At 36.5% G+C, this 144179-nt stretch overlaps 8 protein-coding genes across 13 annotated transcripts; 3 read left to right on the forward strand and 5 right to left on the reverse strand.

Annotated features, from left to right (window-relative positions):
• Positions 1 to 15121: 15121 nt before the first annotated feature.
• On the forward strand, positions 15122 to 17240 carry LOC120086870. The gene is made up of 3 exons (XM_039043687.1): positions 15122 to 15329; positions 15479 to 15769; positions 16350 to 17240. The coding sequence occupies exons 1-3, from the start codon at positions 15222 to 15224 to the stop codon at positions 16935 to 16937; spliced, it is 987 nt and encodes a 328-aa protein (XP_038899615.1). The 5' UTR covers positions 15122 to 15221; the 3' UTR covers positions 16938 to 17240.
• A 722-nt stretch (positions 17241 to 17962) lies between these two features.
• LOC120076910 lies at positions 17963 to 26826 on the reverse strand. Its single transcript, XM_039030874.1, has 6 exons — positions 26592 to 26826; positions 25248 to 25688; positions 23609 to 23919; positions 23462 to 23518; positions 18826 to 19232; positions 17963 to 18467 (listed from the first exon to the last, which is right to left on the reverse strand). The coding sequence occupies exons 2-6, from the start codon at positions 25634 to 25636 to the stop codon at positions 18186 to 18188; spliced, it is 1446 nt and encodes a 481-aa protein (XP_038886802.1). The 5' UTR covers positions 25637 to 25688; positions 26592 to 26826; the 3' UTR covers positions 17963 to 18185.
• An 859-nt stretch (positions 26827 to 27685) lies between these two features.
• LOC120076902 (protein ARABIDILLO 1) lies at positions 27686 to 50702 on the reverse strand. Its single transcript, XM_039030863.1, has 12 exons — positions 48398 to 50702; positions 48055 to 48213; positions 47882 to 47962; positions 47581 to 47712; positions 33657 to 33784; positions 32752 to 32839; positions 30247 to 30341; positions 29601 to 29664; positions 29288 to 29463; positions 28972 to 29193; positions 28512 to 28596; positions 27686 to 28410 (listed from the first exon to the last, which is right to left on the reverse strand). The coding sequence occupies exons 1-12, from the start codon at positions 49745 to 49747 to the stop codon at positions 28234 to 28236; spliced, it is 2757 nt and encodes a 918-aa protein (XP_038886791.1). The 5' UTR covers positions 49748 to 50702; the 3' UTR covers positions 27686 to 28233.
• Positions 50703 to 51401: 699 nt separating this feature from the next.
• LOC120080957 (peptidyl-prolyl cis-trans isomerase FKBP20-2, chloroplastic) lies at positions 51402 to 63969 on the reverse strand. 4 transcript variants are annotated; one of them, XM_039035653.1, is made up of 7 exons: positions 63788 to 63969; positions 62590 to 62686; positions 62259 to 62470; positions 61995 to 62104; positions 54397 to 54505; positions 53947 to 54023; positions 51402 to 52157 (listed from the first exon to the last, which is right to left on the reverse strand). In XM_039035653.1, the coding sequence occupies exons 1-7, from the start codon at positions 63837 to 63839 to the stop codon at positions 52038 to 52040; spliced, it is 777 nt and encodes a 258-aa protein (XP_038891581.1). In that variant the 5' UTR covers positions 63840 to 63969; the 3' UTR covers positions 51402 to 52037. The 4 variants fall into 4 exon arrangements, with proteins under 4 accessions (XP_038891581.1, XP_038891578.1, XP_038891576.1 ...); XM_039035650.1 differs by having other exon boundaries at positions 62259 to 62473; XM_039035648.1 differs by lacking the exon at positions 63788 to 63969 and adding an exon at positions 63289 to 63769 and having other exon boundaries at positions 62590 to 62682.
• Positions 63970 to 65683: 1714 nt separating this feature from the next.
• On the reverse strand, positions 65684 to 68227 carry LOC120072085 (homeobox-leucine zipper protein HAT3). The gene is made up of 4 exons (XM_039024505.1): positions 67862 to 68227; positions 67299 to 67627; positions 66782 to 66861; positions 65684 to 66212 (listed from the first exon to the last, which is right to left on the reverse strand). Exons 1-4 carry the CDS (start codon positions 67998 to 68000, stop codon positions 65906 to 65908), a joined length of 855 nt encoding a protein of 284 aa, XP_038880433.1. The 5' UTR covers positions 68001 to 68227; the 3' UTR covers positions 65684 to 65905.
• Positions 68228 to 120230: 52003 nt separating this feature from the next.
• LOC120086725 lies at positions 120231 to 122371 on the forward strand. Its single transcript, XM_039043537.1, has 2 exons — positions 120231 to 120518; positions 121914 to 122371. Exons 1-2 carry the CDS (start codon positions 120300 to 120302, stop codon positions 121986 to 121988), a joined length of 294 nt encoding a protein of 97 aa, XP_038899465.1. The 5' UTR covers positions 120231 to 120299; the 3' UTR covers positions 121989 to 122371.
• A 921-nt stretch (positions 122372 to 123292) lies between these two features.
• LOC120086168 (putative uncharacterized protein DDB_G0270496) lies at positions 123293 to 134959 on the reverse strand. Of its 3 annotated transcripts, none has more exons than XM_039042677.1 (15): positions 134563 to 134959; positions 134430 to 134490; positions 127579 to 127722; positions 127302 to 127501; positions 126784 to 126856; positions 126569 to 126643; positions 126365 to 126475; positions 126228 to 126270; positions 125564 to 125657; positions 124454 to 124556; positions 124278 to 124373; positions 124158 to 124187; positions 123971 to 124073; positions 123721 to 123805; positions 123293 to 123626 (listed from the first exon to the last, which is right to left on the reverse strand). In XM_039042677.1, exons 3-15 carry the CDS (start codon positions 127666 to 127668, stop codon positions 123494 to 123496), a joined length of 1236 nt encoding a protein of 411 aa, XP_038898605.1. In that variant the 5' UTR covers positions 127669 to 127722; positions 134430 to 134490; positions 134563 to 134959; the 3' UTR covers positions 123293 to 123493. The 3 variants fall into 3 exon arrangements, with proteins under 3 accessions (XP_038898605.1, XP_038898621.1, XP_038898614.1); XM_039042693.1 differs by having other exon boundaries at positions 127579 to 127750; XM_039042686.1 differs by having other exon boundaries at positions 127579 to 131073.
• A 4264-nt stretch (positions 134960 to 139223) lies between these two features.
• Positions 139224 to 139589, forward strand: LOC120075865 (uncharacterized mitochondrial protein AtMg00860-like). The gene has a single exon (XM_039029579.1). The coding sequence runs from the start codon at positions 139224 to 139226 to the stop codon at positions 139587 to 139589; it is 366 nt and encodes a 121-aa protein (XP_038885507.1).
• The last annotated feature ends 4590 nt before the right edge of the window (positions 139590 to 144179 follow it).

The raw sequence follows: 144179 nt of genomic DNA on the forward strand, positions 1-144179 counted from the left end.
AAGCTCGTTCGCAAGTTGTCCAACCTGCACCTCCAAATTTCTAATGGAGGAAGCTTGCGACTACATGATTGCCTCGTTCTTTTCGATATATTGTTTCGGTAGTGCTTCCAAAGACGAGGTACTAGAAGAGGTGTTAGAAGAGGATGGTTGGTTGTGTTGCTGTCTACTCTGAAAATTACCCTGGCTTTGATTCTGATGATGGAAAACTGGAGGATTACCTTGATTCCAGGGATGACTATTCTGATGATTCCTCTGGCCTCCTTGGTTGTGATTCCCTCTCTAACTGAAGTTGGGGTGATTCTGCCAACCAAGATTGTAGGTGTTGCTAAAAGGGTTATTGTGACAGATTGTGGATTTGACGGGCAGACTTCCACCGAGTGCCTCTCTCCGCATTGGATGCAGCTTACTGCTGCCACTTGCGTCAGCACATTGGCTTGCGTTGCACTTTAAGAGAGATGTCCTTGATTAATAGCCATAGTCTGGAGGAGCGAGGTTACTGCGGCCATCTGGACGGCCAAGGTGGTCATTGTATCAGGTACAATGGCACTTTCTGCTCTTCTTCGTTCCGAGCCTCTTCCCCTATACCCGTTATCCATCCAATCATTTGTATTTCGAGAAATACGATCTAAGATGATCTTTGTTTCTGTATACGTCTTGTCCATGAACCTTTCTGCCACGGAGGTATCAACAACTGCTTACATTGATCTATCCAAGCCATTATAAAAAGTTTCCATCAGAACGCAATTGGGAATCTAGATGTATGGACAGTTCTTTACTAATCTTCTGAATCGCACCTAGAAGGTGCTCAAAGTTTCATTTTTCCATCTGTTCAAAATTTAACACGTCCCTCCATCTTCTTGCGTTGACGGCAGGCGAGAAAAATTTCAAATTTCTTCATAAACCTCTTAACCAGCTGGTCCCATGAGTTGATTTCATTTGACTCTAATGAATGAGCCCACCTCTTTGCTTCATCCCGCAGTGTATACGGGAAGAGATAAAGTCTAATTCCTTCAGGAGTAACGCCAGGTATGGGGAATGTGTTGTACATTTCTATAATGATATGCGTTCGTAGTATGCGTTCGTGTAGTGCGTGTCACAAGTTTTCTTATGCTGGAACCAAGTATAATTCCAACGCAAGTTTCTCAGAGTGAACTGAGGTCGAAAACGGGGATTGTTATTATTAATGCAATACTAGTGTGGTATATGCGGCCGGTTTAAAATAAAGAATAATGAATTGGTTATGCAGAAAAGTAAATATCGATGAAAAGTAAATTGCAGTAATGAAAGTAAATTGCGATGATAAGTAAAGTGCTGTAAAATAAATTGCGGTGATAAAATAAATGACTAAACTATTAATGATACAGGGTGAGGACTGGTTGTGAAGTTGTGCAAAATAATTTGGTGAATACGGTGGCAAGTCTTGTGAAATGAATCAGAAAGAGAATGGGTTGAGGGAAAGGACATCGCAAGTTCGTCAATTCTTATTGAGAACGCAACTAAGGTTCTGCTTTCCCTTAGCTTACACCTTTTAGTAATCGACCACGTTCCCATATGACAATGGTGAAACAGGGATGAACGTAATGAACGCAAGGTTGTTTCCATCTCTGGAAATACTTCTCGCTTTAGTTAACGCATTCTTCCAACCTTCTCTCGATAGGCGGAATAACATCTTCACTTCTGCTCTCACAGGTGAAGATGCCGTCGAGGATGCTTTAGCTAAACTTAACTGATTACCTTAACAAGGATTAACTCACTCGCTTAATCCTTCCCCTTTACCCAGGGGATTAGTGACACATGATGGAGAAAATGGATGATAAATGTGTGGAAAAGAACAGAAAGATAATAATGATTATGATAATGATATTGAAATCTAGAGACAAGCGTTTGATACAGATTGTGAATGAAAGATTAAAGAAAGATGAACACAGTAGATGAATTGGAAAATAAGAACAAATACGGAAAGAGTTACAGATCTTGATCGGAGACGTTGTGCTTACCGACGTGTGGATGAAATGGAGTGGAAAGCTTTCCTCTCAGGCTTTCTTTCCAGGTAGAAGTGACCTCTTGCACAAAGCTTCTTCTTCGGGGATGGAAATAATTTCTTACTCGGAGACTTACCTTTCAGTCTTGTCTCGTTGTTCTCCCAGATTTTCTCTGGATTGTCTCTTCAGACCAGCCTCCTTAACATTGAATTCGAGGAAGTTATTTATAGACCTTGGCTCCTGTATTAGTGGTCTCACTTTGAAAATCTGATAATTCCTACAATGGCATAATGAAAATGTCCGCTCTGCTCCACTATCAATCTATCAGAATCGTACAACAGAAAAGTTGTACACTTATCGGAAGTTCATGCGAATGCGTTGCTCTTCACATCTTCGATCGATTGTCACATGCGGTGTAATTGTTTTAATCTCTATCGATTGCCGCATGCGGTGGAAATGTGTTGATCGCTTGAATCCATGATCGATCGTCGCATGCGCTGTAATTGCGTTGATCTTTTTCGTTCTTGATCGATTGCCGCATGCTATGTGGATGCGTTGTTCATTTTTGTCCTTGAGTGATTAACGCATGCGGTGACCTATTTCCTGCAAAACAAAGACTTGGACATTCCATTTCGCCATCGCAATGGGGTTAATGGGTGTGTTCACGACACTTTACAATTTTCATATTTCTAAGCCAATTTTTATACTGTCGACGCAACTTTTCCTTCTTTTTGCCGCATAATCTAAATAAAACAGCATAAATAACTTGTATTTCTACAAGTTATCAATGCGATACTATGCTTTAAAATAATGTATGTGATGCTGCTGAGATGCGCTCGTAGTATGCGTTCATGTAGTATGTACATATCACAAGTTTTCTTGCGTTGGAACCAAGTATAATTCCACCGCAAGTTTCTCAGAGTGATCTGTGGTCGAACACAGGGATTGCGATGCTAGATGCGATATTGATGTGATACATGCGACCGAAAACAAAATAATAATGTGTTGTGTTTGAAAAGTAAAATGTGGTGATAAACAAATAAACAAACAAACAAATAAATGAATAAATGTGAAGTTGTGCAAGTGTATGAGGGAATGCGATGACAAGTCTTGTGAAAGGTATCAGAAAGAGAACAAGTTGGGGGAAAGGACATCGCAAGTTTGTCAATCCTGTTGAGGATGCAACTAAGGTTCTGCCTTCCCTTGGCTTACACCTCTCAGTGATCGGTCGCGTTTCTATATCTCTATGGTGAACAGGGATGAACGTTGCGAATGCAAGGTTGTTTCCATCTCTGAAAATACTTCTTACTTTAGTTAACGCATTCTATCAACCTTCTTTCAAGAGGTGGATTAACATCTTCACTTCTGCTCTCACAGGTGAAGATACCGTTGAGCATGCATTAGCTAAACTTAGCCGACTTCTTCAACATGGATTAACTTACTCGCTTAATCCTTCCCCCTTCCCCTGGAGGATTAGTTACACATGGTGAGAGAAATGGACGATGAATGTATGATGGTGAACAGAGAGATGAAGATGAATATGATAATGATATTACAGATAAAGATAAAGCGTTTGTTACAGATAGATGAATGAAAGATCAGAAATGAATAACAATTGATGAACAGAAGGTAAGAACAAATGAAGACAGCGTGTCAATGTCTTGGCATGGATCTCGATCGGAGTTGTTTTACTTGCCGACGTGTAGAAGAAGTGAGGTGGAGGACTTCTTTCTCAAGATAGTTCCCTAGGTAGAAATGACCCTTGCACAAAGCTTCTCTTCGGGATTGTGAATGAATTTCTGGCTCCTGAGACTTCCTTTCAAACTTCTCTCGTCTATCTCCCGGACTCTCTATGAATGTCTCTTCAGACCAGCCTCTATGAATGTCTCTTCAGACCAGCCTCTCTATGAATGTCTTTTCAGACCAGCCTCCTTCTTCTAGTGTTGATGTAGCTATTTATAGACCTTAACACCTCCTTCGTTAGTGATCCCGCTCTGAAAAGTTACTTTTTCTGCCGAGGCTTGGTGGAAACATCCGCTCTACTCCATATTTAATTTGTCAAATCATACAATAGAAAAGCTGTACAATTTCAGAAATCCCCGCGAATGCATTGCACTTTTTATCCACGATCGATCATCGCATGCGGTGCGAATGCGTTGCTCTTTTTATCAACGATTGATCGTCGCATGCGGTGCAAATGCGTTGCTCTTTTTGTCCTCGAGCGATCGTCGCATGCGGTGATACCTGTTTCCTGCAAAACAAAGACTTGGACATCCCTTTTTGCCATCGCAATGGGGTTAGCGGGTGTGCTTCCAACATTTTACAACTTTTGCATTTCTAAGTCAATTTCCATATGTTTGACGCAACTTTTTCCTTCTTTTTGTCGCATATTCTAAATAAGATGGTATGAATAACTTGTATTTCTACAAGTTATCACACCCCTAAATTAGATATATGTTTGTCCTCAAGCATATCCTCTACTAAGGAAATTCAGCTCAAGTCCTATCCTTACTTTGTGTCGATCGACTACTCTGAATGCTCTACCTCTACATAATTTATCAAAATTACTAATTCCTTCTATCCTTTGAACATTTCTTCAGCATGCTCTACTTTATTCTTACCTTAGACAAACCTCTACTCAAAGTTCTCTTCTTATTTTGAAAAGAATGTTTTTCCTGTTCTTGTAAAAACAACGCAGTGTGCCTTTTATGCGATAGCCTGGTTTGCGTCTTACTATAGAGAGCGTTGATCATGGTTACACCCTTCTTTTTGGATTGCTCCCACGGGTATCATGCGAACATCCAACTTCGGCTGTGTACCAAGCTCAACTTCAACTCTTGTCCCTTAGCCAAGTTTTCACTTTAGCTGGTCAGTGGAGTTGTCTCTCTCTATTTTTTTTTATATATAAAACGAAAACGAAATCACCACATTATCCTACTCAATTGTGCCTGTCTCTTATACACATCTAGATGTGTATAAGAGACAGAAGCGTGCCTTTTATGCGGTAGCCTGGTTTGCGTCTTACTATAGAGAGCGTTGATCATGGTTACACCCTTCGTTTTGGCTTGCTCCCACGGGTATCATGCGAACATCCAACTTCGGCTGTGTACCAAGAATGCATTTGCTTGATATGAACGCATCCGCTTGATCGCATATGCTCAAATATTTTCCACCCCCAAATTTAGAGAGTCACAAGGTCCTCATTGCATTGTTTTACACAAAAAAGACAAAATACTTAGTCAAAATTTGAAAAGAAGGTTTGAACAGAGTCTTATGATAGAGAAGGTAAAATGAAAATTATTGCGATGAATTGTCTAAGTGTTAGGCAGAAAATGCAATATATAAAGAAATTGCGCTAAGGTTATGCATAATACTCATCATAGCAGCACAAATAAACAGCGCAAAAGAAAAGAAAGAAAATACCGCATTAAATTGACAAAGGATGATATAAATAAAGAGGCCATGACATAAGGAAAGAATAGTCACTCAATGTATATAAAAATTGTCTAAGTACACAAAGAATTGTAATGATCGCAAACACAAAAATTTCAAACATATAAAGGAGAATACAAAGGTATAGTTATATAAAAGAATTGTAATGATTGCACAAAAAACAAAAAAAAAAAAAATTGACAATGTGAAGGAGAATACAAAAGTATAGGAGAAGGTGGTACACCCTCAAATTTAACTTTGCGGCGGGGGCTTGTTGTGAGGAGGGCGTTGCGGAGGAGCTCCTTGTGGCACTTCTTGAAAGAATAGAGGGTGCTGCAGATGTTGAGGAACCACAGGACCATGCAAATATGCGGTCAAGAAATTAAAGTACTCGTGGTTGCGTTCTGCCATTTGCCTCTGATTCAGGCGAAGAGTAAAAATGTTGCGTTGAATGTTTATCATCGCCTGGCGCAGCTCTGCATTGCTCTCTCGTAACTCCATCAATGTGTGGTAGAAGGAAAATAACTCTTGTGTCAAGAAGCCCCTCTTGTCCTCAAGGGAAGCATCTATGGATGCGGTGGGGGGTGGTGTCGTCGATGTCTCACCTGTATCAGTTTGGGGCTGAGTGGAAGAGCCTGCTCCCAAATCGTGTGGATCATCAACATGCGGCGATGTTTGAGGGGAAAGGTGGGGTGGAGATGGATGGCTGATGGATGCTACTGAGGACAGGGGGTTAGAGTTGGGTGCAAGGAGGAGGTTTGTAAAATGATCAGAAAGAGGGGAAAGGGACTCAGTTGTTGGACTTGGTGGTCGGATGACTAAGGGTAAGGGATCCTCCAAAGGTAAATTGGTTGGTTGATGTGATGCACTGCCTTGGATTATTTCTTTTCCTTTGTCATTGTGGCATCATCTCTTGGGTCTAGGTGGTTGCGGCGCATTTAGGTCGATGAGGGGCCGCTTCAGTGGAGGCTCTAAGCAATGCAGCAAATCCTTGAGAAGGACTCTCAGGATTTTCGTGCTGATGAGGCCATGGGCTTTTGGCATGGGTTCTTCTTCAATACCCGTGCCCACAAATAGACATAGTCTAGAGAACGTCCATGGAAAGAAGTATTGGCCCCTGACGCGACCTACATAACCTCTGATTTGCCTTGCAAGAAGTTGGTCCACATCGATTGGAATGTCGCGCGCAATACAGTATGCGACCATGACTCTATCCCTTGAAATAGTCTTATCATGAGAAGTCGGGATGAATCGTCTCTTCAGACCCAAAGGCGTGCTTCTGGCAGCAGATGGTTGGAGGCGATGGTTTTAATGCCGGTCAAAGACACCGTCCACTTGGTGCCTGGTTGCGTCAGTGTTCTCAGCGCATTCTCCATGTGCTCTTTGGTAGGATCATCAATCAATTTGTTGCCCGGTGCTTTCGGGAAATTCTTCAACTGATAAAGTTGATTGATGTCTTCGGCACTGAATGGCACTACCCTCCCATCAATGACCACTACATCTTCGGTGTCGTGGAGCTGGCCATGGTAAAATACCCTCACTACCGCTGGGATGACTATGGATGGGCATTGGCAGAAAGTTTCCCACCCATGCTCTACCACAATACTGATGACAAGATTTGGTAGTGAGGCTGGCGCAGGGAAGAAGCCCATTTCCATCAATAAATCATTGTTTTCCTTCTGGGTTTTTGGGCGCCTCCTGGTCGGCAAAAGCTCCCTGCCTTCAATCTTCGCTTTTCCTTTTTCTTGAGCAGACGCAAGGCGAGAAATGCATTCTCGTTCCTTGTGTTGCTCTTGCTTTTCCTTTTCCCACTATTCTCTTTCTTTTCTTTTTAGCCCTTTGTTGTGTTGAATGTTGGCTTTACGGTGCAACTCTTTTTTCTCCTTCTCGTTCTTCTCCGCTTCCTCTTCTTCTTGCATCTCTTTTTCAAACTGTTTGGAGGCGAGCGCAATGCGCTGCTCATCCTCGAGCTTTCTCTTCTCTTCTTCTTTCGTCCTTGCATTGGCAAGGCAAACCTTCTCATCATGAAGCCGTCTGGCCAAATCGGCCGAGACGATGATTTGGCGTGCCCTTGCCATATTTTCTTCCTTCTCCTTTAATTTTCTTCTTCGTTCTTCCTTCTTCTTCTCCATGCATCTGTTGATTGCTGGGTCTTCTGTGGACCCTTGCGACGCCGCATCAGTGGGGAGATGTCAGGGTCTTCCTTGTCGTCCGAACTGCAGAGTTGAGCCTCCGACGCAACTAATCTTGAATGCGGCCATGAGGTTTGTTTTTGGGTTGATGGTTCAAATTGCGCTGACACCCCCATCTCCACCCTTGTGATAGTTGATTCTCCATCGAAATCCGGGCTTTCTGCCATTTTCCTCCACTCTTCCTTTTTTCTCAGGCGCTTCTCTTCTTGCCTGCGTTGTCTTCTTTCACTTCTCCTCCTTTCATTCTTTTCTTTTTCCAGCCTGGCAACTTTATCTTTCTCTGTCTGTTGCTTGTCAACTTCTTTCTCCTCCTTCTCCGCTTCTTCGGACTGCTTCGTCTACCTCCTTGCCTTCACGACCTCCAGAACAGCCCTAATGGGTCCCTAATTAGAGTCTATTGAGGCAGTCTTCTTAGGATCCAAGATGGTGAGAGCCATCCTTCGCGAAGCCGAAACTAACTCCTTCTCCAACAGTTGGGGTTGGTTTACTACTCCTGCTTCCGGTAACCCTCTGTCCTTCTCCAAGTGACTCAAGATGCTCCCAAACACCTTCTTATCGTTTTTCTCTTCTGTCCACTCTCGGTTGGAGGTAATAGAAGCGCCACCTCAGGTCTGGTGGTAAGGGCACTCTCTGTGTTCGGCCCCTCTCGGCGGGTAGATGGTGTTGCAGACGCTGAGGGTTTTCGTCTGGGCTTTCCAACGATTCTAGAAGTTAGTTTGGGCTGGGCAGCGAGTAAAGCCGCCTCCTATGCAGGGACAGGGGCTTGGGAAGGGGATGATGGTTGGGAAGAAGAGTGTGACGACTGTCCGGCCATAAGTTCGGTGAAGGGAAAGAAGATAGTGGTGATTTTTTTCGTGGAAGAAAGAGCGAACGACATGGTTGAGGTATGTAGAGGGTTTTTGGGAAGGTTTTCGCGAAAAAAAATGCAAATAAATCCCAGACGAGGCTGAGGGAGGGGGGGGGGAGGGATTTATAGGTTGGGCCTTGAAGGGCCCAACGCAATCGGTAGTGCACGGGCAGGCTTTGGTAATCCAAAAAGTCTGTCGCGCCCCTCCCCACTATGACATAGCCAGTAAGGACGTCCTTTCGTCTGCTATGTAATAATTCACCTTGGGAGCTGAAACGATCGTACGATTACCTTCTTCGCGAATATTTTATCATTTTTTTATTTATTATTTTTAGAGGACGGGTGCAATGTATATCTATTAACGCAAGACACACCCATCAACACAATGCATACACGACATTGCATTGTATCACCAACATCACAATGTTTATCCCAAAACCATAATGATAAAACATTGTGGTATTTACTCAAATCATTCATTCAACAGTTCATTAAAGTCAACGCAATCAGAGACTGAAATGGAAATTAATTCAATAAAGCAGGGAAAACTAATTCAATAAAGCAGCAGTAAAGCAATAAAGAGAGTTCATATGGATGTTGTTTGAAAAGATTTTCAACATTACCGCAACGCATCCCCACAGGCGATCAGGCTTGCCTGCCCAATGTCACCTCTTGAAATTGCTCCTTCCCACTTGGTCCAGGTGCTTCCGAGTTACTGGGCAGCATACCAGGTGTTCTGTTTCTAAGTTCGGCCGCAAGCTGCCTGACCTGTATCTCCAAAGTCCTGATGGAAGATGCTTGCAATTGCGTGATCACATCGTTTTTTTCTATGTATTGTTTGAGCAGTGCTTCCAAGGACGACGAATTGGATGAGGTGTTAGATGAAAAGGGTTGATTGTGCGGTTGCCTGTTCTGATAATTACTCTAGCCTTGACCCTGGTGATGAAAAAATGGAGGATTTCCTCTATTCCCGGAATGATTTGTCTATAGGTTTCTCTGGCCTCCCTGGTCATTGTTCCCTCCTCAACTAAAGTTGGGATGATTCCTCCAACCTGGGTTATAGGTGCTGCTGAAGGGGTTGTTATGGATAGAGTATACTGATTGTTGGTTTGACGGGCAGACTTCCACTGAATGACCTTCTCTGCATTGTATACAGCTTACTGGTGCCACTTGTGTCAGCGCATTGGTTTGCGCTGCATTCTGAAAGAGAGTTCCTTGATTTATAGCCATGGTTTGAAAGAGTAAGGTGACTGCAGCCATCTGGGCGGCCAACGTGGTCATTGTATCCACTGGTACAATGGCGTTCTCTGTTTTCCTTCGTTCTGTGCCTCTCCTTCCATATCCATCATCAACCCAGTCATCCGTATTTTGCGAGATGCGATCTAAGATGACTTTTGCTTCAGTGTACGTTTTATCCATAAACCCTTCTACTACGGAGGCGTCTGCAACTGCTTGTGTTACTCTGTTTAGGCCATTATAAAAAGTCTCCATGAGAATGCAATCAGAAATCCAAATATGCGGACAGTTTTCACCAATCGTCGAAAGTGCACCCATGCGGTGCTCAGAGTTCCATTTTCTGTTTGCTCAAAATTTAACATTTCCCGTTGTCTTCTTGCATTGACAGCGGGAGGGAAGAACTTCTTCATGAACCTTTTAACCAATTGATCCTAAGAATTTATCTCATTTGGCTCCAACGAATGAGCCCATCTCTTTGCTTCGTCTCTAAGTTTGTACGAAAAAAGATAGAGTCTGATGTCTTCAGGAGTCACGCCAGGAATGGAGAATGTATTGCATATCTTGACAAAACTGGTGAGATGTGCATGCGGGTCCTCTCCTTGCAAACCTCCAAACTGACCCGCATTCTGAATCATCTGGAGCATGACAGGCTTAATTTCGAATCTGGCGTTCTCATCTACCGTAGGCCTTGCGATACCTGGTGAGAAATCGTATAAATTGGGCACCGCATAGTTCCTCATGGGAATGTTGCAGTCAGCGACCAGAAAGACTGGGTCTTACGGCGGCTGATTCATTCCCTGATTCCCTTCGGGCCTCTCATTGTTGTTCGCCATATTTCTTTTACGCCTAGTATAGTTTTGGCATGCTCTTCTGCGAAAGGATCTCTCGATTTCTGGGTCGACGTTGAATTCTGGATCCGTTCCAGTACTCATGCACTGTCAATTGCTTTTCGCTTAAGTGCACTGTACTCCAGAAATTTGTCCTGCACAATATCACAAAAAATATTCAGCACTAAAATTGCCAATCCCCGGCAATGGCGCCAAAAAACTTGTTCGAAGTTTGTTTGTCAATTGCGGCGGATGTAATGCCACCGCAAAGACTGATGATGTGTATGATATACATTGCTTTGTCTTAATCATGCTTCTAGATAATATATGCGATACTACGCTTTAAAATAATGTATGTGATGCTGCTGAGATGCACTCGTAGTATGCGTTCATGTAGTATGTGCGTGTCACAAGTTTTCTTGCATTGGAACCAATTATAATTTCGCCGCAAGTTTCTTAGAGTGATCTGAGGTCGAACACGAGGATTGCGATGCTAGATGCGATATTGATGTGATACATGCGATCGAAAATAAAATAATAATGTGTTGTGTTTGAAAAGTAAAATGCGGTGACAAACAAATAAATAAATAAACAAATAAATGAATAAATGTGAAGTTGTGCAAGTGTATGAGGGAATGCGATGGCAAGTTTTGTGAAAGGTATCAGAAAGAGAACGGGTTGGGGGAAAGGACATCGCAAGTTTGTCAATCCTGTTAAGGACGCAACTAAGGTTCCGCCTTCCCTTGGCTTACACCTCTCAGTGATCGGCCGCGTTCCCATATCTCTATGGTGAACAGGGATGAACGTTGCGAACGCAAGGTTGTTTCCATCTCTGGAAATACTTCTTGCTTTAGTTAACGCATTCTATCAACCTTCTTTCGAGAGATGTATTAACATTTTCACTTCTGCTCTCACAGGTGAAGATGTTGTTGAGCATGCGTTAGCTAAACTTAGCTGCTTCTTCAACATGGATCAACTTATTTGCTTAATCCTTCCCCCTTACCCTGGAGGATTAGTTACACATGGTAAGAGAAATGGACGATGAATGTATGATGGTAAACAGAGAGATGAAGATGAATATGATAATGATATTACGGATAAAGATAAAGCATTTGTTACAGATAGATGAATGAAAGATAGAAATGAATAATAGTTGATGAATAGAAGGTAAGAACAAATGAAGACAGCGTGTCAATGTCTTGGCATGGATCTCGATCGAAGTTGTTTTTCTTGCCGACGTGTAGGAGAAGTGAGGTGGAGGACTTCTTTCTCAAGATAGTTTCCCAGGTAGAAATGACCCTTGCACAGAGCTTCTCGTCGGGATTGTGAATGAATTTTTGGCTCCTGAGACTTCCTTTCAGACTTCTCTCGTCTATCTCCTGGACTCTCTATGAATGTCTCTTCAGATCAACTTCTTTATAAATGTCTCTTCAGACCAGCCTCCTTCTTCTGGCGTTGATGTAGCTATTTATAGACTTTAGCACCTCTTTCGTTAGTAGTCCCGCTCTAAAAAGTTACTTTTTCTGTTGAGGCTTGGTGGAAACGTCCGCTCTGCTCCACATTCAATTTGTCAAATCGTACAATAGAAAAGCTGTACAATTTCAGAAATCCCCGCGAATGCGCTGCTTTTTTTTATCCACGATCGATCGTCGCATGCGGTGCGAATGCGTTGCTCTTTTTATCCACGATCCGTCGCATGCGGTGCGGATATGTTGCTCTTTTTGTCCATGATCGATCGTCGCATACGGTGCGAATGCGTTGCCCTTTTTGTCCTCGACGTCGCTTGCGGTGATACCTGTTTCCTGTAAAACAAAGACTTGGACATCCCTTTTTGCCATCGCAATGGGGTCAACGAGTGTGCTTCCGACATTTTACAACTTTTACGTTTCTAAGTCAATTTTCATATGTTCGACGCAACTTTTTCCTTCTTTTTGCCGCATATTCTAAATAAGATGGTATAAATAATTTATATTTCTACAAGTTATCAGTAACACTATGGATACGACCCACTTTGTATTTGATACAAACGCAATGATCTAAAGCGTTTATGCAGTTGACATATGAGTGGGGATATCCTATGGAATGAGTTTGCATAAGACTGGACCGCGAAATAGTAACCACTAGATGTAACACCGTTAACTAGTTAGGTTCCTATTTCAATAGTATGACCTAGGTAACTTAGTCTTAATTCTGAGTATATTATGAACTTCTATTCACGAGGGATTGTCCTTTGATTTGTATGGGTGAGGGTGGCTAGTTCGCTAACCCAATATACTTACCATTTTGGGAACAAGACCAAGTGGGGAGCTGTGAATATAATAATATAAGATGGAACTTACTCCTTCCCGCCCTAAGGGTACGTAGATGAGTGTTCCCTTAAGTGGTGTCTCTGGGACTTGAACAAAGGGTCAGACCTTTTCATTGACCCGAGAGGGGTTTCTGTTCATTGGTTTGACCATAAACAGGTTATTCATTAGAGAAGCGTATTTAAGAAATCATAGGTAACCCAAGGGTAAAATGGTAATTTGACCCAGTTGGAGTTGTGAACACTCGTGAATGACTAACTTGCTGTTATTGGTCTATATCCATGGATATAGAAATATATCTATAGTGAGAAGAGTACAACTGTGGGTCTTTAGTAGAGTGTACCCACAGTTAACGAATATTGATTAACTTGGTTAATGAGTTTAACCAATTAATCTCATATCGTTACAGCTTCTGATCTATAAGTCTACCAGGGTCTCTTATTAGCTCACTAGAGGATATTTAAGATAGATGATTTGAATTGTTCAAATTAACTTAAGGAAACCATATATTAATGTGATTATATATAATTGATTATGGATGTGATCTATAATTCAAATTAAATTGGAAAGTAATATTGGAAAAGATTCAGTTAATTAATTCAAGAGAACTAGATTCACAAAGAATTAATTAATAGAGAGATATTGCACATACACATACAATGTTTATGATAATTAAATATACATATACATTAAATTGGATTTAATGTAAAATTAATTATTTAATTAATGTGCAAATTAAATTAAATAAGTGTTATTTAATTGTGTTAATTAATTAAATAAGTATCATTTAGTTAATTAATTGTGAAAAATGGAAATAGGAAAATGATTATGAAAAGAGCTTAGTTCTTCTCTATATAAAGACCTCCTTATGGCCCTTTTGGGACAAACGGACAATACACAACATATTATGCAAAATTTTCCCTAAGTCACCAAGAGAATCCTCTCTACTCTCCAAAACCCTTTTCTCCTTTCCCTCTCCCTATAGTTGGATACCACCTATCTTTCTATTAGAATCCTAGAGAATAATAAGGTTACTTTCATGGTAGTGTTTGAGCTTGTTCAAGAAATCGTTCGTGATCAAGATCGTTGGAGTAGTCGTTCATAGGAATTTAAAGAGGATTGTTCGTGAAGCTTGAGAATCTATAAAGGTAAGAATGGTCCTAATCTTTTTTCCTAAAACATACTATATTCATGTTTATATTCTATCTTAGTGTACTGAATTTGTTTATGTAGAAATCGAATTGCAGGATGCAAGGCATTCACAACGCTTCCGCTACGGGATTCGATCCCTTCAAAATCAATTCTAACATAAAACTTAATGGGTGTTCAAGAACCAAACAAAATTATTCCAAAACGTCCAAAATATTATCCTTAATGCCCAAAAATCTTGCGAACTCTAGCACTGATGGCGACGAGGATTGGGCTGCACGAATCTAAGAGTTAGAGGACGAGAGAGAATGAATCGAGTAGAGAGAGAAAAATTGGCTCAACAGCGAGGACGTACAATCAGATCTACGATGTAGACCCAAATGGCAGTGGACTAACTTTTGGGCATAAATGTGATGCTATTGGACGTTAGAATGTGTAGGTTAGAGAGAGTGACCGAGTTTGGACCAAAGAAGAAGAAGAAGAAAATGAGGAGGAGAAGAAGAAGGAAAAACAGAAGGCGAAGGTGAAAAAGATGGCGAAGGAGGAGGAGGAGAAGAAGAAAAAGTAGAAACAAAAGGAGAAGAAGATGGAGAAGAGGAAGGAGAAGAAGACAAAGAAGAAGCCGATGACGAAGAAGAAGAAGAAGCAGCCAACAAAGACGGAGAAGAAGGGGAATGAAAAGAAGAAGAGGAAGATGACGAAGAAAACGAAGAAAAAGACGATGAAGAAGACGAAAAAGATGACGACGAAGAAGAAGAAGATGAAGAGGAAGAAGACTAAAAAGATGAAGAAGACGACGACGGAGAAGAAGAGAAAGAAGAAGGGGATGACGGAGGAGAAGATGAAAGGGAAGAAGAAGGGGGAAGACAAAGAAGGGAGAAGATAATTACATTTTGCTATTTTGTGTAAATAGTTCCCTTATTTTTTTTTTTCTAAAAATACCTTATGATAATTGAATCAATGATTTAAAAGGTTAAATATATCATTAATCTATAAAACACAAAATTTAAAAAAAAAAAATCAAGAAACATATTTAAAATTTAGAACAATTGGACACAAATAAAAAAATTTAAAAGTTATCATATTATATATTTGGATTTATTAAACACAAACATTAAAATTTATGGAATTTAATTTAACCTTTTCTTAAAAAAAAAAAATGTGTAGATGGATTTTAATTCTGTGAAAAACAACGGTGGAACTTGATAATGATTTTCTGTAGGCGATTCAATTGAAGCATCTTGTTGAGGATGGATCGTTGGAGTGGAATTTTGAAGGTTCCATTGCATCCGAAGAGCCGCAAGTTTTATCGAGTTGCAGCATCACTCTGCCTTTCCCCAACCTCCAAAACATTGAATGTAAGTTAAGTTATGGAATATTCTGCCATTGCATCACTATCACAAATTTCCCTAAACTAAACCCCTCTTTTCAGATTGAGGGAAATATTATATGCTATTTTTCCTTTTCGAAAAGGATACTCATATCTCATGGTTTTTTTTTTTATTAGGTTCCCTGTGCAAACGCCATCTTTTTCAATGGGGATCGGGTCGAAGGGACGGGGAATCCTGTGATTGAGAGATTGTCTAATCTGCAGAACATAGCTGAAATTTTAGTTTCGAAATTTGGAGAGTCCACTAATGCATGGGTTGTCGAGGCTTCTGATTTCAATGGAGCTTTTGCTATATATCAGGATTTTATACCGTCACTCAATCGGTGGGGAGAACCAAAATCATATTCTCCAGATGGGTTTCCTGCTTCTCTGTCAACCGTTTCACTTTTGGAAAGTTGCTACAATGAGGTATGATCCAAATCGGGTCAATACTTTTGATCTTTTGAGTTAAATAGTGGTAGATTCGATAAACCAACCCTAAATAATTTAACCCCACTAACTTCAATAGTGTTCACCTTCGAATTTTGTATATTTATCGAGAAACTTTATCTTTTTCCTATTTTTTTTATTGTACATTTATCAAAGAATCCTATCTTCACAATTCTCCACACTAAATACAGACTTACTAACTCTAACGTATCGACTTCAGACTTTAGAACTCAACCCAGCATCCCATACACCCTCTTAATCTCTTAGTGGAATTGTATTCCTAAACCAATTAAGTTTTGCTCGAGGAAGATTTAAATCCTAACTTCTTTGTTAATGATGTATGGCTAAACCAAAATCTAACTTCTTGATCAATAATGCATGGCTAAGCTAATTGACAATTTATTGTCCCGACCTCTTGATTGATGATGTATGCCTAAACTTTGCTCAGGAGAGATTCAAATCTTTGTCTTCTTAATCGAGAGTTTGACCCAGTTGAGCTATGTTTAAGTTGATGGGAGATTTTGACGTGGACTGATGCACTCAGTTGTGGATTTGGCAGGTAAAGAAGATAATTCCTTGGGTAAAACCTGTATCAAAGGGAACCACCATATCTACACTGGGCTGCTGCACCCCCAAAACAATCATTCTTGGATTTAGCAAGGGAGGTACTGTGGTTAACCAGCTAGTTACTGAACTTGGCTCCAAAGACTTGATAGCTGCTGATGAGGATATACCTCATTCCAAGCAAGAACCGGGTGTTGAATGTTCTACACTTGAAGAGGATCAGTTCATATCAACTACAGAACAAAGCTTTCTGAAAAGCATAACAGAGATTCATTATGTGGATGTTGGGTTGAACTCCCATGGTGCATACCTTACAGACCCTGAGGTAATCAAAAGAATCTCCAGCAGCCTTGTTCAGGAGTCGAGAGGAATCCGTTTTGTTCTTCATGGTACTCCAAGACAATGGTGTGACAGCAGAAGAGTTTGGATTCGAGATGAGAAGGAAAAAATGATGAGTTTTCTTGCGTCTGAAGCTCTGAGAAGTGGAGGAAACTTGCAGTTTTGTGAGAGATTTTATTTTTCTGGTAAGCCAGGGGACATGCAAATGCATTTTGAAATAATTGAAAAGTTGGATGTTTCTTGATCGCCCTATTGTCAGGTCGCTGGAAGATAAGAGTTTTGGATAATCCTGTGTACGTTGTACAAAATACAAGTTTGAAGAATAGATCCTGTCGTACTTGTTTGAAATGTCTAGTACACTTGATGTATTTTCGAATAAAAAATGTTTTTAATTCTTGTAAAAGTCATTTCAAACATGTCATAGACAATAATGTTTTAACGTTTATATTTAGGCATCATCATCGAGGTCTTTGTAATGTTGTTGAATATGCTCACTAAATTCAATAGTGTAAATAGACTAGGTACTAGTCACAGTTATTTGTTATTATATTAAAAACATGGTAGTTCTAAACATTGGATCTCACTTTTGATCTCTGTTTTCTTGAACATTAATTTTAGAAGTGTTGTAGTTTTTGAACTTTACATGTTAACATTTTAAAATTTGTAACAATTTAAAAATACATGAACTAAAATTTCAATTTTATTGTATAATTTAATCTCTAATACTTTAAAATTTGTAATAATTCAATCCATACTACAAAAAATTTTCAATTTTTATCCCATAGTTATTTAGTCTTGTAAAGATTAATCAATTTATAAAGAAGGAAGCTCATTAAATATTATTAAATTATTGTACTAAAAAATAGAGGAGAACAATTTTTATAATTCAGACACGAGTTACACAACTCCACTTCGTAAACTTCTTCCCTTTTACACTTGAAGTCGCTTGAAATCGCTTGAAATTCTCAATTTCTTAAATCTTTAAAAACCAAATATGTTTCATACCCAATTCTCTAAAATGAATGTTGAAAACATATTTAGAAAGAAGTTAGGTTATGGGGCAAAACTTGTTACAATTGTAAGAAATTATCTTCCACAAATCTTGACTTCATTTATTATGATTTAGACCGACCATGAAGTTTGGCATTTCTAATCCTTCAGTGTTTGCATTATTCTTTAATGCCAGTAGAACCATATGAAAGAAAAAAAAAATTACTAATGCAGTAAGCAATAAATGGAAGGAGTATCACATTCTTGTAGTACTTGAAATTTTCTCGACAACGATTGATTTAATGCTATCTTCATATTAACATAATTAATGAATATTTGCAACATGTACAAATAATCTGAGTTGATATGTGCAGATGAGAGCAAAGGCATGTAAAATATACAAGTTGAAGTAGAACAAAGGAACCATTAACAAAATTCTAACCTCCATCAACCACATAATGAGAAGCAAAATAACCATCTTCTTCTAGTCCCATTTATCCAGCTAACCTGTTGCTTTCCTGTTCTTCTTGCTCGAACCGATTTTTCGCCTTCCTCGCTTTCTTGTTCTCTTAGATGAATTAGGCTTGGCAGCAGAAGGGGATTTTGTTTTGTGCAGCGTGTTGGGTTCCTTGTCGTTTGAGGTTAAGTCACTTTGAGAAACTGCAGCTAGAGAAATGATTTTCTGCTCCTCTAATTTTTGAGATTCAATCAACTGACCTTTAACCCCTTCGGAAAGTTGCAACTCTTCCTTGACTGCGGAATCTTGTCTCAGAACTTTCTCAGTCTGTAAACATACAAGTGAGTTCCAATGTTCAGAACTACCATGTTTTAATATAATAACAGTTGCAACACATTAACCAAGCTATTATTACATAAGTTTGGTTGGAACAAAATCAAGGAGTTTTTGAGAACAAGGAAACTAAATAGTTTGATCAGTTGGAAGCGGCTAGATGGAAAACTTCTCCATGGTAGTTCTGTTTCCGAACTTAATATGAATTGAGAGGTCTTTATATCTCTATTTTAGTTTTGTGTGTGCTTTATGATTTTTATTCCACTTTCGTTTTTCTTTTTCATTAGATCCATGAAAAGTTTTTTTCTTGTCAATCGAACAAAAATTGCACATAGCAGTAGAGAAAACTTACGGTTCCACAATCCGCGCTCTGCGTCATATCAGGAAGTAGCATGACCTCTCCATGAGTTTTAATTGCAGTTTCGGGCATAAGTACATCTAATGCATGCTCAGATATGTGTTGTGATGCTTCATGCAAAGACCTAACTAACTTATCATTTCCATCTTCAGGTGAAGCGGGATCATCGCTTGATGCCAGAGAGTATAGCTGATTGATTGCAGAGAACTTCATGGGATTTTCATTCACCACCTTGTCAATTCTGTTCTTCAACTCATGAACTTTTGACTGTGCAGCTTCAATTTTGAGAAAAACGTCTTTCAAATTATTATCACTATCTCCCAACATAGAAGATGCCCATCCGTCAGTTGCCATTGTTCCAAAGTCATTGATGTCATCGCGTTTTATATTTCTTGTTTTGTCTGTAGATATCAGGGCAGAGAATCAATGGCAAGTACTCACTACTGTAAGCCAGGAGCTCTTCAAACATAGTCTTCTCAAACTTAAAATCCTATATCAGACTTTTCTTTTAATTATAAGAAACAGAATTATTTGTTTATACATTGATAGAAACTCAGGAAAGAAAAAAAAAGTTTTGAAAAAAAGTACAAGACATAGACTCATGAATCTTGCTCTAATTAGCATAAATGAAGAAGGCATGGTTACCCAAAAGTTCAAAAGTGTAAGCTGTGAAGCACAAAAAAGACGAATAGGATCCTTATGGTTGTTACAAACACTAGATCAATTTTCTTTTCTAGGAAACAAAACGATATTATACCGAAAGGAGATGATATGGTCCCTAAAAAGCCAAGAAGATTTTAAAGAAGACTCTCAATGGGCAGAAATATGCGTCAAACCATAATTACAGATTTCCATAAACTCGTTAGTCTTCATAGAGAAAACACCAAGTAGAAGAGTGAAGTTTAGCTAAATCTCCAAAAATGTCATGAGGTGAGTGCGCCACATTGGACAAAAGGATTCTAGCATTGCCACCAAAGAAAGTCCCGGAGATGAGTGGGAAAAATGCATCTCTACTCCTAGGAAAGACCCAGGAAAGGTTAGAACTTCTGAATAGATCAGGCCAGCATCAGGCGCCACAAAAAGGAAAAAAAGAGGGAACTTTTGAATAGCCCTATGGTATCTTCCCGATAAGACTCAAAGAAATAGCATCACAGCTCACATTTTGAGATGGTTTGAGCTTCTCATCTCAAGGGAATCCCACAAAACGACTGCCTAAGTTTTCAACAAAATCATTGAGATGGAAGAATCTAGGAACCTTACTTTCAGAGGCTCACAAGTCACGAGTGAAAGAACCCGACTTGTCAATTGGAACATATTTATCTGCATCAGCCTTGTAAAAGAAAGTGGCTTAGTGAGGGTGATGAAAACACCGATTTTTTTCCATCGAATTCTTGCTGCTTGTAAACATAACAACTCAATTACTGAAATTCTATCCAGAGATGGTATTAGCCTATCGCTCTCTGGCAACATTGAGAATGAGTTTATTGACTTCCGTACGAAATTATTTACTGAGAATGATTAACAGCATTTTCTCCCAACTAAGGTTGATTGGAGCCCAATCAGTAGTACACAAGCAACTGAGTTGGAAGGTTTTTAACTGCAGAGGAGGTTTTCCAGGCTGTCTTTTTCTTGGTTCTAGTAAGTCCCCTGGTCCTCATGGCTACACAACTGAATTTTTCAAGTTCTTTTCGGCCCAGCTTAAAGCTGATGTTTTGGCTATGATCAATATTTAATGAGTATTTTCCTTCTGGGATTATTAATGCATCCCTGAATGAGAATTCTATCTGCTTAATTCTGATGAAGAAAATTGACTCTAAACCTGTTGTTAATTATCACCCTATCAACTTCATTCCTTGTGCTTATAAGATAATTGCTCAGGTTTTATCTAATCGTTAAAAGAAGGCTCTTGCTTTACCATTGCTGATAACCAGTTAGCCTTTGTTCCTAATAAACAACTATTGGATGCTGCTTTAATGGTGAACGAGCTGATTTTTCTTAAAAGAAAACAAGACTTTTCATTGAATAAATGAAAAGAGACTAATGATCAAAATACAATGAAACAAAGAAAAGTAAATATAGCAATTACAATTTTTTTGTTTTTTAAAGCTCAAGACGCAATAAAGCATAATAGTTTCTGGGGCTTAAGTACAAGGCGCAAAAAAGAACGCCCAGTTTTTTTTTTTTTTTTTTTGGTTGAGATGCACTATATATAAAAGTAATACATAAGAAGAAGAGATTAGTTGAATTGGAAATATGAAAAAAAAAAAAAAAAAAAAAGACCCCTAAATAGAAGAAGTTTTGTATTTACGCTTAGTAAATTTGATTAAGTTAATAAAGAAGGAAAAACATTAATTATAACTATATTTTAAAAATAATGAAAAACCCCATGGCCCAAGGCTTAAAGTCTTGGGGCTTCACAAAAGGCACGTGCTTGAGGCACACCATATTTTGTGACTAAAAGGTGAGGTACCAGACAGGCCTTGAGCCTAGGCGCGCACTCGAGAGGGCTTTTGAATCAAAAGGAGAGGACAAAACTCAAATCCATCTCAAACAAATAATCAAATAGCAACTAATCTTGAAAGGCTTCAAGAATTCTTCCAAGGCGAAACTCCTTAATGTAAATGAACACCGAACAACTGAGGGAAAATATCTGAAGGCCCAACCAAACTAGAAACTGATAGCCATAAATAAGATATTGAAAACCCCCTAAAAGAGAAGAAAGGAGAAGCAATGTCCAAAACCACAACACAACCAAGAAACTTCTGATGACAAAAAGTTGGCATTAATGGCTAAATGGATTTGCCGTTTTCTTCATGAAGAGTCCGCTCTATGACGGAAGTTGATTATTGTCGAGTATTACACAGATAGAACTGGAGAGGTTTGTTAATGCCTATTCACTCTGGACCTTTTAAGTGTGCTTGGCAATTTATTTGCCAGACCATTGACTTGATTGCTAGTTGTGTGTAACATTCTCTTGGTAATGGGCCATCTACTTCTTCCTGGACTGATTCGTAGCTTAGTTGTGGTTCTATTAGGTTTGTGTTCCCTAGGCTTTATCGTCTTGCTATGGTTCGTATACTATCATTGATATGTGGGTTGAGGTAACTAAGACTTGGGACTCACGACTTCATTGTAATCTTAATGATTCAGAAACAATTGAATGCGCTAATCTCTCTCATCTTCTGTTTCGTTCCAAAATTCGCCTAATTCCTAGTCTTGGCCAATCAATCCTTCCTGGCATTATTTTGTAAAATCACTTGGGGAGGATTTGGTGGGAACTGTGAATCTTTTGTTCAAAGATCTTTCTATGGTGATTTGTGAATCTTTTGTTCAAAGATCTTTCTATGGTGATTTGGAAAGATTATATCCAAAGAAAATTGAAATTTTCCTTTGGGAGTTTAGCCTTGGTGCAATTAATACAAAAAATAGATTATTAAGGAGAATGCCTTAAATGAATCTGCCCCTTTCTTGGTGCCTTATGTGTGAATAAATCTCCCAAACATCTTTTTATTCATTGTCCTTTTGCATCTCAGTTTTAGTTATCTGTTTTGGAAGCTTTTGGGTGGTTTGTGCCATTTATGAACTACTTGCGTCGGTTTTGCTTGGTACGAAGAAAATGTTATGGTTGGCCATAATCCGAGTGTTTTTCTGGCATCTTAGGGTAAACGAAATGGCCGTATTTTTCAGAGATGTTTCCTCTTCCTTTGAGCGTTTTATGGATATGGTTCTGTTTTCTGCTTTCTTTTGATGTAGAATAAACACCCCTTTTCTTTTAATAGCTTATTCTATTTTATCTCCCATTGATCTGTCTTGTAATTCACCAATAGGGTGTTTTGAGTATTTCTCCTTTATTCTATTTACAAATGAAATCGTTTCTTTATGTGTGTGTGTGTGTGTTACTTCGCTCCTTGCAATTGAAATTGGTAGAAAGTTCACCTCCTAAAATTACTTCAATCTAAATTCTCCCTACCTCCAAAACCTTTCATAAACCAACTCTTATTGATGACAAAGATGCCTCCGTCCAAGTATCCTATTGATATTCTTAATATTTCCATACTAATATTCCTGACACTACTCTGCCTCAAAACTAACCTTGTCCTTCCTAACACTCTAGAACTTCAAAGCATTTCTGTGTTGAGACCCTTTGTGGCCATCCCAGGGAAAAAAGGAGAAGAAGAAGAAAAAGATTTTATGGCTCAATCTTGTTAAAACTATCATCTGAGAGAAATGCGAAAACTTTTTAAGGGTCAAGAGATCTTGGGGAAATAATTGGGAGGTTCAGGTTTTTGTTACATTCTCTTGGAAGAATCTCCACGAGGACTGTTGGTATATTCATGAATCATGAGGATTAACAATGTCAAACCCACATATGGAGGAAAAACAAAGGGATAACGATATCACATACCCTAAACAAAGGGATAACGATATCGCATACCCTAAGAAAAACGACATTGTTAGCTCTTAATCGTAAAATATCAAGTATAAAACTAATTCATCCAACAGTCAAAGATTTGAAATAACTTTCACTTCTGCGGCTATAATTAGTCTGCAGCAAACTCCTATTTAGCCATACCACATGTACAATTTAATGAAATCAACCAAAGTAAATATTACGATCCACTTCACTTACCTAATTTAAAAAAAGTATCTTCCAAAGACATGTCATCAGCAAGAGACCTCTTCTTCTCTGGAATAAAAAAAGAAGACTGAAATGTCATAGAGGGAGACGGACACCAGGAAAAAAGGTATTGCATAGAAATAGTTGAGGACTTGATACCATAATAGGAGAACAGATTATGATGTGCCATATATGAAGCTATATCAGTAGTCTCTTCAACTTTCTTCCTTCCCTTTCTTTTCATAACCCTGTGTCTTTGAGTGTGACTTGAGAATCCTGTTGACTTCACATCAAAACCTTCTGTTGAGAAGTGTTCGTAGACAGACTGCTTTCTTTGATCATATAATGCAAGTTCTCTATCATATTTTAACGACTGAGACTGAAGTTTCTTAATTTGCAGTTCTAACCATCTACACCGCCACATAAGAGGACCTATAAACTTCCTCCAGTGAGCTGTCAACTTTTTCTTCCTAGAAAATAAGATGCATGTATAAACACGTGAAGATCATAGATCATTGAGGTAAAAGATATCATAATTGAGGAATATATAAACTTAATTGTATTAGTCATACAATTTTTTCCTTGTTCTCACAATGTCAGCCATGCTAAGTGACGACATGCGTCTTAAAAATTTTTAGGAATGGGCTTGACATGGCTTTTTCCATCAACCAAGTCAATAACAACCCAACCAGTATACAAGATAGGATATATTTTTTAGAGCAAGGAAACTCCAGATATGATATTTGCAATCTTCTTTTGTGTTAATAACAGTTTCAATTTGACATTATTGAGTTTTATTTTATTTTAATTTGTGTTACTTAGTATGAAAGAATACAAGAGGCTCAAAATAATGACAACTTATTTACAAATATAGCAACGGTCTACAAAAACAACCAAAAGAAACGGCTTATAAAAACAACTGACCAAAAGAAGCTATACAGGGACCAACAAACAAGAAAAGGGATCCAATATACAAAAGAAAGACCTAATGAATAATTACAAAAATTTTCAAACATAGGCCATGTAGGGCAAGCAAATTGTCCCGTGAGATTAGTCAAGGAGCAGATAAAATGGCCCAAACACTCATGGATAGCAAAAAGATAATAATAAAATAAAAATAAACACAAGCCCCAAAGTGAGGCGTTAAATCTAGCTAAGGATCAAACCTCCTCCATATGACACTCCACACCCCCTAAAGATCCTGTTTGTTCATTATAAGATGGTTGCATAATTTTACATTTATTTATTACTTTTTTTTTTTTTTTTTGGGTAAGCAACCGAGACTCAGATTTCACTAAGAAATAGTAAAAGAAAAAGGGCATACAAGAAAGACATCCCACAAAAAAGGCAGAGGGAGCCCCAAGCTAACAACAAAAGGGGCTTCGATCCAATAAGACCACGCCAAGATCATAATTACAAAAGAGACTATAAACAGGCGCCCACAGGAAGGCATTAAACTGGGCTCCCTCCCAAACCTCCTCACAGGATCTCTCAATCTCTCTAGAAATCCTATTATTCCTCGTGAAGCTATGACTACGAGGCAATATTTTCAATGGTTAGCAGGATATTTACTTTAAATAACAAACTCTATGCTTTGTTTGATGAAGGCTCCAAGTCCAAACAGTAACTAAATCAGTTCCACTTTCCCCTTACAATTCAATGCATTTTTTTTGTGGGAAAAAGATCAAATTGTTCATCCACAAATAGAACACAATTAAGTACAAAGAAAACGTGGGGGGGAAAAAGAACAAATAAAAGCAGCAAAGGCGAAAAGAAAAAGAAAAGATACATGTACTACCTCGGAAATACTTCGCTGTATCCATTAGACATATGCTGCAAATTATTATCACCATATAATTGGGATTCAACTTCTTCATCATCCAATAACAAACCATAATCTGTCCCAGATACAGTATCTCCAAACGAGCTTGAATATTCAGTTGAAACATTGCATTCATTACTAGGACCTCCCTCACAATTCTCTGTACACCCAATAATATCAAGCTCCATATCCTCACTTCTATCTAACATCATACTTGGTTCAAAGGATGGAGCTTCTATGTCATGAATGTTATCCTGACAACTCCCTGCACTCTGCTTATCTTGAGCAGCATTTCCGTCCTCCACACACCTTGAAACCTCCATCAAAACTTCCTCCTTCACTTTTGATCCATCTTCAAGTCCCATGCTAGTATAGGCCCGAATTTAGGCACTCTTGAGTGCAATCGGGCAATAACATCTAAACAAATAAACGGGATCAGAATATGCAACACACTACCCAATACTTATTCTGAGCTAGTGAGCTTATCACAAGTAACTGAAGTAAACAAAAATATTTCAAGCTTTCCAAACGAGAATAGCAAAAAGGAAAACTTAAATTGGACGGAGGTCCAAGAATTTATTCTTATAGCCCACATCTGTTTCCAGTTCCACACGAATTTATAGATGAAAAATACAGAAAGAAGGAATTCGCTGAAGAATTCATTTGGTGACCAGAATAGTAAGAATTCCTGATTTTTCTTCTGTGATAAGAGCCAAAAATAGTAAGGATTCAATATTGCTTGTTTGAATTCCATGAGCACACGACAGGAAAAAAAAATTACCATACCATTTTCATTCAAAAAGAAGAACATGAAGAAAGTAGTCGTGACCTCACTATCGGTCTTTCTTCTCGGAAAGCAAAGGGAAATAAACGCATAGATTGAAAACACAATAAAACAGATTGATTATAACGCCAAAAATAAAAGAGAGCCCAATTAGTGAACGGTAGCACAAGACGCAAAAAGCCTCCAGGAAAAAAATCGCAAAAAACAATAACAATAATAATAATAATGGGCAAAGAAAAGCATTTCACCAACAAGAAAGTGGGAAGTGAAAAAGGACAACTTCCATTATACTCCGATCAAAAACCGTCCATTTAAGGTCAAATGGAAGACTTCAAAAAGGATTTTTAATACGAATTTCTCGAGCATCCAAATTACCAAATCCCGAGAAAGCAGAACAGTCCTATACAGACTAAGCTTATTACGACAATCGAATACTTTCAACAGCCAAATAGAAAATCCTCTTCCTCCCAGTTCACAATTTTGAACGAGTGAAGAAAACCCCCATCTGGGTTTCATCAGAATTGAAAAGAACAAACCTGGGTTTGGGGGTCGATTGATTACGCGCGATTCTTCTCGTCGATCAGTGGGCGAATCGAAGGGCAAGACAGGGTCGGGATAATCGGGCGATGACTGAGGGAAGTAAGATCCGGTAAAGTGAACGGAAAAAGAAGCGAAAGAGGAGGAAAGTGAACGGAATGGAGCAAAAACTGTAGAGTCAGAACGTGGGAACGTTTTACGCCAGAACAAAACAGAAACACCGCCAATTTTGCTTTCATTATATAGTTTTATGATACAATAAAATGGACCCCATCATATATTAAGCATGGGGCCCACTGTCCGGTATTTTCACATGATTTTCCTCTATTTTTTTTATTTTTTTATTTTCCATTGTTTGGTTACGATTCCCGTATTAAACCTATCCCGGACCTCGACAAATTTCATTCCGATCCGGATAATATTACCATCATTTTGTCACACCACCACTAAATTCGATTCCCATTAATTTTTTTTAAGCAATTTAAAAAATTTAAGCATATCTGTAAATGAGGTAATCAATATCTTAATTTTAACCCTTTCTTTTGGTACAATTTAACCATTTAAACTAAGCTAAAATCTAAACTAATTTATCTCTTAATTTTCTTTTTCAGAGAAACGTGAGTTTATCTTAAAACCTTGGCTCATCTAAAGTATGCACATTCCACAATTCCAATTTTGTTTTGTTTTTTCTTTTTTCAATTCAACAATAAGCAAAACAAAAATTTAGATCTATAACATTTTTGGCAAAAACTATTTTTTGAAACAAAAGCATATGTTTTTAATAATACAAGTGTCAATCCGAGTGAATAAAAAATCAACTAGAAGAATAGTAATGGTGTTTGCGAATATCCAATGCTCAAGCAAACCTAAGTGAGAATCCAATAAGGTTCTTCTCTGCAGAGTTCAGCCATAAAGTGAACTATAGTTGGACAACAGTTACATTCATGTAATGAAAGATCATAATCAAAATCTTTAAAATATGTTTTTGCAAGTAATGTTTTAGTTAATACCTTTTAACAATGTGGACATACTTGGTTTGAAACCCAGATTTTGCATCTCAGTTCATTCAAATCATCACCATTTATTAAACAACTTGACCCTCAACTGGATAAACATTAAATTAAATGAAGTTTGATAGCTAAACATCCTTAATTTATCTTCAACCAGTCCAACTGCAAAAATGAGAGCTAAACATTGTACAATCTTTAGCATATTTAGAACTTCTATCATTACAGGGAAAATACCATCAGGATCAATATTAACAACCAAAACAAAATGGCTAACCCAAAAGAAGAGAAAAAAAAGGTTTCAAGGTAATGTGCTTCTTATCAACTCCCTGCATAAAGTACCATCAGTATATATAAATTCTGATAGAATGCAGACTGCAAGTACACGAAGAAAATGCTTCGAAAACGACCTTTTGACGCTTCTGATAAAGGTAATAGACCAGGAAGTAACAGTGAAGCTGAGAAGTCGAACCATATAGTTTGTGTACTACTTGGCATCAGAAACTCGGTATATGATTAATGGGGGCATTTACAAGAGCGCCTGGTTCGGGCATGCCATGCAGCTCATTTAAGCTCCATGAGTTGAGTTGAACAAGAACTCACCTTCAGTCGCAGATTTATGTTGAATTTGTCTTTAAAGGGAAGATTCAATGCTGTGGTGCTCTAGATTTCTAAGAACAATTCTAGCGAAGATTTTCGCTTGTAATGGGGCAGTTGCTGCTGCAGCTGCAGTACGCAGGGCTCTTGATGCTCCTGCATTCTGCATAAGGCTTGCATGGTGTAAGGCATGTCGACCCCCCGGGATAGTAAACTGCATATGGAAGAATACATGTATTGAAGAAAATTTGTGCCAGAACTCAAGGGTGGCTTATAAAATCAGGAAAAACACTGAACTTCAATCCGTGCACTTGCCTGTAGAAGAGCAAATGCTGCACATGCTTTTAGTGTAGGTGATGGATTTCGAAGCATTGCAACAAATCTTCCAATTTCAGCTCCACTAACAGTTATGAAAAATTAAGACATTCGAAAACAAGAGTAAGATCAATAAAACTTTTAAGAAAAAATTTCCTTGCTTCACAACCAACATTCCTCCCTGACAAGCATTCTTGCATACAAGAAGCAAACAGCTAAAAGTACATTGAATATTTTGTAAAAGAATTTAAAGGAAAATTTTAATCGATTTTCTAAAGAAACATAAGCATAACTAGAATGGACATCCATCATATGCTGAAGGGAAAGAGCAGGCAATGCAAATTTTGTTATCAACAACAAAGTTCAGCTGAAGACAATTGACTACCCAACATCCATAGGCATAAAAAACGTGAGCATGCTAAATTGAATGGGCATGAGAATACAAGAGGTTCGAGTGAACCTGCATCGCAGATGGCCCGCTTCTTGAATACGAGCTCGTTCTGTTACTTGCACCAATGCTGCAGGCGCCAAGGATGCAGCAGCAGAGGCAAACGCTTGTGGATCAGAAAATGTCTGGACAAATGCTTCAATGTTCTTTAATGCCATCCTTCTAGCCCCATCTAAGCTCACACTCTTGGAAATGCCTTCTGATGAGCTTCCTGGCAAGGCACATTCATCCATTCTGCAAAAGGTTGAAGATCTAAACGTAAGTTATTTTTCTATTAAGACAAATGAAGGCAACATGTCTGTGGATCTAGTGAAGTCATTCCATGTACCTCCCATCAAACATGTAAGCCAATGCCAGAGCAGCCATGAAGCGTGCCATTTTTGATACTGATGCATAACAAAGATGAACTAGGGCTGGAACACCGCCTTCCTCCACTATACGAAGGGCATTACCGGGGTTAAATGCAAGATTCCAAAGAGCTCCAGCCGCAGTTTCATGAACATCCTGTTGAAAATAAATAACGTTAAATAGTTCAGTGTATAAATGGTAAATATGCAGTTCAGTTGAACATTCACACATATTTCACTATCAAATTTGAGTGCTCCTTATCAAGAAACTCGAGAATAATTTGAAATCCTTACTTCAGCATCTGAACGTGCCAAAGCAATTAATGGTGCAACGCCCCCTTGCTGACCAATAGCAATGCTAAAAAAACCCAAAAGGAAAAAGGTTAGTTGAACCTGGCCTTCACGTAGAAAAATATCATCAGTGAAAGTAATGTAAAAGAAGAAAAAGTAACTGAATGGCAGGGATAGGATAGTATTACTTCAAATCAAAACCTTTAGAAGCAAAACTATGGACAGATTTTTCTAAAGAGAAGACATTATTTCTTAAACGACAATGATACCCTACATTAAGTAATTAATCAACTCCTATCATTGTCTTCCAAACTACCAAACAGAGATCCTTGCAAAGGAAAAAAGACAATTTCCCATATCTGATTCTGAACTAGCTAGACATTCATAATCAAGAAAGTCTTCAAGCCAATTTTCCATAAATTCTTTACCACGGGAATGATACTAAAAATACAAGGCATATCCTATAGAAACCCTCTACGTCACCAGCACACTTCATAGTGACTAGTTGACTAATGCATTCATCCCCCCTAAGGTTTTTTTTTTTTTTAAATATAAGAATCTTTGTTGCAGTAAGATTAACAAATCTTATTGGCTTGCTACCCTCTGCAATATATTAGGTGATACCATCTCCGAACCCCAAATTTTATACCTGTTGGCTTCAGAAACTGACAATCCCCACAAAGCTCCAGCAGCCCGTTCCTGAAGACCCGGGGATGCATTTGAACAAGATTGTGCTAGAGCAACCTAAAATTATAAATAAATAAATAAATAAATAAAAATGTACATGCAAACGATGGGTGAGCTTATCATCATATAACATATTCCAGTCAAGTATATTATCCTACTTTTCTTATATTTTGAAATGGTTCATATCTTGATTGGAAAAATAGTATTTATGGGCATAGACAGTTGGAAAAACAATACACTATAATCTATGTTGACTTCAATTAAGAGAACAGAGAAGTTTCCTTTTCAAAAAAAAAATAATAAGAAGAAGAAGAAGAAAACAGAGAATAATGATGAGAGGCTTTCAGGTTTTATTGCATTCCTAATATCCATATTAACCTTGCTTATAAAAGGGTGAACCCTCAACTTTGGACTTTTAATTCATTTCCATCTTCGGTGCTTCTGAGCTGGTGAGGTCAAAGCTACTATAAGGTTAGTGGCTACCATAAGCATTAACTCTTCTAACTTTGCATGCCAGAATTGACTTTAGAGGGGGCAGGTCATTTGGAGAACAGTAAGCGTGAGCCACAAGCATAATAGAAAGGTTAGAGCCCACATATATGAGGAATGTGTTTTTAAGCCTCCACCAAAACAATACATCCTCTGCAAAAAAAAAATAATTCAGAGGACCATCGCCAACTTCTGCTTCTCCATCACTGCTTTCTTCTCATAGTATCTAGAATAGTTTCTATTACCTCACCTATATGAGCTCTGAGACCAAAGATAGGGTTGAGGAATTTTTTTAAGGAGGAAAACACTTGATAGCTCACAGCTCCTTCCTTCAACAGTAAGAAAGATTTTATGGCAAAAATGATTCTTTGCCACTTCTTAGATCCTTTAGTTGGAAGCATAGTATGCTTCTTCCTTCAATAATAGTGAGTTGATCACGGAGTTCTCCTCCAGCTGCCGTTCCAGTGGAAAGGGAGATCTGGATGAGAGAAATGATAGAACCCAAACACTTGAGCTTAACAAAAGCATGTCTACTTGACATTACTCAAAGCATCTCTCGCTGTCTCCTCTAGGTTTTTCTAATGGAGGTCACTTTTCAATCAAAATAAAGGAAAAAGAAAAATAATTCATTTGATATCAAATGCACAAAACTCTGACTAGAAATAGACAATAAAATTATTCCATTTCAAACTCTTCGTTCCAGCTTTTATTCCCAAGATTCTACCCGCTAACTCTAAGGGCTTATCCATTTCCCATGCAAATTAGACTGTGGTAGGGTAAGATTTTCGGTTTAGAAGGAGTTTTGAAGAGAAAGAGGTGGAGGTGGAGGAATGGGCTCAACTGATGTAGCCTAAAGGGATAAAAATGAGAGAAATCTCTAATAATCAAAGTTTTTATCATGAATCAAAATTCAAAAGTTACGAATACAAGAAAACAATTCTTCTATTTATAGAGAATTGTTATGCAGACTAATCCTAATCCTAATTAATCAAAGAAACTAATCCTAATAAACCAAGGAAACAAATCCTAATCCTAATCAAATAAAGATTCAACAAGATACCCTAATTTACTCTAATCCTACTACATCAATAGATTTTGACTCACGGGAAGCTTAGCCCCACAAAGGAGAATTCCTAACATCTGCTTGAACCTGAACTGGTTTGATCTGTGTAAGGCTAGCAGAGAGGAGTTGAGGCAACTGAGAAAATCTTCGGAATGTTCATGGTTAGCCGGTGCTTCCATATTCTTATCCAAAAAGAAAGCTGGTGCTTCCATATTAATTGCCCAGAGGCCATGTTCCAGCTGATTTGTGGGGTAGATCTCAAAGGCAAAGCAAAGACTTTGTGGCTAAATGAGGCAGGCAGCTCTGTTGTGAAAATTTTGGTTTGAAAGAAATAATAGGACAATCCACGGAGAAGAGAGTAGCTTTGAGTCATTTTCGGAGTGTGAGAATTTTTGCTTCGAGTTGGTGTGCTCTCAAGTGACTTTTGTAGTTTCTCCTTTTCTTCAAATTTATGCCAACTGGGAAGCTTTTTGTACTTCCCTCGTCTCCTTTTCGTATCTTCCCTTATTGATAATGAAACTATTGTTTCTTATCAAAAAATAAAATCTAATGCATACATAATAAAAGAAGATACGTATTCCACTGTAGAAGGAAAATTTCTCCATTTAGAGTTAAACGGAGTACGAATTCCAAACCTTTTTCTTCGTGTGAAGTTTACCAAAAACTAAATGTAATCTCATCTAATCATCAAAGCTTACACCACATGAAGAATGACTTTTTTAAAATCTCATGCAGGCAAAAATTCAACAGTGTGAGATACATCCAGTCAACCTCTACAATAATGAGTCTGGGTGATTCACCAGCAGGTAGATAAGGCTGGATTCTTTTCATTCCTTATTTGATTCAGACATTCTACATGAGTCCGATCAGCTTTTACAATAATGAATAATTTAAGGAAAATGTTAAGGATCTTACCAATGCCTCAACACCACCTGCAGCTGCAATTGCTTCTCTATTTCTGTCATCAAATGATAAATTCCATAGGGCACCAGCCGCCTCTTGCCTATTCCATGAGATAAAAATAATATGTTGGATTAAAACTTAATTATGTACTTTATCCAAGATTCACAGTTTCTCACACCGAGAGTATCCATACAGCTGAAAGATACAGAAGACCCACCTTATGAACATTTTATTTCAGTACAAATGTTAAAAGGTTTTTGTCCTAATTTCGGTAAAATTAAATACCTACAATTTAGGAGAATTTCCCACAAATATAAGTTTAACTGAAGTTCTCTCAGTAATCCTTTACTCTCAGCAAAATCAATACTTAAACTTACCAGACGACCTGGATTTATTCCCTTAGCGTATGTGATAGAAACTTAAATAAGACTCAAAAGAATATTATTCATTAACCTCCAAAAGTGTTTACAGCCAGCTTAAATAGGGATTTTAACGGCATGACAGGTTAAAACTAACAATCAACTAAAAAACATACATAAATACAGACTCTCAAGAATCAAATACAATGAGCCTTAAAACTAAAACTAAATTCAAAGATCCTAAAGATTGCCCAAGAATGGAACAAAATGATCCTAAAAATACCAAAGAAAGTCGAAAAACATCCAGAAAGATTGATTGAGACTTAAAAGATTTGCATCAGCATGTGTAACATCCATGGTGAAAATGAATAGAATTTATTATTTAGATGTCATTTCATCCTCTAGCAGGTTATGCTATAGTCTATTTTCAACATTTTTGGCATCTGAGGGCGTAAAGACAAAATGAAAAAAAGTTTGAACAAAGATTGGATGATATTCTACGCATAAATAGTAAAACCAACAATAATAAAGAAACATATTAAATCATTGCAAAACTACCTGACACCTTCATGAGGAGAATGTGTAAGTTGGACAAGTGCTTCAAGTGCACCCGCCTCCTGTCCAACAGCAGAGTTATTTGTATTGCTATCCCCATGGGCAGCTAAATTAGCCAATGCTCGAGCAGCCTGCACAATTTCAAATTGTTCAATTTTTCACTTGAAACTTGTGCAGATTTAGACTTTTTTTTTTTTTTTGCTTGTGAGCAGTTCATTCCTGACAGCTGAAAAGGGTTCATGACAAATAAAAGTAGCAACAAATATATGAGCCATATTAATATTATAATAATACATAGTGACAGATAATGCACTTACATACCAATATTTGAGCACAAGAAAGTCTACCATCATTATCTCAAAGAGAAAAAAAGAGGGAAGTTTCCACCGGCATTTTATATCCAGGTATTAATTGACTTGTGTGAGCTGTCAAGGTCAAGGACACCCATAATTATTGAAAAAGTATTAGTGGCTATTGAATAAGTCAAAGGGAGAAAGCCTAGTGCCACAAAACACAATCCCACTATCTTCATCTCTGTGATGCCATGATTCTACTTCAACCATGGCTAGACATTAAGCGACTCTACCCCAAAGACTGTCATCTCAAATCACTTTTATAGGAAACAATGCTTTCATTGAAACTAACAAAAAAAGTGTTGACAAACAACTATTGCCTCAGCCTCAGAACCCTTTGCTAACATAAACAAGAGAAACAGCCGCCAAAATTGTTGTTGCTGCAGTCACTATGGTGAAGAAGTTCTTCTTCCGTTCCTCTGCTTGTTGCTTCATTTCTTCCACCATTTTCTCCTTGTTTGTGAAAGATATTTTTATTGCATCCAAATGTTCGACAAAGGGCTGTACTTCTTCTATAAACTTGTGCTCAGAAAAAGCCTCTTCCACTTCTCCCTTCTCATAACCACCAGTATCACAAACATTCAAACAAGTTTCCTTCAAAAATGCCAATGCTTTCTCTGAATTAGCAATAGCTTAATTGACCATAGTTTTCAGTTCATCAATTCTACTATGGCATCTAACAAGCTTTTCTCCATCAAATCCCTTTCCCCGACCAAGATATCCACCCGCCTCTCCATCTCCTTCTTGACAGAGTGAATCGTCATCTTGTGCAATATTTGCTTTACCTAGTTCATTCGTGGCTTCTTCAATCCTCCTCTCCTTGGCTTCGAGTAACAAATGCAGCTTCTCAACACGTATTTTCTCATGTCATTACCAAACTCTTTTTGGCATCATTCCTCTCTAATGAAACTTCATCTAAAGCCTTTCAGTCTATAATTCCTCATTTCTTGCTTTCCGGTAGGGGTGGAAACGGCTCGGCTCGGCTCAACTCAACTCGGTTCGGTTTGGTGGTCAAACTGAAACGAACCGAATTTTCTAATATGTGAAACTAAACCAAACCGATTTATTGGTTCAAACTTCCGCATTGGTTTCAACTTCGGTTTTGGCATTTTAAAAAAATCTGTTATATATTTTTTTTAATTAAAAAACGGTTCGGTTCGGTTTGGTTTAAAATTCGGTTTTGTTCTTTAAATTAAAAGCGGTTCGGTTTTACTCTTTTTTTAAATATATATATTAGTTAAAAACGGTTCGGTTTGGTTTCAAATTCGGTTTTTGAAATTGAAAACCCAACCGAACCAAATTAATTCGGTTTCAAATTTTCTTCAAACCTGGCCGAACCGCATTTTTCGGTTTCAGTTTGGTTCGGTTCGGTTTTTAGAAATGATTCGGTTTATGCAGTTTGAATAGTCACCCTTATTTCCCGGCATCACTCAGCTTGGTCATAGAAGTAGCTTTTTTTGATTTACTTGATTCCTTTTGCAAGTCTTCAATGATATTCATGCTTCCATTTTTGCCTCCATTTCAATTTCAAAAACCCCTTAACCTGGAAGGGCAGGAACAGAGAGGCTCAGTGAATCAAAGAACAATAGTCCCTACAACAAGCAAGAAAAATCCTAAACTCCTCCAAAACTGATCCATAAGCGAAGAAGCAAACTGACATCTCCAAATTATAAAGTGTCGATAGAGAATGCACCAGTTTGTGCCCAAAAGAAAGTAGTGATGAAGGAAGTCTCCAAAAGTGATCCATAAGCGAAGAAGCAAACTGACATCTCCAAATTATAAAGTGTTGATAGAGAATGCACCAGTTTGTGCCCAAAAGAAAGTAGTGATGAAGGAAGTCTCCCCACAAATACCAACTACAATCTTGTATCTATGATTTAGTTAATGTCTTTAAATAGTTAGCTTAAGTCTTTGTAACCGGCTGAACAGGTTACAAGTTATAAATTAACCAATCTAACTGGTCACCATTAAAGTTGTATAAATAGGCTCTTTAGCCATCATTTTGATCATTATTAATAAAATCATCTCAAGGTTTCTTGGAACTACTCCATTAATTGGTATCAGAGCGTTTTATATCCAACACGCATTCTTCCTTCGAATCACCTTCAACATGGAAGCAGAAGCCTCCTCTTCGATCAAGGCCTTGGAGAACCGAGTGACCTCAGTAGAAACAGCCGTGAATGACATCAAGACTAAATTGGGAGACCTACGGATGATGTTGGCTCAAAATTCTGCAGTGTTTAGACATTCAAAATCCAAAGGAGTCACATGACTTGCAAGTCCAAGACAACCGAAAGAACAAGGAAGTTCTGCAAATCAATGAAACTATCCAAGAACGAGTTCCATTTGAAGCTACTCGACAGAACATTGACCAAATTGAGGCAAGATTTTGAGAAAGCGTCCAAGAATCAGGTTCGAAACAACGTGGTACTTCAATTTGTGCATCCAGTAAGTTGTAGAAAATCTTACTCAAAAAGTTAGAAAGATTTCAAATGTTGCAGCTCCAAATAATACAATGCCTATTCAAGAACAACACCATAACCATCTGCGCAATCAAGAACAACACGACAATCCAATCTGCAGCCAAGAACGTGGGGATTTTCATCAAGATTTTCATGGGTGTGATCAACAAAATAGCCAAGAAATTCAAAGGCAACTTCAAGATTTTCAGCAAAAGAAAGAAAATAACCAACAAGTCTTACCAAGAAACCAAGAAAATAACCAACAAGTTCTTCTAAGAAATCAAGAACCAGCAAGAAAACCTCGAGGAGATTTCAACATAGTAGTTTTAATGCCTAATCCTATTACATACCTTCTTCAAGTCCCAAATTATCCACAAATAAGACCAATTTCACAACATTTGATGTGCTTAGATTATGACTCATCCGAAGAAGAAGAATACCATAGTCCTCCCCATTTATCCTCCAAGAGTTCAAACTCATCATCATGTAGAAAATCCTTTATTCCAAAGGCAACTTCCTCCCATTCAACCGCAAAGACGTGTGATTAAGATTATATTCAAGATTGGCAAGATCAACCATATTGGAGGCAAGAAACCGACTACAAAATGATAATCAATATTCCAACATAGAATGGGAAGATGAACATTGAGATCTTTTTAGATTGGATAAAAAATGTGGAAAATTTCTTCGATTACTTGGAACCCTGGAAAACAATAAGGTTAAACTAGTTTCTTTGAAACTAAAGAGTGAAGCATCGGCTTGGTGGGATCAAATCCAAGGCAATCGATGTGCTTATGGAAAAATAACTATAATTAGCTGGCCAAAAATGTTCTTTTATTTGATTAGCGATATTGCCTTGATCGATGGGTACTCGCACACCTACAACCCTTGAAGTCTCAATGAACTTGATGGAAATTTTATGTTTTGGATTTTTTTTTCCATAATATTTTTGTTTTTGATGTAGGAGGTTTGTTCGGCCATACTCCGTTGTACAAGTTTATTTTATTTCTTAATTGTTTCATTTTGTTTTTCTTCTTTTTAAAACTCAAGGACGGTTTTTTATGGGGAGGGATAGAATATGATGTAGGGGAATTGGGATAGTTTAGTAAATTCAAGATTAGTTACCCTAACCCACATGTAATTCTCTATAAATAGAGAATCTCTCTCTTGTATTGATTAGATTTTGATAATTAATAAAAACTTTAGCTCCAAGATTCTTCAAGATTTCTCCGAGACTCTTTAATCTTCACCATCGTTACTGCCTTGAACCTCAAAGCGGAACCACATCTGAATCCATACAAGGTCAATTGGATTACAAAGAAGGGAGAAATAGCTATCAAGGAGATCTAGATACTCCATAGGCAGCCTTTACCAAGATCAAATTGTATGCGACGTTCTCGAAATGGACGTATGCCACATTCTTTTGGGACGCCCGTGGCAATACGACAATAAAGCATTCCACAACAGACGAGACAACACATATGAATTCATTTGGATGGTAAGAAGGTTGTCCTCCTCCCTCTTGGTAAGAAACAACTTTTCCTCATATCTTCGAGTAAAGCTCTTTTACATTCAAAAGAACAATCTCTCTTAGCATTTGTAGTTAAACAAGATCCTTTTGAATCACCTAACATTGCCAATTTAGATCCACATGTCTCTAACTTGCTCAAAGCTTTCCCCTCGCTCTAAAGAACCTAAACAATTACCTCCCCTACAAAATATCCAACATCACATAGATTTGATCGTGGGTAGTACCTAACAAACTTGCCCCATTATCATATGAGCCCTAAGAAATATGAAGCACTACACACTCAAATACATAGTCTCTTAGAGAAAGGGCACATACAACCTAGCCTTAGCCCATGTGTCGTGCCAGCTTTACTTGCACCCAGAAAAGATGGCTCTTGGCAACTTTGTCTAGATAGTAGGGCAACTAACAAAATCACTATTAAATACAAGTTCCCTATCCCACGATTATCGGATTGATTAGATTAATTAGGACTTAGGAGGAGCATCCATCTTTTCCATAATAGATCTAAGAAGTGGATATCACCAAATACGAAGACCTAGAGAAGAATGGAAAACAACATTTAAAACGAATGAAGGACTTTTAGAATGGTTAGTCTAGTCATGCGTTTTGATCTCTTAAATGCTCCAACACCTTTATGCGCATAATGAACCAAATCTTGCTCCCTTGGATAAATTTGTAGTAGTATACTTGGATGATATTTTAATTTACAGTAGCACTCTGATAGACCTCCCATATTTAGGCGGTATGAAAGAAGGGCCAATAAGAAGAATGGGGAGAAGGGCACAAATATAAATGTGGAAGAGAATAAAATTAGTTAGAATGGGGACCACCAAATCTATAACAAATTCGGTTAGTAAAGGGGGAATTCTGTTAGTAGAGAGAGATGACTATTTGCTATAAACATAGGAGGGTAGAAGCACAGGGGGTATGAATCATTTTATTGTAGAAACTGAGCTTGCTAAGCTTGTAATCAGGAGGGGGGTCTCGACCTTCCTAGGCTATTTGAGCCAAAACAGTAAATATATAATTGAGACTCTATCACACTCACGAAGCACACATTGAACATTTATGTACTATCTTTCAAGTGCTAAAAGAAAATGCTTTGTATATTAACTTTTTTTTAAAAAAAGAAAAATGTTCTTTTCTTCAAAACCAGCTTTATTTTTTAGGATTCCTAATTAGTTCAAGCAGAGTTGGAGTAGACCCAAGGATATTGAAGCTATTCTATAGTGGCCACAACCTAAATTCGTAAAACAAATTTAGAGCTTCTTAGGATTAGCATCATTCTATAGAAAAATTATTAAAACCTTTAGTACTTGCTAGCCCATTAACTACATGTTTAAAAGTTAAAATACCTTTCACTTGGAGGGATGAACAAACTAATAGCTTCATAGAACTCAAAAAAGCATCAAGTACAACTCCAGTCCTAGGATTTCCAGATTTCCTAAAACCTTTTGAAGTTCCTGTAGATGCATCTAGCATAGGGATAGGAGCTGTACTTAGTCAAGATAAACACCCATCGAGTTCTTTAGTGAAAAACTAAGCATCTCTAGGCAAAAATGGTCAACCTATGAACAAGAACTCTATTCCTTAGTTCGAGCACTAAAACAATGGGAACATTACCTACTTGGAAAAGAATTTATTTTATTAACTAACCATTTTTCTTTAAAATTTTTGCAATCTCAAAAATTTATCAGTCGCATGCATGCTAAATGGATACAATTTCTTCAAAGGTTCGACTTTGTCATCAAACATACTACAGTTAACACTAACAAAGTGTCTGATGCACTAAGTCGTAAAGGTACACTTCTAACTCTACTTAAAGGAGAAATTATAACTTTTAATCATACAATTGACTTATACCCTATTGACCCCGATTTCAAAGACATTTCGTATGCTTGTTCTTATCACCTTTCAACTAATGATTTTCACATTTTTTATGGATTTCTTTTTAAAAATGACACACTATGTATCCTACACACTTCACTTAGAAATTTGCTTTTAAAAGAAGCCCATTTGGGTGGTCTCGCAAGAAACTTTGGTAGAGATAAGATTTTAGCACTTCTTTCCTCAAAATTCTATTGGCCTCAATTGAAAAAAGATGTTTTATATGACAAACTTCTAAGGGCTCTAGCTCAAACCAAGGACTCTACTCTCCATTACCTATACCAATAATATTTGGGAAGACCTCTCCATGGATTTTGTCCTTGGTTTACCAAGAACTCAACGAGGATATGACTCCATTTTGGTAGTTGTGGATAGATTTAGAAAAATGGCACATTTCTTAGCTTGTAAAAAGACTAATGATGCTTTGAATGTTGCAAATTTATTTTTTAGGGAAATTGTTCATCTACACAGAATTCCAAAGAGTATAGTTTCTAATCGAGATGTCAAATTCATGAGTTATTTTTAGCAACCTTTATGGAAAAGATTCAGCACTAACCTCCTGTTCAGTTCAACAAGTCATCCACAAATTGATGGACAAATAGAGGTTACAAATTGTACACTTGGAAACCTCCTATGTTGCTTGAGTGGAGACAAACCTCGTCAATGGGACTTATCACTTGCTCAGGCAGAATTTTCCTTCAATAACAAGATCAACCATTCAACTGGGAAATGCCCCTTCAAAATTGTCTACACACAAGTCCCAAAACTAACCTTAGATCTTGCAAACTTACCTACTACTATCGATCTAAGTGTTGAAGCAAGCATAATGGCTGAAAGAGTGATGAAGTACATGAGGAAGTTCGCCAACATTTAGAGAATGCTACTGCATCATACAAATCGAAGACAGATGAACATAAAAGACAAGTTGGTTTCAAAGTTGGAGACTTGGTTATGGTTCATTTAAAGAAGTCTAGACTGCCTACTCGTTTACATTCTAAGCTTACTAACAAGAAGATTGGTCCTTTCCCATCTTAGCCAAGTTTGGACCAAATGCATATCAAATCGACTTACCGCCTACCATGAAGATTAGTTCAACATTAATCTCTCATACATTTACCACTATCACCCATCAGATACATTTTAACTCACATAAACAAACTCAGGGATGAGTTTGATCCTTTCTCGAGCGGATGGAGTTAATGAAGGAAGTCTCCCTACAAGTACCAACTACAATCTTGTATCTATAATTTAGTCAATGTCTCTAAATTAGTTAGCTTAAGTCTTTGTAACCGACTAAACAGGTTACAAGTTATAAATTAACCAACCCAGCCAGTCACCATTAGAGTTGTATAAATAGGCTATTTAGCCATCACTTTGATCATTATTAATAAAATCATCTTGAAGTTTCTGAGAGTTACTCCATTAACTAGAAAGGATGAATGCCTCCGAATATGGTCCAACATGCTAGCCTCTTCAATTAAAACCTGTCACAAAAAGAATGACTTTTTTTTTTATTTAGATTTCCACCTTTCAAAGAGAGGAGTAAATTGAGGACTTAAGAGAGGTCTCTAAAAAGAAGAAAAATAAAGATTTATCGAAACACCCCCAGCCAAAAAATGGATATCCAACTCTCTCCTATCAAATTAAGAAATCCAACAAAGAGAGGAGATACACATTGTCATTTCTTAGATGTCTCCCTATTAATCAAAGGAAGCATTTAAAGAATCAATGCTCTCCAGTTGAGGTTGAACTCCAAGATGCTGTAGCTATTAAAATGGTTGGAGAGAATACACCATGATGAAGCAAAGGGGTTGATTAAATCTTATCCAATCGAGAACTTAAATGACATCCCTAATTATCCCTCGTCCTCTTTAGGATGCCAATTTTAGGGTTCTCCTTGGGTGATAACTCGAAGTACCAATCTTTTTGGAATCACGTGGTCAGAAAGGTGCAAAAGTGTTTGGTTTCTAGAGGAAGATCCTTCTTTTCCAAAGGAAGTAGATTAATTGTTATCCAATCGATCCATCCCTAATTATTTCTTGTCTTTGTTTTGGATGTTGGTTTTGGTGAGCAAAGCTACTGAGAAAATTATTAGGGATTTCTGTTAAAAAGGTTGATGGGGGAGAAGGTCCCATCTTGATACCTGAGATGTGGTTTTAAAACTATTACCCTTAGGAGGGTTAGGTATCAAGACGTTGATACTCCCTAGTTGAGGTGGCCAGGTGCACCTGTTGATCCCTTTATCTCGTCTTTTTGCACTATTATGTCTCCTTGTAATCTAAGCATTAGACTCTTTTCATTATATTAATAAAAAAAAAAAATTCCTTTTCAAAAAAAAAAAGGATACTCCCTATTGAGGCTTTGCAACCAAAATGATTATGGGGTTCTTTTCATACCTATATGCTTTGAGACATAGGACTATTATGAGCAGATATGGCAATCACCCTTTAGTGTGTGGTACAATGTGCGGTCTTAAGGTTTGTCTAACAACCTCTAGTTAGTTATTTCTTCAAGTTTCCCTTTCTGCTCCTAGTGTAAGAAATGTAACGTTGGAGAACGCTCTAAGGTTTACTTATGGAAGGGTTGGTGGGTCGCAGAGTTTCCTCTATCACTTTTCCATCAAGGAACTTCACTTGATGAATTTTGTTTTGGCTTCCTCTAACCCTTTTTCCTCATGCTCCTTGGTTGTTGTTAGCCTCTATCTAATAGAGAAACTACAAAAGCGTTTATCTTACTTTTGATGCTTCACAACCTTTAGGTGCGCCCAAAGAGAAGAGATGTTAGATTATAGACTCCTAATCATTCATGAGGTTTCTCGTGTTATTCCTTCTATTCTTTTGTGTAACCTTGTTCCCACCATATGCCTATATCTTCTCCTCTTTTTGGAAGAATAAAATCCCCATAAGGTCAAATTATTTGTGTGGCAGGCTTTACACATAAGAACCAATACCTTGAATTGTATCCAAAGATGACTTTTTGTCGGGTTGGGCTTGTATTGGTGCATTCTGTGCACGGGGGAGGAGAAGGATATTAACCATATTTAATGGGCTGTCAATTTGCCCATTACTTATAAAGCAAATGTTTGAGTTTGTTACACTTATATTTGGCACATGGTAGGGAGTGTGGCACCATGATTAAGGAGGTGCTCTTGAATCTCCCATTTCAAGATAAAAGAAAAGTTTTATAGCAGTCTGGTTTCTTTGTTGTGTTGTGAACAATTTTGTTGCAAAGAAATAGGATAATGTTTAGAGAGGTTGAGAGGTGGACAGATTGACAGGATCCTAGGATTGATGTTTTTTATGATCGTCTATTGTCCGACCTTTTTGTAATTAAGAGCTTGCTTTGATCCCATAAATTGGAGTTTGGTTCTTTAGTTGGGATTTGGCCTTCTTTTTAGTGAACCTTTTTTTATATTCCCCCATACATTCTTTCATCTTCTCAATGAAATCTCAATTATTTATCCCAAGAAAAACATTCAGTAATGTTATATCCTTCTACAAGTTTCTACAAAATTTTCGGAAGGCATTGATTATGCAGATGAACAAAACAAAGTAGAGGGGAACGTCTTGTCTAGTCGATTTTGAAGCATCTAGAATGTGCCTTTGGACCTTCCATTAATTAGGATGAAGAAGTTGCAAGAAGAAAGGCATCCATAGATCCATTCTCTATTTCATCCCAAACCCCTATTATTATTCCATAAGGGCATTTAGAAAGAAACCAATCCACGTTGACATGAGCTTTTACATAGTTTATTTTAAGAAATAAGCCTTTTTTTGTGATTGTTAACGTACTCATCCATTGATTCTGCACCCAAATGGATAGTGTCTACTATTTGCCTCCTTCAACAGGAGCCATTGAGAGAAACTTGCAAAGTCCCTCGGTAAAAATATTACAGTGACCAATGACCTAGTCGAGACATGTGACTAGGCTAATGAATCAAGATTCTCCTTTCTAGGCTCAAACAAATATATGTTTCATCCGTCTTTCTCATTCAAAATACCTTGAATACTTTTATCAAAAATTGGAACACCTTAAACAAGTCAGTTGTATAGAGTGTCCAACTTTTTTCCCCGATTATCCAACAATGAAACCATCAAGTCCCTACAATTGAAGATTCCTTAAACTGAAAATAGCACCCATGATCACCTCCTCGAAGAGCATTTCATGCCAACAACTCCAAACAAAATCAAGAAGCGACATGGAATTGTAGTCTCGCTTCGCTACTTGCCTAGAGGGATTTACACATTAATCATAATTGCAAAAAGGATATACAAGGAATACAACAATTGGAGTAGCTGTGAAGTTCAAAAGCCTAAGAAACGTGAAAGGTTAACTTTGTCCTTTCCGATCAAAGTTTTCAACCGATAGCAAAAACCACTGAACCAAATAATCTAAGCTTTCCTTTTCATGGGAGAGTCAACAAAGATCAATTGCCAAAGTATTCTCAAGAAAAAATCACCTAAGATCAAAACCATTCACAAGAAACCATATAAACTATTAAACGACAATGAAAAAAAAGGATGATTAGTAACTTCCCGCTTTTCTAGTAAACAATGCACTCCGAGGAGAGACATCTAAAAGGTGCCTCTTTTAGGCCACTATCAATAAGGAATTTTAGGTATCTTTACCTCCAATTTCTCTTTGACATACCGAAGGATAAAACTATCTCATCTCCATCTACCTTGTTAAGTTGAACCACGGTTCTCTAACTCATAAGAAAACTTTTAAATGCATATTCTATTCCATTTACTATACACACACACACACACATACATACAAGTGTGTCAGTGTTGCCTATCTAGGAGAAGGTAAAAGGACAATAAAGGGCAATATGATAAACATACTTACAATAGTGTTATAATACTAATATTACCACTATGACAAAGGCATACGATCTTAAGCAACTAGTGAGAACCATCTAAGCCATCTCAATGATACCAAAAAGATGTTTTTTAATACCCAAAAGATGTCAACGAATGTAAGCATTGAAGTTCTCCCCAAGCATTGAAGTTCTCCCCATGGTCGTTTGAGGTGTTCATCGAAGCCTCGCCATGAGAAGATGCCCAAAAATGTAATAGTTAGAGTTAGCTAAATATCACTAATGTGGAGTTCGCCCAGTGTCAAAAGGTGATGATTCATCATTATTGTATTCTATCTCATAGATATTGTGCAAACCAATTATTTTTTCAAGTTCTAATTATATTGGCTCCAAATAAAGAATAAGGTGAACTAGTTGAGATGCCCGGGTACGCCTCTTGATCCTTAGGTTCTCTTTTGCTCTTTGTATATTGTACTTTGAGAATTAGTCTCTTTTCACTTTATTAATAAAGAGGCTCGTTTTCTTTTTAAAAAAATAATAAAGAATAAGATGAATCATAAACACTCTTGCCAGTGATTAATGTTGAAGATGTAAACCCCACCTGGAATTCCTAGGTGAAAAGGAAAAAGGAAAGAGAAATGAATTGGGCTGAAACCTCTAATCAGAAATAAGACGATAGAAAAGAAAATTATTTACAAGTTGGACCCAGATTCCATGCAAGGATGCACCCAAATTGATATCTTCTATAATAGTATAATACATCTATCTCTTTCCTTTCTTGAACTACTGAATAAAGATGGATTTTGCAACCACGGGCTATTTTCTTTTATCAATGAAAAACCAAACTTCCATAGAGAAAAAGTGAAAGAATACACATTAAAAAATAAAGCCTACAAAAAGCAACTTCATAAGTAAAATAGACATGGGTAATTACAAAAATGTCTTGTCACCAAAGGCCAAAGAGAATCATAGAATCTGATCAAACATCGATAAAAGATCTCTCCTACTTCTAAAGATTCTATTATTTCTCACTCCCAAGACCCTACATGATAGCACAAGCCTTAACCTCCCACAAAAATAATAATTTCTCACATAAAAGGTGAACGGAGAAAGAGTTCCTCCATCGTCTCCCTAAGAGCTAGAAAAGAAAAGGTCAAACGACTCCAAACAGCACCGACAAATTACATCAACAGAGAATATGATTGAGGCCCTCCCCCACCCATTCACAAAGAATACAACAAAGTGGCCCAACCAAAATAGGCCTCCGAGTCGAAATTTGATCCAAGGCAATTTGAAAACCGAAATTTGAAAACAAGGGTTTCAAAGAAAACAAAGTTTTATTTCATGTTTTCAGATATGTGTTTGGTAGCAGATTCAGAAATTAAATTTCAATTTAAACTAATTTTCAAAAATGATTGATAATAGATTTATAAACCATAAAACAAATTATAGTTATTCACTAAATATTAGGTTGAATATAAATTATCACTAATTAATTTATGAACTTATTTTAGGTTAGAAAAAAGAAATATAATATTTATTTTGTAATATCAAATAATATATAATATATTATATAATACATATTTTAGTTTTACAAAAATAATTAAGTTTATAATATGAAATATTTTATCATTTTTATCTTTACTAACATAATTCTGCATTTTAAAATTTGAAAATATAGATACACAGCGAACATAAAGATGTTCTTTTCAAAATTTGATTTTTCTTGATCACAAAATCCAAAAACAATTTTTCGAAAACATAATCCAAACTACCTACCAAACGCATGTTCACTGAGCTTAGGGAATCTAAAAACATAAAAGAAAATCCAAATCGCCTACCAAACAGGCCATAACCTTCTTCGGAAAGGTAATTCACCTGCCACAATAAGGAAGAGAAAATAAAACCACTCTACATGGGAGATACTGACCAAACACAAGAATAAAGAATTGTAGGAACAACCTTTGGACAGACAAGGACTCCAAAGGGCCAAAGGCAAACATCTCCCACGAAGGAGGTAAGGACCTCATGAAAAGAAGTGCTAAATAATGGTTCTTCCTCTTCTAGTTGCTAGGAACTAGAAATCTATAGAGTGAGAACGAATAGATTGACCCTTATGTTACACCAGGACGAGGTTAATATATAATTTTCCAAAGGTCTTTCATTCAATTCCATACCAATGATCAATTTGTTAAACACCTCATATTTGAGGTCCTCCGGTGACTAGAACCTTCCTTCATCTTGAAACACTTGTCGCTTAAACACCAAATCATCTCCCTACATCATTCAACTCTCCCTTACAAAATGTTTCTAAGGTAAGACAACAAATCATAAATATCAATGCCAAAAACTTTCTCCATCTACCAAAGAAGATTGAATTGAGATGGAATCATGGAAAAGGCACTAGAAATCACCTCACCAAAATCCATCGAATAGATCTTCTAATTGAACCCACTGACCTTCAAAAGAGAAGACATAGATGAAATGCCCTAAAAGCAAATTAATCAATGGAGTTCACACAATGAGCAAGATAGAATGTGAGAAAATCTTCCATTTTCTTATTCAAGCATCCTTTGCTGCATTCTAGAAGGGCAAATGAGCTAGAATTTGAAATTTAAATGTATAGCCATAGGCTAACGCAATGGTAATTAAAGGTTTACATAGCATTCATTGTAGGGAGTATAAATTCATGTCAAGATCAAGAATAATTTAGGAACATGCATATTTCAGAAGGAAAAGAACCAAAACTAAAGTTACTTCAACCAACAAGAAATGGAGCCCTCAATCTCATCTGAATAATCAAACTATGCAACTTTTAGGACCCAAATTTTTATTGACGAAAAAAAAAATCATTGTTATTCAACAGGGTGGTCACCTGTTCTTGCACTCCTTCAAACTTGCAGTTGCGAGCAAGCATCACCAAAGCATGCACGCCACCTGCTAAAGCAACTTCAGTACTACACCTATCATCGGCTGCCAAATTTGCTAGTGCACCAGCTGCACGTTCCTGAAAATACATGTAAAACAAAGTTAAAATCTGTGATTCCTGAGGAACTCAATTCATCACTTACAAAAGGGTAATGCTAAAGGAGAATAACGGAATGAAGATGAGATAGAAATAGAGTCGCCAGACACTCGTAGATATCCAAAACATATAATGAAGTGGTGACACTTACAAGAACTCCGTCACCACCAGAAGACCATTTAAATATCAAATCAACTAAAGCTCTTACTCCACCAGCCTCAGCAATCGCACCCTATTTTTAATTTAAAGAATCCATTATCAGAACTAGAGGTTAAGAGTCCAACAATGCTACTTCTGAGAAAAATACATATGCAGACAACAGACTTTGTGTTCCTCGCCAACAGAAAGATTCCACAATCCTCCAGCAGCCTCTTCTGCAACTAGCCTGTTCATGGATCTTGCAAGACCTGCAAGAATATCAATTCCACCTTCTTCGGCTACTGCCTTTGCAACATTAGCATTCACAGACAAGTTTGCTATGGCCTACAATCAAAGGAAAAGCATGTTAAAGCTATTTCGGCTCAAACCTATCAACTACAACTAATAGCATCGTAAATACAACGGGTACAAATATAATAGATATCTCAATTATCATCAAAATGGAATAAACCAAAAAAAGTTTTGTAATATACTTATATACCAGTTAGTATATCCACATGAAATTTACCTTTGCCACCTCAGACTGAAGCCCTTCTCTCCAAGACTTTGCCAAGTTTAGAAGGAGTCGTATTCCACCACGCCGCATAACTTCTTCTGCCCTTCCAGAGTCAATACTAGCATTTTCATCATCAATGATAACAAAAGTTGCAAGACCTGTTGCTGCCCTTTCTTGAACATCCTCTTGTAAGCTCTGCATCAAACTAAGTAACAAAGCTGCACCATGATTGAGCCAAAAATTATCCAGACCATGTTGATTGCTCTCAGCAATACGCAGAAGATTGTGAGATAAGATCCACTCAAGCCACATCATTATCTCGTCCAAACTCTTACTTTTATTCTTCAAATTCCTCCAATCTAACAACATGTTTTCCCCTTTCGTTGTAGTATCAGCAAATAAAGAAGCTATTTCCTTCACAACATCAGTGAAAAGGGCAAGCAACAATTTGCCTTTATATTTGCTGACAGTGAAGCCAGCGTCTTCTTCTAGAACTGAACAATTGAAGGCACACAAGACTTTTAAGCTTTGTGATGATGACATTAATCTTGATACAGCGACAGGACCGATATCAGTTCGTGACACATCTAAACCAACCAAGTTAGGTAGCTTATGCCACTGATGTGAAACAGCACCCCACTTCATATTTGAGGTCCCAGCAACTGAGAGAAAACGAACCGATGATACGTTTCCAAGGGCCATCTCATCTACATTCAGACAATCAATGAACCCAATATCAAGCAAATTAGGGCAATGCTTTGATAGAGCATTGAGAGCCTCTGCATTGACATCCCTAATTCCAGAAAGCCTAAGTTTTTTCAACTTATGACAACAAATAGCTATTGCTTTTATAGCATCGCTACTGATCCTTTCACAGAAATCTGGCCCAAGCTGGAGGCTTTCAAGTGCCTGGTGTCGAGCTGCAATGGCAGAAAGTGTAGCATCAGTAATTTTTCTACAGTAATCACCACTTATTTCACGCAAATCCTTTGCCAGAAGAAGAATTATTGCATCAGCAGACTCTGCCCCACGAAACCTGAGCTTCTGAAGACTCTTGCACCTAGAAGCAAGGGAAGCAGCCATTGCAGCATCAATTTTGTGCGCTCGAAGATCAAATGAAGTCCACAAGCATGAAGATAAACCAAGAAATCTCCATGTTCTACAAGTTGATGACAAGTTTGCCCGGTCACGATAATTCAGACAAGAGAAAAGCTGAATGACTGTATCATCAGGCAAACTAGTCCAATCTACAGTTTGTTTATTGTCCAAATCAGCAATCTCACTTTCAATTTCAGGGTAGCTTGGAAAAATCAGCTTCTCCTTCCCTTTTCTTGTCACCTTCCTCCTCACCCTCCGATTCATGTTCCAGCCAATCCCAGAAACCCAGATACCGCCACCCCAAACCTCAGGGAAATTTCGAGCAACACAAAAGAAACACAGGTATACACAAAACCATTCTTTTTCAACCCAAATTCCTAATTCCTTAAGGCGCTGAATGAGGGTATACAAACCGACGCGAACCCTATGCTATAGCTTCAAAACCCTAGTACTCCAAAGAAGGAAGTTATGATTGCGTAACAATTGATTGAAAACTCTTAATGTGAACCCAAAAAAAAAAAAAAAAAAAACCCAAGTTTGTCGACAATGGGATGATGAAAAAAGAACAAAGAACAAAATTAATCTGCCTTGTGGATTGATTATAGGAAAGAAAATCGACGCCTCATTAAACCTGATAGTTCTTGCTATCTGGGTGCGCCGGTAAACCCTGAAATCTTCAACCTTTTAGAACAAATCACGACACATTCAATATGATTGATTGAAAAACGTGCCAATTGAGCACAGAATAGATGAAAAGGGAGCGTAGATGGCAAAGAGAGGAAGGGAGAGAGAGGAAGGACAGAGCTAAGAAAGGGTTGGAGAGAATTCAGGCAATGTTTTGACAAAGAGGAAGCTCAAACCCTCAGAGCATGTGTCCACCTCTCTCCCCTATTTTACTTTCTACTGTTGTGAACCAATTGACCACGGGCATATACATAGAGACAGAAACAGAATGAAAGAGAGAGGAAAAATGTGGTTTGGGAAGAAGGAGAAGAAGGAGAAGAAGAAGAAGCAGAAAGGGGGAACGGGGGAAAAGGGTTGGAGAAGAATTACAGCATTGAGATGAGAAAGAAGGTCAAAGAAATATGGTGTTAAGGAAGAAGAAGAATATCAACTCCACAACTAATCCGGAGAAGGAAGAGCACTCACCGTTCTCTTCTTTATATAAATATCATGTGTTTGATGCTGTCAATTCAATTGTATTTCTTTCTACCACATGGGTTTCCAGATTTTGAGTTCTCTTCTCTTGGGGCAGGCCACAACCTGCCCTTAACAATTAAATTTTCTCTCTCTGTTTTTCACCTTTTTAAAGAAAATTTTGTTGATTTACAAACCCAATTACTAATTTTTGGTGTTCAACATAAACAACACCATACCATGTAGATTAATATGTTAATTTAAAACCAACCAACAAGTTTTTAATACCTAATTGTGGTAGTGATTATTTGAATTACTTCCTTACAATATATGAACTAAATTGAAACTTTTAAAATGATAAATCATCATTTTAGTTTATTGTTTAGTTTGCTCAATTTTAACCGTTGATGTTTGAGAAGAAAAAATGGTACAAACCTTTTCATTTACCAACTATGATGTGATATGGTCTAAGTGAGTTTAATAATAACTGATATTGGCATTCCTCTCTAGAAGTCAAAGATTTAATCCCTCATCTCATTATCGTTGTACAATCTGACATATATTCACTATTTACAATGTAGCAAGAATAAATATAGGTGAAAATGGTAGGATTTGAGTGTTACGTCAAGATCTTATCAATCTTTCTCTCGTTGTTATTTGTCGAATATTAAGTATCATAATATTCAAATGCATGGATGACAAGTTCTATGATAAAATCAAATACATTATAAAACTCAACTTTAAATTTGAACGATGATTTATTGTTCTCATCAACCTCAAGAGTTGCAATATTTTAAGAGTGCTTTCGATCATTGTTTGAGTTATAGACATACATCATTTATCACTATGGTAGTGTAATTTACCATTATTACAAATGAATTTACATTCAAGTATAGAAGCACTTCTCAAATGAAGCTGATAAATCGATCTTTAATTCTTACTTAGCATCCATTGATCAACGATAAACTTCTGCACTTGTAATTGTGTTATTAAAAACAGTCGCAGACACTTTTCTTTCAGTTCAAGGATAACTAGCTTGGAGATTGAACCAATAACTTTATAAGATCGTAATTGGTGCCTTATCTGCACGTGAAGAGGTACAAACTCTTTGCAAAGAGTAGATAAGCAAAGTTATGATTGTGCTCCAAGGTCGGCTCAGGAGATCTTGCCCACTCATTGGGAGAAGGTGAGAGAGAGAGAGAGAAACAAGTAACTTGGTAATATGATCTTTAATCTAATGATCAATCACTACAAAAACATCTCAGTTGGGGTGGGGGTGGGAGGAATTGACGGTTATTTTCCAAAAGGTTCCTCAGTAGAAAAGGTAATAAGTTCAGCATATACATAGAGCAGTGTGGACTTCTTAGGTTGATTCATCTCAAAGCTCCATGTACCTCAAAAAGACAACCTTCAACTCCTAGTTGCAAACAATATCAGAGTAAAAGCCTATTGTCCTCCTCTGACAATCCTGGACACTCAACAGTTCCACATCAAACACTTCAAACTGTTTTGAGCTGAAAAATGTAGAAGGCCCCACCTGTGGATAATCAAAAGTCAAATCAATTGAGATGAATCATCACATATCATATTAGTCACAGATACACAAAAAATGGTGACCACCAAAGTAAGTAGACAAGTGAACATTAATGTGAGCATTCTGCCTTTTCAACTTAAAGCAGTAAGCATGGGTATCCATAAGTTTTTCAAGATATGGGAACAGTGAAGACAATTTTACTCCAAGACAAAACAATGAAGTTTATCTGCATATCTGATTAGATAACTGAAATCCAGAATTCCTCCTTTGTCTTACTTGCATGGAAGACATGCCCAAAATGAGTGGAAGACATGCCCAAAATGAGTGGAGCAGAAAACTACCCTGTTTCAGGCAGATGATGGACAGCGAGTTTGTGGCTCTATGACAAGGCAATATGCTCCAGTATCATGCCCATTCTGCAGTTTTCTTTGAATTTAATGACAAGCTTCCGGTTCATATTACGTGCAAGAAGAATAAGCATCAGCTTATACATATTTCAGAAGAAATTTCATTCGTTCCAAGAAGTATGAATAACTATGCAAAGGAGGTTACGTACTGAAGGAGGAATTCACTCAATTCAGTGAAGTTCAAATAGTTCTTCATCTGACCGCTGAAGCTTAGGTTTGCAATAAGTTGATGCAGAAAAGAGTGGCTGTTGCATCTAAATGGGCACAAAAATTTTCACAAGTGAATGCATTAAAGAATTTCACTGTTGCAAATGTGAGGTTGCAAGTATAGGGTTCTTAAGGAAGGTTTACTGCCAAAAGAAGAGGTCTTAAGTAAAGTAGTCCTAGGAGATTCATTATTGAATATAACATCTCTGTCAAACCTTCTTTTCCTATAAAGGCAGGAAAGGGTGATAATATTTCTTCTTAGGAAGATGTTTTTCCAATGTCCATATTAGTGTGTCTACTGAGAATGAAGATCCAGAGAGCCTGTTTTTCCAATGTCCCACATGAAGAGATCTTCAAATAAACTCCGAAAGGAATTATACCCATTGTACTTCTCCAACAAGCTTCAAGATTTTTCGAACATCCACTTTGTGGTTACTGGTTTAGATATAGAACTAAGGTCTTCTGGATTAGTAAGGCCCATTCTCCGGAAATTTGCTCTGAAAGAAAACCCAGAACCTTATATTGTAAAGAACGCGGGGAAATTTTGGAGAGTATCAAGTTTTGAGGGTTTTCTGGGTGTATTTCAAAGGCTTTTCAGTTTTCACAATCAATTACTCCTGTATTTTGAAGGGTATTTTTTTAAAAAAAATAACTTTTTGCAACTATTGTTTCTTTTCTTTTTTATTAAAGCTTGTTCGAGGAAATTTTTGTAATCATATTGCCTTCTTGGGTTGATTTCCTTTCACCAGTTGTACGCTTACTATTATTGTCCTCTTATTTATTAGTTCAACTTATTTGCCAATGCCTGCTAGAGTTCCTCCATTGTATTACTTGTTTATCTCGAGTGGGCGACTATCTAATCTGCCCCAACCTAGTATGTATGTTCTTCTCCAATATTAGTGTGGTCTCGCCTATTGAGATTCTAGTTTTCTGCTAAGCAAGAAAACGTCGCTTAATTTTCTATACGACTATAAACAATCTCATGATAAAAGATAGAGGGTTATCTAGCTGGAGATGACTTCTATGACATAAAAATACAACTGTAGCAAATGGGAGGTCAAATTATGGGTGGTCTTTCATTGCATGAAAAAAAATTGCTGCATATATAACAATCCGTTACAAGAAATTTAAGATGTTTATATAAAACTGAAGCAATAATCATATGCTTGAGAACTCACAGGTGGTCCAAGTTCTGGTGGAATTATTATTCTCCTCTTTCCCCCTGGTCTCATGCCTCGAATTCCTTCCTCGAATCCTACAATATTTCTCTTTCAGATGCTATCTGATTATATTCAACTGTATGTCAATTTGTAATTATATTCAGATGCTACCGAAATAGCCGGATTTTCAACAACAAATAGATCCTTTCATTGATCATGTTATTAATGTTCTAAGTACTTCAAGTCGTATAGTTTTAATTCTATTTTGTCCAACTGGAGATGTATTTTGTAACTCCTTTGACTCGGAGTTTTTCTCCCCCTCTTTTGTAATTTCATTGTAATTTCATACATAAATGAAATTGTCTCAAAAAAAATGTATGTCAATTTCTTCTTACTTTTACAAGATTGGTGAGTGTTTCCCCTTTTCTTTGTGGGTGTGTGTGGTGATGGGGGGCCTAATTTAACTACCTGGGACCAAAGCATTAGTGCCCACACGGATTCTGGCAGGAGAACCCTGTAAGTATGTGCTGTCAATTCGACGACCAGATTCATTATAGCCAACATAGTGAAAAATCACCTGAAAAGTCCTTCACAGTCAAAATGTACACTAGGAAACTCCACTAGTGTCAAAAACATGCAATGATCACTTATTACAAAATCAGCTGTTTATATAGAGGTTGGTGAATTATTTTTACCAACACATTTAAATTGTTCTTACAATTATTTAGATGAAACCAAGAAACATTTTTCATACATTTCCAGAGATCAAGTGAACATTGAAGTTCCTAGAAATAGAAATTCAGCTTTGTCTTTCAGAGAGACCTAATCACTAAACTATGTATCCGAATTAAAATCGTCTTATGTTAACCAATTCTAAGTCATGCTGACTGTAAAAGGTGCACGTGCATATAGCATTTTTATTAAGCTTCTGAGATTCTTATACAAAGTAGTCATCAATGGACCAATAATCTTTTGAGAATTGTAAGTGAATATTCACCGAGTATCATTTAGCCGTAGTAGGATTAGAATAGATTAGGGTATTATGGCCAAATCCTTAATTGATTAGGATTGAGATTAGTTTCCAAAATTGATTAGAATTATGATTAGTTTCCTTGATTTATTAGGATAAGGATTACAATTAGGATTAGTTTGCTTTCAAATTCTCTATAAATAGAAAGATTGCCTTTATGTATTGACAACTTTTGATTCATAATAAAGACTTTGATTTGATTCTTGGAGAAACTTCTCCTTTTATCTCTTAGGCTACATCAATTTGGTATCAAGCAGTTGTCTAGGCCAATGTTAACGGTCGTCGGTGGAAGATCGGGAAACTTTTGGCGACACGATCGCAAGAGGGAGCTTTGTGAGTTATGCTCGTTGTTGAACAATGCACCTCTAATTAGGGAGAACCCTTGAAATTCCAAAAAAGAAAGAAGAAACTGAAGATTTTTCAAGATTTTGCAAGAATGGACTTACACTGATCAAAGAAGATGTCCAAGAAAAAATCCATTAGTTTGTATACACAAGAAAATCAATTCTACTTCCAAAAACAGTGCTGGAATTTTGACTCAAGTGATTCTGAAGAAGAATTCCAACATATTAATTTTCCCCATGTCCGATTTCCTCGAAGAACTTATCATTATCCACATTAGAAATTTAATTTTAGTGATTCTAGTGACTCCACTGACGTTTCTAAGGCAGTTTGGGACAGAATAAGAAGGCAAAAATATTGACAAAGGGCCCAACAATCCAATCAAATCCGTTTTTCAAGAAACTACCCGGCAAGACTTTAAGAACCACAAGGAATTCAAAATCTTCCTACAAGAAACCAACATTTTAATCAGCCCATCCAGCCAAGAATTGGTGCTCTTGGAAATCAATTGGCAAGACTTCAAGAACCTCAAGGAACTCAAGATCTTCCGGCAAGAAACCAACATTTTAATCAACCCATCAAAACTAATGAAAACCAGCACTTGGGAAGAGATTTTTAGAGATCAATTACCGGGATATATGAAGGAAGATTCAATGTCTTTGGATGAAGGCTTTGTTGAGCATCATGAAAACTTAAATATGGCTCGAAAAAAGAAATATTATGATGAAAGAACACCCATGAATCATCCCAAAACCAATTTGGAGGTCGAAGCATTTTCAAGAAAACAGAAATATTCAAATAAAAACATTTATTTGGAGGACTTTCGAAAGAGAATGATGAAATTTGGGTTCTTTTGGAAAAAAAATAAGGAAAGGTATAATTATAATCAAGATTTTTCAAGAAACCATCAAGAATTACATTTAGTCACTCAAAAAGATCAAGAATTCATCCACTGGGTTGTGAAATTGCACAAAAAATGAACAGAGTAGAAGAAAATAAAAAATCAATTGAAGACAAATCTAATAAGAAAGGTAGAAAGATCGAAGAGGAGCTTATGTTGGAAGAAGAAAAAATTGATGAAACTAACATAGAGGTTGCTCAATTCGAATCAGATGATGAGGAACAATTAATCAATGAAATCAACGATGGAGGTGTTGAAGAAGATGAAGCCACTACAAAGAATGTGTCAATTTGGTTAGATCAATTAACTGAGACACACAACCAACTAGAATTACCTCCACCGCAAGAGGATAGAGCAAAAATTAGCCTTGGCCACAAAGAAAGACAACAAGAGAATCAACAACACAAATGGTATGCAAAAATGTCCAAGATTTACCAAGGATCATTCAAGACAACCAAGTTTATATCAGAGAAAATATTAGGAGGATGTAAATTCTTCAAGTGTGGAAGAAAAAGATACTCATGGGCAACCTAATTCAAAGAAAATTGAAAATCTTTTTACTCCATTCTTTGAAGGGCCTGCATATATTTTAACAACAAAAGATTTTTTGAACAACTTAATTCTTAGGTTAATTGATGATAGCATTGATGGAAATAATTTTCCCTTTCAAGAATCAAATATTCGATATATTGGCGTGGCTCGTGAAAATCGGTTGTTATTGGTGCCCGATGTTCAAAGATGTGTCTATTTGAGTGACTTACTTTTTATTTTTATCTTCATTTTATTTTAAAACTCGAGGACAAGTTTTTTTTTTTTGTGTATGGGGGGTGGGGGGAATAGAATTATGTAGTAGGATTAGAAAAAAATTAGGGAAATCCTTAATTGATTAGGATTGGGATTAGTTTCCAAGATTGATTAGAATTAGGATTAGTTTTCTTGATTTACTAGTGTTGAAAATGTTGTATTTGCCTTGAGGGCGGTTTAGTGTGTTGAAAATGTTGTATTTTCCCCAAGGGCGGTTTAGCTTTTTTTACTTGTCTCTACTATTTTTGGGTTTGCCCGGGTCCACTTATACGTTGTATCTGTGGTGTTTTAGTGTGTGGAAAATAATAAAAATTCTTCTATTGTGGTTTTTTCTCCCTAACCTAGGGTATTTCACGTAAACTTGTCTTCTTCTTTCTTCTACCCTTCTTTATTTCAATATGGTATCAGAGTAGGGTGACAAAACCCTAGCCACCATTAGCGAAGGCATAGCAGACATCGTAGACACCGCCGTTCAAGCCGTCGTCGACAGGTACCTCCAGTCGATATTCCGGCAGCCGTCACAGGGAGACCCAAGCAGCAGTGCGCCTACCCAGATCACGCCGGTGTACCAGGGAGACCTGAGTAGTAGCACGCCTACCCCTGTCTCTTATACACATCTAGATGTGTATAAGAGACAGCCCAAGCAGCAGTGCGCCTACCCAGATCACGCCGGTGTACCAGGGAGACCTGAGTAGTAGCACGCCTACCCAGATCGAGCCAGCGTACCTCCAACCAACCCAGCCACGTCTTCGATCGACTCAGTCGGTGTCGTTAGTTCCATTCACATCTGTCCAGCCTACGCAGGTTGCACCAGCGCCTTAAGCCCAGTCGTCACTTCTCCCGTTGCGACCCAGATCAAGCTGGCGGCCCTAGCCCAGCAGTTTTCGTCTCTTCCGATCGCGGCCCAGATCGCTCTGGCGGCCATAGCCCAACAGTCGCCATCTCTTCTGGTCGCGGCTCAGATCGCATCAGTGCCTCCAACCCAACAGCAGTTGTTGCGTCTGTTTGCGCCATCTCAGCTGGATCAGTCCAGCCTTGGTAAACCTTGAAGCCCCTCTGTCTCAACCGATCTCCTTTCAATCGAATCAAGATCCTTCTAACACTCCGTATACGGGTGAATCCTCATATTTTCCAGGTGGACAGCCATCGACTACAAGAGGCACCTATCCTCAATATGCACCGGCTAAGCAGGGGGCAGTGGGTTTGACTGGATTGTCTCCAATGGTGGTTCAACAGTAGTTAATTAGTCTCCAACAACAGATTGTAGCCCTTGGAACGGCTATACATCCTCAGTCAGCAGTAAATTCTGTTATGTCTTCTAGCCTACCAATGTACTCAGAAAATCCGGTAACTTCTTTCCCTACTTTACCTTCAACGAATATACTATCTAGATCTGTGGGAAATTCTACAGGGAAAAAATTGAATGGTCAGAACTCGTGGTCTCAGTCCATCAAAATGGCCCTTGTAGGGCGTCACAAATTTGGGTATTTAATAGGTGAGATACCGAGACCTCGACCCGGCAATCCTTAAGAGCTTATTTGGAACAGAGAAGACTCCTTACTTCGCTCGGTGTTGGTTAACAGTATGGAATCATAGATAGGTAAACTCCTACTGTATGCAGCGACTGCTCGGGATATTTGGAAAGCCGTTCAGAAATTGTACTCTAAGAGGCAGAATGCATCACGGTTATACACACCTTGCATAAACAAGTTCATGAGTGCAAGCAAGAGACTATGGATGTTACTTCGTATTTCAACAAGCTATCCTTAATATGGCAGGAGATGGACCTGTGTCAGGAAATTGTCTGGGAGTGTCCGTGTGGTGGAGTACAACATTTCAAAATTGAGGAAGTTGATCGTGTTTATGACTTTCTCGCCGGTCTAAACTCCAAGTTTGATACTGTTCATAGTCTGATACTGGGGCAGAGACCGGTTCCTTCTCTCATAGAAGTATGTTCGGAAGTCCGATTGGAGGAAGATCAATCAAGTGCTATAAACAACCCGAGTGCCAGCTCCCTTGACTCTACAGCTTTTGGTGCAAAATCGTCTAGGTCCGATGGTAACAAGCAAAACAGTAAGTCTCCTCCAATATTTGAGCACTGCAAAAAACCCTGGCACACTAAGGATCAATGCTGGAAGCTACACGGTTGGCCCCCAAATGGCAGACAGCGCCCTCCGAATGATAAGTCAAAATTTGGTCAAGCACTCGCGAGTGAATCTACTAATGGAGCATCACAACCACGGGTGCATCACCAAAAGATGAGCCTCCTGTTGCTTCGCCGAGTACTGTCCATGAATCAGAACCGGCAACGGCTCAAGATCGTGATACCTCTGTGCTTGATAATACTGGTAAGTGTGTTGAGGGTGGTGTAATTGAAAATAGTGAAACTGTTGAGACTGCTTTAGATAATGCAAAGATTGCTGATGGCGATGGGTCATCAGGAGAGACTCAAGAGGATGGGAACTTGCTATGTGTAATCGAGTGTGACCACTGACCTAGTACTAGTGAGGAGACAGGTAAAGCAAGGGAGTATGATGCCTCTCTTGATATGCCCATTGCGTTGCGGAAAGGGACCAGGTCTAGTACCAAGTACTCCATGCATAGTTTCTTGTTTTACGCTAACTTGTCCTCTGAGTTTAGAGCCTTCACTACTAACCTGGATACTGTAACAATACCGACCAATGTGAATGTGGCCATGGAAATTCCCGAATGGAAGGCAGCGGTTATGGACGAGATGAAAGCTCTTGAGACGAATAAGACATGGGATCTTGTGGCTCTCCCTAAAGGGCACAAGACTATCGGGTGCAAATGGGTATTCACTGTTAAGTATAAGTCTGATGGAACATTTGATAGATACAAATCAAGGTGGGTAATTAAAGGGTTTACTCAGACGTACATGATTGATTACTCAAAAACTTTCTCTTCAGTGGCAAAACTAAACACGATTCAGGTTCTTCTCTCGGTGGCTATTAACAAAGATTGGCCTCTCCATCAACTTGATGTGAAGAATGTGTTCTTAAATAGTGAATTAGAGGAAGAGGTCTATATGAATCCTCCTTCGGGGTTTGAAACAGTCTCTGAGAGCTTGGTTTGACAAATTCACCACCTTTGTTAAGTCCCAAGGTTTTATTCAGGGACACTCAAATCATACCTTGTTCACAAAGAAGTCTGCATGAGGGAAGGTGGTTGTCCTGATCGTGTATGTTGATGATATTGTTTTATCAGGGGATGATACCGCTGAGATTACCAGATTAAAACAGAGAACGGCAGGTGAATTTGAGATTAAAGATTTCGAGAGTTTAAAATATTTTCATGAGATGGAGGTGGCAAGATCAAGAGAAGGAATATTTGTGTCTCGATGAAAGTATACCCTTGATTTGTTGAAAGAAACGGGTATGACTGGTTGTAAACCTATTAACACCCCTGTTGAAGCCAACGCTAGGCTAGGAGACTCAGCTGACGAAGTTCCTATCAATAAAGAAAGGTACTAACGTCTGGTAGGAAAGTTAATTTATTTGTCTCATACTAGACCAAATATATCCTATGCCGTCAGTGTGGTTAGTCAATTTATGCAGGCACCTTACAAAAGACATATGGAGGCTATTACTCGAATCCTGAGATATTTGAAATCTACTCCAGGAAAGGGCCTAACGTTCAGAAAACATGACAGAAGACGCATTGAGGTGTACACTGATTCTGATTGGGCAGGATCTGTTACTAACAGAAAATCAACGTCAGGGTATTGTACCTTTGCATGGGGTAATCTCGTGACTTGGCGAAGTAAGAAACAGGAGTGGTTGCTAGAAGTAGCGTTGAAGCAGAGTATAGGGCTATGAGTCTGGAAATTTGTGAAGAGGTGTGGTTAAAAAACGTCTTATCTAATCTCCATCAAGATAGCGATACTCCTATGAAACTCTATTGTGATAACAAGGCAACTATAAGTATGGCTAACAACCCTATGCAACATGATAGAACTAAACATGTGGAGATCAATAGACACTTCGTTAAAGAAAAGTTGGATAGAGGCAGTATTTGCACACCCTACATTCCTTCTAGTCAACAAGCTGCTAACATTCTCACTAAAGGGCTACCAAGGCAAAGCTTCGATACGTGTATTAGCAAGTTGGGTCTTATTTGACTTATACGCCCCAACTTGAGGGGGAGTGTTGAAAATGTCGTATCTGCCCTAAGGGTGGTTTAGTTTTTTTACTTGTCTCTACTATTTTTGGGTTTGCTCGAGTCTACTTATACATTGTGTCTGTGGTGTTTTAATGTGTGGAAAATAATAAAAATTCTTCTATCGTGGTTTTTTCTCCCTGACCTAGGGTTTTCCACATCTTTCTTCTAACCTTCTTTATTTCAATAATTAGGATTGCTTTTGTTGATTAATTAGGATTAGGATTAGGATTAGTTTGCTTTCCGATTCTCTATAATAGAAAGATTGTCTTCTTGTATTGACAACTTTTGATTCATAATAAAGACTTTGATTTAATTCTTAGAGAAAGTTCTCCTTTTATCTCTTAGGCTACATCACCTTCTAGGATTTCTTACATGAACAATCTTTAAGGTGCCAATCTTGTTGGCTGACATCAGAGATTGGAATTCATTTCCTGGAAATCTAAATTTTCGACTCATCTTCTCCTCTCTCTCTCTCTCCCTCTCTCTAACAAAAATGAACTCTCAATCCACATTGACACCATAAAATGCAACAAACGAATGGGCTAGCCAAACAATATTCAACTGAATGCATGCTAAACTCCCTTCCAGCCCATTTTATCAATTATCATCTAAGGATAGAAATATGTGTTAGATGCCAAAGTTAAGGCATAATAAGAATGCCAACACTTCATTTCACAGTATAAAGGGAATTTTGAAACTATACCGTATTGGTTTGCTAATCCTGAATATTACACCACTAAAAGATAGATATTGTCTCTGCAAGAAAATTGAAGAAAAGATATTGTAGTTATGAAGAGAAGAAAATCAAACCTGTTGACCATCCTTGGGGCAATCACCATTACCAACTTCGATATCCCAATATATGAGCCCAGAGTCACGTTTAACATAGGTCTCTGGTGCTATAACCTTAACCTCAAAACCTGAGCCACACATGATAAAAATCTGTAATGTTTAATATGCATTTGACTTGATTTACTCTCTGTTCTTTCCAGGAAATACATCAAAGTTACATTTAGAAAGGCAATGCCTTGAAGATACCCTGATAGGGCTATGATATAGAAGCATGATCTATACCTTCTCTGACAAAGCTTGGAAAGTCATCAGGTGCATTGTTTTCCCTTTGTCTCCGTTTGTTTTGCTCTAGTAAGCGTCTTTCATCATATGGATTCTTATTCTTCGTCTTGGCAGAAGAATGCCGAGTTGGAAACAAAGCTGTAGTTGATAAGAAAAATAGGAGAATCTTTCGCCTGGAATCCTCATTGGATAACGATATATAAGAATTCTCTCTGCTGAGCATGCACAGAAAATTTTCTGGTCAGCATTTATAATATGATCACAAGATACCTTCTTCACTATGAAATACAAATCAGTAATCACGATCATCAACCAATACTCAAAGTCTAACCGGCTGTGATTGAAACTATGACATGAGCAGTGGCGCTGTACTTGCTTGATTTGAGTTATGAAAGCTCTTGATGTTGCACATCCTGAAAAGGCCCTGTCTGCCAGAGGGCGTCAATAGACTCATAAAACCAAAGGAACAGGCAGAGATGAACCAATACAATATTCAACCCAATTCAATGAGGCATGCATTTAAAAACAGTGAAATTGCCACTTTATCTGTTAACTAACTATTGAACCAAAGGCTTAAGTTAATAGATTATTGTAAATGTAATTATAACAATTCTTGTAAGTACAGGCTTGGGAATGATTTTGAAATGATTGAATTATTTTTATCATGTTAAACACACTTCTAATGACTCAAAATCAATTAAATGTTTAGTTTTATACTTTTAAACACATTTTTTAAACTATTAAAATTGATTTTGAAAGATTAAAAGCATTTTACGAGTAATTTTGAAAATGATAAAAATGATTTTAACCATTTTAGAATCACTCCCAAACATATCTTTAACACTTCCTCATTTATGTTCTTAAAAGAAAATACTGATAAATGAGAGTCAATATTGTTAGGAGTGCAAACAAAATCGCATATTGGTTAGAGAAGGAAACAATCAGTAAGGACAATTATCTTCATTGGTATGAGGTTTTTTTTAGAAGAAATCAAAAGCAAAGTCACAAGGATAAGTAGACAATATCATACCATTGTGGAGATACGTGGAGGGAATCCATTGTCCCTATAATTGGGAATGAAATAAAATTTCGGAGGTACATAAGAATTCTTACTTTATACCCTGTTAAATCACCCCTGAATCTAAAAACTCAGGTACCCGAAAATTTAATTATACCAATACAATAATCAATATATATTCTGGTAAATGAATAGCTTAGATAAGCTCAACTACGAAAAAATGAACTTGCAGAAGGGGAAGGAGGGATCACTAAAGGCGATAAATCGCACTCCCTCTTCTACAAGCAACTATTGAGCAAAGCAAGGAAGATGATACGAAACAAATTGCCAACAATATTGATAATCTGACTTCAATCAAGAGAAAAATCAATCGAAATAACCCAATTAATAACAAAGTTCATTGTGAATATACAAAGGTAGAAAGTACCCAGAATGCAAGAATTAATCTCTGTACATTTCATCGCATATTGAAGATATGAAAGAAGAAGATAGGGAGTGGAATGGATCTTACAAGAAATAGAATGGCCGGAGGTAAGAGAGGGCGTTGAGCAAGTAATAAGCATATCTTCTGCAAATAAAATGGCGGAAAACGCTATGGCATGGCCGTTTTCCCGTTATTCCGAAGGCATTATCTTCAGTTTTCTAACTAAGATCGTATGTTATCTCATTTCTTATGGCGCCCTTTTACGATTTTTCCGAAATGCCATTTATCCACTATCGCCGCAAATGACCCATCTACGGCTAAGATTATTACCATTTCTTTTTTTATTTTTTTAAATTTTGAAAAGTTTTGTAAATATTTAATATTTTTCTTAAAGTATGTTATACATGTTTAATCCTTTAACTTCGTTGTCATCTTTTTTGTCCGGTCACTAATTTTCTAATTAAAATAATTAGGCATTCAAGTTTTTTTTATCGGACTTAGGCCATTCAGTTTTTAACTTTATTTTTATTCACCACTCAAAAAATTTTTAGTAGCCTTTAAATATTGAAAATGTAAAATTTGAAAACTAAATCTCGAATAAGATTCGAATTAAATAAATTTTGAAAAATACAATCAAATATTTATATAATTATTTCAAATTATGGTAATCATTTTCTTGAGTTGATTATTTCATCCCAATAATTTATGTATATATTCATGATCGTGAATAGTTATTCAATTACTCTCTTGAAGAAAAAAGAGAGAAAATCTCCTAGAAAAATATATGAGTAGAGTATTTTGAAGTCATATTGACATTAAATTTTATCTAAAAACCAAGAATGAGATGTAATTCAGAAGAGATAATAGTTCAAATATTCTTTTCAATACAACACAAGGAAACTTCAAAGTATAATTTCAAAGCAATGTCAATGTCAATATGCTAAAAATGAGACGTTTTTATTTTATTTATTTTATTTAACTATTTTTGAGGTTGGCAGCTTTGAATATACACTCCACTTTCCTTTTTGCAATCGAGACTTTTTCCAAGCACAAGAAGGCCCACAATATATCTGATTTATCAAAGCCCATGCTTGTGTTGGCCCATAGAATTTGTTCTTTTCATCTTATTTCGATATGGGTTTTCCTTTTGTGTGTTATTGGTAGAGACGAGTTAGGCCGACTAAAAGTCTAAAGAGATAGAAGACATAAAAATAGAGATATAAGCACAAGTTGAGATACCAAGGTAAATGAGACTTACATCCGACCAACGGTCACCTGTAACTTTAAAACTTAAAGGTTAGTTCAAGTGAATTGCTCGAAACCTAAAGTGAACTCAGATGACCCACAAGAGAATTTAGAGAGAACTCAGATGACCCACGAAATAGCCTAGACGGATTAGGAAAACCCATTGAGGAGTCTTAACTGAACTCAGAGAATCCATAGAGAACATGACAGAAGCCTAGTAGTAGCAGTACAAAGTCATAATGACAATTCATGGATAAGTTAAGTCAAGCATATTTGACATTGGTAGTCATTTTGGCAAGGTGGAGTTGTAATCGTTCAAAGTATAATAACTTAGCGATGTTGTGGATTAATGAAGTTTTGTTATGAGATTAGATATCCATTACATAATATCAAATCTATATATAAGCAATCAGAATTACTCGAATTTTACCATTAGAATCAATTTTCGGCATCAAGACGACCCAGAAGAAACTTCCAATGAAATAAAGCTTCTTTGGATAACAATATCAGAAATCCCCTCTGGCCATTCTTTTCAAGATGTATGATAAATATATNATATTTCCTTTTTATGAGTTCAACGTGCCATGTAGGGTGGGAGGATATACATCCTTTTAAAATGTATCTGGCCGTATAATTAAACAATCGCTTTCTGCTAAAGTGGCATTTTCCCTCTATATCTAACCATATGTCAAATATATTCAATATCAATAACTTATTTACTTGTTTTAAGCACTTATATTGTCCGTGAGAAAGAAAAGGGTCTCCATTGATCTTAATTTGACCATATGATTTCACTGTCCTTCCCTCTCTCACTCGCAAAATCTAACTTAATTCATTAAAGGAGAGAATTGGGCAGAGCTAACAAACCTAACCACTACCAGCATCTCCAAAACAAAATTTTCCATCCTCCATAGTCATTAATTAACTCAAAATTCCCCATAAGGAAACACAAGAAACAGATCAACGTTGGATTGGCAACACCGCCCACGGGTTGATGGCCACAGAGTGACGCTGCACACCACCTGCTGCTGGATGGCGTGTGGTCGTAGCAGCTGAGGTCGAAGAAGACGAAGAAACCGCCACACGCTCACATTGAGGGCACATGGTGAGGGTGGTAGGAGGATTCATATGCATATAGAGCTGTGGAGAAAGCTTGAGTGCTCTCAACTCTTGCACCTCCTTCTGTAGCCTTCTGTTTTCCTCTGTTAGATTCTCACAGCACCTCTTCAAGTACTCACAATCTACTTCTGTTTGCTTCAATTTGGTCCTGCCCCATCCAATTTCCACACCAATTAATCCCACTAAACTATTCTAATTCCAATTAAAATAATAATAATAAGTAAATCACCATTTGGTCTCTACTTAAAGAATTTCAATTTAGTTAAAGTTAATTTTTACCGAAATATGTTAATAGATATCATAAGGTTTTTTACTGGCTAAATTTAAGATTTATCGAAAATATACTTATTAAAATTGAGCAACTCATGAGTTTTGAAAAATAAAAATTAAAAAGTTCAAAATTTTAAAATTTTAAAATTTTAAAAAATTTGGTCACGTGCAATTGGACGAATGGGAATTAGGGATATGTATTTTAAAAAATCTGTGATGAGAAAGAATATCATTGATGATGGATGCAACAATCTTTATATGACAATTTTGACCCTCCTACTTAAATGCAGGAGGCAGAGCATTTATTAATTACGAAAGCAACAACTCCTCCGCTTTTAACGAGATTACGATTCTAGCCCTGGATGTGGAATGAATTGACTTCTAAGTTCTCTAACCACAGTGTAAAATGTCCATAGTACCCCGACTTTGTAAGTAAAATTTACTCACCTTGCCCTTCTGTTTTGAAACCACACCTCCACTTGTCTTGGTCTCAGATTCAACTGCTTTGCAAGTGCCAGCTTTTGCTTCTGACATTTATAGAAAAACATAAAGCAAAATAAATAAACGAACAAATTAACTTTAAAGTTGAATTAACCGTAAATGTATGTAACAGAAGGTCGGTTTGGATTCACTCAAAAGAAAAAAAAAATGTTTTTTTAAAAAAATGTTTTTATTTAAATATTTACTATTTTAGTGGTTATCGGATAAAAATTAAACTATTCAAACAATGCCTAAGTTTCTCAATAAAACCTAATTATGTCAATTAAGTGCAATTAGATATTTTGATTATAACTGAACCGCATATTTGACTAAAACGTTCAGCTATTTGACTAAAACGCCCTCGTCAGACGCAATAATTACGGAAATTGCCACCAATCATTTATATTACATGAAGTTGAAGGGAATCGATCCCTTCCCACCGAGCAGAGAGGAATCGTACGAAAATGACCAAATTGCCACTTACTGGATTGAGCGTATTGTGCTCTTTGAAGGTCTCCTCAAGTACCATCGACTGTTCCTTCGATAGCCTCAACTTCTTTCTCGAGGCGTCGCCGTCGCCGCCTCCGCCGTCTTCATCGTCACTCCCTCGCGAGCACGATGCTCTCTCCGCCTCCGCTTCCGCTTCAGCCTCTGCCTCATCTCCGACCGCTTCTCTCTCGCTCCTCTTTCCACTGATGCTTGAAATCGTACTGTTCGGAGATGAAACGCCGTTCTCTTCCTCGCCGTCCATGCCCGTCGGCAGCCGATTCACGTCGATTCCTCTAAGAAACGACCTCGAATCGGCGTTCCGATCTAAACAAGAAAACAGTAACGACGGTTCAGAAACTCAGTCAGCGTAAATTATCAAAATCATCAGTTCTTTCAGAAACGAACGATAATCGCGAAATCGAAGAAGAAACATACAATCGTTCAAAATAATCACAGATCCAACACAAAAACTCTAAAACAAAGAAAGTAGAGAAATAAAATAAAAATAAAAAAACCGAATGAAAAGCTAACAACAACAAACGAAATCAACAAAATTACCAGAAAATTGAAAATGCTCATTCCAAGAACTCTTGCGGAGATGATTATGCATGGAGTTATTGGACGGCCTCTGCATGTGAGTCGTAACTCCAAACCCTAAACTCAAACTCAGCCCCAACTCATCATCTCTTCCGCCCATTCTCTGTTCTTCCTCCAAGAATCAAACACTATACAGAACAGAAGAGAATAGAAGGAAACGAAACGAAACGAAATGCAAGGACGAGAAAGAAGTATGAGTAATTAATTTAGTGTTTGGATTCCGGGAAAGCAGAGAGGAAAGAAAATGGTGGGAAAATTGGGCAGACGGTGCAGCAGAGAAATGTCATAGCTTTTGCTGGTAATTTGCAGCAGTGTAAAAGCATGGATGGGACTATATATACAGGAAGAAAAGAAGGAGAATTAAATAAATAAAATAAAATAAAATGAGAGAGAGAGAGACACGAGGGGTGTAGATTTAATCATCACTAATGTCAGAGAGGCTATTGGCTCAATCATGATAAAATGGCTTTTCTGTAACCCTCTTGTTAGGGTTTTAACTTTTTTAACCCCCACAAACTAACCATGGTTGCGTCAAAAAAAGTTTTACCATGGTTAACCCGAAAAGCAGTTCAGTTGAGTTTTTTCTTTTCTTTTCTTTTCTTTTTAACTTCAAAAGAAAAAAAAAAAAGCGGCTTTCCCGCTCGTTGACCGAGTACATGTCCACGCGCTTGATGTGAATGTCACGCGCAATAAATTATCAGTTCATGATTATGCTACTCGAAATCACGTGCAGTGGGACCAGAAGGAAGTGGGGCCCAATGGTTGTACCGGTCCTTGACAGCTCCACATCACGAGGCAAATTGGTTATATCCATAGGTTTTTCAGATGTCGGAGGGCCCACGTGATGGAGCTATGGCGCGTGTTGTTGTAGGCGCGTGAAGGAAGAGTTGCCCATAATGCCATCACATGCAAATGCTACTTCCCAATTTCAATTCAAACTCTATAATAAATAAAAACTCTATAAACATGGGATTTGACTTCTGGATTCCAATTCCATTGTGACTGATTTAAAATTGTCAATAAAAGCCTAATAAATATAATTCAATCTATTTTCAGTAACTCATTTATCTACCTGACCTAAACATAATATAACTTTCTTTTTTTTAGACAATAATCATATTTGTTTCTTTTTCCCTACCAAAAAAAAAAAAAAAAAAAAAAAAAAAAAGAAAAGAAAAGAAAAAAAAAAAAAAAAAGCGCATTTATTTTGTGAATTACAAGTCAAACATTCTTTTACAATTAACCGTTATGATTTTTAAATCAGTAAAATAACGTAAATTTATTTTGACCTTGTATTAATTTACAACTAAAATTTTTAGTTTCTTCGATTTTGACCTTAAATTAAAATAAATATTAAAATTTTACCCCCAATTCAATTTTCACTGATATGCTACTTAATTTTATAGAAAACTATGTAAAAATCTTTGAAATTTTATTGTTACCGATGAAGTAAAGTTTAAACAAATATAAGTTGGACTAATGGACAATTTGATCATTGAATAACTGTGTCAAAATTCAAGTCCATTAAATTCATACCACAATTGGTTTAAAAATTCATCGAACACTTAGGAACATAGTGTTTGGTTAACATTATTTTCAACAACGATTTATTAGAGGAATTTGAAACACTTTTAAAAAAAAAATTACGTACTTCAGAGAAAGGGTGAGGTTCCAAAAACCAAGATCCCTTCAAGAATCCTCTTTTATGTGAGGTTTAATCCGGCTTTTCAAACGGTCCTATTTTTAGTATTTTTTTTCTTAATACTTTCAATCATGAATGTAGAAGATTTGATGAAGAATTGGAAAAAACTATGACTAACAGATGATGAAAAAGCATTAAAGGAAGATTGTGTTCTTGATATGCCACAGAAAAATAATTTCCATCTAAACTTCTGCTATTGGAGAAATTTTTTTCTCAAAATTTTGTAGCTATAAGTATGATAAAGAATGCTATGACAAATGCTTGGAAGACAAAAATGGGTTTTTCCATTGAGTCTCTAGGCCAAAATCTTATCTTTTTCAAATTCAACTATGCTCAAGATAAAGAATGGGTCTTCAATTCCGGTCCTTGGATCTTTGACAAACATCTTTTTGCTATTGAATTTCCAAAGGCTGACCTATGTATCTCATATTACGAATTCAAGGAAATCACTTTTTTGATGAGGATGTTAGATCTTTCTCTTGGATATCATAACAACGATATGATTGAAAAAAATGGAAACATGTTAGGAATATTCATCGAGGTTGATGCATATCAAGATGATTTTTGCTGGAGGGTGGGGGGACATGAGGATTCGTGTAGCAACAGATATCTCAAAACCTCTTAAGCGTGAAATTAAAATTAAATCAACCTCTCATCCAGAGGGCCAATGGTTCAACATTCGCTATGACAGACTCCCATATTTGTGTTTCATGTGTGGTCACATTAGCCATTTAATCAAGACCTGGCAAGATAGATCAAAAGAAAAGGATAAAGAATTACTTCAATATGGTCCTCGATTGAAATATCAAGGACCTACCCAATTCAAGAAGAAGACTCCACCACCATCGTATGAAAAAAAAATGAGGAAAAAACCACAGGGACCTCCCAAAAAATAAATCTGACCATAAGACAAAAGAGGCCGATATCAGTATAGTAAATGATCCTGAAACAAGATCAAAACCTCCATTTTCAGAAGCTTTACAAAATATCATGGAGACCAAGAAACTCAATGATAAACCCTCTATTCCAATTATTTCTTTAGCATTAATACAAAAAAGGGTAAAAACTAGCATGGAAGATATATCTCATATCAATTCAAATACTATTTCTACTTTTGATTGGGAAGATAGCTTTCTAGACTCTCCATTTACTGATGCAACTAGTTCATTACCTGAAAAAAAAAATTAAAGAACTGGAAAAGGGAAAAAAAGTGTTGAATATTTCACCATCTATCATCAAAGCAAAAATGAAAAGGAGTACAAGAAGTTTTATATATATATATATATACACACAGAGATTATCAACAGAGTTTATGTTCATCAGAAACACTTTCACAACTACGCAACTAAACCACTACTTTTATGTCTCATATTCCAAAAACTCATGTACATTTAGTAATGGTATGCAGTCTATCAAAACTAAGACCCCAAAATATATAAACCTACAACGCAGCGGGAAACTATCGTCGTGTGGCAGTTGACAACTCAACTTGTTTTTGGAACTTGATTGCTATCGAGGGGGAACATAAAACATTGAAAGCATGAGCTAAAGCCCAATGAGTGGTAATTTGATATGAACATAAGTTTTCCCTTTCTAAAATATCGATGAAGTTTATCAATGTTACAGTTGATGCCCTAAATCTCGTGATTTTGTAGTTTGTAATTGTATTATACAAAAAAACTATTTAATAAAATAAGAAGTATTTTATTTGACATTTAGTTTCATTAACCAACAAAGACCAATAAACTAAGATCCAGTGTTATCTTCTCTAACTTAAACATGTATGTGAAGACACGCAAGTGGATCATGTTTAAGTGATAACTTAAACGATCTATATTAGATGGATAAGGTTGGATACCTGATTCTGGTAACACGACAAATACGACCTGCTTTGTAGTTGTTACAATTATTTTAAAATAATACAAATGATCTAATCTTGATCATTCATGTGGAGACATGTAAGCAGGGGTATTCTATACAAAGAGTTTGTATAATACAGAATCACGAAATGAATAGTCCTCAATATAACACCGTTGCTAGAAGAGACTCATATTTCACTAGGATGAATATAAATGACTTAACTTGAGTTCTGAGTGAGTTGTGAACTTCTACATATGAAGACGGTCCTTTGATCTGCATGAAGGAAATCGAACACAAGGATTTACATGAGCAGCAGAAAGATTATTCTAAATTACAATCATATATGAACATTACAATTACAGTCATAAACAGAAACATACGGTTATGCATTCATTACATAAATTACAGCATGAAAATACAAATGATCAAGCAGAACTCTACATACATTTGTAGACTCATCTCCACACTCATTGATCATGAACGCTCGAACATAGCAACCTTGAACGCTCGAACAACACGACCGCTACGCAGCACGTACACCACAAACTCGAACTCAATGATCGCCTCGGTCACAAACACCCCAAGAGCACGAACAACCTCCACAGAACCTCGACGGTGTCGAGTTAAGTATGACACCACCAAGAAGGCTACCTTGGTATTATCGGTGTGAGAATCCGAGGGGTGGGCTCTGTGTGAACGTGGTTTGAGGCAGAAGACGGAGGAATCAACAATTGTGTAAACGATTTAGTAAGTGGGAGATAGATGAACCTATCGTATAGGTCGATGCCCAATCGTTTAGCAAAAGCTAAGTGATCGTCTAGCAAAAGCTAAGCGATCGTTTAGCTCATCGCTTAGTTGCGTGTCTGTCGCCTACAAAAACTACACAATCGTTTACCTTGGTCCAAGTTGAGTTGTCGCTTAGTAAATCGTATTTACTTGACAACTACCGTGAGATTAATTTTCCAATAGAGAATTCACAAAAGCTCAAACTTCAACATTATTAAAACTAGAAAATCAATTTTCTTTTTATCTCACGGTTACCACGAAACCACCAATAACCTCCCACTCCATTGGTTATTACAGAAAAAGATTTAATTATCCAATAATTAATATTATTATAAATATAAATAATAACTAACTTATCATAATATATTTATAACCTATAATTTTAATATTTCATCTCATGAGACATATAAACTATAGTTCTTTTTCTATTCCATGGTATTTAATGTATATCTCATTTACATTAATCATCCACTAGATGTATCTCATACATCATACCGATCATATCATATATAATCGAATTACCTCTTGTCAATTTGAACATTTCAAATCAATACCAAGAACTAATCCTCAACTAAATCCATTGAGCTACCAAGGGGACCTTACGGTTCTGTAGCTCAAAGCTCCAACGGTACGTGAATAACTAACTAAACTCTTTAGTCACGGGATCCACCATCCGTTAACTGCCAGACACTTCACTAAAGACTAACAGCTGAACTCTTCTTACCACAGACATATTATGTGTCCATCTTAACCAATCAGCAGTGTGATAACTCTTCACAGATCGCTCGTAAGTACAGTTGAGCCAATAACCGTTATGCCCCGTAGTTACATCTAACTCCTTAAGTACCATTGATCCCTCTAATGAACATAAGTCAAAGTCCTACTATGACTGAGTCCTCTCTTCTAAAGAGAAGCTATGATCACTATGTTCAAGCCCTGGAATCAACCCTTAAGGGAGCAATCTCTCTACTTATCCCTGATTCAAGAAAGAAGTGAATTCCATCTTGTAGATTAAGTTCCCAGCTCCCAGATCAGACAAGTCCCCAAAAAGGTAAGCATGTTAAGTTGGCAATCTGGCCATTCTCACCCATATTAATCAAAGAACCACCTTCAAAGGCAAGAGTTCCCAAAACACTAAGGATTGAAGTCGTGTCACCTATGGTCGTTTAGGTGAGATGTAAGTCTCTAGTATCAACGGTGTTATATACAAAGTCTAGTCGTCTCGTGGTTTGGTCTTATAAGAACTCTTTGTATAGGACACCCCTGCTCGCACGTCTCCACATAAATGGTCAGGATCTACCGTCTGCATTAGTTTACAACACTTGCAAACCTCTACAAAGCGGGTCATATCCGTAGTGTCACCAGGATCAGGTATCCCACCTTAATCCTTATACTACAGACCTATTTAGGTTATCACTTAAGTCATGATCCACTTGTATATCACATATACATTATTAAGTTCACATAAGATAACCAATGAGCTTTGTTTATTGGATATGAGTAAATGTCAGAATAAAATAACAATTATTTTATTCATCAAACAATGTGTATCATTACAAACAATGAGACTCCGGGAGAATTAGGACATCAATCCCAACACTGCATGGGTGAGAGTGACTTGTTTCGCTGACTTAATATGCCTACCATTTTGGGGATTCGTCTTATTGGGGAGTTAAGAATGTAGCTACACAAGAAGAAATTCACTAATTCTCTACTATTAGGATAAGTAGAGAATTGCTCGATTAAGGGATGATTCTGAGACCTGAAAAATGTGGTGCCACACCCTCTCCTGGTCTGAAAGGGATTCGGTTATAGTTGGACTATAGCTTTTTGTTCATTAGAATGATCAGTGATACTTAAGGAGTTAGATGTAACTACAAGGGTAAAACGGTAATTTTGGCCCAGTTGTACTTACGAGTAATTTGTGAAGGGTCAATGCATTATAAATTGGTTATATTTAATGGACACAAAAACATATCAATAGTGCAAATAGTGCAGCTGCCATCCTTCAGGAGTGACCTGCAACTAATTGAAGTTGGTTAATTTAATTAAAAAGTTTAATTAATTAATTAATCAAGTATGATTGGAGCTTCAATCTATAAGTTCATAAGGTCCCTTTGTTCGCTCAATTGGGATTAATGAGAATCGAATTAATTTTGGATTAATTTGAATTGTTCAAACTAATAGAGAGAATTATGAATATGATACAGTATAATATAAAGTTTTATTTAAGAGAAAATAAATATTTTAATATGATTCGAATATTAATTATATGAATGCGATTCATATAAACACTATAGGTTAAAATTAATATGAATATGATTCATATTAAATATTATAGGTTAAATGAGAGAATATTAAAATATAGATTATATTGTAGGTGATATAATATAAACTATAGGTTATATGTTATATTTGATATAACATATGGTTTAATATATGATATATATATGTTGGGTTTTATGCCCTAAAACTCATAGATAGTAAATGTAATTAATTGACCGTCATCAATAAAGAGTTATCGATGTTATTTCAATAAATTTTGTTGATTCTGTTGTATTCTATTTTGTCTTAATTACCCTAAATCTAATAAACTGACATCTTAGGCTGCCTTATGAGTCTTGAATTGTATGTGGAGACATACATGGATCAATGTTCAAGATACAGCCTGAAGGGTCTATAGTATAGAGATAAGGTTGGGTATCCTGGTGACACTATGGATATGTCAATTTGTATTTGATATAAATGCAATAATCCAACGCATTCATGTAAGCGACATGCGAGTGGGGGTATCCTATGCAATGAATTTGCATAAGACCGGACTGCGAAATAGTAACCACTAGATGTAACACCGTTGACTAGTTAAGTTTCTATTTCAATAAGATGACCTATGCAACTCAGTCTTGATCTTGAGTGTATTATGAACTCCTGTTCACGAGGGATTGTACTTTGATTTGTATGGGTGAGAGTAGCCAATTTGTCAATTCAATAAACCTATCATTTTAGTGACAAGGCCGAGTGGGGAGCTTGAAACATAATAATACAAGATGGATTTCACTCTTTCCTGACTTTAAGGTAAGTAGATGAACGTTCTCTTAAGTGGTGTCTCCGGAACTTGAAAAAAGGACCCTACCCTTTCAATGCCCCGAAGGGGTTTCTGTTTAATGGTTGGACCATAAATAGGTTGTTCATTAGAGAAGCATTGGTACTTAGGGATACAAAGGTAACTTAAGGATAAAACAGTAATTTGACCCAACTGGTGCTACGAACACTCATGAAGGACTATCTTGCTATTATTAGTCTATATCTGTGGACATAGAAATATATCTGTAGTGAGAGTAATGCAGTTGTGGGTCTTTAGTAAAGATGTCTACGGGACGGGGCAGGGTCGGGAATGTTATTCCCCATCCTCGTTTCCATCCCTGCCCTTCATTTCATTTTCCATCCCTGTGAATTCTCATAAGGATCGGGATGGGTATTCCTCGCGGGGAATTTTTCCATTAACTCTATTACTAAATTGTTTATCATAGTTAGTTTTATATGACAATTTGAATTTAAAGATAAATTACTCAAATTTTGGCCTAAAAAACTAATAAACTTTTTTAGTAAAAAGAAATAAATATAAATCAAATTATTCACATATATAATCTAAATGTAAATATTCAATTTAAACATATTCATTATCTTGACCAATAAACAATCAAACTTGAAATTTAAATGTAATGTTTATATAATAATAACAACACAACATTAAATAAGTATACTAAATAAATATATAAAAGCTAATCGGGGCGGGGGCGGGGAATATTCTCCGTCCCCACCTTCGTTTAGCTCATGGAGAATTTTTTTCCCCCACTCCCTTCTCATTCCCCGTCCAATTCGAGAATCCCCAATCCGTTCGAGGTAGGGCCCCACAGGGAAATTGAACATCTCTAGTCTTTAGTGGATGTACCCATAATTAACAAATGTTGATTATGATAATAGTAGTATTGTGGCTAATTTCAGAGAGCCTAGGAGTCATAAGCATGGAAAGCATATTGAGTGTAAGTATCACCTAATTTGGGAGATTGTTCATCGAGACGACATGATCGTCATGAAAATTGCTTTAGAGCACAACATTGTTGATTCGTTTACAAAGACCCTCGTGGCTAAGGTGCTTAAGGGTTACTTGGAGAGTCAGAGTCTATGAGACAGGTCGCATCTATACTAGGGCAAGTGAGAAATTTTACTGGGCGTGTATTGTATGCCTTAGTTTATTGGTTTTTGTGTACTATGTACTGCTTTTTACTTTATTATGTACACCCCACTAACTTTAGGTCAAGTGGGAGATTGTTGGGGTTAATGTCTTAAATCTCATGGTTTTGTTGTTTGTAATTGTATTGTACAAATAATTTATTTATCTAATAAAATAAGAAGTATTTCATTTAACATTTAGTTGCATTAACCCACAAAAACCAATAAACTAATATCTAAAGTTATCTTATGTAACTTAAATATGTATGTGGAGACATACAGGTGATAACTTAGGTCTGTAGTAGATGGATAAGGTTGGGTACCCTATCCTGGTGACACTACGAACATAAAGTGCTTTATAGTTGTTACAATTGCTATAAAGTGCTACAAAATTTGATCTTAATCATTCACGTGGAGACATGTGAGCAGAGGTATTCTGTACACAGAGTTTGTATGAGACCAGACCACGAAATGAATAGTCTCTCTATATAACAATGTTACTAGAAGAGACTTACATTTTACTAGGATGACCATAAATGACTTGACCTTAATCCTGAGTGAGTTGTGAACTCCTGCCTATAAAGTCGGTCCTTTGATTTGCATGGGTGAGGGTGGCCTGTTTCGCTGATTTTATGTCTACTATTTTAGGGATTCGTTTAATTGGGGAGCTGGGAATGCAGTTACACAATAAGAAATTCATTCATTTCCTACTGTTTAGGTAAGTAAAGAAATTTCTCCCTTAAAGATTGATTTCGGGGCTTAAACAATATGATGTCACACTCTCTCTTTGCCTGAGAAGGGTTCGGTTATAGTTGGGCTAGAACTAATTATTCATTAGAGGGATCAATGGTACTTAAGAAGTTAGATGTAACTATAAGGGTAAAATGGTAATTTTGGCCTAGCTATACTTATGAGTAATTTGTGAAGGGTGTTTGGTGCGAAATATGTGTCGTTAATTCTATCTTACCCAAAACAAATTAAATTTATAAAACACTAATTATAACTAGAACTAACACGTAGTAATAGTAGAAGTAAGAGGTCAATCCCAAGAGAATCACAATTAATTGGCCTAAAATAGACTACTTGAATTCCAAAATACAAAAGATTAAATGGGGGGTTTGTTTTAAGAACTAAAAGCTATCTAAATGAAAAGGCAAAGAATTGATATAGGAAATTTATCAATAAGAGAAATAAGAGAGATTGTGATATAAGATTCAATTGGAATGAAATCTTGGGATTTTATATAAATTAGGCAATTCTATCATTGACTTAACAAAGAATCATGCAATTAGATTTTTCAATAGTTCATTAAGAATAAATTCTCAATGCCCTAATTAGCTAATTTCACAATTAACCCTAATCTAAGTCTTAATTGCTTCCTAAAGACATTTCACAATTAATTCCTAAATTGCATTAAACTCATGGGTTTTCTTAACTATTCAAATCTTGAAATCAAAAGACTGAAAATTCAAGATTGATTCCATCAATGTTCTAAATTAATAAATTCTTTAAAGAAAAGAGGAAAAGAAGTCCATATTTTCTTTTAATACTACTAATTCTTGCAACTATAATTAAAATTTTGTTATAGACCCATGTAATTTTTGCATACAAAATTGATTAATCTTGAATCGTCAATTCAATCTTAATCAATTATATTCTAAATCTCAGCAAGAACATTCAAAAGAAAGTAATTACATGAAAGAAAATTCAAGAAAATGCCAATTTACATAACTCTCCATGAAAAAGAATTACCTACTCATGAATGATGAAATTCTTCAAGCAATCCATTGATAGTTGCATATTGATACAAAATCTGAATACAAATCGATCGGATCTCATAGAAAATTACAAGAATCGCTCTTGGAAATTCGAAGTCTCTCTATAAAATATGGCTTTTTCTCCTCGAAGTTTCTCTTATTTTCTCTAAAAAAAAATGATTTCCGAAAATGATATTCGTTCTTCAAAATGATCTCTGATACATTTTGCTAAAGAACTGAACTAAAATTTATACCAGCAGCAAAGAGTCATGAGGCGCAGGGATGAATCGCGTCAACATCTGAAAAAAAGAATGAACACATTGAATTTTTTGTTTCATACTCGATCCTTGATGCACGATGATGCAATACTCGATGCTCGATGTTGGATGACCTTTACTTGATAGCTTTAATCGATAGAATTTGATGAATAAGAAGAAACTCGATGACTCGATAATTGATTACTCGATGGTATGAAATATAAAATACTCGATGACTCGATGGTATTTTACTTGACGATATTTGATGGTACTCTGCTAAATACTCGATGCTTGACAGTTCAACAACCTTACTCAATGGCATTCTGGTGTTTACTCGATTCTCTTCAATTGGTTGATTTTCTTGGTCATTTTTTTATATCTTTTTTGGCATGATTTTCTTGTAATGACTCCTAAATGCCCCAGAGACCATTTTACCTACAAAATTAGCATTTAAAGCGAATAATCAACACAATTTTGGGAAAATTAACATAGAAAATATACATCCTTTAAAAACCTAACAAAACACCCCCAACTTAGTTCTTGGTCGCCCCGAGCAAGTCTAAACTACAAATATGCATACATTCAAGTAAAAATGAGTCATTTATTGTTTATTCAAAGTTTCATTCTTTTATTCAAAATTGACCAATTCTAGTTGGTACATTTTCATCTTCACATCGTAATGGTCTATACATTCAAGTGTTTTTACACGATGAATTGATTCTCATCTCTTTTCTCAACAATCGAGAAAGTAAGGATATAAGCAAGCATTTAAAAATTCAAAGTTTTGCTAACAAAAGATTGAAGCTTATTTTGAAAAGAAAATGTCTTTTTCTTGCAAAATCATAAAAGAAAAAACTACCTAGTTTTAGTTTACTTAAAGGCCTAAACTAATAGAAAGAAGATATCCAATTTTCAATTCCTCTTCACCCTACACTGGTCAGGTTATCAGTCTATGATATACCTAACTTGAAGGAAATCAAAACAGAGATCTCCACGAGCAACGGAAGTGGAACGTTCCAAATTCCATTCAGAATGAACACAATAATTACAGTCTTAAACGGAAACGAACAGATTATGCATAAACAGAAATTATAGTATGATACAAGAGGATACAAAGGATAGAGTATGTGTACCTTTGAAGAACTATTCTTCAAGTATCCCTCGATCAGCCTCCAATGCATCCAAAGCAGCACTCGAACGTAACAAACAGAACACAACATTCACGAACGTCTGAATGAGCCTCGATCCCAATCGAGTCCAACTCGATCCACGAACTAAATTAGAACACCAGTGTTACCTTGGTATTCTTAGTGTGAGAATCTAGGTGTTATGGGCTTTGTATGATCTTGGATTGAGGAAGACAGAAGGTAAACGATCGAGTAAGTGGGAGAAGAAGACTGTCTATCGTATAGACGATGTACTCGATCGTTTAGAAGATGAAGCCTATCATACGGACTTTACTACTCGATCAGCGAGTAACTATCGTATAGTCAACTCTTTGCTCAATCGTGTATGCTCTCAACGCTATCGCTTAGTAAAAACACTTTTTACTTGATAGTTTTTTTCGTGAGATTAATCCGAAATAAATCAACTACTATTTTTAGAAAATAATTTTTCTTTTATCTCACAGTTACCATAAAACTTCAATAACCTCCCACTCAATCTGTTACTAAAGAAAAAGAATTAATTATCATATAATTAATATATTATAAATAAATATGATAACTAACTTATCATATTATATTTATAACCTATAGTTTTAATATTTCATCATATGAAACATATAAAGTATAGTTCTTTTTCTATTTTATAGTACTTAATATAAATCATATTTATATTAATTCCTCCAATTAATGTATCTAATACATTAAATCAATTAAATCACATATAATTGAATTTCCTCTTGTTAATTTGAACACTACAAATCAACCCAAAATTTGATTTTCAACTTGAACCCATTGAGCTACCAAGGGGACCTCATGGACTTGTAGCTTAAAGCTCCAACGGTACTTGAATAACTGACTAAATTCTTTAGTCACGAGATCCACCATCCGTTAACTGTCGGTCACTCCATTAAAGACCAACAGCTACACTCTTCGCACTACAGATATATTTCTATGTCCATATGACCAATCAACAGTACGATAACCCTTCACATATCGCTCGTAAGTATAACTAGACCAAGTTACCGTTTTGCCCCTGTAGTTACATCTAACTCTTTAAGTACCATTGATTCCTCTAATGAACAATAAGTCATAGTTCTATTATGACTGAGTCCTCTCTTCCAAAGAGAGGGTGTGGCCACTATGTTGAAGACCCGGAATTAGCCCTTAAGGGAGCAATTTATCTACTTACCCCTGTTTCGGGGAAGGAGTAAATTCCGTCTTGTGTAGCTGAGTTCCCAGCTCCTCAGACGAATCCCCCAAAAGGTAGACTTGTTGAGTTGGCAATCTGGCCACTCTCACCCATACTAATCAAAGGACTGCCCTCATAGGCAAAATTTCCCAGCTCACTCAGGATTAAGGTCATGTCACCTATGGTCATTTTAGTGAAATGTAAGTCTCAATTATCAATGACGGTATATAAACAAACTAATCATCTCATGGTCCGGTCTTATACAAACTCTTTGTATAGGACACCTCTACTCGCATGTCTTCACATAAATGGTCAGGATTAGACCATTTGTAGCACTTTACAACACTTATAACATCGACAATGAAGGTTGTATCCGTAATGTCACCAGGATAAGGTATCCCTTCTTTATCCTTATACTACAGACTATTTAGGTTATTACTTAAGGCATGATCCATTTGTATGTCTCACATACATGCTTAAATTACATGAAATAACTACAGATCTTAGTTTATTGGATATGAGTAAATACAAATAAAATAACAATTATTTTAGTAATGACAAAATGTACAAAAATCTTTACAAACTACGAGACCATCGGGAGAATTAGGACACCAATCCGTGGTTATTCTAATACAAGGGTGCCTTTTTTATTTAAAACTCACACACACAAAAAACGTAAATGCCATTTCTTTTACTTAGAGGGCTAGTTTTCACACTTGCATCGGCGAGAACCTATCACTCTTTTCTCGTGTGTCCTAACAGAACCACAATGAAGGTAGCTCTTTTCATCTCTACCTATGCACACACACACACGTTAGTGAAGGTTATGTTAATTTGGTATGTTAATTCGCAAGGTTTTTTTTTTTTTTTTTTTTGTGCTAGCAATTTTTATACACTAGGCCCTTTTTATTCCTCTATGTCTAAACTTGCCTCTAAAACAAGATGGTTGTTCTTAGACCAAAGTTTGTTCTATTGGGGTAACAAAGAAAATTAAGTAGATATGACATTTCTAAGAGTTTAAATGTTCTAAATAAATCTAAAGATTAAATATTCAATTTTTTTATAAAGTTAAAAGAAAAAGAAAGATTCTTTTGAAAAACGAGTTTCAAATTTTGGTTTGAAAAACTTTGAAGGTCTAAAATTTTATTTGCATCCTTGCTTTAAAGAGTGCATCGTCAAAATTTCATCAATAAGAATCAAGAGATTGAGTAAAAACAAATGATGCATAGAATCAAAGTGAATGAGATTTTTGAATGTGCGAACATGCATGTATTCAATTACAAATTTATTGCATTCAAGGCAAAAATAGTCTTTTGAAAAATAAACAATTCAATAGACATGTTTTTCAAATAATCAAAATTATACCATCGAGATGAGTGATATATCATAGCAGACTCGCAAAATTTATGTAATTAATCTAAGTAATCAACAATCTATTAATCTTAGCTCAGATACTCAAGAGCTTCAGACATGCAAAAATTTTTGGGAGGCTATTTTTAAAGCTGATAAAAGAATACTAAAAAAAATAATAACAAAAACATGAGAATACCAAAAAATATGCAATGTTTATCTACCCCCAACTTTAAGATGAAACGTTGTCCTCAATGTTTAGAATAAGCAAATGAATTCAAGAAACAAAAGAGAAAGAGATGTAGAAATAAACTTCCCTGGTTTTGTTGTTAATCATTTATTTGCTTGAAAGAGAATTTTCTTGCTTTTTTTTTTAATATTTGAGAGCTCATTTTTCTTTTATTGAGATAATCTACAAAGAAAAAAAAAAAGAATAAATTGTTCTATTTATTTGAAATGCTAAAAGTAATAAAGAAGAAAAAAAATGAAAAGGATGAAAAAAAAAAAGAGAAATGAAAAAAGAAAGAAGAGAAAATGAAAATGAAACGAAAGAAAAAGTAAAAAAAAAAAAAAAAAAATTCTGTTTGCAAATTTTTAATGTCATTTGCTCGGCGTTGGTGAAGAGAAGTGTCAAGTGTATGAAGGATTCGTTAAATGCAAGCCCAATTTGACTTGGTTTGCATGCCCTTCATCAAAATTTTTAGTTCTTCTTTGTTTTTGCTTCTCGGGTTTTTGAAACAACTTCCCAGGTTTGTGCTCTTCTTTGGAGAAGGGAGAGCTTTGGGCTCAATCCCTTTTACCTGTATTGTTTTTGGTATCACAAACAAATTTTGAATTTGAATTATCAATTGAAGGTTTTTTATTTATACAAATTTTGTTTTGAAAATTTTAATCTTCTTTTGAAGTATTTACATTTTGGCAAAATTTGTTGTTGAAATAATTATTATTATCATCTTTTGAAGAAGACTTATTCTTTTTAGAAAATTGAAGTGAAGAATTAGAAACATGTTTTTTATTTGAATTATCATGGTCAAGAAAGTGAAGAGATGCATGAGAAGAATCACGAAAAGTCAAATCAAAATCATAGTGAATAGAAGGGACTACCAAACAATTAGAATTTTTGTGTAACATGGAATCAACAATGTAATCTATTTCATCATATGTGTCAATAGAGCAAAGAGAATAATATTCCAACGAAAATCTCATGGCGTCATAAATGTTGAAGGAATTCACCTCTCCATCAAATTCTATTGACAAATACCCTTTATCTACATCAATTATTGTCTTTGCAATTTTCACGAAGGTGAAGGAACTCTTATACAAGAGTACCTATGAGTGGAAGCAGATCTTTCAAATTCATTGTGATAGAATTTATACATATACATTTAAACATACACAAATGCATTGATAACGATAAATTATTGGCATCCTTAAAAGATAAAAAACAAGAGATCGAGAGAACATATTAGTTGAAGACTTTTCTTCATTTGAAAACTCGCTCTCTCTGTGAACGAACTCCTCTCGCTAGTCCAGCAAGTAATCGTCTAGAAACACCTCGGCCGTCTACACAAACAGCTTCGCACGAACAACAAGCAATGGGGATTACATCACCACACGAAGCCCTCAATATTCTCGGAGTGAGAATCCAAATGGTGGGCTATGATGGAATTGGTAGAGGGGAGAAGAAAAGACTATCGTGTACAAAGGATCAAGCAAGTGAGAGAATGGAAAGACTATCGTATAGTCAGATGCTTGATCATTTAGTGCGAGGTACACGATCGTGTAGTAAAAGCTAAGCGATCAACTATACGATCGTTTAGTTACGCTCAGACACTATGCGATCGTCTATAAAAAGGTAAGCGATCGTTAAGAAAAAGGGTGCGCGGATGTGCGATCGTTTAGTAAGCGGGCGCTATTGTACAAGCTCTCAAACACTTAGCGATAGAAAGCTTATCACATAGTGAACGATTATACGTGTCTTTTGCAAAATGAAAACCATTTTCATTTTATTCTTCAGTTACTAGAACTTAATTGAACTTCCCACTAATGCACGAATTCGAAGAAAACGCCGGCCAATTATCTCATGACCGTCCAATTAATAAATTAATAAATATAATCATATTATATTCATAAGCTATAGTTTAATATCATATATCAACTATAGTGTTTTCTCCTCTACTTGATATAAATCATATTTAAATCCAATTTTCTCCAAAATAATGTATCTCATACATTTAGTCAATCATATCATATATAATTAACTAGTTCAATTATATCATATATAATCGAACAACCTCTTGTCATTTTGAACATTTCAAACTGACCCAAAAACTGATTCTCAACTTGTATCCAAGCTACCAAGGGGACCTTATGGACCTATGGCTCGAAGCTCCAACGGTACGTGAATAGTTGACTAAATTATTTAGCCACGAGATACACCATCTGTTAACTGCCAGGCATTCCACTAAAGACCGAAAACTGAACTCTTCTTACCACAGATATATTTATGTGTCCATCGGATATAACCAATAATGAGTACGATAACCCTTCACAAATGCTCGTAAGTACAACTGAGCCAATTTACCGTTTTGCCGCTGTAGTTACATATCACTCATTAAGTACCATTGATCCCTCTAATGAACAATACAACATAGTCTAACTATGTGTGAACACCTCTCGAACCATGAGAAGGTGTGTGACACCACATCGTTTAAGCCCTGGAATCAGCCCTTAAGGGAGCTATATATCTACTTACCCCTCTTTCGCGGAAAAAGTGAATTTCATCTTGTGTAGTTGAGTTCCCAGCTTCCAAATCAGACGAATCCCCAAAGTGATAGGTTTGAGTCGGCGGCCTGGCCACTCGCATCCATGCAAATCAAAGGACCGCTCTCAATGGTAGGAGTTCCCAACTCACTCAGGATTGAGGTCATGTTACTTATGGCCATCCTAGTGAAGTGAAGTCTCTGTCATGAACGATGTTATATAAAGAGACGTTAACACTTCGTGGTCAGGTCTTATACATACTCTTTGAATAGGACGTCCCCACTCGTATGTCCCCTACACGAATGATCAGAATCAGACCATCTGTGACAATCACAACACTTGTGACTATTCCACAAAGTGGGTGGCATCCGTAAAGTTACCAGGATAAGGTTTCCCTCCTATGTCCATATACTACAGACCATCTTGGTTATCACTTAAGATATAATCCACTTGTATGTCACCATATACATGCTTAAGTTGCATAAAGAGCAGGGATTTTAGTTTATTGGTTTGTTGTAAAGCAAATAAAACTTCCAAATGAGCAAAATCAAGAAGTGAAGTAAATATCATATATTATACATCACAAGCGTTCGTACAAACTTTTTACAAACTACAGAACACGAGATTTTAGGGCATCAACTCCAATAGAAGGGTCTACCAAGTAAAATATTAGAGGAGAAGTAGAGTATAGTTCATCCATTTTTAAAATGTAAAAATCAACAGAAAAGATTACTTCTCCAACTCTTAACAAAACATCTTCTACAATGCCTAAGGGTTGAATATATGACCTATCCGCTTGTTATGTGCAAACATTATTTTTTTTGTAGGCCATTCAATTTGAGATCTTCATAGACATTCAAAGGCATGACATTTATTGATGTGCCTAGGTCAAGCATGGCAAGAGTAATAATTCTATCTCCTATTTTGTATGGCAAGGTAAACATTCCCGGATCTCTACATTTTTGGTGCATATCCTTTTTTAGGAAAACAGAGACATTCTTACTAACAATTATTCTCTCTTCTTAACCTTTTCTTTTCTTAGTACAAAAGTTCTTTAAAAATTTAGCATACCTAGGTATTTGTTGAATAGCATTAAGCAAAGGAATATTAATGTGTACCTTTTTGAACATTTCAATTAGCTCATGGTCGGTATCTTCTGCCTTAGGTCACGCTAATCTTCTAGAGAATGGTGCCTTGGATACATACTGAAGGATCTCATACCAAGAGTTCCATCAGCGTGTTCAAATCGCTCCGATCTCACCGTGACCGAAATACAAATTATATACATTTAACACATACATTTATGAAAATAAATCTAATTATCGGCATACTCAGAATAAGATAATTAACAGGGAAAAGGTTCCATACCAGTTGAAGACTATCTTCGAACTTCAGAACCCCAACGCAGCGGATCCCTCCAACAGATCTACCAACACCCGGTGGGAATGTCGACTACAGCAGCACGATCAACGCGAACACGAATGCCGCAATGGGGATGACACCACCACTAATGAGCCTCAGGTATTCTCGGAGTGAATACCCAAAGGGGTGGGCTTTGGTGAATTTGGTAGAAGATAGAGGACAAACGAGTCGTGTAGGCGATAAGTAAGTGAGAGAGAAAATAGTGCTATCGTATAGTAGAAGTGCTTATCGCATAAAGAAGCTACACGATCGTGTATGAAATGTTGAACGATCATTTAGAAAAAAACGTATATAATTGTGTAGTTAAGTCACGAGGTGGACGATCATTTAGGCGGAGAAGCAACTATCGTATAGGCTCTTGGGCGATCGTTTCACGAAATCTTTTTAGGCAGAAGAATGAATATAAATCTCACAATTCAAATTGAAAACTTTTTTCATTTTTAACGCATCGGTTACCATAACCAAAGCTGCCCACTACCCACGTTCAAACATGGAAAAATGATTAATTATCATATAATTAATCAATTAATATAATCATATTATAGTTATATCCTATAGTTTGATATCACATATCTACTATAGTATTTTCTCCTCTACTTGATATAAATCATATTTATATATAACTTTCTCCAAAATAATGTATCTCATACATTTACCAATTATATCATATATAATTAACTAGTCTAATTATATCATATATAATCGAACTTCCTCTTGTTAATTTGAACATTTCAAATTAACCCAAATACTGGTTCTCAACTTTTATCTAAGCTACCCAGGGGATCTAATGAACCTATGGCTTGAAGCTCCAATGATACGTGAATAGCTTACTAAACTCTTTAGCCACGAGATCCACCATCCGTTAATTGTCAGGCATTCCACTAAAGACCAACAGTTGAACTCTTCTTACCACAAATATATTTACGTGTCCATTGGATATAACCAATCATGAGTACGATGACCCTTCACAGATGTTCGTAAGTATAGCTGGGCCAATTTACCGTTTTGCACCTATAGTTACATCTCACTCCTTAAGTACCACTGATTCCTTTAATGAACAATACAACATAGTCCAACTATGTGTGAAAACCTCTCAGGCCAGGAGAAGGTGTGTGGCGCCACATCGATCAAGCCCCGGAATCAGCCCTTAAGGGAGCCATCTATCTACTTACCCCTGCCTCGGGGAAGGAGTGAATTCCATCTTGTGTTGCTAAGTTTACAACTCCCAAATCAGACGAATCCCCAAAATGGTAGGTTTGAATCGGCGACTTGGCCACTCGTACCCATACAAATCAAAGGACCGCCCTCAATGGTAGGAGCTCCCAACTCACTCAAGATTGAGGTCATGTTACCTATGGTCATCTTAGTGAAGTGAAGTCTCTGTCATGAATGGTGTTATATAACGAGACGTTAACACTTCGTGGTCAGGTCTTATACAAACTCTTTGTATAGGACGTCCCTGCTCACATGTCTCCAACACGAATGATCAGGATCAGACCATCTGTGACAAGTCACAACACTTGTGACCATTCCACAAAGTGGGCCGCATCCGTAGTGTTACCAGGATAAGGTTTCACTCCTATATCCATATACTACAGACCATTTTAGTTATCACTCAAGACATGATCCACTTGTATGTCACCACATACATGCTTGAGTCACATACAGATAACTAGAGATTTTATGTTTATTGGTTTGTGGTAAAGAAAATAAAACAATTAATCGAGCAAAATACAAGATGTGAAGTAAATATCATATATTAACAACACAAGTGTTCGTACATACTATTTATAAACTACAGGACATGAGACTTTAGGGCATCAACCCCAACAATCTCCCACTTGTCCTAAAGCGAAGTGGGGTGTACAATAAACTAGGGCATAAAAGCCCAATAATAAAAAATATCCCACTTGCCCTAGTCTAGCCGTGGGCGATCCTGTAGACCCATGCTTCGTAGGTGACCCTCAAACACTATAGTTGTGAGAGCCTTCGTAAACGGGTCAGCAACAATGTACTCCGAAGCGATCTGCGTGAAGATCACATCCCCTCGATGCACTATCTCGTGGATCAGATGATACTACCCCTCTATGTATTTGTCGCGCCTGTGACTCATTGGCTCCTTGGAGTTCGCCACCACCCCACTATTATCACAATAAAGGGAATGGGCCTAGACATATCTGGAACAACTTCTAAGTCTGTCAAGAACTTCCTGAGCCAGATGGCCTCCTTAGCAGCTTCGCAAGCCGCTACATACTCCGCCTCCATAATGGAGTCGGTGATGCACTTCTGCTTAATGCTTCACCACACTACAGCTCCTCCGTTAAGAGTAAAAAATTACCCTAATGTGGACTTGTGAAAGTTCTTATCAGTCTGAAAGTCAAAATCCGTGTATCCTGTAAGGATCAAATCCATCGAACCATACACGAGCATATAGTCTCTTGTTCTCTGAAGATACTTGAGGATGTTCTTCACTGCGATCCAATGACCCTGGCCTGGGTTAGACTGATACCTACTGACTATACCCACAGCGTAGCAGATGTCTGGACGAGTAATCGTGTACATCAAACTGCCAACAACAGACGCATATGTGACCTGTCTCATCTCCTCAACCTCTTGAGGTGTCTTAGGACACATTTCTTTAGACAAAGTGACTCTATCCCTAAATGACAGTAGGCCCCTCTTGGAGTCCTGCATCGAGTACGTGAGTAACATCTTGTCAATGTACGATGCTTAAGACAGTGCTAGCACTTTGTTCTTACGATCCCGAAAGATCTGTATACCAGAACAAATTGAGCCTCTCCCAAATCTTTCATTTGGAATTGGGTCACTAGCCAGTTCTTAACTGCAATCAGTAGACCTACATCATTCCCAATGAGTAGGATATCATCTACATACAATACTAAGAAGACTACTGTATCATTAATGATCTTCTTGTAGACATAAGGTTCATCAACGTTTTGGTCAAAGCCATACGACTTGATCGTAGTATCATACCGTATGTTCCAAGATCGAGATGCCTATTTCAGTCCATAAATGGACTGATTTAGTTTGCAAATCTTTTGCTCTTGACCTTGGGCTATGAATCCCTCGGGTTGCACCATATAAATGGTCTCCTCAAGATTGCCATTCAGAAAGGTCGTCACGTCCATTTACCAGATCTCATAATTATAATAAGCTACAATGGACAGGAGGATGCGAATCGACTTTAACATGGCATCAGGCGAGAAAGTCTCCTCATAGCGACTTCTTCTATCTGGGTATAACCTTTTCCACTAGTCAAGTTTTGAAGGTCTGTACCTTCCCATCAACACCTTGTTTGCGCTTGTAGATCCATTTACAACCTATAGGGTAAACCCCATCAGGTTGATCTACAAGATCCCATACTAAGTTGAAGTACATCGACTCCATCTTGAGATCCATAGACTTGACCCATTCATCTTGGTCAACATCCTTCATTGCCTTCTTATAAGACAACGAATCCTCAACATTGCCATCTGCTACCATAGCAAGGATTTCCATGAAACCCAGATAGCGAACGGGTGGGTTCGAAACCCTCCGACTACGTCGAGGTTTTTTCAACTCTTGAGGTGGAACTGACCTACTGAATGAACTTCCATCAATAACCATTATTGATGTAGTAGGCTCTTCAACAACTCTTGTTGAAGTTTTAGTAATTTCATTGGAAAGCTCACGTAACACGACTTTGCTTCGTGGACTGTGCTTCCTTATATGATCATCCTCTAGGAAGGTAGCGTTTGTTGAAACAAACACCCTATTTTCCGTTGGATCATAAAAATAACCCCCTCGTGTACCTTTGGAGTAGCCTACAAAGAGACACAACCTCGACCATGGTTCCAACTTCTTGAGATTAGCCTCAAACACATGTGCAGGGCAACCCCAACGATGGAAGTAACGTAAACTAGCTTTACGCCCGTTCCACAACTCCAGAGGTGTTCTGGCAACACTCTTGAAGGGAACACAGTTGAGTATGTACACTGCAGTCTCCACTGCGAAACCCTAAAACGAGTCCGGCAAGGAAGTGCAACTCATCATCGAGCGAACCATGTCTAACAAGGTCTTATTTCTCCTCCCCGCTACACCATTCTGCTGAGGTGTACCCAGCTCTGAGAGTTGGGAAACGATTCCATGTTCTATCAAATAGTTTTGGAATGGGAGTCCAAAAACTCTCCACCTCGATCCGATCGAAATGTTTTAATCCGTCTATCTAATGCGTTTTCAACTTCAGCCTTAAACTCTTTGAACTTTTCAAAGGATTCAGACTTCCGTTGTATAAGATAAACATACCTGTACCTAGAGTAATCATCAGTAAAACTGATAAAATACTCATAGCCACTTCGGGCTCGCACATTCATAGGACCACAAATGTCAGAATGTTACTCAATAGGCTCCTTGGCTCTAGAACTTTTTCCAGTAAAAGGTTCTTTAGTCATCTTACCCTCAAAGAAAGATTCACATACTGACAAAGAATTTTCTTCTAACTCACTTAGAAGTCCATTCTTCACCAATCTCTCAGTTCTATTGAGATTGATGTGCCCTAAACGTAGATGCCAAAGTTGGGCATTTTATTTTGGAGAAATTCGTCGATGTTTTAATTGAGTTACGACAGTTCTGAACATTTCAATATTATGGAGGGAATTAATGGCTAACGGCGTTAGCACATATAAATTCGATTCCAGATTTTCTGTGCAAATAAAAACACCATCTTTATGAATAAACGCTTTATTTAAATCAAAAGAGACAGTATATTTACATTGCAATAAACACTTTACGGAAATAAGGTTCCTTTTTAGTTCAAGAACAATATATACATCATTTAAAACAATAAACCTATTCTGTAAAGATAACTGGAGTCCTCCCACTGCCACAACTGAGACGACATGCCCGGTGCCTACTCACATCGTCATCTCACCAGCCTCCAGCTGTCGCCAAGATCTAATCCCCTGAAAAGAAGAACAAACATGGTTAGTGGCATCTTAATCAATTATCCAGACAGAATCATCATTCTCCACTAAACAAGATTCAAGCACAAGTAAATCACATTTACCTTTATCGGCCTTGGCCTTAGCCTTGGCTGCTTTCTTCTTTTTCAGATACAGAGGACAGTTCCTCTTCCAATGTCTATCTTGGTTGCAATGGAAACATTTTCCTTTAGCAACTTGTGGACGTCTCCTTGGGGCGACAGGCGGTGGGTTAGTAGGTGCCTTCCCTTTTCCCTTACCACCCTTCTTCTTTGTCCCCTTTATAGAGTTAGAAGTAGAAGGTGTAGACTTCGTTCCTGAGGCTGAACCTCTAGGAACGTTCTAGAGGATGAAGCAACATTGTCCTCACCCTTCTGCCTCTCCTTACTTTTCAGTAAAGATTAGTATGTCTGCAACTCGTTGAGGAGAGTTATAAAGTTATACTTCACTTTGTTAAGAATCACATTGCTAACAAACTGCAGGAAGCTCTCCGACAAAGAATGCAAGATTATGTTAACCTGGCTCTGATACCAATTGAAGGATCTCATACCAAGAGTTCCATGAGCATGTTCAAATCGCTCCGATCTCACCGTGACCGAAATACAAATTATATACATTCAACACATACATTTATGCAAATAAATATAATTATCGACATGCTCATAACAAGATAATTAACAGGGAAAGGGTTCTATACCAGTTGAAGACTAAATTCGAACTTCAGAATCCCAACGAAGTGGATCCATCCAACAGATCTACCAACACCCGGTGGGAACGTCGACTACAGTAGCACGATCAACGTGAACACGAACGTCGCAACGGAGACGACACCACCAACAATGAGCCCCGGGTATTCTTGGAGTGAAAACCCAAAGGGTGGGCTTTGGTGAATTTGGTAAAGGACGTAGGACAAACGAGTTGTGTAGGCGATAAGCAAGTGGAAGAGAAAATAGTGCTATCGTATAGCAGAAGTGCTTATCGCATAGAGAAGCTACACGGTCGTGTATGAAATGCTGAATGATCGCTTAGGAAAAATGTATACGATCGTTTAGTTAAGTCGTGAGGTGGAAAATCGTTTAGGCGGAGAAGCAACTATCGTATAGGCTCTCGGGCGATCGTTTCACGAAATCTTTTTAGGCGGAAGAATGAATATAGATCTCACAATTCAAAATGAAATCTTTTTTCATTTTTAAAGCATCGGTTACCATAACCAACGTTGCCGACTACCCATGTCCGAACGTGGAAAAATGATTAGTTATCATATAATTAATCAATTAATTAATTAATTAATATAATCATATTATATTTATATCCTATAGATTGATATCACATATCTACTATAGTATTTTCTCCTCTACTTGATATAAATCATATTTATATCTAATTTCCACCAAAATAATATATCTCATACATTTGCCAATTATATCATATATAATTAACCAGTCCAATTATATCATATATAATCGAACTTCCTCTTGTCAATTTGAACATTTCAAATTAGCCCAAATACTGGTTCTCAATTTTTATCCAAGTTACCCAGGGGACCTAATGGACTTGTAGTTCGAAGCTTCAACGGTACGTGAATAGCTGACTAAACTCTTTAGCCACGAGATCTATCATACGTTAACTGTCAGGCATTTCACTAAAGACCAACAGTTGAACTCTTCTTACCACAAATATATTTTTGTGTCCATCGGATGTAATCCATCATGAGTACGATGACCTTTCACAGATGTTCTATAGTACAGTTGAGCCAATTTACCGGTTTGCCCCTGTAGTTACATCTCACTCCTTAAGTACCACTGATTCCTCTAATGAACAATACAACATAGTCCAACTATATGTGAACATCTCTCAGGCAAGGAAGAGGTGTGTGGCGCCACATCGGTCAAGCCCCGGAATCAGTCTTTAAGGGAGCCATCTATCTACTAATCCCTGTCTCGGGGAAGGAGTGAATTTCATCTTGTGTAGCTGAGTTCCCAGCTCCCAAATCAGATGAATCCCCAAAATGGTAGATGTGAATAGGCGACTTGGCCACTCGCATCCATACAAATCAAAGGACCGCCTTCAATGGCAGGAGTTCCCAACTCACTCAGGATTGAGGTCATGTTACCTATGGTCATCTTAGTGAAGTGAAGTCTCTGTCATGAATGGTGTTATATAACGAGACGTTAACACTTCGTGGTCAGATCTTATACAAACTCTTTGTATAGGACGTCCCTGCTCACATGTCTCCAACACGAATGATCAGGATCAGACCATCTGTGACAAGTCACAACACTTGTGACCATTCCACAAAGTGGGCCGCATCCGTAGTGTTACCAGGATAAGGTTTCACTCCTATATCCATATACTACAGACCATTTTGGTTATCACTCAAGACATGATCTACTTGTATGTAACCACATACATGCTTGAGTCACATACAGATAACCAGAGATTTTATGTTTATTGGTTTGTGGTAAAGCAAATAAAACAATTAACCGAGCAAAATACAAGATGTGAAGTAAATATCATATATTAACAACACAAGTGTTCGTACATACTGTTTACAAACTACAGGACACGAAACTTTAGGGCATCAACCCCAACATGTATGGCTCTACTTTAGGAGGAGAGTAATCACATACCTCAGGAAAAATAGGAGTCTCTCTTAGCTCGCTTACCTTTCTCTCTTGTTCTTTCATTATCTTTTTTTGCTTCTTGGGAGGAGATGGAACCGAGTTTGCATCTTGAGAGGAAGAGGGAATTTTCTTACCTTTTCTTAGAGTGATTGCGGTTACATTTGCATGTTCTGATTGAGCGAGGAGCTTTCCGGATGATTTACTCTCAAGCTTGCTTACAACAGTTGCAAGTGAAAGATCTTGTTTTATAGAGAATCTTTGAGCGGAAGCGGATCATCCAAATCCCATTTGGATTGAAACAAACATTTACAGTAAACAGTACAGATTGTGCATAAAACATAAATTACAGCATGCTTTTGAATAAGAAAAAGAGTTCAGAGATTATACCTTTAAAGAACTCTTCTTCAAATAAACCCCTCGTATAGTCACGAACATTTCGAACAAGAACAAACTCCTCGAACAACAGTAAGAACTCGAACCAAAGGGAGAGGACACTACCACTTGATGACCTTGATATTCTCGGTGTGAGAACCTAAGAGTGGTGGGCTCTAGCTATTTTCGTTAGGGGGGAGTTTAGGAGTTTGGAGAAGGAAGACGATTGAGGAAGTAACTCTCTATCGCATAGGAAAAACTTCAATCGTTTAGTGAATCAAGTCTATTACATAGACTCTGATTTGATCATGTAATCTTTTGTCTCACATGTCGTGTGTCTCAATTAGGAAAAATAAAAATCTTATTTTATTTATCCCAACAGCCATAAAATCACTTAACTTCTCACTAAGGTGGTTAGAGAGAAAAATTGGATAATTATCAAATAATTAATAAATAAATATGATAACCAACTTATCATATTATATTTATAACCTATAGTTCTAATATTGTATCATATACAATATATAAACCATAGTTCTTTTTCTCTATTTTATGGCATTTAGTATAAATCATATTTATATTAAATTTAACAACTATGAATCTGATTCATAGAAAATATATTTGAATCATATACACATATTTGTTCCTTCTCCAATTAAACTATAATGTATCATATACATTATGTCAATTATATCATATATAATTGAATTAAGTTAATTATATCATATATAATTAAATTCCCTCTTATTAATTTGAACATTTCAAATTAACCCAAAAACTTATTATAAACTAAATCATTTGAGCTACCAAGGGGATCTTATGGACCTGTAGTTTGAAGTTTCAACGGTACATGAATAATTAATTAAACTCTTTAATCACATTATTCATCATCCGTTAACTTTCGGGCACTTCACTAAAGATCGACAATTGCACTCTTCTCATGACAGATATATTTCTGTGTCCATTGGATATAACCAATCAACAGTACGATGACGTTTCACAAATTGCTCGTAAGTACAACTGGGCCAAATTATCGTTTTGCCCCTATAGTTACATCTAACTTCTTAAGTACCACTGATCTCTCTAATGAACAATAGATTATAGTCCCACTATGACTAAACCCCTTTCGAGCCAAGAGGGTGTGGCGCCACATTGTTAAAGACCCGAAATCAGCCCTTAAGGGAGCAATTTATCTACTTACCCCTACTTCTGGGAAGGAGTGAATTCCATCTTGTATAGTTGAGTTTCTAGCTCCTCAATCAGACGAATCCCCAAAATAGTAGGCTTGTTAAGTCGGCGATCTGGCCACTCTCCCTACAAATCAAAGGACCGCTCTCATAGACAGGAGTTCACGACTCACTCAAGATTAAGTTCATGTTACTTATGGTCATCCCAGTGAAATGAAAGTCTTTATTATGAACGGCGTTATATAATGAGACTAAAAATTTCGTGGTCCGGTCTTATACAAAGTCCTTTGTATAGAATATCCTCGTTAGTATGTCTAATACACGAATGATCAAGATTAGATCATTTGTAGCACTTTCAACATTTGTAATACCTAAAAAGCAAGCCATACTCATAATGTCACCGAGATAAGGTACCCAGCCTTATCCATATACTACAGACCATTTAGGTTATCACTTAAACATGATACACCCGTATGTCTCCACATACATGTTTAAGTTACAACGATAACTGTAGATGTTAGTTTATTGGTTTGTGGTTAATGCAACTAAAATATCAAATATTTCATAGACGAAGTGAATAAAATATCAACTATTATTAATCACATAAATGTTTGTTCATACAAGGTTTACAAACTATAGGACCCTACGAGATTTAGGGCATTAACCCCAACAACAAGTTGTGTGATTTGTGTGCCTAAGTTTGAGAAGCCTTGTTTAGTCTCTTATTGAAAAGATTTTGTGTCTTGTTGAAGTTGTTTGGTTTCTTGGTGAAGTTGAATGTTGTCCTTTTACAAATTGTGAAGTTCTTATTGAAATTTTAACGAATGGTCAGTAAGGGATTTCACTACGTCCTCTAAAGACATACCTGAAGAGCTTGAAGAAAATGGTGGGTTCCAGTTCTCAAATTGCCCTTGAGATATCACTTGAAATTGGGATGATCTTTCCATCATTGGTTATAAGTTTGCCCATGGGGGTCGTATTTTCTCTGAAATCCACCAATGAAATTTACTTGGGCTTGTGGGCAAGCCTCAAAAGTGTGCCCGACTAATCCACACGCCCCGCACAGTTTGACTTGAGGAAGACCTCCTTAAGCTACCTGAGTAAAAAGAGAAACTAGATTAGATACTTGTGTTCTAAGCTCACTTACTTCACTAGATTGAACAACAAAGTTCTCAAGAGTCCTTGTCCCGAAATTCTAGGAGTTCTCCGCCATGGTTGATATGAGTTGGCTCACTTCAATCGGTGTTTTGTCTGCTAGAGCTCCACCAGCAGCTGCATCTATATTGCTTCTCTCGGACGGAAGTAAACATGAATAGAAATATTGTATTAGATATTGCTTAGAAATTTGACAATGTGGAAAAGATGCACATAACTGTTTGTATCTTTCCCAATATTCATAAAAAAAATCTTCTAAACTTTGTTTAATTTTGTAAATTTCTTTTCTTATGTTATGAGCTTTAGATGCCAAAAAGAATTTTTCTAAAAATTTCTTTTTTAACCCACTCAACGTAGTAATAGAACCGTTGGTAGGTAGTATAGTCAATCCTTAGCCACATCCTTCAAAGAGAAGGGGAAGGCTCTAAGGTTGAGTTACTTTTGTGTCACTCCATGTGGACGCATTCCGTCATAAACAAGGTGGAACTCCTTCATGTGCTTGTGAGGGTCTTCGTCGGGTTGTCCTTTGAAAGTAGGAAGTAAATGTACTAGCCTCGGTTTGAGTTCAAATGGGACAATTGTCTCCAGGTAATGATGCAAAGAGGTTGTTAATTATAATCTGGTTCCACTAACTCACACAAAAGTTTGCTCTCTTGTTTCGCCCATGATGTTTGGTTGTGGTTGTTCTTCTTCTTGATTCAACTCTTCAAATTCTTCTTGCTCTCTTCTTGCTTTTTCTCATCATAATCTCCTCTCTTCGTGGTTGATATCTAAAATCAAATCACAAAATAAACTCCGAGAGGAACGGGTCATACACAAAAGGAAAGCTTAAACCAACTATTTTATTATTTTATTATTATTTTTTAAAGAAATTCAATGGAAACAAAAATATATCTACAGTGCGAATAGTGCATATATGACTTCATACATATGGACCATGTTTTGTAGTTTTGAGTGTTGAGTTTCTTGATTCTTCCAACAACTTGAAGGTCTCCCACCTTGTAGAGTTGAATGCACTGTGTGAGTAGTTGTATCTCAGACAACAAGCTTCATAGTCCTAGATTGTACTCGATCTTCAGAAGCTCCTCCACAACAAGCTATACTGACTTGGCTTTGATACTACTTATTGAAGAAATTGGTACAAAAAAGAAGAAAGAGAATTTTGGAAGAAAGAAACTTTTATTTAAGAAAAAATAAAGATAGACACTTTTGAGAGATACTCTTTTACTCTCTAACACTCACTTTTCTTTGCTAACTCTCTAACTTTGCTTTCTTCATCTCTTTGCTTGCTTGTTTTACAAATGAAGGTACAAGTCCTATTTATAGGTATGGGATCCTTGGAGCCCAAGAAAAAGACTCTTTCTAGATTGTTCTTCGATTCTAAATATTCTATATATTTCTTGGTTTATTCTTATCTAAAGTAGAATTGCTTATACCTAAAGAAAACCTAGGATATTTCTAGATTTTTCTTTGAGATAATTATTTACATACTTCACCATAATCCTAGATCTGATTTACACATTCTGTCATATGGTAGATATTTTAGGAACCTTCTAGAATAATTAGTGTTGTCTTCTACTTCAACATAATAATCTATATTCTAGTTCATTATTATTATAATATAGAGGTTATAATTATCTATATTTAGGATGCTAACTATTTTAGTATAAGTTTTAATAGTTTGTGTTGGGGTACAAAGTATTTTAGTTTAGATTACAAATGATGAATGAGAATAGTTACAAAATAGTAAACACCGTACGCAATGAGAGTTTACAAATAGTTTTATAGGTGTAATTTATGATAGTTGAGAGCTTCAATAATTATATTGGGAGATTCAATCATTTGGTAGATTATAATAACCTATTCTACCCAAAGTAAATTGGGGCCCGAACGCGGCTTTCATTTGCATATGTGTGTGTTTTTAAAATTAAGTTAATGATTATATATATAAGTGAAGTTTCCAAAAAAAAAAAAAAAAAAAAAAAAAAAAAAAAAGTCATTAAAAGTGTGGTTTAGTTTAAGGATTTTGCCGAAAATTTGAATGTTGATCGAGAAGTATTAAAAATACGGTAAGGAAATGGTAACACATCAAACAATTTTTTTTTTTTTTTTTTTTTAAAAAAGTATATATATATATATATATATATATGAGAGGTAAAATTAACACACCTAAATGCAAACTATTTTTTTTAAGAAAACATAAATGTATTTATTATCTTTGAGTTGGGGATTTGAACAAAAAATCTCGTTATTATTACCACACTTGTATGTCAATATTATTATCTTTAATCATTATTATACTCATAAGCATTTATCAAATAACACATGCTACAGACATGCTTGATTCTTTTTTAGCAAACGTAAGGGATTTACTATCTTTGAGTAGGAGGATTTGAAGCACAAATCTCATTATTATTACTATGCTCCTATGTCAAGGCTACTATTTTTAATGATTAATCTACTCATAAATGTTTATATAAGACATGTTACAGGTAAGGATCTTAAAAAAACTCGATGACCCGAAACAACCGATCAACCCAACTCAACCCGTGCGGTTTGGGTTGGGTTATCAACTCATTTAGGTTGGGTTGGATTCAAATAAATGAAAATTTTATTGGTTAGGTTGGTTCATGGATTCACCTAATATATCCCAAATCAACTCGAATTTATTATTAGCTTTAAAATATATTATTTTATTACTTATAATATAATTATTTATACATATATTGATTTTAATTTTATTTAATTCCAATAATTTTTAATAATTTATTCTTTAACAACTCTTAAAAAACAGTTTCTCTACATTTTAGAAAGAAAATTTTCACTATATAAATTAAAATTGAGTTGTTAATCTTATTTCAATATATGAAAATAATTAAATTAGATTTTTACATATTTACGTTTTACTTCTTTTTATAATAAAATTTTAAATAAATGACTCCATTAACTCGAACCAACCTTCATAGTTGGGTTGGGTTGGGTTCATTTTTTAATAAGAGTTATTTGGGTTTGAAAAAATTTACAACCGAATAATTGAGTTGGGTCTAAAAAGTCTTTCAACCAAATCCGACCCAACTCATGAACACCCTAGTTATAGATATGCCTAGTTCGACGAATAATGAGAGAGGATTGAAAAAGAAAATTGGAAGTAAAATGGAACAAATTATTTTCTTTTTTTCTTTTTTTTTTCGTAATTAGAGTTAACAAAGTTTTTTTTTAATGTAATAAGTATTTTAAATAATTAGTATAAGAAACAAAATCTCATTTTTTAGAAAAAAAGAAAAAAATACACAAACACTTATCAAACAACTCGACCAAAGATTAAGAGGATAATAACAATTAGCGACAAAATTTTAAACCATGGTATCAATTTACCATGTACTCACATTCATATTTAATTTGGCAAAATTGAGATGTATAAAATTAAATTTAATTAGATTAATTAAATATTTAAAGACAACATTAACTGGCATGTGTAGTTTTAAATTTTAATGTCTCAAATTGATAATACTAGAAAATTTAGTGACGTATAGCTAAATAAATATTTGTTATTAGCAAAGAAATTTACCTAAGAGGCAGGATCAATACAAATTTGAACTATTAAAAAAAAAAAAGAAAAGAAAAAGGAAAAAGAAAGTATAAATTTGATTTGTCCCTCAAAAGGATTAATCATTGAATGTATTGTATAGTCAGCAAGGTAGAAATGGATCTGTCACAGATAGATAATTGATGATCGAAAATTGATGTGTTTGATATTAATAATGAATAAATAAATAAATAAAAAGAGAGAAATTGATGGGTTATTTCACAAGTCCATTATCTGTAATGTGTGGACCATTTTGAAGGAAAGCTTCTAGAATCTACATGATAACGGAAGCCTACTCTTTCCCATCAATCAAATCTCAGCAAATCGATTCTTCTGGCCCCACTTTTATTTTCTTTTCTCCCTTTTATTTTTTCCTTTCCCTCCTAAATTCTCGAATAATTATTTTATTTTTTATTTTTTATTTTATAAGTGATTTTAAATTAAAAGGTTCAACGATATTTGACATTTAGAAACGACGAGATTAAAAAAAGCGTTACGATTGGTAAGGGGTCGGGCTCACCCGGCCTCGTGGGGGAAATTATCTCCCATCCCTACCCGCGTCCCACCAGTTGAAGGCGGGGACGTTGAGGCGGGGATTCCCCGTCGGGGAAACGGAGTCCCCGCGAGGCCCCATTCCCCATTTTTTCGCGGGATTCTCCATTTTTTAATTAAAATTTGATTTAAAATTTGATTTTTTTAAGTTTTTTAAGTTTGGACTTAGAGTTAGAATTTGGATATTTAATATTGGGTTTCAATCCAACACTATCATTATAAACATATATTATAAATAAATTATTTTATATCATAAATATATTTTTATAAAATATAAATGTATCAATCAGGGGTCGGGTTTAATCGGTGTCGGGTTGGCGGCGGGACCGTCCCCGTCCCTGCCCCATCCCTAGATAGGGCCCCGAAAAATTTTTCCGATTTGATCGAGGATGGGGTCAAACCGGGGATTCCTCGCCTCGATCGGAGCGGATCCCTGCGAAAAATTTTGCCAACCCTAAGAAGTGTGATACGATCAAAAAGGGGAATTGCAGACCAAAATGGATCAAGAAAAAGATGGTTGGTTTCGACCTAACTTGAGGTCGAGTCTTACCAAATGTCTAAAGAGACATGCATTGTGCATGCCCTAGGCTGAGAAAGTGTTTTGAGTCCGAGACATAGTCCAAACAAGATGCTTGGCCTCACCCTCGGCCGAGGTCGACCCTAGCGAAACATAAAGTTGTGTCTGCCTCTTGACACGGTAGGTCATCTAACTACCCGTTCCGAAATCCTTGGGGACGATCTATGTCAACTTTTCCTGTAAATATGCATCTTATGGCTCCATACGAGGTATCTTAAACTTCTAACTTCTTCTCCATTTTATATATCTCTTACTGATTTAGGCATCGGAGCCCCTTTTCTTTGTTTTACAAGTTCTTTCTCTTCCCTAAATTACAAATTTATCGTTATTATCACATAGAGGTTAGGTATCCTTTCCCTTGGCCAAAATTCGACACTAACAATACTTGATAAAACTTTTAACTATAATTTTTGTTTAAAATTTACTCTTATGTCAATAAAATTTATAAATTTTAAAAAATGTCTAACAAATCTTTAAAATATCAATTTCATGCCCAACATGTCCTTCTTTTTTTTAAAAAAAAAAAAAAAAATCGTTGACGTGTTTTTAAAATTCATGTGGCTACTACACATAAAATTGAAATCTTTTAGTTAAATTATATATAAAATTAATTTTATTTCCAATAGATAAATTATAATTCGTGAGAGATCTATTCTATACAAATCGAAGATTTTTGAACTTATAATTTGATACAAAATTAAAAATTAAGATACATATTACACATTTTTTAAAAGTACACATTTTTTAAAAGTTTATAAATTAAATAGATACAAATTTAGGATTAAAGTTATAATTTAATCAAAACTAAATAAAATAAAGTGAAACCCATCACTGAAAAGTCGATATCTAGAATTACAAATTGTTTTCATCTATCTCCCATTCGTCACATGTTTGCAAATAACATTAAAAAATAATAATAACAATAATAAAAAGAGGAGATATCATATCATAAAAGGGTTGTGTGGGGGTGTTGAGTCGAGAAAAAATGTATGGAGTTTATATATCTGTGGAGTTCATATGTCTGTATTTGAAGTGAGAGTTATTTGGTTTGAATTCATATTTCTGAATTTGGGGTGTAGAGTGGAGTTCATATGTATGAGGTATTTAGTGCAATTTTTTGACCTTTAAGATCTCATTTGGTAACCCTTTCGTTTTTTATTTTTATTTTTGAAAATTAAACCTATTTCATCCATATCTTTTACAATGATTTGCATATTTCTTAAGTACAATATTTGAATTATTAGGCAAGTTCCAAAAACAAAAGCAATTTTTTTAAGCTAATTTTTTTAGTTCTCAAAATTTTGCTTGAATTTTTAAACTATTGGTGAAGAGTAGATAACAAAGGAAGAAATTTGGGGTGGAAGTAGTAACCAAAGGCTTAATTTTTTAAAATAAAAACAATAAACAAAATGGTTATCAAACAAGACCTGAATAATATGCTTTTATGATTACTATTTTTGTTTTGAAACTTTTTTTAATTCAATAATTCTAGTCATATTGTTTGAATAAAATATTGATTGCAAAGCTTTTCTTTCATTCATTCTTTTTTTTTTTTTTTTTAGATAATGAAATAACAATTGACCCACTACATTTTTTTTTTTTGCAAATGATTAAATGAAATGAGAAACCAAAGAGAAATTAAAAATTTTGATTCCTATTTTCTCCATGAATTTTATCATCGTCTTCTTTTTAATCTTCTTCCTGTTGTTGCTCTGTATTTTTACTTTGACATGATTTTTTTTAATTGAATCTCCCCCATCATCCTAGCTACCAATGGAATGCCAACACATTTCTTCAACAATTTCACTTCCAATTTCTCCAAATTTGGAGATCATTAGAAAATATATCTCACTTTTTCACTAATTCTTGCTAGAAAATGTTCCAGGAAAAAATCTCTATTTTCTGGATTTTTTTGTTATATGTCACATACTTTTCCAAATATTCTTAACACTCATTTGATTTATGAATTTAATTAAACAAAAATATATTTTACAAATTTCTAGGTATAAATATTGCACTAAATGTGGACAAGATACTATTATTTACATTATTAACAACCCTACAACTTAATTTAACACTCGTCAGTCTTGTAATAGTCGAAAGTCAAAGTTGATTATCGATTATAGTTTTCATTGGAGTTTGTAGTCGAAGACGGTTGTCGGTGCTTGAAGTTGGTCGCATGAAGGTGGTATTTAAGTTGGTTGTTGAAGTTTGTCATTGGAGGTGGTTGTCGAAGCTTAGAGTTGGTCGTCGGAGTTGCTCACTCAAAGGTGGTCATCAAAGTTGATCATCAAAGGTGATTTTCATCGGAGGTGGTATCGAAGATTGTTGTTAGAGGTGGTTGCCAGAGCCTAAAATTGGTCGTCGCAGTTGGTCGCGCGAAGATAGTTGTCGGAGTTGGATCATCGTAGTTGTCATAAGAGGTCGTTGGAGTTGGTCGCGCGAAGATGGTCTTTGGAGTTGGTCGGCGGAGTTATCATGGATGTGATTATCGGAATCCGAAATTGGTTGTCAAACTTATCATCGGAGATAGTTGTCGGAGCTTGAAGTTGGTTCCTATAGTGTGACAACGATAGTCATCGTAAGTGGTTGTACGTGGAGCCATTGAAAATATTGGAAGAAGGGAGAATTGGGGTGAGTTGGTAAAATATACCGACTCAACTCCACTAACATTTAAAGTTGGAAGGCTAGACATTGAATTGGTATATTATACCAACTCAACTCAACTCATGTTGGTGAGCCAAATACCCCCAAAATCCCCCATCCCCCAAGATAGACATTATAAAGTCATGGTATATCAAACAAAATTTATATTTTTTTAATTTTGTCAAATTAGATAACAACCACCAAAATAATTTAATTAAAAAACTAAAATAAGTATAGTCAATTTCGAAGTCAAAGTTTCAATTCCTCATTCCATATATTGCTAAAAGAATCAAGTTAAGACTAAAAAAAGAAAGAAAGAAAAAAAAGAGATTAATAAAGTACCACTTGGCTGGAAGTATCATCAGAATTTTTCTAGTATTACGGGAGCATCATATTCTCCTTGTTCACAGAATACATGTGCCTTCATAAATATTAGTGAATTTCATATTAATAACACCGAGTCCCACCATATTTTTAAAATAGTGTTGAAGTGACACAATAAGTAGAGGTAGTATGAAAAATTGTCCATATTACTATAATATAGAAAATTATCCCAAGCATCACAATCCATTAACCGTAGATTTTCAAACACAAACAAATAAGGTTAAATTCTAAATTGTATAGACTTTTAATTTTGTGTCAAATAATTATTAAATTAAAATATATATATATATACTGTCTCTTATACACATCTAGATGTGTATAAGAGACAGATATATATATATATGATAAAGAATCTATTCTACTCAAAATTGGAAGCTGATAGATGTATTAAAGTTTGAACACCATTAAATGCTAGGAATATTGTATGTCTTTTTTTTCAATATTTATTGAAATATTAGACCCTTTTCTTAGGAAACAATATTGGACCATGACCATGTTTTTTAAACAAGTGAAGAAAAGAGTCACGTATCTGAAAAATTAATTAGAGACACGACAACATTTGTGTTTAAAAGATGACCGTTATATTATATTACATTATTTCGCCTAAACTTTCAGTGCAACATTAGTTTAGTTAAAATTATTGGTTGGTTTAGACAACTTGAATTTTGTAACGATTTGTCATTTTAAAAATTTGGATCCCCATCCCCAGTGGTCCTTTTCATGTAATTATGGCCTATCAACTGTTACTGTCGCTGGTCAGGAATTACAAAATTCTACTATCACAACTTGTATCCATCAAATTTATGATATTGTTTATCCCTTTATCTTCAATTTTTTTTTTCCTTTTTTACTCTTTACTTTTTCAATTATACTGTTTTAATGGTTGAATTTTAAAATGTTAAATATATTTTCATTTACCGTTTTACCCACTTAACTCTAAAATAAATTTACCAATCAAATTTGGGAGAAAAATAGATCATCTCAGGCGAAGAGCACAATACTAATAATCCCAGAAATGAGACGACCTCCTCTTTTAAGCTATGCAACTTTGACATAACACACCTCCCGATTGATAGCATGCATAATGTCAACAAAGTCATAATTCACAATCAAAGGGGGAATAATTTATTGAGAATGCGACAAAAGTCCCATATTAGTTAGATAAGGAGGGGATCATGGGTATATAAGTGAGAACAACTATTTTCATTGATATGAAGTTTTTTGGGGTGGTTCCAAAAACAAAACCATGAGACTTTATATTCAAAGTGGACAATATCATACCATTATGGAGATACTTGGAGGGACAAGTTCCTTTTGTATTCTCTTGTAATTGGGATCGAGGAGAGAATTGTTCTGTGTGATTGTAACAAATTTTCACATTGTGGATTTTTCTCCAAATTGGAAGTTTTTCACGTAAATTCTTGTGTTTTCAGTTTTATTGTTTTCTTTTAATTTCTTAGTTATTTTTCTGCTTATTCTTGCTGTAGGAGAGGAAAGTTTTTTTATAAGTGCAGTTTGTCCCACATCAGTTGAATTGACGAATGGGAATGGGCTCCAAGCCTTTAAAGGGGTTTATGCATCTAATTTCAAGTCGTCCCAGTTAGAAACACTTTAAATTAATGTGCAAACTCTAATTAAACCCTTTTTGAATTATCTAGTTGGAGAGTGGGAAAAAAGTGTGAGTAATCAAAAGTGTTGAGAGAGTGCTCTTGTAATTGAGATCAGGGAGAGAATTGTTTTATGTGATTGTAACAATTTTTTACAATAGTGGATTTCTTTCTGGTGGGTCGTGGTTTTTTTCTAAGTTAGGAGTTTTCCACTCTAGTTTTATTGTTTTCTATTAATTTCTCTGCTATTTTTCTGCTTATTTATGCGATAGAAGATGAAGGTTTTTTTTTTCCCAACAAGTGGTATCAGAGTCATGCCCCTAACTTAGTCATGCCGATAGAATTCTCAAGTGCTAAACAAAGATGTATAATGGAGCTTTGGAAGTAGTCATGGTGTGATCCGTGTTGAACTTTATTGGATAGGCGGTGTGCTCGGGTGAATAGCTAACCTAGATAAGAGTTAGACAGATGGATGACTATTTGAGAAAAGACTCGGTGGTTCTTTGTTCGAGGGAAGAATTGTTGGAAATACAACCAAAGTCCCATATTGGTTAGAGGATAATCATGGGTACATAAAGTGAGTACAATTATTTTCATTGGTACGAGACCTTTTGGGGTGGTTCCAAAAGCAAAGCGAGACTTTATACCCAAAATGAATAATATCATATCATCGTGGAGATAGTTGGAAGATCATTGTCCCTATCATAATACAACCACGATAAGGACTTCTAGATTGTGGATAGCCCATTTCTCCATCACTCTCCGCAACCCGCAAAGACTAATGACCCAACCAAGTGACGCATAAGAAGCATATGAATTTCGTTCCCAGAAGCCAATCTCAGGCGAAGTCCACGATGCACGACTCAGCTGGATGTTCATCCATGGCGGCCCGACCCCCAAACTAAACTCCTCCAAATGCAAAAGAATATGTGATGGTAAAACTGCCCAGCTTCAGGAAGCACAACCGCTATTCTTGATGAAATTTTGATACAATTCCAATTTCCACACATGACCTCCGATTTGTCCCTTTAATGTGTTCCAACATCTCATCCCAACAGTCAATGACACTCCAGCTCTCCTTGAAGCATCCAAGAAACCAAATAAAGCTAAGTAGGGAAGAAAGAAAAATAAACTATTTCTTTTTTAACAAACTTACACTCCCACATCACATTCTTCATGCAAAAATAATTGAGGATAAGTAATAATTCATTTATTTGTTAGTAATGTTACTTAGGGATCTTCATATGTTGGGTTGAAAGACTTTTTAGACCCAATCCAATTATTCGGGTTGTAAATTTCTTCCACTCAAATAACCCTTGTTAAAAATTGAACTCAATCCTGGGTTGGGTTGGTTCGGGTTAATCGGGTCATTTATTTAAAATCTTGTTCTAAAAAGAAGCAAAACGTAAATATGTAAAAATCTAATTTAATTATTTTCATATATTGAATTAAGATTAATTGTTAGAGAAAAAAATTAGAAATGGAAAAGGTAAAGGAAGAGTGGAAGAAGAAGGAGGTGACTCACCAATTAGTTAAGAATTTGTTTTACCATTCACCTATCATGTAGTGCCACTTGTATTATTCTCATCCAATTAGTTAAGAATTTGTTTTACCATTCACCTATCATGTAGTGCCACTTGTATTATTCTCATCCAATTAGTTAAGAATTTGTTTTACCATTCACCTATCATGTAGTGCCACTTGTATTATTCTCATTCCTGTCTCTTATACACATCTAGATGTGTATAAGAGACAGATCTTATGCTGTGGAAGACCCTTGCACTGCCGATCCTCCGAAGCTACAAGCTCGAAGGACACCTCTCATGTCAGATACCCTGCCCACCGATGTTCATCCTAACCATCTATGAAGCGACATCTAGTTCTTAAGTGGCAAGCGATGACAGAGTAAGTTCATCAGAGGAACGATTACTCAATTCGCAATATGATGCTTGGCTTGTAGTCGATCAACTCTTGCTGGGATGACTTTACAACTCAATGGCACCAGATGTGGCGGTGCAACTCATGGGATATGAAAATGCCAAGGAACTGTGGCAAGCTATTCAAGAATTATTCGGAGTTCAATCACGAGCTGAAGAAGATTACTTAAGACAACTATTCCAACAGACAAGAAAAGGAGGTCAGAAAATGAGTGAGTACCTCAAATTGATGAAGTTGCACTCTGACAATCTTGCACAAGCAGGCAGCCCTGTGTCAACAAGAGCCCTCATCTCACAAGTTCTTCTTGGTCTAGATGAAGAATACAACCCTGTTGTCATAGGCATCCAAGGTAAACTAGGTATTTCGTGGTTAGATATGCAATCTGAATTGCTATCCTATGAAAAACGACTGGAGCACCAAAACTCTATCAAAATACATAGTTCTTTTACACAACAACCTTCTGTCAATGTAGCATTCAACAGGAATCCAAATGGTAGTAAGCCACACTTCAATCCTTCATTCAATGGAAGTCGACAGCAGGGGAACAACTCCAAAGACAGTAACAACAATCATAATCCATTTAATGGACAAGGAGGTAATCATGGTTGATGAGGAGGTCGCAACAACAACTCAAACAGACCAACATGTCAAGTGTGTGGGAAGTACTGTCACTCAGCCCTGGTATGTCATCATCATTTTGACAAAGAATACTCACAGAGTACTGGACAAGGCAGAGGAAATCAAGGGTCAGTCGACCCCAACAACAACACTACTGCCCTGTTTACATCAGCTCTGCCCTTCAACCCCTTCATGGCCACACCAAAGACAATAACATATCCGAATTGGTACATTAACAGTAAGGCTACCAACCATGTCACTTGAGACTATAACAACATCAACAATCCAACCGAGTATGGAGGTAATAAACTGGTCACTGTAGGTAATGGTGAACAATTACACATATCTCACACTGGTCAATCTTGCTTATCTAATGGAAGGAAGGAATTTATTTTGAATGATGTCCTGTGCGTGCCTAACATAACAAAGAATCTGATTAATATATCAAAGTTAGCTCATGATAATGCTGTGATTGTTGAATTTCACATTGACTGTTGTGTCATTAAGGACAAGGATATGGGCAGAACATTGCTGAAAGGGGAGCTTGACAGAGGGTTATACAGACTCAAAGGGACTGGAGTGATACAAAAAAACACCAAGGGCTAAGGATATGCTCTGTACAAAAATAACAAGCCGACTTCCTTAATTCTATCAGGAGTTAGGATCAATGTAGTTGAATCAAGAGCTGTTTGGCATAGAAGACTAAGGCATCCATCAGTAAAAGCTTTAGATTATGTTATTAGAGAATGTAAACTGCCTGTTAAATAAAATGAAGGAAATGAATTTTGTCATTCATGTCAATTGGGAAAGTTATCTGCCTTACCATTTCCTAACTCTCAATCTCGTGCTTCTAATAAGTTTGAATTAATACATATTGATGTATGGGGACCAACTCCAATTGAATCTACTGATGGATGATATTACATATCATTCTTGGACGATCATAGCAGATATGTGTGGCTATACCCTCTGAAACAGAAAAGTGAAATATTGGCAGCATTCCAACACTTCATACAACTAATACAAACTCAATTCAACTCTGGAATAAAGAAACTACAGTCAGATAATGGGAGAGAGTATGACAAAATACACCATCTCTGTGAGTCTAAAGGCATTTTAGTTCGAAAGTCCTATCCCTATACATCTGCACAAAATGGCAGAGCCGAGCGCAAACATCGACATATCATAGAAACTGGGCTTACGCTTCTTGCACAGGCATCCATGCCCTTGAGCTTTTGGTGGGAGGCGTTCTCTACTGTTGTCTATCTCATTAATGGCATGCCTACCACAGTATTGCAAGGTAAATCACCCGTTACCATAATGTTTGGGTCTAATCTTGATTTTTTTCATCTCAGGACATTCGGGTGTGCCTACTACCCATACCTTCGGCCATATCACAGCCAAAAATTCCAATTACATTGGGAAAAATGTGTGTATATTGGTCCCAGCTCGTATCATAGAGGGTACAGATGCATCAGTCCTTCAGGTCGGATTTATACAAGCAGACATGTTAAGTTTGGTGAAAGGGAATTTATGTTTGCAAAACAATCATGCACCACGATCGTCCAAACGACAGGGCCAATGATCGCAAAACAACCATCGTTTAGCACGATCGCCCAAACGACAGACTATACAAAAGACACCACAATCGCTGAGAACGATCGCCCAGACGACAGACAATGCGATCGCTCAGCCTCCATCATTTAGCACGATCGCCCAGATGACAGACAATGCGATTGTTCAGTCCCCATCGTTTAGAACAATCGCCCAGATGCCAGACGATATGATCACTCATCACCCATCGTTCAGAATGATCGCTCAGATGACAGACAATACGATCGTTCAGTCTCCATCGTTTAGAATGATCGTCCAGCCGAAAGACAACACGATCATTCAACGCCCATCGTATAGAACGATCAGACAGACAAAAGAAAAAGCGATCGTCCAGTCCTCATCGTGTAGATCGATTGTGCAAGCCAAAGACAAGACGAACGCAGTGAGTCCATCGATCGTGGACATTCCATCGTCCAACACGATCGTCCAGGCAACAACCCCTCCTATCCTTACTCCCCTCAATGAATCACTAATCCCAAGCCTTCAACTAATACTCAATACCCTGCCTCAGTCACCGTCTCTCCCTCAAGCAAGGCCAGCCTATCAACCAGACCACACCTTATGCTCCACAAACCAGACATCCTCACAACAGTATGCATCTCACCAACACCCATCGGAGACCCTGCCTCAAACCTTGTCTGAAGAACATATCAGTCCAACTCTACTACACATATCACATCCTACCACTACCTCAACTTCTACAAGCCCATCACAGCCCACCATCACCACCCGGCCCCCACTTGCTCCGACTCTCCAATGATCACCCGAGCAAAAGTTGGCATTTTTAAACCAAAAGCCTGAATAACGAGCAAAGCCACCGATTGGTCTTGAACAGAGTCCACCAGAATTACAACAGCACTTGCGACCCCTCAATGGAAAAAGGCGATGGATGAAGAATACATGGCACTAATAAGAAACAAGACCTGGACACTAGTTCCTCCATTTCCATCTCAGAATATTGTTGGGAATAAATGATATTTCTTCTTAAACGGAACATGGATGGCACGATACAGAGGTAAAGGCCCGACTAGTAGCAAAGGGCTTTCATCAGCATCATAGAGTCAACTTCTTTGAAACTTTCAGCCCAGTGGTGAAGTCCTCAACGATCCGGGTAGTCATCAGTGCTGCTATGTCACACGATTGGATGCTGAGGCAGCTTGATTTCAACAATGCATTCTTAAATGAAAGACTAACTGAGGAAGTGTATATGAGCCAACCACCAGGGTATATCAGCACTCAATATCCAAATCACGTTTGCAAGCTGGACAAAGCAATCTATGGTCTGAAACAAACATCACGAGCCTAGAATACTTCCCTCAGCTTAGTTCTCAAGCAGTGGGGATTCTATCAGTTAAGATCCGATACTTCTCTGTTCATCTATTGCAAGGAAGGCTCGGTTATATATCTCCTTGTCTATGTTGATGATGTCATTGTCACAGGTAACAACACTAAATTCACAGAGCAACTCATACAGACACTGGACATACAATTTGCACTAAAAGACTTCGGTCAACTTTGTTACTTTCTGGGAATTCAAGTACACTATCTTGACTCTGGTCTTCTGATAAATCAGTCGAAATATGTAGATGATCTACTACAGAAGCTTAATATGTCTGATATGAAACTGGTGCTCTCGCCAACGGTCCAAGGAAGCAAACTGTCCAAGGCTAGTGGACAGCCCCTCTCTGAACCATTTATATATCGGAGTACTATAGGAGCCCTTCAGTACTTAACGCATACACGGCCAGACATCACGTATGTTGTCAACAACTAAGTCAGTTCCTTCAAATTCCAACTGATATCCATTGGCAAGCAGCAAAAAGGGTACTTCGATATATCAGTGGAACAAAGCACTATGGAATCTACTTTCAACCAAGCCCGAACCTACATATATCCCTATTCGGATGCTGACTGGGCATCCAATCTTGATGACAGGAAATCAGTGGCAGCCTACTGTACATTTGTGGGAAATAACATCGTCTCCTGGTCCTCGAGGAAGCAAGCAGTGGTAGCAAGGTCGAACACCGAATCTAAATATAGAGCACTTGCTCATGCCACCTCTGAAGTCCTCTGGCTCCAACAACTACTAGGTGAGGTGGGATTACAGTCAAACACTAGATCGACCATATGGTGTGACAATCTAGGAGCAGGGGCCTTAGCTACAAATCTGGTGTTTCATTCTCGAACCAAACATATCGAAATTGATCTTCACTTCATCCGAGACCATGTTCTAAAAGGACATATAAATATTTTCTATGTACCATCGACCGACCAACTTGTTGACTATCTCACAAAGCCACTCAACAACACACACTTTTATATATTACGAGCCAAACTAGGAGTACTTGAAGTACCCTCTAGTTTGAGGGGGGATGTTAGAGAAGAAATTAGAAATGGAAAAGGTAAAGCAAGGGTGAAGAAGAAGGAGGTGACTCACCAATTAGTTAAGAATTTGTTTTACCATTCACCTATCATGTAGTGCCACTTGTATTATTCTCATTCTTTGTATTATTACTATTGTAACAAACTAGGGCAAGCTTGTATAAAGGAAATAGGGCTGTAGCATTAATCATTCATTGGAAATACAATATACAAAAGAGAAAAGGGAAGTCCAAAGGACAAGTAAAAATTCTCAACAATCCTTCATCTTCAATTTTAATAACTCAATTTCAATTTATATAATGGAAATTTTCTTTCTAAAGTGTAAATAAACTATTTTTAAGAGTTCTTGAAGAATATTATTAAAAACATATTGAAATTAAATAAAATTAAAATCAATATATGTATAAATAATTGTGTTATAACTAATAAAAAATATATTTTAAAGTTAATAATAAATTCGGGTTGATTCGGGTTATATTAGGTGAACCCACGAACTAACTCAATCCATAAAATTTTCATTTATTTGAACCCAACCCAACCCAAATGAGTTGATAACCCAACCTAAACTGCACGAGTTGGGTTTGGTTAATCGGTTTTTTTGGGTCATTAGGTTTTTTGAACACCTCTAATGTTACTTAAAGTGGGGCATGCAACCATCTATCTTATAAGAGATGTGAGACCTGATAGTATTTTTTATTATTATTATTATTATTATTATTTTGGAGTTTAGTGTATCTCACCTACTTAGTTTTATGAGTATATATGTCATCTTTTCAGAATAATAATAATAATAATAATAATAACAATAACAATAATAATCTAAGAGTCAAAAGTTTATATTGTTGATTCAGTTTTTGAAGAGTTGACATTTCTTTTTATAGGTAGCTTCACTTCTATTCTAAATTCTAATTAATATATTGTACAAATATCACATTATGCTAGCTGATAATGTAACAAAATATTAGTAAATTTTGACATTCACCAATATAACGATAACGAGAATTTAAAAGAGAACAAAATATATTAAAGGAGCTTGAACAATAAAGATTAGATATCAAATTTTACAATTTAATTTTCAAACTTTTAGAACTCTGTTATTTGGATCTTTTTTTCTAATATATCTTTGAATTTCGAATTTCAAGTTTTTAATTTTTGTGTGTAATAAGGAATTAAATTTTCTTTAAAATAATGACCGACTAGAAAAATAAATTGAAATAATTTACGTACTTATTAGACAAAAACTTAAAAAGAAGATCACTATCTTATTGAGCAGAAAAAGAATGTTGAACAAACCACAGTTATTTGGAAAAAGAATTACAAGTTTAAAAGACTTTGTACATTAAAAAAATTGAAATCATATTCTAATTGAAATTAAAAGATTAACGCCTAATAAATAGGATTTAAAGTTTTCTCTTTTCATTAAATAAATAGGATCTAAAGTTCAATACTGTAACATACAGAAAAGTCAAATTATTTAAAATGATATACCTTTTTTAGTCCAAAAATCATTATCGTAAATGAACTTGATAATGAAACATCTACATTTAAGATGATAATCGATATCTTATTTACTGAACTATGTTCAAACGAACTAATAAATATAACATCCATTAAATAATACAATATCCCTCTAAACTAAATTATGCCTATAGATGTTGAATTTTTCTTTTTTACCTTCAGCTTTTAAATTTTGTTCAAGAAATACAATAGAACTCTTCCCAAAAGATATATTTTTTCGTTAAAAGAACAAATAAATATTGACATATCAACTTACGGGTAAATTAATTATCAGTGTACGTGATATTATTCGAACTATAATAAAGATTTAAAACCATCGTTACAACTTTTTATCTAAAAAATAATTTATATGCACTATAAAAAATCAATAGTTTCTCGATGCCTAAAGTCATCGGAAAAAACTAAAAACTCGTCGGGAGATCATCTCCCGATGCTTAATATATGCCGTCGGGAGATTGGAACTCCCGACAACGTCCATAAACTATCAAGAATGAATGTTTCTCTCGATCGTGTATTGTACCGTCGGGAATTTGATTTAGAAATTGGATTTTTTTTTTTTTTTTTTTTTTTTTTTTTTTGCTTTTAATTTTTTTTTTAAAAAAATTATTCTCAATAACCTAAAATTTAGAACATAATAATTAAGCAAAAGTTTTCACATAAATTCAAATCAAACAATGTTTACATATATGGCTAAATCAACATAAATCCTTCGTTACATAAAAGAGCGAGAAGTATGCTAGAGAATAATGTTTACTTATATGATATAGTGGTCCACAAAAAATATATCTTGAGGAACATATAGGAGGAAGTTTGATTGACAAGTGTCGTGATCTTGTGACTCCAAAAGGCACCTCCAAAACATCAAATTTACCTGTAATTCAATTAAGTTGATATATTAGAGCACAATATTATATTAAGATGGATCGTAGTATGAAAAACTCTCAACCCATGCCACACAACTTTTAAACTTCAAAAACATAACAATTAGAGAAACAATGGTGCTAACATTCAAAAGCTCTTGTGAGAGAAATTATTGGTAATAACGTTAAGGCAAAAAAAAAAAAAAAAAAAAAAAAAAAAAAAAAATCACACACACCAAGCAAGGTATATTTCAAATTTCTCACAAATTATCCAAACCAAACCAACTCCAAAATAGAAAGGGAAGTAAAACAGAGATAAATAAGAATAAGAAATGATCTAAAAAGTAAAACACTAGAGAGACAATTTAAAATCTAGAAAACTCCCAAAACAAATTTATAAACAACCATGAAATTTTTGGGCGAAAAAACGAAAAGAGTGCCTCATAATGTTAATGCAAAGATGATACTGGAAGTTGAACAATCCAAGAGAGGGATAGACGAAGTCGAAGTTGAAAGCAGCAACGAAGTTGGCTGACGGACGTGAAGAAAATGAAGACAGACGGAGATGTGAGATCATATGGCCGGTGATGAAGACAAACATAGTTGGCTGGAGTCGAAGAGACGAATGATCGAAGAGAGGAGACATGCGGAGAGATCAGACGACCTTAAGATTTATGTCGATTTCTAAATCGATGGAAAATTTAAACCTTATCTTTCGAAGGGTTATATGTCTCGCTGTGAGTTATGGACCTAACTCTCGATAACTGTCAGAAGTTGATATAAGCTCCGACGGGACATATACGACGTCGGGAGTTGATACAAACTCCAACGCCCGTTTTACGACATCGAAAAATAACCTCTCTCCCGATTCCTAAACTCACGACAATTGTTTTGTGCATCAGAAGGACTTTTTTTTCTTGTAATGTTGCACATCAACTACCACAATTAATTTATGCATAAATGATGTAAAAGATATCATGTATGCATTCAAACTTTTAACCCATCATTAATTGTCAAGTCAATTTCCATTGTATTCTAAAAGGGGAAATGAAACTTCAATTTTTTATATATATATATATACATAAAAATTCAAAGTTTAAAGGTAAAAAGAGAACATCAATTTAACTCAACTAGCTAATTATTGATGCATGTAAACTCGACTAACAGGTCATTAAGTTTGATTATCCCACTCCCACTTATTGATATAGTTGAAAGTCGCTCCAAACTCTATATAATTTAATATTTAAACTACATATTTAGTTTCATAATTGTGAATTTTGTGTCTATTTAATTTCTTTATTTTTTTTAAAAAAAATATTAATGTAATAAAGATAAACTTTAAAATTTAAAGATGCACTAGACATATAATTTAGATTGTAGTCAATAGATCAATTAATTATTAAAAATGTTGATTTTCTCATGGACCTATTAAATAAAAATCGAAAGTTTATAAACTCATTAGATATAAAATTAATAATTTAATAATTTATTAAATAATTCTAAGAGTATAATATCAACAAATATCAACGCTTTATATATTAAATTGGTAATTCAGGCTAATTAAAAGTGATTTAAGGCTACTTCTAGGATTGATTTCGAGACAAGTATAAGTGATTATAAAAGAATCTGAATCGTTCTTTGTGTTTGATAAAATAGATTATTATTAAATCCACTAAAATCACTTTTAAACTACACGTTCATTTCACATCTTTTTAAAATTAATTCTTTACCAGCTTTTAAAATCTCCTGAGAGCCGTTACAATTTTTAATAAAATTTAAGTTTTAATTTTATCATTTAAAATTAAGATTTATTTTATATATCTACTTTAAACCATTATTTAATAATTATGTTATAAATAATATAATATTAAGTTCACATTATTTATTATATTAAAAACACGATAATTTAATATTTATTCACCGAACACTTGTAATCAATTTGTTCAATTATAAAGTTGAAATTTACTAAACACTAACACACTCTATATTAAAATTAATTTTACAAAAATAGAGTTATCAATTATTTTTAAAGCTACAATAATCTTAAACAAGACCTAATTAATAAATAATAATAATAATAATAAAAGGTAAGGCGCGTGAGGAGTAGAAGCTGAAAGGGAGTGGGGAAAGAGAGAGAGAAGTGGGGGTCACGTGGGGAACATGCAGGAGTTCACATGCAGGATGGGGGACAACACGTGGTCCCATCATTGCACTCGTGTGTGTTGCATTGTCTCTCCTTCTTCAGACAGCCCACTTGTCCACAATCATTGGATACTCTTTCTTTCTTCCCACGCGCCCACCTTTCACGCTCTCCCCTCCCTCCTAATCATCTATACATTATTTTTAAGTAATTGCACTCTCGTCGTCTTTCTAAATTCGTATTAGTGATATACTCTATTATCAATAGGTTCCGAGAATTTGATCGAAATTTTAATACATCAATAAATTCTTCTATATTGTGTCATATCTGCTATTATTTTAAACTAATTAATATATTTACAACGACCTCTTATACTTATTTGTAATTTCATTTTTCAGTTATTTTTTCTTTTTGTTTCGAATAGGATTTTAGCCTTAAAAAAAAAATCGTTAAACTTTCGATTTTGTATTTATCAAAGTTTCGAATTTTGTGTATGTTGGTCATTTACATATTTTGACATTTTAAAATTTCATGAACACATATTTGAAAGCTTAATGTTCTATTAAACAATAACGTATGTTTTTTTGTATTTGTTAGTTTAACAAATATTTAATTCCTAGTGACCTATTAGATATAAATTTGAATATCTAGTGATCTATTTGTCATTTTTAGTTTAGTTGTTTTTACACAAACTTTTTTTTTTTTTTTTATTCTCATTGAGTTATTTATTTTTAGTTTTTAACTTATTTTAAAAAATATTATGGTTTTCAAACTCTCTAAAAAATATTGTAGTTTTAAATAAGTAGGCATTTCTCATCTTTTTAAGAGACGATCTATTTTCAAAATTATTAGATTGGTGTGGTGATCACATAATCCTCCACTTGCTACACTTGCATTCAAATCTCAACTATTTGAAACATCAATATTTTTATAAATAGTTTATAAAGTATAATATTTTTATACTAAGTTAGAAAAGATGCTACAATAATCTCACCAATTTAAAATCAACTATATCTATAGAGAGTTTATTAAATACAATGATTTTATAATAAGATTAACAAATTATAATATTATAAAAGAAAAATCACGTTTTTACATGCAATTATATACCATGTTTGGATCTTATTGGCCTTGTAAACATTTATTTTAGTTTACGAATTTTCTAAAAACAACCAAACTTGATTATTGCCATTATGGTAGAATAACATTCAATCAAACTATTTTTTTTTTTTTTTGAAGAAATAACGATGAATTAAATTTTATTACTTCAATATATATGCATCTCACTATTTTGATAAATAAAAAAAATATCAAAATGATTTATTTTTCTTTTTGTTAGTTTTAAAAAAGGGTTTGAATATCTTCTAAAAAAAAGTTTTGAAATATAACTTTTTTAAATTAAAAAAAGTTTGAAATATCGAGTCGACAAATATGATGGTATAGAAACTATGAGAGATTCCATCTTCAACTTCTATTTTAATATCAATATCGAAAAAAAAAGCGAAAAACATGTAATCTTAAAGTATATATGACTTTTTTTTTTTTTTTGATAAAAAAAAAATACTGTGAAAATTGAAGTAGACTTTTTTGGCAGCTCGAGATTCTGAAGCATCTAATGCTTTAACAATGTCACGTATAAAAAAAGAAAAAAAGGAACCCAAAAAGGAAAATATACCAAAATCTCTCTACTCTTTTTCAAAATTGCCTATCTCCATGTTTCAAAAAAGTTGCACCTGAAATATTAACTGCCTTTACATTTTTATTTCTATTTTACGAAATAAGACAAAAATTTAAAAAAAAGGAAAAAAAAAAAGTTCGGGAGCATTATGAAAACTATTCAAAAACTATTTCGGTCCCGTTTCATAATCATTTTGTTTTTTTTTGCCAATTAAGTCTATGGATACTACGTCCATCTCCAAATTTCTTCATTTGTTATTTACTTTTCACAATGGTTTAAAAACCTAAGCCAGAATTTGAGAACTAAAAAAAGCAACCTTCAAAAAGTTGATTTTGTTTTTTAAATTTGGCTAAGAATTCAATTATTGTACTTGAGAAAAATGTAAATCATTATAAGAAAAATATAAATGAAATAGACTTAATTTTTTTTTAAAAAAAATGGTTACAAAAAACAACCTAAATATCTCGAGTTTCTATTTATGTGACATCAAATAATAAATAATACTTCTCGATAAAATAAAAGTTTAGTTCTAAGGCTCCATTTTTATAACTATTTGGGTTTTCATATACTATACCTGCTTTATCACAATAACTTGATCATGTTTTTCCTCTTTCATAAGTCTAAATTATATATATATATATATATTTTTTTGTAAAAATGAGACCTTAATTTTCAAATTTATAGACCGAAAATGTACAAAGTTTACAAATAGTATAATAAATTATGAATTTGATATGTGATATTTGATAAATCATTGACGTATTCAAAACATTTCAAAATAAATTGATATCTAAAATATAAAATTGAATTTTTCATATACTAGAATCTTTAAGTTCTTGTAAAGATGTGGAATAGGTTAAAAGTAGAAATTTTGACATTGAAACTGAAAGAATCTATTGGACAAAAAATAAACTTTAGGAACCCATAAAAGATATTTTAAAGTTAAAAAATCAAATAGATAGAAGAAAAGATATTTCAAATGATCAAACTGTTGAAAATATTTACAAATATAGTAAAATTTCAGAATTTATCAATGATAGATACTGATAGACACCGAACACATTGATAGACACCGGTAGAAGTCTATAGAGACGGATAGATTTCTATTGGTGTCTATTAGTGACATTAATAGATATTGATAGAAGTCTATCGATGTCTATCAGTATCTATCATTGATAGATTATGAAATTTTGTTATATTCATAAATATTTTGATTTATTTTTCTATTTTTGAATACATCCTTATATACAAACTTAAAAATTAAAAAACGTATTAAACATTTCTAGAGTCGTTTTAACACATATATGACTAAACTTTCGGATAATACCAGAGGGCAGAGAATAGTAAGCGGAGAATTTGGGCTCAATTTGAAGTTTAAGCCCAAAAGAGTGTAGCCCCGGCATAGAAATATTTAGGCCCAGGCCCATTAACGATGGCCTACCTCCTACACGGGTACGGTGACGGCGACTGAATGGGGAAGAAAGCAGAGAAAGAGAGATGGAGGAGATCGGAGGCAGCAACGGTGGTAGCAACGCCCACTGGTGGTGGGCTTTGGCCGGTGCCACGCAGTTCGGTTGGGGTATCGCCTCTTTCCGGCGAGGATTTATCGGCAATTCCAGGATCATGCCCCTTAAGGCCTTCGCCGTTGCTTCGCTTTTCGTCGGGGCCGGCGCCTCGTCTGCCATCGCTTCCCTCAAGGCCTCTGGCATCCACAAGGTTCACTTCGCTTCTTTTCTACTCTGTATCTACCAGTCGCATCTCTTCTTCCTCCCTCTCTCCCATTCTGGATTAGGTTAGAGGTTAATTGGGCGACTTTGATTAGTCTGGTTTTGATTTGTCAGTATGCTGTGAATTTAGCTAATTTTCAGGAGAAATGCAATTCTGAGTTTTTGGCAGCAAAGTTAGTTAATGTTTAATTTGAACTTCCAACTTTGTTGAATCGAATACTGAAATGGAGCTGGGGATGGAAAAGTATTTATGTGGCTATTAGTATCTTAGATCGTGTTAGATTATTTGTTGCTGATATTAGCCATGTTGTTGTTTATCTTCAGCAGTTTTTTTCACTGGCTTGTTGTGTTGGTTAAGTTCGAGAACCTTCTTAGTTCAATTTAGGTATTTCTTCACATGATTTCGAGTAGTTGATTTATGCATAAATTTTTCATATAGTTTTCATATGTTTCAAAGAAAGTCGACGTGGAATGATAGGCAGTGAATAAGACTCTTGGGTGAATTAAGTCTAAGATTCAGACTTATTGTCCACCATTTAATGGTTTTTCTATCTAAGGATAATTTTGAAATCTTTACGAAAGTTCAAAGGTTGTATTACAACTTTTGAGAGAATAAGGTTTTTTTTTTTTTTTTTTTTTTTTTTTTTTTTTTTTTTTTTTAAAAAAAAAAAAAAAAAAAAGACAAAGTTGAGGAGTATAATCTAAAATTTAGCCTAAAGTTTGGTACACTTGGAAACCACATACAAGTTGAGGCTTTGTAGCTTTCAAGAGGACCCTTAAAGTAAAGGTTTGAGGCTTTCGGTGAGAATTTAAACTTTTTTCCATAAAATTGGTGTCAAACTCAATTCTGACGCCTAGAATACATGCATACTTACAGTTAAAAGTCAGATTTACATCATTGCGTTGAAGCCTTCTGTTAGCTCAATGCAAAAGCAACAGCTAATGTTTCCGGTTAATACGAATGACTGAAAATTATCCATTGTTGAGGAGTATGAAGGATCTGTATTTTCTTTCTTATAGGCAGAGGTAATTTCGAACATATTAAGAGGGATGCTATTTCATATAGTCCATGATCAACAAGGTAGGCAACATTCATGGTTATGACAGGCTAATGGTATAGAAATAGGATCTTGATGTCACCATTCTGTGAACTTTGGTTTGTGATTAGCAATCGTCCCTTTTTTCTTGTTCTTATGGATGAACAAATGAAGCCACTGTTGTCACTTACAAAATCATGGGTTTGCAAAAGTGATTTCAATGGGCACAGAATTTCTCAAGAAGTGATATGATCTTGATGAAAGAAAAGAAATATACTTATCCAGAAGTGGCTGCTGAAATGAATGATTTGATTACTAGTTTTTGGTTTTGGGGTGTATTGGAACAGGTGGAAGATATGATGGAAGTAGGGGCCAGTATCAGGAGTGGATTGGGGATTCGTCGAAGGGCACAAGATGAATGATGAATGATTGTGTATGGCAGCTTGTGTTATTTTATTCTGTGGATAACTGCGAACATCTTCACTTTCACTTTCACTTTCACTTTCACTTTCAGGAATGCATATACTCACCAACACGAGTCAACTAAAGTCTCTCCATAGCACAGACTCTGCACTTTCTTCAATGGTGAAAGTCACGAAGGATTAGATTCCTTTTTTCCCCCTTTATCAACACCCTTAGTTATTTTGTTGTGTAGCAATGAAATCAGATCACTGATTAAGGGCTCAAGGGCTTAGAAAGTCATTCCATATTGTCCTTATTTTACTTGACTGCTTACTTATAGATGTCCACAACCTTCTTAAAGGCACAATTTCTTTATTTATTTAGTTAAAATTCTCTTTGCTGATTTGTTCATCTTTGTTTTTCTTTCCTTTTTCTTCTTGGTCATGCAAACAAGATCCTCTTTCTAAATTATAGACGATGACCCATTTTTGGACATATCCGTAAATCATTTTTTTTTTTTTTTTGTAAAAGATAATTATTACAATGTCTTATAGTAACGTATTAGCCTCGATTGACTTGAGCAGTGCTACTCTATATAAATATGTTATTTATTTACATAAAAAAAATAGTTAGAAAATTGTTCAATGCCACGAGGCATGACTTTTAAAGTCTCAATTGAAGGAGAAATGGGGGAAGGACAATTTTCTGCCCATTGGCTAGGGGATTAAATTCTTGTCCCCACCTCGATAAATATAACACAAAAACCATAAAACACACACACATATATACATCACACAAAAATCATAGCTTCAACCATTAGTCCATTTCTAATTTTTTTAATCTTACTTTAATACATTTCTAAGATGTGAATGGTTTAATATTAAATCTTTTCTATTTCTTAAATCCCGAATGTTGTAATGTTGTAATATGTAAATCATAACTTTTAGAAACATAATTATTTTTATTAAGAAGTTTTACAATATTTTCTTTGAATAAGGATGTATTAGAAATTTATTTAATATAAAAACTTTTATTTGGTTAATAATTAATTTAAAATTATTAAAAAATGAAATGCAGAATTTTTCTACGACGAACTCTATCCTCACAAATCACAAATCTCCCGCTGTTTTTCACACAGTTGAAGATTGAAATAAGGAATAACAAAGCCATCTCCGTCTTGTCCCATGATGATCTCGATTTGAGTCATTAAATTGTAATCTACTTGAATCCAATAATTATTAGGGAGATTAATCAAGTGATTATTATGAATGTCGCAACCCCATTGAATACCCAGATGCATAGGCAAACCTAATATAAAAAAAGGTAAACAAATAGGCAAAATAGGTGTATAATTGATATTTCAACACGTAAACAAAACTGTCCAATTCAAGGAACGCATTAAGATTAAAGTTGCAATAACTCAAGAACCTTGAAATGGTGGTGTAAAGACCGAAGGAGCTCGATAAACAAACAAGTAAAATGACAAAAAATCCAAAAAAGTGGGGGCGAAATACAAATAGATGTACTAAACGGCTGTGGTCGTAGTTGACTTGTGGAGTTTCAAACCAAAGATGTTGTTGACTAGTTTGGGAGTGGCTTGGTGAAGATCCACAGGCATAGGAGTCATGAAGTTCACTATCTTTTCGTGGATAGTGTATCTACAAGAAGTGATCAAATCAAATCAATCTTCACACAAACAATCAAAACACTGAAATCCAGAAAACATATCATTACAAATGATCTAAATCTCACCTTATCTTCCGACTCTTCGAGGCTCGCCGATCGACTATCTTTCTCTTCTTTGTTTGCAACTTTTTCAATGCATAAAACGCTGTCTCTGTTTACATATTCACACAAACATCCTTAACTATCATCATCCCACCCCAACATCTATCATCTCCATTCTCAAATAAAGCATTATAATTATTTTTCATAGTAATTTTCTTTTGCTTTCTTAAAAGTTCTTATTAACTAACATTTTATGATGAGAGAAAATCTTTACCAGATGAATTTGGATCAATTGTCTCAAAGAACTCCTTCAACAATTGCTGATAGAATTCAGAGTCGTCCAGAAGTTCAGCATCACCTCCTTCAGCTTGTGCTTCCTAACCATAATAAGAGTCGTTAATGAGAAAACATTAAAATTTCCAAGGAATATCGAAAGAAATAAAGATAAAGACAGTATTTACCTGCCCCTTGCTCTTGCTATCGTCAAGAACCTGTCATTGCCATGCATAATAGCATTAACAGCATTAGCATTCAGAGAAAGAAAGTGGAATACTGAAGGACAAGGATTTGCTCATTGTTACCATTCCAAATACGTGTACAGTTGATCTCCTAAGCTGCATTTGATTAAGCATCCTACTTGGATCTCTCATATATGCAGCTACCTGTTCGCTGATATTCTGTTACCATCAACAGAATAAGTTAGCACAGCCATTTCTCACACAAACCAAGCAAGCGGGGAAATAAGCAAAGAGCTAACCTGATTGAAGGCCTGCAATTTGCCTTTAATAGCTGCAGCACCTGTTGTGACTTGTGTTTTCCTATGCCATTTGTCAATTGACTTGTCCCTGAAAGCCCCTATCCTGCAACATACCAACACATGTAGCTTCTTCTTCAACATCCATTTCCTAGAAGCTACACAAATCCTCCGGAAATATTCATTTATAACTATCATTTAACATCTTCATACACCGTCATAAAGAGAATTGATGACAATCACTATATAGATCCCCATCTCCATTATTATCAATTGGACATATATCTATTCATGTTTTCATCATTAGGTTAGTCCTATATCTATGCTCGTCTACAATTGTTGTTGGGGAGAGAGAGGGCATGCTTCATCAAGAAAGTTGAAGAAAGGAGAACCAATTTTTTTTAAGCCCATATTTAACATTTCTTTTTTTGGATAGAATCAACAACTATCGAGGAAAAAAATGAAAGAATACAAGAATGCAAAGACAAAAAAAAAACAAGCCCACAAAAGTACCCCTCTAAAGAAAGGTTTTTAACCAAGTAAGATGTTACCTAGCAAATAATTATAAAAAAGTTTCAATACCAAAGCCCAAAGAAAAACATGAAATCTCGCTAAGATCCCTGTCCATACTCTCAACAATCCATTATTCCTCTCCCCCCAAATATCCCACATCAAAGCACACACCCTAACAAATCACAAAAAAATGGCCCTTCTCTCTAAAAAGCGGATGGAAGAGGAACTCCAACAAACCAGAACACAACACACACCCCAGCCCATTTTTAACATTAAGTCAACGGCAAAAACAGCAAATACAGAGGCTGCTTCTGTGCCGCATAAATGCATATATCAACGATTCAACATATAATGCTCGACTTGCACACTCTTGGTTTAGACCACCGTTTTCTAACTTATCAAACTATGACTATCTACCCGTGGAAAACTAAGCCCCCATGCAGCCTAATCCTTTCTTCAAGGAAAGTGATTGTTTGATTAGTCTAAACTGGCTAAAAAGATTCAAACTATACTAATTTTCAGAAAGAAAAAAAAAAAAAGGTGAATGAGAGTTGACCATAATGGTGCTTTTTTAAAAAAAAAAAAAAAAAAAGGGAGCACCTCTGATGCATCTGAGCAACTCGGAACCAATCTTCATCATTTTCATTTTGAGTATTTGAGATTCTGGAAGACTCCAAAAGCTTTGCAGTTCCTCCTGGATGGCCAATAGAAGGATCGAAGTGTCCAAAAAAAAGAGAGAAAAGCTCAGTCAGTGTTAACGCATGCACCAATTATAACTATTGGTCCACACATGCAACAAACACATTCAGTATCAATAGTACAAGAAGAAAAAGCTCGTGAGGTATCTCACAGGTCCATGAGGAAAACAATTTTTCTTAAGTGCATAAATTCGAGAAGTATCTCATGGGTTCATGTTGGTACTAGCAATACGTAAATCATAATATTATGAAATGATGATCATGCCCAGCACAACTTCCAAAAAAAAGATTTGCTGTGCATAATTGACTTAACAAGCCCACTGCCTTAAGAATAGTCCAAACTCCTGTTTGTGAAAGGAATACACAGTAAGCAAACCCAACTATCCCATCGAAGTTAATGCTCACTCCTCTATCTCAATGGGCTAATAACTATAATGTGCATGATAAAATTTACTTACTACCCTTGTATTCTTTCTTTTCTTCTCAATAAAAGTTCAATAAATCAAATTTTCTCAAAAAAGAAGTCTTCCTAGTACTGAAAGACACAGAGATGAAAATTTCCATACCATCGGTGGCTTGAACGATATGCTTATTATTTTCAAGTAAAGCCTGTCAAAACAGAGTACCAGAATTAATAGAAGAGGTAACAGCCATGGCATCATGATCATGAATAGAAGGAACAATGTTTTATGAAAAATCAAACCTCTTGCAGTTCCCATAAAGAATTCAAAGTGTTCTTTGATGATGTAATCAAATCTGAATATGCCACCTCAACACCCTTGTCTAATTCACAAAATGAGGACTTAATTGGCTCCTGCAGACAAACATATACTATTTAGAACTAAATATTTTCACTTGAAAATATGGCAAGCGGATTTCAAGAAATGATAGTTTGCTACCAAGAGACCTTTGGCAATCTATTTGAGTTGGAGAATGCCTTCTGAAGCAAAAATCTAAGCTCAAGACTTTTGTCCCACAAAGCCTAAAACCATAAGAAGGAACATTATGAGAATCTTAGATTTTCCAACAAACGGTAAGAACACTGGAACTTCGCCAATTATATTCCATTGCACATATACTTGAACCTATTTGGTAGATCATAAAATGGAAGCATTGATATACCCTTTGATTCTTTACGGCTTGACCTTTAAGAAAATCTTCATCCTTATGTTGCTTCAAATTCTTCAAAATGTCTCTGAATCAAACATTTTTTTTTTTGGTAAGAAACCAGGCATTCATCGAAAAAAGGAAAGAATATACAAAAATAATTGAAATGCACCAAAAATAAAATTATATAGAACACATCAAAATTTGAAAATGCAAAAAAAATAGAATTACATGTAGTTTCTGAGAATAAAAGAGATTAGAACTCTACAATAAACACAGTCAAATCTTTATCAATTGTTCCCGTTATAATTAATTTAGATGAAAAAGATGATTTATGAAAGAAACTTAAGTGTGGACTTTAAAAGCCCAACATCGAAGAAACTTTGAAGTCTGAAAGAGAAGAGAGAGAAAGATAATTAGGACAAAAATTCACACTCCATTCGTAATCTTCTCTATTGTATGAATAATTCCTGAAAACAAACAGTGACTTAAGTGTAAAAGGCAGCAATGAAAAGAATTTAATGATTTCTTACTGCTCCTGGTGACGAAGATCCATATATTCTTTCTCAAGTTCCTCAATCTCGGCATCTTTACGGTCCTCCTCCCCTCCATCTTCCTCTTCTAATTGTTCTTCATCCTCATCGTCTTCAGCTTCTTCTTCCTCATCCTCTTCCATTTCTTCTCCATTCTCTGAATTGTCATTTTCGTCACTAAAGTATTCCTCTTCCCCAACCTAGTTATAAAGCTCAATTAGAGAAGCTATAGAGTTTGAAGAAAATAAATGACTATATTAAAAAAATACCGACTTACAGGAAGTTCAAAATCATCCATGTCTTCATAATCTTCAGACCCACTATCAGTTGCTTGTGATTTTCTCTCCCTTTTTGATGCCGACCCCATATTATGGGATGAAGTCCAGATGACTTGTTGGACCAACTTATTAATTTGTTAAGCCTAAACAAACAAGCCTATCAAATGGAAGCTGAAAGAAGAGACATGTGTTCAAGGGGCACAGTCACTCAACCAACTCACTGGCAAACTAAAGTTCAAGGACACTAACCTAATTCTAAGGTAGAATCCTAATCCTACTAGCACGCAACAAGCACAAGACAAACAGGGAGAAAAACCACGATACAGATCTCTTCTTATTATTCTTAATTGATACACTGAATACAAGAGAACAAGGTGAATAAATAGAGACAATTACAAAAATACCCCTAGGGTAAAAACCCTATTTTCAACACTCCTCCTCAAGTTGGTGCATAAATATCAATAAGACCCAACTTGCTAAGACAACAATCAAAATTAGGTCTCAGTAGCCCCTTGGTGAGAACATCTGCCACTTGTTGATTAGAAGGGATACAGGGGATACAAATGCTCCCATTATCCAGTCTTTCTTTAATGAAGTGTCTGTCGATCTCTACATGTTTGGTTCTGTCATGCTGAACTGGGTTATTTGCGATGCTTATTGTAGCTTTATTATCACAAAACAACTTCATTGGAAGATCCCTGTCTTAGTAAAGATCAGTCAACACCTTATTTAACTAGATTTCTTCACATATCCCTAAACTTATTGCACTGTACTCAGCTTCAGCACTACTCCTAGCCACCACTCCCTGTTTCTTACTTCGCCAGGTGACAAGGTTACCCCAGACAAAGGTGCAATATCCAGAGGTCGACTTTCTATCAATGACAGAGCCTGCCCAATCAGAATCTATGTAGGCTTCAATAGTCCTTTTCCCAGACTTCCTGAACATTAGACCCTTACTTGTATGGGACAGGTAGATCAACTTCCCAACCAACCTCTAGTACCTTTTTCTTACTAACAGGAACTCCGTTGTTTGTAACACCAAGTTTTGCATTATACTCCACAGGTGTGTCAGCAGGTTTACAACCAGTCATGCCTGTTTCTTTGAGCAAGTCAAGTGTATATTTCCTTTGCGACACTGAAATACCTTCTCTTGATCGAGCCACCTCCATTCCCAGAAAGTATCTCAGCTTACCAAGGTCTTTAATTTCAAATTCTCTGGCCATTCTCGTTTTAAGCCTCATAATTTCATTCTCATCATCGCCGGACAGAACAATATCATCGACATACACTATGAGGACGGCAATCTTCCCGGAGTCAGACCGTTTCGTAAATAGTGTATGATCTGAATGCCCTTGGTTGTACCCCTGTGCTTTAACAAATGTGGTGAACCTATCAAACCAAGCCCTTGGGGACTGTTTCAGTCCATATGAGGATTTTTTCAGTCTGTAAAACTCTGTGCTTGAACTGACTCTCGAATCCTAGAGGCGGGCTCATATAGACTTCCTCTTCAAGTTCTCTATTAAAAAACGCATTTTTAACGTCCAACTGATGCAGTGGCCAATCTTTGTTTACAGCAATTGACAACAAAACCCGAATAGTATTGAGTTTGGCTATGGGAGAGAACGTTTCAGAGTAATCAACTCCGTAAGTCTGGGTGAAACCTTTAGCAACAAGTCTGGCCTTATATCGATCAATTGTCCCATCTGATTTGTATTTTACAGTGAATACCCATTTGCATCCAACTGTCTTGTGCCTCTTCAGGTAAAGGCACCTGTTCCCATGTGCCATTTTTCTCAAGCGTCCTCATTTCTTCCATAACAGCCATTTTCCATTCAGAGTTCTCCATTGCTTCACGAATACTGCTTGGGACCGTCCAAGCTTGTAGTAAAAGCTTTAAATTCAGGAGACAAATTATTACATGTCATGTAGCTGTGCATAGAATACTTTACGCATGAACGAGTACCTTTCCTTAGTGCTATTGGAAGATCGAGAGAGGCATCATGATTTTTCACCTCTTTTGGTTTCTCAGCATGACTGGTCACCTGTAAATCAAGACTTTCAGTAGTATCTTCCACTTCCTTGTCAACAGCAGGGCTTTTCCCTTTACTATTATCACTCTTAGCTGTTTCTTCATCTGTCACATATTCAGTATTGCCACCTCCACCTCCTTCATCCTTTTCTTCCTTGCACTTGTCAGTCTCCATACATATATCAACATCATTAGTTTCAGGAATACACGTACCTGAACTAGATGCAAGGTCTGATTCCTGGACCGGAGCCGGCTAATCAATAGGTGGCAATTCTTCCTTTCTACGATTCTTCCTATAGTAGGTTATCCAAGGAATCTAGTTGATAGGGAGGACAGGACAAACTTTTTCAAAACTAGTAGAAGGAATCAAGGTGGAATCCCCTAAGGGAATATCATAGGTGGACCAGTTAGGCTCTTCACTTAGGTTCTCCCCCTGAAGATGACTAACGGGGAAGAAAGGCTGGTCTTCAATGAAAGTAATGTCCATGGAGACAAAGAATTTTCGAGAGGACGGATGATAGCATTTATACCCACGTTGGTGAAGAGGGTACCCAACAAAAACACATTTTTGAGCACAAGGGTGGAATTTTGTACGATTTGGGCCATGGGAGTGGACAAACGCGACACAGCCGAAGACATGGAGGGGTACATCAGAAATCAGGCGAGTAGTTTGAAAGGATTCTTTGAAAAGGTCCAAGGGATTATGAAAGTCATGAAAACGAGAAGGCATACGATTGATGAGGTGAGCCGCTGTAAGAATGGCATCCCCCCACAAGTAGGACGGAAGAGTGGCAGACAACATTAAAGACCGGGCAACCTCCACCAGATGGCGATTTTTACGCTTGGTTACTCCATTTTGTTGGGGAGTATAAGCACACGAGTTCTGGTGGACAATTCCCTTAGACACAAGAAAGTCATGGAAAGAGTAGTTAAAGAACTCTCGTCCATTATCACTCCTCAAAATCCCAATTTTGGCATGGAACTGGATTTCAACCATGGTATAAAATTGTTTAAAGGTAGAAAACACCTCTGACTTATCGGCAAGTAAGAACACCCAAGTAAGGTGTGTATGGTCGTCTATGAAGGTGACGAACCAACATTTACCAGTAGAGGTAGTAGTTGGTGATGGTCCCCAGACATCACTATGAATGAGGGAGAAGGGACTGAATGGCTTATAAGGTTGAGAATGAAACAAAATACGGCTTTGTTTGGCACAAATGCATACATCACAATTTAGAGACGCTATATTAATATTGCGGAATAAATGCGAAAATAAATATTTCATATACTGAAAGTTCGGATGTCCTAAACGATAATGTCATAACATAAAGTCATTTTCAGAAGTAGAAAACTTTAAAGACATAAAACCAGTGTTGTGATCCTCCCTAGAAGAAGCATCGTAAAAAAGGAAGTAGAGCCCACTATCGTGCCGGGCAATGTCAATCGTCATCCCCGACTTCTGATCCTGAAACACAACAGAATCTGGTGAGAAAATAGCCTTACAGTTTAGATCTCTTGTAATTTTACTGACCGATAAAAGATTATATGAGATTTTAGGCACATGAAGTGTATCACGTAATACAAAACCATCAAACGGGGAGGTATTCCCTTTCCCTGCAACCGAGGCAAAAGACCCGTCTGCAATTCTGATACGTTCATTCCCGACACTTGGACAGTAAAAAACAAACAACTCTGAAGAACTAGTGAGATGATCTGTGGCCCCTGAATCTACGATCCAGGGTTTCTTGCCATTAATGCTAATAAGACCAAAAGATGGGAATGTACCTGATTGAGCAATGACACTCACCTCGACAGCATTCAAATTGGTCTTACTATTGGTTGAGGACTGATGCTGTGTATTCTAAGTAACAGAATCACTTACAAAAGCACGCCCGGAGTTTAATCTGTCATGTGACTGTCGTTTCTTACTGTTTGGAGGTCTGCCGTGCAACTTCCAACATTGATCCTTCGTATGTCACGACTTCTTATAATACTCATAGACAGGTGTGGGCTTTTTATCACTGTCGGAATTGGACGCCTTTGAAACAAAGGCTGATGCATCAATAGAGGCTATCACAAGATTGTTCATAGCCTGTGATCGGTCTTCTTCTAGTCGAATCTCTGAACACACCTCTCTGAGAGATGGGGTAGGTCGTTGACCCAATATGGTACTTCGAACATTGTCAAATTTTTTGGGTTCAATCCAGCCAAAAACACACAAATCCGATTTGCCTCTTCAAGTTTCAAATACTGCGCCCTATCTTGTGCACAATTCCAGACAATCTCCCAACACAAATCCATCTCTTGCCAAAACACTGATAGTTTATTGAAGTAGGAAGTAACGTCCATGGTCCCTTGCTTGCATTCATGGACCTGTTTGTGTAACGTGTACAACCAGGATGCGTTCTGTCATTTCGAGTACAAGTCCATGACTACCTCCCAAATATTTCTGGTGATTGCTGCATACAGTAAAGGTCGGCCAATCTGGGGCTCCATACTGTTGATAAGAACAGACCGTAACAGAGAATCCTCCCCTTTCCAGATTCTTCCTTGAGGATCACCTGGGATAGGTTGCGGAATTTCTCCTGTCAGATACCTGAATTTATGCCTTCCTTCTAGGGCCATTCTAATCGACTAGGACCATGAGAAATAATTCTCCCCATTTAGTTTTTCTCCGACCAGAATTCCTGCAGAATTGCCCATTGAACCAGTTAAGTAAGTTGTATTGGACAAAATAGAGAACAAGTTTACCGGATTCTCTAGACAAATAGGTTGTTGGGGATTTGTGCCAAGCATTGTATCAAGATCTGAAATCTGCTGGTGCAGAGAGGCCAACCGTTGTCTTACATCGTCGGAGTAATGAACCGAACTACGAGCAGCTGGAAACTGAGGCTTGCCACTTTAGATTGACTGACCACATGTCGCCGGCAGGAAGATGGTCGCCGGTAGGTACGAGGATCCCGGTCGGTTGTGTTGCTCGAGGTGGCTGCGGGCTGCCGCTAGTCAGATGCACCTAGGGTAGAATCGAAGAGGTCCTGTTCTCCTTGCCGAACGAGTGGGTTCGCCGGATCTGACGCGAAAACCCTAGGTACACCGACGCGGTCGAGTTTTTGCAGGTCGAAGCCGAAGCCCTAGGCACGATCGGAAGCTGTTGAAGGTCTGAAGCCCTAGGCGCATCAGAAGCCCAGCCTGTTCGTCGAGTATCTGCAGGTCGAAGGCACGATTGGAGCTGTCGAAGAGACTCTGTCTGCCGAAGGGTTACTGCAGATGCAGACGTCCCCGATCAGAGCCAGATCTTAATCTGCCTCGCGGTGGGTCTGAGGGGTTGCTGCAACCGTACCTGATCTGAGCCAGATCAGTCGACGGCGGCGCGAGACGAGGCAAATCGGCTCTGTTTGCGTATTCTTCAGATCTGTCCGTGTGCGGTCTCCATTGACAGCGGCTTTGTTGACTGTCAACTGGACGGCATAAATTAATTCCGGTAAGGCAGCTTGAAAACACTCCTTTACCGCAGCCCAAATAGCAATTTTCATATCAAAACTCGAAGATTCACCAGCTGAAGGCGACTATGGATGGTTCTCTTCCATAATGGCTAGGGTTTCGTCCCCTTGATCTGATACCATGATGAAAATAATAAAGGAGAGAAACCAACACACAGTTTATGTGGAAACCCTAGAACAGGGAGAAAAACCACGATACAGATCTTTTCTTATTATTCTTAATTGATACACTGAATACAAGAGAACAGGGTGAATAAATAGACAGTAGAGAGCCCTAAGGTGAGAGATAATACAAAAATACTCCTAGGGTAAAAACCCTATTTTCAACACATGCTATCTAGTCAACTATGGTAGCATTGTACACTACTAACCAACAACAACGACATGCACAAGATAGACACAAACTATCTAGCTAACTATAGGAGCATCCTATGGCTACTAGCAAACGAGCAAGTCAAGCATAATCATGGGAGGCAATCAATCCAGTCAAATCGAACATTAAAGCAAAATTATAAGTTCACATACTTAGTGATAGAGAGAAGCTGAGAAAGACCATTAGCACTAACTAAACAACCTAGTAGGTCCTGATACCAACTGTAATGAACTAGGAACATTACCAAACCCTCATACCTACTTAATCCTAGGCTCAACATCAAGACAATTACACAAACTACCATTCTAATCTTTGTTCGAAGAACCTAAACGTACAAGACTAAAAATTTCAAAACTTCAAAACATTAAACAAACCACCTGAAATAATTGATATGATCCAAACTTAAAGGGAACATGCAACTAAATTAAACTGCTAACGACAACTTGGATCAAAACAAGATTAATTTCTGACCTGAACTTAAAGAAAAATAACAAGAAGTTCACAACACTAAACCCAACTAATAGGAGGCAAAACAAATGTACCAAACCAGTGAACCCAACAAAAATATCTAATCTAAAACAATAAAAACAAGGTTCCCAAGTTAGAACTCAATTTGAAACCTTATTCACAATCCAAAGAATGTTTAGAATGAATATACTCATCCAAAAAAACCTTAAACCATAATTCAAATACTCCGAATCAGTCTCGAATTACAAATAGAGAGCTCGCAAGAGTTGTAAACTAATTTACAGTATTTAAAACAAAATCGAAAAGGTTTAACGTGTGTTGTTACCCACTGAAACTCACCAAATGGGTTCAAAACTTTACTAAGAAGTGTTCGAATTCGTCCGAAACTACTCAAAGTCAACAAACAAGAGCCCCCAAGTGTTAGGGACAATTCTAAAACACCTAAAATTGAGTTCGAAAGAGTTTAGAACGAATAGTTACCTACTGAAAGCAGCCAAACGGCGTCAAATGCTTCCTATTTGGAGTTCCAATAAGCTTAATCCTGTATATTTGAAGTCGTTAGGGAGTGAGTAACACAAAACTAAAGTCGATTGAGTGCGGGTAAATGTCAAACCTTGTCGAGACGAAGTAAAACGTCGCTATACTTGCCGAAAACGTGTATGCCGCAGAAAATCGTCACAGATGCCAGAAAACACGCCTCTGAGAGTCAATTCGCCAGATACGTCGCCGGGAAGGGAGAAGTCGCGCCGCTACACTGAGGTGAACGACGAACAGTCGCGGGAGGGGGAGAACAAGCCGCTCGGATGCTTGCTGTTGCGAACTGCGCGCTGTCGGGGAGTAAGAACAGTCGCCGGAGAGAAAGGACTGGACAGGTGAACGGGTCTTCTGCGGCTGGAAAACGAAACTGAAGAGCGGGGCGGGAGCTTCACGTTTAAGAGGGAGAGAGGATGAGAGAGACTGTGGTAGGGCTTATATATACTTAATTGATTAGCTCGACTGCTATCCTATTATATATACTTTGTATAACGGAGTTGGGGAAAATATGAGAGAAACAAAGTTCATTCAAAGTTAAGGTGTTGGTTACGAACTATATATATATATGAAATAGACGAAAAACATACGATGGTACCATAGCCACCATAGCCTTCGATTAAACTTAGTTGAATCTATAAGAACATGGAGGGTTCAAGTTCCTTTGTGCAATCAACAGTTCCAAAATTTGATGACCATTATGATCATTAGGCAATGCTCATGGAAAATTTTCTACATTCGAAGGAGTATTGGTGTTTGATAGAAAACAGAATTTTTGTAGTAGTAGAAGATGTGGTTCTCGTAGATGCACAAAAGAAGAATATTGATGATCAAAAGCTAAAAGATTTGAAGGCAAAAAAATTATTTATTTAAAGTTTTGGATCGCTCAATCTTAGAAACCATTCTAAATAAAGATACATCGAAGAGCATATGGGATTCCATGAAGAAGAAGTATCAAGGTACAATTCAAGTCAAACGTGCCCATTTTCAAGCGCTCAAAAAGGAATTTCAAGTTTTACAAATGAAGGCAGGAGAATTTGTGAATGAGTATTTTGCTCGAACTCTTGGCATTAAACAAGATGAAAGTTGTCGGTACCAATAAAGGTGATGTTGACATTGTTGAATATTTTTTGAGATCCATGACTCCTAATTCAATTATGTGGTATGTTCTATTAAAGAATCAAAAGATATAGATACTTTATCCATTGATTGCAAAGGAGTTTGTTAGTGCATGGGCAGCATATGAATGGCCAAGTTAAAGAAGAACATGTCTTGAATATCACTCATGGTGACAAGTCATGAGGTTGAGGGCATGGAAGAGGATCACGAGGTCGAGGACAGGGCATCAATCTTTTGAGAAACCCGCAATTGAATGCTATCACTATCATAAACTTGGACATTTCCTATGGGAATATCCAAATAAGGAGAAGGGCAAACTTTGCTGACCGAAGAAGAACTGTTGTTGATGGCTAGCACAAATATGAGCAAAGACAACAAAAACGATGTGTGGTATCTTGACTTAAGCTGCAACAACCATATGTGTGGTAAGAAAGAGTATTTCTATGATTTAAACGAAATATTTAGAGAATCAGTAAAATTGGACAACAATTCCAACATGGTAGTTATGGGGAAAGGGATCATTAGATTGAAAGTGAATGGAACCATACAAATGATTACTGAAGTTTTCTATGTGCCTAAATTGAAAAACAACCTATTAAGCATTGACTCATTGCAAGAGAAAGGACTTGTCATTGTGTTCCAACATGGTAGATGTAATGTGTTCCATTCTAAGAAAGGCTTTATTATGGATACAAGAATGTCTACAAATCGCATGTTCATTTTAGAAATCGTTTCTCAACTTATAACATTTGTTTGTTTTAACACAACTATAGAAGATATGTTACAACTTTGACATTGTAGATTTGGCCATTTGAGCTTTGCAGGTCTTAAAACTCTCCAACCAAAGGAAATGGTGAATAGCTTACCCCAACTCATAACTTCTGCTAGATTATGCAAAGATTGCCTAGTGGGAAAGCAACACAGGGATCATGGAAAGGACATATACAGAATCTAAAGCTATTCTAGATAGGATCTCAAGGAACACTGACGAATGGGTCAATAATGGTTGTGGCAATAGGAACTACGATAAATGCAAAATGGATGGTGTGTTGATTGAGTCTGATGCGGTGACCATATTGGCTACCCAAATGGCTCAAGTCACTTTCCTCATGAAATCGATTGCTATTAATTAAAGTGTGTTGAGCACCAATTCTACTAAACTTAATGTGCTAAATTAGGTCGCTACTGTGAGTTGCTTGCAGTGTAGAGAACCTCACTCTTATGAGGTATGCCCGCAAAACCCTCCGACCGTTTATTCGATTCATAACAACCCATTCAGCAAAACATACAATTTGGGTTGGAAGAATCACCCAAACTTTTCTTGGGGAGGAAACCAGCAACAACTTGAGCAGCAAAGTGCACCTTTGCAGCAAGTGCATAGAGGAAATCCTCTCGGATTCCATCAGCACAGTCAAGGCCATTAGCATGCCTATAGCAGTTCCCATCATGCGTTGAGTTTCAAAGAATCATCATCCCTAGAGTTGCTTTTGAAAGAATACATCCAAAAGAATGACGCGATGACCAAAGTTGAGCGTCCTCGATCCGGAATCTTGAAATTCATGTAGGACAGATTGCCAGTGAATTGAAAAATAGACCCCCATGCACCCTGCCAAGTGACATTGAAGCTCCTCGCAATAATGGTAAAGAGTAATGTCAAGCAGTTACACTGCAAAGTGGAAGGACAATGGCTAATTCGATAGCAGACTCCCGAGACTCCGAAAAATTAACATCACTTACTTCAGTAATACTAGAAAATTTACCTCTTACGACCCCAATCAATTTCACAAATCCTGAATCAACTAACACTCTTCCTAGTAATACTACTCAAACTTTCAATAGACCACCAGTAACACCGAACTCTTCTGACAAAGAAGCCTCATCATCATCCAATCCAGAGCCTTCGTCATAGGATCCTACTACAGTGAGGGAGAAAAACAAAGCAAGCGAAGTCTTGCCTGCATCACCACCATTCATCTAATAGGTTGAAAAAGAAGGGTGACAACCATCAGTTCAAGAAATTTCTAGACGTCCTTAAGCTGCTTCATATCAACATTCCTCTTGCGGAAGCTCTTGAACATATGTCAAACTATGTAAAATTCTAAGACATATTATCAAAGAGGTGAAGGTTGGGAGAATTTAAAACAGTTGTGTTGACTCAAGAGTGCAACACATTGGTTAAAAACACCCTCCCCGCAAAGATGTTGGCCATGCGTTATGTGATCTCGATGCAAGCATCAACTTGATGCCACTTTCAATCATCAAGAAGCTGGGAATTGGTGAGGCCATACCCATCATTGTAACCCTACAGCTAGCAGATAGATCCATAACATATCCTGAGGGGAGGATTAAAGATGTGCTTGCTAAGGTTGATAAGTTCATCTTTCCGGCAGACTTCATCATACTAGATTATGAGGTTGACACCGATATTCCAATCATCCTTGGACACCCATTCTTGTAAACGAGACGTGCGCTGATTGATGTGCAGAAAAGAGAGCTAACCATTAAAGTTGATGAGCAGTAAGTAAAATTCAATGTGTTCAACGCATTTAAATTTCCAGATGAGTTAAAGACCTGCCAGCGCATAGATGATTTGGGAATGAATTGCTGGGAAGTGTTTGAAGAATAACTGAGAAAAGAAGAAGAAGAAGAAGAATTGGCGATGGAAGAGGTTGCCCATGCCGTGACTACGTCTAACCTGATCTTTAAATCCTTGAATTTAGATGAACGAGAAGCGGCAAGAATTAAGTCGTCACTAGAAAAGCCCCCTCTATTAGAGCTCAAGGCCTTACCTGCTCACCTCAAGTATGCCTATCTTGGGGATAATGACACTCTGCCCATCATTATCTCCTCTGCATTGACGGCTGATGATGAGATGTCCCTATTGTAGGTCCTGAAAAAGTACACCAAGGCCATAGGATGAACATTATCAGACATTGAGGGGATTAACCCTCGTATTGCATGTGTAAAATCAGGTTGGAAGAGGGAAAAAAAGGCTCAGTGGAAAGACAACGAAGGCTAAACCCAACCATGCATGAAGTAGTGAAAAAAAAGATAATCAAGTGGCTCAACGCATGAGTCATTTAACCTATCTTTGACACCAGCTGGGTGAGCCTAGTTTAGTGCGTGCCTAAGAAAGGCAGAATAACGGTAATTGCAAACAGTAAGAATGAGTTGATCCCCACCCGAACTGTCATAGGCTAACACATATGTATGGATTACCACAAACTCAACAAGGAAACCAAAAAGGATAATTTTCCTCTGTCGTTCATCGATCAAATGCTAGATAGATTCGTGAGAAACGAGTTCTTTTGCTTTTTGGATGGGTACTCTAGGTATAACCAGATAACCATTGCGCCTGAAGATAAAGAGAAGACAACATTCACCTGCCCCTTTGGCACATTTGCCTTTCGGCACATACCCTTCGAGCTCTACAATGCGCCAGGGATGTTTCAGTGATGCATGATGGCGATATTCTCAGAGTTCTTAGAACGATTGGTGGAAGACTTTATGGATGAATTCTCTATTTTTGGTGATTTCTATAGTGTCTTCCTCACCAATTTGAAAAATGTGTTGAAGAATTGCGAAAAAACCAACTTGGTCCTCAATTGAGAGAAGTGTCACTTCATGGTCATTAAGGGCATAATGTTGGGCCATAAAGTTTCCAAGGCAGGTCTAAAGGTGGATCAGGCAAAAATTGATGCAATTGCCAAACTACCAGCACCGGTGAATGTTAAGATGTTAAAAAGCTTTTTAGGCCACACAGGATTCTACAAGAGATTCATCAAATGTTTCTCCCAAATTTTTCGACCTTTAAGCATTCTCCTTGAAGTGGATAGTCCTTATGATTTTGACAATGCTTGCATTCGTGTGTTCAACATGCTAAGGGATGCGCTAATCTCTATGCCCATCCTGGTGGCACTGGATTGGACGCAACCATTTGAACTCATGTGCGATACAATCAACTACACAGTAGGAGCAGTGCTGGGTTAGCGCAAGGATACAATCCTTCATCTCATCTTTTATGCTAGTGAGACCCTTAACGATGCTCAAGAAAACTACACAACTACAGAGAAAGAAATGTTAGCCGTGGTATTCGCTATGGAAAAATTCAAACCATATTTAGTGGGCTCTAAGGCGGTCATATACATTTATCATTTTGTGATCAGGTATTTGATGACTAAGAAGGATGCGAAGCCTAAGCTGATTAGATGGGTGCTACTGCTTCAAGAGTTTGATTTGGAGATTATAGGAAGGCGACAGAAAATTAAGTTGTTGATCATTTGTCACAGTTGGAGAACAATTGAGATTTAGAATAAGGAGAATAAGATAGATGGCTGCTTTCAGGATGAGAAATTGATGACTTTGAATGCTAGGGAGCCTTAGTACGTCGATATAGTCAACTACCTATTTTGCGGCCAGATGTCAGAGGTTTATAATTTTCAACAGACGAAAAAGCTTATACATGAATCGAAATTTTATTATTGGGATGACCCATTTCTGTACCGTCTAGGATCTAATCACATCATATGAAGATGCGTTCTAGAATTGGAAGTTTAGAGTATCTTAGAACAATGTCATGAATCCCCATATGGAGGACATTTTAGGGGCAGAGGACTGTTGCAAAGGTCCTTCGAAGTGGCTACTTTTAGCCAACTATATTTAAGAACGCCCGAGCCCATTTGGTGAGTTGTGATCGGTGTCAAAGGACAGGCAACATATCAAACAAGAATGAGATGCCACCTATTTCAATTTTACAAGTAGAACTATTTGATGTGTGGGGCATAGATTTCATGAGTCCCTTCCCTTCCTCTATTGGACATCAGTAGACCCTGTTATAGTTGATTATGACTCCAAGTGGGTGGAGGCCATTTCCTGCTCAAAGAATGATGCAACTACCGTGGCCAAATTTTTAAAGTAGAATATCTTCTCCCGCTTTGGAACGCCTCGTGCGTTGATTAGCAATAAATATACTCATTTTATTAACCTCATCATTTTTAACTTTCTTCTCAAATTTAATGTCAAATGCAGGGTTGCGACTGTTTATCACTCGTAGACCAATGGTCAAGCGAAAGTTTCAAATAGGGAGATCAAATCTATCTTGAAGAAGGTGATAAACACCTCTAGGAAGGACTGGACACAACAATTAGATGAGGCTTTTTAGGCCTACAGAACTACGTATAAGACGTCGATCGACATGTCCCTCTATGTGTTAGTGTATGAGAAGGCATGCCATCTCCCTTTGAAACTTGAGCACAAGGCGCAATGGGCCTTGAAGAAGTTGAAACTCAACTTAGCAAGTGCAAGAGATACGTGGGAGCTTCAACTGAATGAACTTGCAGAATGAAGACTCATCGTATACGAAAATGAAAAGCTTTACAAGGAGCAGATGAAGCGATGACATGATAGCAAAATCTACAAGAAGGATTTGGTTGTGGGTCAACGGGTGTTATTATCTAACTCTTATCTTCGTCTTGTTCCAGGGAAGCTCAAGTCGAGGTGGTCGGATCCATTCATTGTATGAGAAGTCTTTCCTCATAAAGCAGTGGAGTTGATGAATGAAGATGGAAGCAACATCTTCAAAGTCAATGGACAACGGATGAAGCCTTATTATGGAGGCTCTGTTGATCGGGAAAAAGAGTCCATTACCTAAGCTAACAAACTTGATCGCTTGTGTTGAAGAGTCTCTACAGTGACTTCACTCCAACTTTTCTAGAGACGTCTTCTTTTACTCTGCTTTCCTAGATTAACTTCTTGCTTTGATTTGTTTGGTTATTGTTAATTTGAATTTTTGCTTCAACTTCTTGACTTTGACTTGATTGAAATGAATCTTTTGATGATGCGATGAGTGGTATATGATGCGATTGCTTAATCTGTTCATTTAAGTAGAATAGTAAGTGATGACTTAGAGTCAATCAAACTCAACACATCTAAAAATGAATGCGTAGGGTTTCTGTCGCTTCAATTCTCGAGGACAATTAAGTACGCCGATAGGGGGAACATCTTTCCCTCTGGCTTGCATTTAATGAAATGTCAAAAATTGCATTTTCAACCTCAACGCTTGTGCTCCCAATTCTATAAGAAATTCTTCCATTCATTCTCACTTTTCTATTGTTTCATTATGTCTTTAAGCTTAAACTCTTTAGCCATCTTGCTTTCGTTACCTCCGATCATTCTTTTCCTCTTTCATCTCCAAAATGTGCTAGAATCCATGGATTCCCAAGGTAAAAGTAGCCAGAAGCCCATTTCTAAGGGAGCCGAAAGGTCATCATTCTCAGTCAGAAGCTTCTGCTTCGCTGGCAACATGTCTCATCTCAATGAGGGAAGCAACTTTCCTTGCTACTAGTCGGTGAGCTCTCGTCCAGCAAAGAACCCCTTGACCACCCATTCGTCCTAAGCCCGCCCTTCATAAACCCACCTCATCCTCAACCGTCTCAACCTCATCGTTCGGTCGAAGAGGGACGATGCAAGGAGGATGTCCTTGCCAACAACCCTATACTGGTCGAACCAGCACTTCCATCTGCAAGTGAGCTTCAAAAAAAGGACGACAGGGAAGTGTTTGGCATCATCTTAAGCACCATTGAAAGAGATGGTGAATTAGTGGAAGCTAGGGTGGTCAACTAGTCGGTGAGGTAAGAAGAAGGCCCGACTGGAGTAGTGGTGGTGTCACTGTAAGAGTCAGCTTTTGCGACCAAGGATCCTAAAGGGAAAGTGCTAATGTACCCTGATGATGAACCTATTAAGCCGGTGGTGGAGAAGCAGCAAAGAAAAATAAGGAGAAGAAAAAGGAAGACAAGGAGAATGAGGAAAAGAAGAAGAAAAAGGAAGGGAAAAGAAAGAGGAATGAGGGAAAATGTTGGTGTAAAGCTGAGCGCCAAACAATAGAAGAGCAGTCCACCATTGCGAGGGTGGAAGAACCGTTAGAGCTCCCACAAGAAAGGATGGCTGCATTTAAGGCCAAACCTAGAGAAAATGAAGAAGACGAGGATGAAATAGTAGAGCCCTTCATTTGAAGGTCAGATAATGTTGAAGTGAAAGAAGTGGCTGCTAGGCCAAAGGTAGTTGGACAAGTGACCAGCCCTAGGGTCACTGTAATCGTATCTTCTATGGATCAGGCTCGTGCGTGACTAGCTGACCGCACTGAGTTTGAGAAAAAAAAGGAAGGTTGAGCTTAAGGAAAAAGCCAGCTAAATCATTACCTCGCAAGACGAGGTCCGTCGTGACTCTGCAGCGAAAGAAGAAGAGTTGAAAAGAAAGAAGGTGAAAGATGAGCATATCACAGTTGTAGCCTATGTGGCGATCCAAAAGATGGAAGAAGAGGAGGAAGAAGAAATTAAGAAAAGAGAAGAGAATGAGGCGTGAAGGAAGAAAAAGATCATGCGCTGGAAGGAGGAGAAAAAGCTCGAACAAGAGCAATGGAAGAAGGATGGAGGATCCTAATGAAGGGAACCTTGAGTGAAGGCGGGGTCGTCCCAATTCCCATTTTTCACAGTATTAAATTTCACAAAAAAAAAAAAAAAACATATTATGTATTTATGTAAATTACAGCATGCTTAAAAAAATTAGGATTTTAGAAACCCTTACCTTTGAAGACAGATCTTCAAGAATCCCTCGAACTTGAAATGGGCACTACCACGACGGCGCCCTTGGTATTCTCAGGTAGAGAACCTAGGAGTGGTAGGCTTTGGCTATTTTGGAATGAGGGAAAAGATTGAGAGAAGATAGGAGGATGAGGAAATGTGATTGTTCTTTGAGAAAATCTCACACACAGAACGTTTCTGTCTTACTCCATGAAGAAGGAGACTCTTTCCTATCATAAGCCAAATATCAACCACCCACTTACGTGGGTGGAGAGAAAAAAGAGGGGAGGGAGTACTCCCTCCCTAATTCAATTAAATTAAAAAATTAGTACTTATATAAATATGATAACTAACCTATCATATAATATGTATATTAAACTATATGTTATATCAAATATCAAATATAACCTATAGTTTTAATATTGTATCAAATACAATATAACCCTATAATTTCTTTTCTCTCTCATATGACATTTAATATAAATCACATTTATAATAAATTTAATAATTATGATTCCAATTCATATAATTATATATGAATCTTATTCGAATATTTATTTGCTATCATAAATGTTATAATGTATCAAAAACATTATAATAATTATATCATATATAATTAAAACAAATTAATTATATCATATATAATTAAATCCCTCAATTAATTTGAACAATTCAAATTAATCCAAAAACTGATTATCATTTAATCCTATTGAGCTACCAAGGGGACCTCGTGGACCCGTAGCTTGGAGCTTCAATGGTACATGAATAATTAATCAAACTCTTTAATTAAATTATTCACCATTCGTTAACTGTTGGGCACTCCATAAACACCGATAGTTGCACTTTTCACACTACAGATATATCTTTGTGTCCATTGGATATAATCAATCAACAGTACGATGACCCTTCACAAATTGCTCGTAAGTACATTTGGGCCAAAAATACCGTTTTGCCCCTGTAGTTACATCTAACTCTTTAAGTACCACTTATCCCTCTAATGAAT

This window comes from Benincasa hispida, chromosome 1 (assembly GCF_009727055.1).
Source record: "Benincasa hispida cultivar B227 chromosome 1, ASM972705v1, whole genome shotgun sequence".
Classification (NCBI taxonomy): Eukaryota; Viridiplantae; Streptophyta; class Magnoliopsida; order Cucurbitales; family Cucurbitaceae; genus Benincasa; species Benincasa hispida.

What these genes read in the sequence shown, in the direction of transcription:
- LOC120072085 (XM_039024505.1), bottom strand. Translation starts at nt 68,000, where the DNA reads ATGGGCGGAAGAGATGATGAGTTGGGGCTGAGTTTGAGTTTAGGGTTT. An exon ending in TGAGCATTTTCAATTTTCTG is followed by an intron (nt 67,628 to 67,861) that starts GTAATTTTGTTG and finishes TTTCTTGTTTAG; the next exon opens with ATCGGAACGCCGATTCGAGG. An exon ending in AGCACAATACGCTCAATCCA is followed by an intron (nt 66,862 to 67,298) that starts GTAAGTGGCAAT and finishes TATAAATGTCAG; the next exon opens with AAGCAAAAGCTGGCACTTGC.
- LOC120076910 (XM_039030874.1), bottom strand. Translation starts at nt 25,636, where the DNA reads ATGGGACTTGAAGATGGATCAAAAGTGAAGGAGGAAGTTTTGATGGAG. An exon ending in TAATCTGTTCTCCTATTATG is followed by an intron (nt 23,519 to 23,608) that starts GTATCAAGTCCT and finishes TTTTTATTCCAG; the next exon opens with AGAAGAAGAGGTCTCTTGCT. An exon ending in AGATACTTTTTTTAAATTAG is followed by an intron (nt 19,233 to 23,461) that starts GTAAGTGAAGTG and finishes TGATATCTACAG; the next exon opens with ACAAAACAAGAAATATAAAA.
- LOC120086168 (XM_039042677.1), bottom strand. Translation starts at nt 127,668, where the DNA reads ATGGGGTCGGCATCAAAAAGGGAGAGAAAATCACAAGCAACTGATAGT. An exon ending in GATCTTCGTCACCAGGAGCA is followed by an intron (nt 126,857 to 127,301) that starts GTAAGAAATCAT and finishes TGTTTGATTCAG; the next exon opens with AGACATTTTGAAGAATTTGA. An exon ending in AAGCCGTAAAGAATCAAAGG is followed by an intron (nt 126,644 to 126,783) that starts GTATATCAATGC and finishes TTATGGTTTTAG; the next exon opens with GCTTTGTGGGACAAAAGTCT.
- LOC120076902 (XM_039030863.1), bottom strand. Translation starts at nt 49,747, where the DNA reads ATGAATCGGAGGGTGAGGAGGAAGGTGACAAGAAAAGGGAAGGAGAAG. An exon ending in TCTCCTCATGAAGGTGTCAG is followed by an intron (nt 32,840 to 33,656) that starts GTAGTTTTGCAA and finishes CTCATGGAATAG; the next exon opens with GCAAGAGGCGGCTGGTGCCC. An exon ending in CAGGTGGTGTTGAGGCATTG is followed by an intron (nt 30,342 to 32,751) that starts GTAAGATCCTTA and finishes TTATAATTTTAG; the next exon opens with GTTGCTCTAGCACAATCTTG.
- LOC120086870 (XM_039043687.1), top strand. Translation starts at nt 15,222, where the DNA reads ATGGATCGTTGGAGTGGAATTTTGAAGGTTCCATTGCATCCGAAGAGC. An exon ending in CAACCTCCAAAACATTGAAT is followed by an intron (nt 15,330 to 15,478) that starts GTAAGTTAAGTT and finishes TTTTTTTATTAG; the next exon opens with GTTCCCTGTGCAAACGCCAT. An exon ending in TGGAAAGTTGCTACAATGAG is followed by an intron (nt 15,770 to 16,349) that starts GTATGATCCAAA and finishes TGGATTTGGCAG; the next exon opens with GTAAAGAAGATAATTCCTTG.
- LOC120080957 (XM_039035644.1), bottom strand. Translation starts at nt 63,359, where the DNA reads ATGTACCTCCGAAATTTTATTTCATTCCCAATTATAGGGACAATGGAT. An exon ending in CATAGTTTCAATCACAGCCG is followed by an intron (nt 62,474 to 62,589) that starts GTTAGACTTTGA and finishes GTGCATGCTCAG; the next exon opens with CAGAGAGAATTCTTATATAT. An exon ending in CACTAATGCTTTGGTCCCAG is followed by an intron (nt 54,024 to 54,396) that starts GTAGTTAAATTA and finishes GAAATATTGTAG; the next exon opens with GATTCGAGGAAGGAATTCGA.
- LOC120086725 (XM_039043537.1), top strand. Translation starts at nt 120,300, where the DNA reads ATGGAGGAGATCGGAGGCAGCAACGGTGGTAGCAACGCCCACTGGTGG. An exon ending in AGGCCTCTGGCATCCACAAG is followed by an intron (nt 120,519 to 121,913) that starts GTTCACTTCGCT and finishes GTATTGGAACAG; the next exon opens with GTGGAAGATATGATGGAAGT.
- LOC120075865 (XM_039029579.1), top strand. Translation starts at nt 139,224, where the DNA reads ATGGTCATTAAGGGCATAATGTTGGGCCATAAAGTTTCCAAGGCAGGT.